This window comes from Schistocerca piceifrons, chromosome 5 (genome assembly GCF_021461385.2).
Source record: "Schistocerca piceifrons isolate TAMUIC-IGC-003096 chromosome 5, iqSchPice1.1, whole genome shotgun sequence".
Taxonomy (NCBI): domain Eukaryota; kingdom Metazoa; phylum Arthropoda; class Insecta; order Orthoptera; family Acrididae; genus Schistocerca; species Schistocerca piceifrons.
The window spans coordinates 370,869,732-371,013,910 of NC_060142.1; the positions used below are offsets into that span (position 1 = coordinate 370,869,732).

Genomic DNA, 144,179 nt, shown 5'->3' on the forward strand with positions numbered 1-144,179 from the left:
TAAATACGAACTATGTCACGCATCAAGAAAATCAATAAAAGGAAATTCCGTCATAACCAGTTCTCAAAAAAAGCAAGCCACACTTTTGAAAGTAACCTACATATCAGTTCTTTAGGGAATAAACTCCCACATGGCACGCCTCCCAGTGATTCGAATTTTTGTATTAACAATGACGCTGTTTGTAGTGGATTTGTTATTGTTGATGTGGGCGTCTTATCTTCTTTGATAAAGAAAGTAGTGAAATGTAAACAATGTGATATTGTAGATTGTCATGAAATAACTGAAAAACAAAGTAGCGAGAATGGTTTAGCGTCAAAATTAGTTGTTCTGAGTAGATCCTGCAATAAATCCACCTCGAAAATGACTTCGAACATTGCAGTTAGTGTATGCAATGAGTGCGGTAGGAAAAGGAAAAAAGGCTGCTCAAGCGTTTTGTGGTTTGATGGACTTTCCTCCTCCTCCCAGTAGGTTCAGAAAGTACATAAAAATTCTTTCAGGTGCCTCGACGGTTGTGTCTAAAGCATCTATGAAACGTGCAGTAGAAGAAACTGTAAATCCTAGTTGAATCAGGGACATAGCTGTTGCACTTGATGGGACATGGCAACGTCAAGGACATCGTTTCTCGAATAGTGTTGTAAATGCTACTTATCTGTAGACTGGAAAAGTTGTTGATGTTGAGGGCTTATCTAAGTACTGCCACACCAGCCATGGTAACACTGAAGGACAAACTGAACATCAGTGTTCTAAGAATTATGATGGTTACAGTGGAGGTATGGAGTGTGATGGACCTCTAAGAATATTTCAGGTCCGTGCCCGTTTATAAAGTTAGATATACGAAGTACCTAGGCGATGGGGACTCTAAAGCTTTAAATAAAACTAATAAGTTCAGTGTTTATGGTGATACCTTGGTAACAAAACTGGAGTATTGTTGACATGTGCAAAAGAAGGCTGCTAGAATGAGGAAGATACGAAGAGAAATGAAAGTGAAGTTGCTATCTGATGGAAAATCTCTGTCTAGCGGAGGAAGATTGACTGAAAGTGAAACAGACCTTCTGCAGAGATATTATGGACTGTCCATTAGAGGAACTGCACCTCTGAAAGATGTTACATCAATGAGAAAAGCTTTATGGGCCACCTACTTTCGTTAAGTTATCCACAAATGACCACCCTGTTCCCAGACTTTGCCCTAAAGTAGCAGATTCTTGGTGTGGTTACCAAAATGCAAAAGAGAGTGGTCAAACATACCATCATAAGCATTGTTTTCCTGAGCCTGTTACGTATGAAATAAAAACAATTTTTAAAGACCAGAGTGACCCTGTTTTGCTTAGTAAATGTTTTCATGGGGGCACTCGGAATACATATGAATGTTTCACCAATTGCATAAGGGAAAGATGTGATACTTTTTACCCTAGTACCTTAGAAATCATGTCATGCGTATCTGGTAAAAATTTTGTCTCCTTCAAATGTATAACATTGGATTAAATGGTACCTCAATTTGAGAAAGCATTTTGGAAAAATATTGCATCAGTTTCTTTGTAATTTCTTAATACACCTAAGCGGGTTCAAAAATATCCAAAATAGTTCTAATTTGTTTAGAACGTGTGCTGCATTACCTAATATCAACAAAAAATCTATAAAACATATAAATTATAGGCAGTGCCTGAAAGAATAGGTGTTGATTTTTACATAATACTGAGCCACAGAAGTACCCTGTATCCTTAAGAGAAAGGTATAAACAAGGTGCCTTAATAAATTTAAATTTATGGAATATGTTATTAGAATATTTAAATATTTAATTTGTCAGTTATACAATAATGCAACCATTGAAGTCCCTCTGGCCATATATTTTCAGAACGTAGTGATGATTAAATATTCCTGGCCTTTCTAGAGCAAAACTATATGTCTATATTGGTGTTGTAGCTAAAAGATTCCTGTGGTTTTCTCAGAACCATCTCTTGCAAAGTTATATTCACTTCTGAAATTATGTTCGGGAATACCAGGGAAGCGGACCAAATTTAACTCTTTTTCTTTTCTGAAACTTAACCATACCTTTGCATAGATAGTTTGGCGACCGTAAATCCATTAGACAAACCACTTCTTGAACTTGGTACAGAAAGGTCCTAGATTAAGTATTATTCCATTTTTGCTGTTTTTCTTTCGAATAACAACATGAAAATTCTAAGGAAAAGGTACGAATAGTCTGATTTCCATATCCTTTAGCAATATATCACAGTCAAATACTGTAAAGGGGGCAACATTAAACGACAGTTGGGGAAAGTAGACTCGTTTGTGACGTGTATATTCACAGTTCCCCGTATAATAGTGTTATACATGGCTTTCCCCATGACAGGACTATTTGTTCTGTTGGGTATAGTGCTATATGTGGCGCCTGGTGGCAGGATCTTTTACAGCACTAAAGAGTCCAGAAGTAGCTTAGAACTGTTGCACATATCACAGACAGGTACGATTCTTTGAAAGACGTACATAGATTTCACTGTCACGAATTTATTATAGACATGTAGTACTGAACTGATGTTTACTACTCTGTGTTGCTACCTTGAGCGACTTCATAGGTACCGAGTCATGTGGCTGCTTTAAGAGAGTTCGAATGTGGGGAGGCCTCCTGTGACAGAGGTAGAGCACTCTCTTCGCAAGTTTGCTCACAGGGAAAGGCACTTAACATGATTTTATTCCAGTGGAAGAGGATATTACGGATAGAAACCAATGTCCGTCTCGCGCCTCTTACACCGTCACTTCCTGTACATTTGCTGCGGAAGCGCACCACAAAGCTCAACAGTACTCGCTCATTTGCCCTACAAATTAATGCATTGCTTTGAAAATCACGAACTCTAGTTAGCCAGTTCAGTCTCAGTTTCGACATGTTCTAAGACGGAAGTGCCGCTACTCGTTCTCGTGACCAACACGAGTAAAGCACACCTTCGATTAACATGACATAAATACACTGAAGCGCCAAAGAAACTGGTATAGGCATTTGTATTAAACAGGCAGAACACAGAAATGCTGTCGGCAACGCCTATATAAGACAACAAGTGTCTTGTGCAGTTGTTAGATGGGCTACTGCTGCTACAATGCCACTTTATCAAGATTTAAGTGAGTTTGAACGTGGTGTTACAGTCAGCGCGAGAGCGATGGGACACAGCATCACCGAGGTAGCGATGAATCGGGGATTTTCCCGTTCAACCATATCACGAGTCCACCGTGAATATCAGGAATCCGGTAAAACATAAAACCTCCAACATCACCGCGCAGGAAAAATATCCTGCAAGAATGGGACCCATGACGACTGAAGAGGATCTTTCAAAGTGACAGAAGTGCAATCTTTCCGCAAATTCCTGCCGATTTAAATACCGTGCCATCAACAAGAGTCAGCGTGGGAATCATTCAACGAAACATCATCGATATGGGCTCACTCGTGTACCCTCGATGACTGCAGGAGACAAAGCCTGCAGTATTCATGGTGTGCCAGTTCCATCCATCACTACTTCAGACATTAGTCGAGTCTATGCCGTTCCGTGTTTCGGCGCTTCTGCATTTTCAAAGGGGCCCTAGACGATATTAGGCAGTTGTACCAGTTTCTTTGACTTTTCAGTGTAGGATGATTATTTTTCGCTTGGTATTCAAAATATCAGAACTACGAGACATGTAAATGAAGTACCACTCAGTGACGTTTCCGTCAGGTAAGAAGCTGAAGTCCTCAGTATAGAAGTATCTTGCACTTGCAAATCGATTTCATGTCGTGCGAAAATGTTTCAGCGACATCGTCTAAAGAAAGTATCACAAGGACCTTCTCAATATGTACGCCAGTGATACACCATTTTCCTCTTTCCTTACTGCACTGTTGAGGCTGACCCCAATTTATCTATAACTAATTCATAATAATTCCCTTCTTTCTTTTAAGGCATAATTTGACATTCGGAAGAAAATTTGAAATATTTTTCTGAATGTCAGCATTTCAATACATGCAGTGACGCCCATTTAAACGGCACTGAATGACGAACAAGCTAAGAAACCTAATCCGTACCAACAAGAGGCAAGTTTCCTTATATGGTATCGCGGAAATTTTTGGAAGGCTAAGTGATTCACACACGCTATGTGTACAGACCTTCGAAACTGGTTGAAATGGCTCTGAGCACTATGGGACACAACTGCTGTGGTCATAGGTCCCCTAGAACTTAGAACTACGTAAACCTAACTAACCTAAGGACATCACACACATATATGCCCGAGGCAGGATTCGAACCTGCGACCGTAGCGGTCGTGCGGTTCCAGACTGTAGCGCCTTTAACCGCTCGGCCACTCCGGCCGGCGTACAGACCTTCGTCCACATGTGTTTGAAGAGAGAGTCCGCACAGAGAATGGTTAATCCTGACAAGTACTTACTTTCCAGGGTTTCAGGGATTGGCTATTATATGAATACATAGTTTTAGGATTAGTCCGAACAATAAGGATCATCACGAGACCCTCCATATGTTTTCGCAAACGCAGCTCGTACAAAAGGAATAGTAATCACCTACAAGGTTGATATTATGAAGAAAAATTGTATTTTGTCAAAAGACATACGGGATAAACATCGTGGCAGATTAAAACAGTGTGTCCAACCGAGACTCGAACGTGGGACCTTTGCCTTTCGCGGGCAAGTGCTCTACCATCTGAGTTACCGAAGCACGACTTACGCCCGGTCCTCACAGCTTTACTTCTGACAGTATCTCGTCTCCTATCTTCCAAACTTTACAGAAGCTGTCCTACGACCCTTGCAGAACTAGCACTCCTGAAAGAAAGGATACTGCAGAGACATGGCTTAGCCACAGCCTGAGGAATGTTTCCAGAATGAGCCTTTCACTCTGCAGCGGAGTGTGCGCTGATATGAAACTTCCTGGCAGATTAAAACTGTGTGCCCGACCAAGACTCGAACGTGGGACCTTTACCTTTCGCGGGCATATGCCCTACCATCAGAGCTACCGAAGCACGACTCACGCTAGGTTCTCACAGCTTTACTCCTGACAGTATCTCGTCTCCTACCGGGCGTGAGTCGTGCTTCGGTAGCTCAGATGGTAGATCACTTGCCCGCGAAAGGCAAAGGTCCCAAGTTCGAGTCTCGGTCGGGCACACAGTTTAAATCTTCCAGGAAGTTTCATATCAGCGCAAACTCCGCTGCAGAGTGAAAATCTCATTCTGAGAACATCCCCCAGGCTGTGGCTAAGCCATGTCTCCGCAGTATCCTTTATTTCAGGAGTGCTAGTTCTGCAAGCTTCGCAGGAGAGCTTCTGTAAAGTTTGGAAGGTAGGAGACGAGATACTGTCAGAAGTAAAGCTGTGAGGACCGGGCGTGAGTCGTGCTTCGGTGGCTCAGATGGTAGAGCACTTGCCCGCGAAAGGCAAAGGTCCCAAGTTCGAGTCTCGGTCGGGCACACAGTTTTAATCTGCCAGGAAGTTTCATATCAGCGCACACTCCGCTGCAGAGTGAAAATCTCGTTCTGGAAACATAGGGTAGAGGCACCCGGACATAGCTATATAGGGTCTACATACCAAAAATTCATAATACAATTTCGTAATTTGCTCCACCTCACACTACAATTAACCAGCAGTATCAAGAATACTGCATCGTGGTACGTAAGCTGACAGGCCCAATTTTTTATCACCTCTCTGTCCTGCTAATGGTGTGAGAGGGGTTGGCACTGTAGGGCTGGTGAAGACGTGACGCAGTTATAGATGTGTGCTACTCATGACGGAGGTACAGAAAAATCATTTGGGCGGCACTGAGAAAGGGTCACAGATAATTTTATCGTGAAATGGAGTGCCAGAAATTTTAACCTGCTATTTTCTGTTTTTGTGGTAAGATCTTATGGAACCATGCTGCTTATGTCATCGGCCCCTAAGCTTAAACACTATTTAATCTAACTTAAACTAACTTACGTAATGGACAACACACATACCCATACTCGAGGGAGGACACGAACTACCGACGGGGGGAGGCAAGCGGACCGTGCAGGACGCCTTATACCATGCGGCTACCCTCCCGCGGATAACCTGCTATAATACTAATTCTGGTTATACAGGGGAAGGTGACGTGAAGTTCTGAGAGATCTGTCGGGGCAATCCTTAGAAGTATTCCTGCACTACAGGGCAAGATAATCGATCAAAGTAAAGTTTTGCTTAGTAGAAAAATGTTCTGAGCTAACGGTCTTTCTTAGGTTTATGGTTGTGCTTCCACGGGTGCCAACTGGTGTATATGCACATGCTGGTCGACTGGCGCTTTATGGTAGTTATTTACAAGTTCTGTAGATCATTTAAACAATTCTTTTATCGGAATAAACGAATCAGTTTACAGGATACATATACAAGATTAACGTTCTTACTTTTAGTCCTACTCACGCATCTCCATTTGTTTACCAGCTACCAGTTGTTAAGTAGAATTTCATCTATGCAACAAAAGGAACTTTTCAGGAAAGCTGATTTTAAATTAGATTTAAAACTTGCTTCGTTACTTGTCAGATATCTTATGCTATTTGTCAAAGTTAACATTTTTTGTTGTTCTATGTTGAACTCCATTCTGCGATACTGATAACTTTAACCATAGTTAATAAAATAATTTTCCCTCTAGTGTTGTGGATATGTACACCGCTGTTCTTCTCAAATTGTTATGGGTTGTTAATGACGACTTTCATTAGTGAATATATGTGCAATGACGGCGCAGTTAAGATTCTTAGCTCCCTGAGGAGGTATCTATACGATGTCCATAGGTGAACGCCGCCTATTTTTCTTACTTCTCGCTTTTGTGCAATCAATACTTTCTTTCTAAGTGATGAGTTACCCCAGAAAACTACTCTGTAAGATATTGAGTGGAAATATGCAAAATAGATTAGGAGGTTGATACATTTCTTTCCGTTATGAGCATTTTCGTGAAGAGCAGAAGTAGCTGAACTTCTACCAACTCAAGTTTTCATCAATATGTACATCCAAAAATCTGTAGCATTCTACCCTGTTTACTTAGTCCTGCTCATGTGCTACATCAATTGTCAATATGATTCAGTGTGTTTTCTTAAAAATTTGGGAAGAGTTTGTTTTCAGAGAACTACTTAATATTTGTTTCAAAAATATCATTTACCAACTTTTCTGTTGCTTACTGCATAACGGGATTTTTTACAACACTAGCATCAGGTGCAAATAATGCAAATTTTGGTTATTGGATGGTAAGTAGAAGATCATTCACCTATATGAGGAATACGAGTGGATCCAAAATTAAAGCTTTTGGGACTTCCTTTTTCGTTTTTCCATGGTATTTAAAATTTTCTGCCTTCCTGACATCGTTTTAGTTATTCAGCACAACTTTTGCATTCTGTTTACTTGTATGATTCATACTAGATGTGTATAAAGCCACGAATCTCATAAAATTTGAGTTTTCTCTAAGACATTAACATGGTCTCAAAATCAAACGCCTCGAGAAGATCACAATCAATACCACCTGACGATATATTACTATATAAGACTACTATTCGATGAGTGAAAGCGTGAATAGTATTCTCTGTCGTGCAAACGTTAAGGAGTTCAGACTGTGACATGCTAATCGAATTGTTTCCACTTGAGTACGTTACTTTTCGAATATTTTGGAAACAATATGTCAGTAACGAAATTGGACGGTAGTTGGTTAAGCCTTTCTTGCCATATTTCTTACGAGGTTGTTTAACGACTGTACATTCTAACCTGTGAGGAAAAAATCCCTGTGCCAGTGATGCATTGCACATATTACTAAGGGTATTACTTATTAAGATGAAACAACTTTTCAGAATTATGTTCGAAATTCCATAAAGCCTATATGAGCTATTTTTTTTAGAATTTTTATGGTTGTCTTAATTTCAGTGATGGATTTTTGTGCTATTTCTAATTGCTTAAAGTTTTGTGGAATGACTTTTTTCATATATTCTCTTGCTTTTTCAGTCGAGGCATTTATTCCTATATTTGTTGCCACACTTAGGAAATGATTATCCAAAGTACTTGCATCTTGTGAATTACGAAACACGACATTGCCATATAGTTCAATTGTGGAATTTAGAACACTGACTGAGTGTCCTGTCTCCCAGTCACAAATGTCGCATGTAGTTTTACTACTGTTTTATCCTTATAATACTATTATATTATTTGTAGTAGGAAAGTAACGTCAGATCTTGACTTCCTCTGGGCTTTACAAAAATTTCCCTCTTCCTTTCATATGCGATTTTAATTCCTTTGGTTACTTGTGGCCTACTTTTATAATGCATTTCTGTACAATTTTTAGGAAAGCAGCTCCCAAAAATTGACACAAATATCCTATAGATTACTGTGAATCAGACATTAGCATATCTCTCTGCATACACCTCATCAAATACCACCCCTTTTATCTTCTCTTAAAATAAGGTATCTCATTAGTAAGGCTCTCTGCTCTATATGAATCTGGCTCATGGTTGAAAGGTGCCAAAGTGTTTTTTTCCATTAATTAAGCGTCTGATCAGATAATCCATTAGCATTTGGGAGTACATTAATTGTTTCAACCTGGCTAATGGCTCTGAGCACTATGGGACTTAACAGCTTAGGTCATCAGTCCCCTAGAACTTAGAACTACTTAAACCTAACTAACCTAAGGTCATCACACGACACCCAGCCATCACGAGGCAGAGAAAATCCCTGACCTCGCCGGGAATCGAACCCGGGAACCCGGGCGTGGGAAGCGAGAACGCTACCGCACGACCACGAGATGCGGGCGGTTTCAACCTGACCACTGACTATAAAGATGTTGTCCTACTACTTTACTGCACAGGATTTGGAAAAATGACTACTGAAATTAGACTGAAACGACCAAATAGTGATACTAAATCATTTTTCCTGTGCTTATCTGTCAAGATATCTTCATCGATAGCTCTGCAGACTGGTAACTGTTCCTTATTATATGAAAGCAGCTCAATAATGCATTTAGATTTTCCACAAATCGCTGAAGGTTTCCTAGAGGAGATCTATAGACTGTTAGAATTATCAGAGAAGTATGCTGCAGTAACAATTCACAAGCAAATCTTCTAGGTACTGATCATTACAAAAACTATTTGTTTCAGTATTTCTGCTTTGTATGCAACTTTTGCGTATGATTCAACTCCTTCTTCCATGTTAACTCTACACGAAAATGATGCAAGTTTATAATCCATGTTATTTAACTTCTCCGTCCCTGGGCTTACATGTTTTTCAGAGTCACAGAAAATCTATTCTCCACATCCTCTCGGCATACAGTAACGTCCTCTATCTTGGTTTTCAATTCTTTAAAGTTGTGTCGGCACGAGAATATCGAAATTGACCATAGAATGACGTAAACTGGTCGCCTCCCGAGTTCAGTCACGTTTGTCAGCAAGCTTCATCGATGAACATGTCACCGTGAACAGCGCTTCAGAAGTGCTCCTACTCGTCGTCTGGGCCGCAGGACATATACATAACACATTTCGTGTACTGAGTAGGTTCTTAAACGATAATATTACCGCCATTTGACTGTATATCCGGTTCTCCGGTAGGAGACTGCGAAGTGGGAGATGACCACGAGGAAAGGATATGATAACCAACTAAGGATTACATCATACGAGTGGGAGCATAGAATTTCAGATGTTTCAAAGTAGCAGGAGAGCTAAAAATTCTGAAAAGTGAAAATTAAAGACTCAGAGCAGATTTAGTGGCGGTTAGCGAGGTGAAACTGAATGATGAATGTCTAGCCACATAATGTAGGGTAATATCAAGAGCAGCAGAAAATGGTATAAAGGAAATAGGGTTCTTTATGAATATGAAAGTAGGGCAGAGAGTATGATACTGTGGACAGTTTAGTGATAGGTCTGTTCTCATCAGATTCGACAGCAAACAAACGCCGATATGGTAGTCCGGATATACATGACAAATCGGAAGTAAAATGTGATACGGAGAAAGTACATGAGGATATAGAACGGGTGTGAAGTGGGTGGAAAACCTCATAAGCATAGGGGTTCGAAAGTGGTTGTACGACAAGGAACAGAAGAAAGGTTGGCGAGAATGAAAGCTTTTGAGTAAGAAGAAAGTCTAATAGTTCTGCAATAAACTGAAGATGGCAATTGCGAAAACTCTGTTCAGGAATGACATTAGGAGACGGTACGCTTTGAAAAGACTTGGGACACGGGTAGACGGCAGATGGATTACATCACGGTTACACAGAGATTCCGAAATCAGATACCGGAATGTAAATTGTATCCAGGAGCAGTTATACAGTTAGATGAAGAATAGGATTGTGTTAAGATCATCTTTCGAAAGAATCAGTGAGGATGAGGTGGGATAGTGGAGTAAAGCGGAATGATGGGACGCCTCTTAAATCCGCTAAGGATGTTGATACTACGATAAGGAATACCAGTGTAGGCACTTCAGCTGAAGATGAGTGGACATCGCTAAAGAGGGCAAGCACAGCTGTTGGACAGACAAATACAGTTACAAGGATTCTAACTGCGGATAAACCTTGGATAACAAGGGAAATACTGTAACTGGTCGACGAAAGAAGGAAATATAAAGATGTTCAGGGAGAGACAAGACGAGCCCAACAGTAGAAACACAGCAATATAAAGCATTTAAGAATCAAATGAATAAGAAGTGCAAGCAACCAAGCGGAAAGAGCTTGAGGAAAGATATCAAGAAGTAGTAAAAGAAATGGCCGTCGGTAGGACTGACTCAGAAGAAAATAAAGTCAAAACAAGCTTCGATGATATTAAAGGAAGGGCGATAGTAAAATTGACATAGCAGTGGACAGTTCACTGTTAAACTGGGAGGAGAGTGAGGGTGGATGGATATAATATATTCAAGGTCTCTGTGAGTGGGAGGAACTGTGTGATGGCGTGGCAGAAGAAACATGCAACAGTAAGTGTAGTGTTCCGATTACACATCAAGACATGTGCAGGAGAGTGTGTTACTGGTAAGCTCTGATTCTCGGTAAACATGAGGTTCGTATGGAATCTGTAACTTTATTTCTGAATACACATGAACGGCTTATTCCGAGATAATGATTTCCCTTGATGCCTCTTTCCACTACAGTGCGAGACACAGAGTTCGTTGATGTGTCGATACCAACCATCTCGCAAGATTTTTAGAAGTCACCGGGTTCCATAATAGGCAACAACAAAATTTTTGTCTGTTCTGCATTTTAGAATTAGCAGTCCTATTCTCTGGAATAAATTCATTTTAGCATTTCCACGTAGTAATAAGATTGCTTAACATAAAATGAGTCGCTACACAGTAAAAGTTCGTTCCTCAAGTTAAACTTAGGACCTAAGGAACAAGCAAGTGCCCATATTTCTAGAAACGAAAGATTATGCACCAGTGAATCTCATTTAAAAGTTCCAACCAGTGAACGGTGTTGTGTTATACCAGGACTAAGTAGCAAATTCGTGAATGTTCACATAAACCAGTGTTTAGTAGTTGGCAAGCATGACAACTTACATATCATAAAAATATAAACTACTCTGAGTATTTTTTGCCTCAAAATTACGCTGCAATCTCGTACTCAAGAATTTCTGCGAAAAGTGTTAGTGTGAATATAAAGTGCCTGAACTTACAGGGTTCGCGTGAGACCAATGACTTAGAAGTGGCGACACCTAACCCATAAATAAGTATAGGTGACAAATAACAGAAATAGATAAATGCAGAATAAATCTTTCACTGTACTCGTATTATCTACAATGAACTGAAAGTTATAAAGGTTTTCGAACATCTCCCCAGAAAACACAAAAAAGGGAATACTTTTTAAATTGGAACATAATTATAGAGGACAGCAATTAATATCTAGCGTACTTGATATAAATGTCAGGACAACAGTATGCACACAGTTGCTAATGTAGCTAATATGTGTGGCGAAGTCAAATTTTTAAAGTTACTCTTTTTTACATTGCTGTTCCTGTTCCAATGTTGTGAACGTTCCCAACATTTTACAGTTAAATTTACGCAGCAGTTTCTTCGTAAGTATCGAAAATTAAACACGTATTTTATATACATCCCTTCATAGGAAATTTTCATAATTGCGTCGCTATAAATACCATCCGCACTGAAATAATCGTCATGTAGGATTCTGAACGCATAAACAAATCACAAAAATGACACGGTAATTTTCTACAGACATATGAAACTAGTGGTAAATACGCAAATCATGCCGTGTTGATAACACTAGTCAACAGCCATTTTGTATATTTGATGTGATACATGAAATAGGATATATTTTCATGTGTAGAATGCAAATATACCTTTCACAATGTTCTAGCAAGTACCATTTTTGAGTTTTCAAAGGTATTTTTATTTCACGTTTTCAGTATTTCGATTTTTGCTGTTCTTCTGTTTGAATGTTTATTTGTTAGTTTTTGATTTGCAGAGGAGAACTAGAAGATCTACAAATCGTCAGTAAATGGTTGGTGTGGTAATCCAGTGGTGTGAAAGAGATCCTCAGTGAGTGTTTCCCGTGAAAGATAGTGCTAATTTTTTGAGTTTAAAAACTTACACGAAGAAAAATGGCAACTAGTAAATCTCGTTGCTGTCTATACCGCCCCGACAACTTATGTTAAGTGTGTGGGAAATTCACTCCAAAAGCCCAATGGAAACCAATGACTGATTTTGATAAGAATGCATACAAATTGTATTTTGATTGTCCTGTTGGTGATCACCTCATATTGCCCGCATAACTTGCACTACAATATAAACCGAGTGGTTGAAAGAAAAACGCCGAGCCATGCCATTCGCTGTTCCGATTGGTGTGGTGTGAGCTGAATGATCATTATTTAGACTGTTAGTTCTGCCTTACAAGTATTTTGGTACATTGAAGCAAAACTAGACATAAAGTATCCTAACGTATCTTCAGTGCATTTAACCTATGCCCCATGATGAGGGATGACCTGTTCCTGTCTGTAACTTGAAATCCATGGAACCAGACACCATGTGAAGTGAATCAGAAAGTATTGCACAGATAGAAGAGTACTGCCCTCAATATCATGACACTTCGTATCAGTTCTTTAACCGAAAGGAATTCAGCGATTTGGTTCGCGATCTAAACCTTTGGAAAAAATAAGCTGAACTCTTGGGGTCGAGACTGCTACAAAGGAACCTTCTAGCTCCAGAGACAAGAATTTCACGTTTCAGATCAATAGACGCTTCCTTTGCTCAATATTTCGATATACAGAATTCAATGTGTGTATGTAGAGATGTCAATGGTCTGATGATGCAGCTAGGTGTACAACATAATCCTCAGGAGTGGCGACAATTTATTGACTCCAGTAAAATCAGCTTGAAAGTAGTATTATTGCATAATGGCAATGCATTTCCATTGGTACCTTTGGCTTAAGCAGAAGACATTAAAGAAACTTATGAATCCATCGCATTGCTGCTAGAGGCAATCTAATATAAGGATCATGAATGACAGTTTTACTGCGATTTAAATGTTGGTGCACTCCTTACAGGTTTACAGGCTGGATTCACGAAATACTGCTGCTTTTTGTGCCTTTGGGACAGCCGTGACACCAAGAAATAATATACAGTCAAGGAATGGCATACGAGGAAGTATAAGGAAGTGATATATTCATGTAAACGTAAATGTGAACAATACTTTGTAAAAGCTGTTGATAAAGAAGGTGAGGCCTTCAATCACTTCAAAGAAAAGTTTCCCAAATTAAGGAGGCAAAGCTGAAAGAGGGTATATGTGTTGACCACAAATAATAAACTTGCTGAAAGATCCAACTTTTGATACCAAACCCACAGATATCCAGTTAGCTGCTTGGTCTACTTTTAAAGCAGTTGTGAAGGGCTTTTTGGATAATAGAAAAGACAAAAACTTTGTTACCATTGTGAATGATCTGTTGGACAACTATAAGAAAATGGGGTGTAGAATGTCGCTTAAAATTCACTTTTTGCTTTCTCACCTTGATTTCTTCAGGGAAAATTAGGGAGCCGTAATCGATGAGCATGGTGAACGCTTTCACCAATATATTCATACCATGGAACACCGTTACCAAGGCCATTGTAACCCTTCGATGATGGGTGACTATTGCTGGGGTCTTGGTAGGGACAGTGATGAAACGGCAAACAGAAGAGCTCCGTCGTCGCATTTTTCAAAATCAAAAGACGATTAAAGGTGAAAGTATCTTCTGAACTTATTTGGACCTTTTGTTGGAATCATGCCCATATATACATACAAAATAGTATTGATTTCAAACGTTCTGAATGTGTATTGTTGTTTGACTAAATTGTGTCAATTTTCTCAATTACCACTTCCTATTTTGCTGTGTATCTAGGAAATGTGACGTCATGGAGATAAATTGATTTCACCAGTGTATTCAGCACCCTAAAATTAGGTAAATCCATCCATTTGCAAACAAGATGTAGAAAAAAGTTTGAATTTGTTCACTAGTGTAATTTTTATGTAGCTGTACTATTGATTGGAATATAAAAGTGAAATTTGTCGTTTCAGGTGATGGTGTGCAGTTTCAACTGCAAAATTTCGGTTCTTCAGGTGCCAGTTTCTGTGGTATAACTTTTCCATAAATGTCGACCAAATTATGGACTGAAAATTTATTTCATACGAGGATTTTAGTCTTGTTGTATTAGCAGGTTAAATGATACATCACTGGGTTGAGTAAATATAGGGCAGTCAGTGTCTGATCGTGGTTTTAATGTGAACAGCACTGTGTATAGCTTAGCTCAATCTTAGTATACAACGCAGCAAAATCTAAAGTGACAGGGGCAGTAAAATAAGTACATTCCTTATTAGAGTAACAGATGGTACCGTAACTATTCTAAAAGGCAATGGACATTCTAGGGGTCTCAGTGTTGCTGCTATCTACTTGGAACTTTCGTTCTATACTACAGCATATTGTAGAAACATGGATAAAATTACGCCAAAAATAAAGACCACTAAAGACTGTACATTAAGTGCTTAAACGCATACTCGTAAAAGTAAATGAATTGTATCTTGCACAAGGTGGAAATTATCTCGAGTGTTTCTTAACAAGCACAGTAATAAATAATATGTAAGAAGAGGTACATCATCCAATACACGTTTCGAAAAATGATACATGAAGGATAAACCCAATACTGTACCTTGAATGTCTGCTATTATTACAATGTATTTAACGCTCAGCTCTTTGTAGTTAGGAGTATGTGTTCAGGAGAACATAGTTAGCATAACAGCTCACTAATATTTGTACCTTCATAAAAATAGCACCGTTTTGACACGAAAACGAAATTACAGAACAAGTCTCAGGAAGGAACTTTTAAAATAATCAGCGGTGTTGAATTATGATGAATGGTATGTAAGTCCTCAAATAGCTACTATATGATCAAAAGCCATATAATCTCTCCGTTATAGCATGTATGATTCTAATGTATTTTAACATCTTGTTCTCCATCCCAGTCATAAATACGAGCTATATGTGGTGCTAAAACTAAGTCTTACACTTAAAGACTAATTTTATATAGTCTGACTAGAAATAGAAACTTTTGCCTATTTCTGTTACATTAAGATGACAACATTTTGCGTTTGCAGTGTATGCATAGAAAACCTCATAACACTGTCTACTGCTACTCTAACGACGATGAGCCAGCACTAAATCAGTCGGAAGCGTGGCAGTATCCAATAGAGAGAGAATGAGTGATGCCACAAATTCCTTATCCACATTATGTGAAGATATCAGCGACTTGAATCTGAAGTATTCGTCCGTGAAAGTTTAATTTACTGCAGCAATTAAATCGTCGGTTATCGAGGAAAGCACTTCTTTTGAGTCCATGACGCTCAAAGCTGTGTCTTTGGGTACCCCGTATCAGTCCAGCGGTTCAAAGTGCAACTTGAAACCCTTCCGTGGGCTGATTACCATTCCCATTTGGAAGTCCTCGAGCTCCTCGCGCGTGGCCGTCGTGGTCACGCGGAACGCCGGCAGCAGCCTGGAGAGGGCGGCGCGCATCTGCAGCTGCGCGTACTTGCTGCCCAGGCAGGAGCGCGGCCCGCCGCCGAACGGCAGGAAGGCGAACGGGTGCCGCTCCTTGCTCTCCTCAGGCAGGAACCTGCGGCGAAGCGTCGACACTCAGAACCGCACTTAAAGTGTTAGCGATGTATAGTGTAAATATAATAGCGACAGGTAAGGCGCACATAATAATATCTGCTCATCTCCTTTATGCAAACACCGCCAAAAATCTTCACGAACGCTGTCATCTGGAAGCCTTACTTTCTCATGCTGGTTGTAAGTTAACTATGTGGGAAACTGATGCTAAATTTTTCAGCTTAGATGGTTTTGTTAAGCTTTTATGAGCAATACATAAATTCCCCTAGCTTGATTACGGAACCTGGTGAATAATAAGGAATGTAACAAAAACCATCCGCACAAAAGTGAGTTAATGAAACAGCTACGGGAGGAATATGCTTCGCACAATACGACATTTCCTGACATTATACACTGCCCCAAAGAAAAAAAAATCGCAACATGATAGAGGTGTTGTGCAACGTAAACGAAAATTGGTAGGTGTGTTTCTACATCTGAAAGACGATGTCTGTTGAGATTTCCTGCCAGTCGTATAAGAATGGCGCAAGTGGCATTACCATGAGGATTCAAATCAGGTCTTTAACAGTCGCGAGCGTAGTTACTTGTGAAATTAGACGCGGTGAGTTGATGTTAGTCGACAATGCCATTCAGGTGACAAAGACACCATTATCAGCAACTCACTGAGCTCCAACGAGGTCGTGTAATAGGTCTATGAGTAGATAGATCTTCTATCTGCGATACTACATCAATACTTGGCAGGAATAGTTGCTGGCGGCGGTGGCCGTGAAAATGTCCGGCTGCAGGTAGACCGGGCTCTGGACGGCCATTTTCCCCCACCGAGAGCAAAGACCATCGTGTTTGGCGTATGGCTCTGGCGATTCGTACTCAATCTGCGCCAACAATATGGGCACCACAGTGACAAAATGAACTGTTATAAATGTATTATTTCAAGGATAGTTCCTAGCCAGCCGCCCTGTAGCGTGCATACCAATGACTGTGTGCCACCGTCGTTTGTGACTTCAGTGGTGTCAAGTGAGAGCTCAATGCAGGGCAGGATAGAGGCCTGTTATGTCTTCTGATGAAAGCTGGTTCTGCCTCGGTGCCTGTGATGGCCGCGTGTTGGTTAGGAGGAGGCCAGATGAGGGCCTGCAACCCAGCTGTCTGCGTGCCAACACGAGGGACCTATACCTGGAGTTGTGGTCTGGGACACGATTTCGTACGACAGTAGGAGCCCTCTTGTGGGTGTCCTACGCAACCTAACTGCCAAATTGTACGTCAGTTTGGTGATTATACTGTTGTGCTGCCATTCTTGAACAGCCCTGCAGAGCTATTTTCCAACAGGTTAACTGTCGTCAACACACCGTTGCTGTAACCCTACATACTCTACACGGCATCGACGTGTTGCTTTGGCCTGTTCGATTACTAGATCTGTTGAGCTCATATGGGACATGTGCGTACGTCACTCTACCACATTAGTAAAAACCATTAACAGTCTCTTTATTGGCAGGCAAACTGCAACAGACACAGAACTCCATCCGACAAACTGACACGCCTTACCTGAAAAAAAAAAAAAACAACGGATTGAAGTTTGCATGCCTGTGCTCAACATTCTTTCGCTACACCGTATGTTAATGTACGAGCATCTCACATTTGGAATGGCTTATCTCGCACATCCTTGAACCTGTGATCTTGCAAAGGTACTCAGTTAAATATGTTACGTAGACAGATGTATTCTCGACATTTCATTATTCTACATTCACTATTTTTTGTTGTTGCAATTTGTTTCGTCAGTGTACCTTTCGCCTGTGAAAGTGAAGTCTACGTGAAGTGAAATTGCGAAGCAGTTTGTATCAAGTGGTACCTAGGTAAAAGTACTCATACATGCAATGATAAATGAAAACAGTACTAAGAAACATGTGATATTAACATTCAATCTATTGTAACCGGTGCAATAGGAAATTTGAAACTCTCCGATTTTTAAATGATAATTTTGGTAAAGAGACAGTGTAAAGTGTACTTTTTTAGCCCATTCAGTGGCATTTTTTAAATTCCATCTGATATCTGGTTCGAGGAAGGACTAAGATGTACAGTTATAAATAAGAAAGCAGAAAAAGGTGTAAGCGCTTGTATTTTAAGAGGAAGGTGGAGAGTTTCAAAACTCTGATGTCGTGAGGACTGATAGAAACAAGTATTAGTGAATGCAGTTGTTTTCAATCCGTGTCAGGTGAAACAGACTCCAAGAATCTAAATAAATATTTCGATGGAAGGAGTGACTTACGTACAGAAGTGACGGATAGAGTCATTTTAAATTAAAATCGTGTGAACTGCTGAATAATAAGTGATTAACACCGAGAAATACTTTTAGACGTTAATGAATATAGTTAAGGTAAAGAAAAGATGTAATTTATATTATTTGTTGAGAGTAAAACAACGCATGAACCAAATTCGATAAGTTATTGTCTTATGTTATCCACCATCTTAGTTAAATACTAATACTGCAGCGGCTGTTTCAAATCAAACTACTAAGGACACGTGACTCTTGATGGTCAGTTTTCGCGATGATATTTGTGTATTCGTGGCCCAGAACCCTCACAGAAATCATAAATTGGACTTAGATTATGAATAATCTTTAAATATGGTCCGAGCAGAATCTTACATGATGTAATTGTTCTTTGCTAATACACTCCTGGAAATGGAAAAAAGAACACATTGACACCGGTGTGTCAGACCCACCATACTTGCTCCGGACACTGCGAGAGGGCTGTACTAGCAATGATCACACGCACGGCACAGCGGACACACCAGGAACCGCGGTGTTGGCCGTCGAATGGCGCTAGCTGAGCAGCATTTGTGCACCGCCGCCGTCAGTGTCAGCCAGTTTGCCGTGGCATCCGGAGCTCCATCGCAGTCTTTAACACTGGTAGCATGCCGCGACAGCGTGAACGTGAACCGTATGTGCAGTTGACGGACTTTGAGCGAGGGCGTATAGTGGGCATGCGGGAGGCCGGGTGGACGTACCGCCGAATTGCTCAACACGTGGGGGTCAGGTTTCCACAGTACATCGATGTTGTCGCCAGTGGTCGGCGAAAGGTGCACGTGCCCGTCGACCTGGGACCGGACCGCAGCGACGCACGGATGCACGCCAAGACCGTAGGATCCTACGCAGTGCCGTAGGGGACCGCACCGCCACTTCCCAGCAAATTAGGGACACTGTTGCTCCTGGGGTATCGGCGAGGACCATTCGCAACCGTCTCCATGAAGCTGGGCTACGGTCCCGCACACCGTTAGGCCGTCTTCCGCTCACGCCCCAACATCGTGCAGCCCGCCTCCAGTGGTGTCGCGACAGGCGTGAATGGAGGGACGAATGGAGACGTGTCGTCTTCAGCGATGAGAGTCGCTTCTGCCTTGGTGCCAATGATGGTCGTATGCGTGTTTGGCGCCGTGCAGGTGAGCGCCACATTCAGGACTGCATACGACCGAGGCACACAGGGCCAACACCCGGCATCATGGTGTGGGGAGCGATCTCCTACACTGGCCGTACACCACTGGTGATCGTCGAGGGGACACTGAATAGTGCACGGTACGTCCAAACCGTCATCGAACCCATCGTTCTACCATTCCTAGACCGGCAAGGGAACTTGCTGTTCCAACAGGACAACGCACGTCCGCATGTATCCCGTGCCACCCAACGTGCTCTAGAAGGTGTAAGTCAACTACCCTGGCCAGCAAGATCTCCGGATCTGTCAACCATTGAGCATGTTTGGGACTGGATGAAGCGTCGTCTCACGCGGTCTGCACGTCCAGCACGAACGCTGGTCCAACTGAGGCGCCAGGTGGAAATGGCATGGCAAGCCGTTCCACAGGACTACATCCAGCATCTCTACGATCGTCTCCATGGGAGAATCGCAGCCTGCATTGCTGCGAAAGGTGGATATACACTGTACTAATGCAGACATTGTGCATGCTCTGTTGCCTGTGTCTATGTGCCTGTGGTTCTGTCAGTGTGATCGTGTGATGTATCTGACCCCAGGAATGTGTCAATAAAGTTTCCCCTTCCTGGGACAATGAATTCACGGTGTTCTTATTTCAATTCCCAAGAGTGTAGATGAACGCTGATTATTTCGTAAGAACTCTCAGGATTTTTTTTTTTTTTTTACAGGAAAGAATACATTAGTGTTGCGCGTGTGGTATTGTTTAAGGAAACATGTTGCCACCTTGAGTAATAGCTCGCTGAATTGTGTGAGATGACTTTTGTGAAAAATTTTAGTGCCATTTACAGTGTTTGACAGACAAAATTGGTGCACGTTCCGAGTTGGCGATTTCTTTAATTGGATAACTATCTGTAGTCGGGAGAGACTGCGATTAAATTAAACCTCATGTTACACTAATAATAAGTAATTGGTTTCGTTGTAGTCCTGCCCAAGATTTATAAAATACTGCAATCCTAATCGCACGCCACAGTTTCCTTGTGAGATGCGTATGATTATTATTACGCTATTGTAGCCAAGATCCTTAATACAAAACGTCAGTTTACAACACTTATTAATTATTCGGCAGTCTTAATAAAAAATACATAAACAGAATCTGTTACGGAATACAGTTCCCTGTACAGGTCTCTGCATGATGCTCTTGAGTACATACTTTTAGGCTCTGGAAACTTCAGCTTGGTTTAAATTTATGGTTACAGAAAGAAAACTCCTGTGTGACATTATACAAAGAAACTGCGAAGTACGTTAAATTTTGTCATTCGTGTATAACTTGAAGTACAACGAAAGTGACGCCAGTAAGAGTTTAAAGATAAATTACAGCAGGAGCAGCTGGTACCTGTCCGGACGGAAGGAGAGCGGGTCGTCCCAGACGCGCGGGTCGCGGTGCAGGAAGAAGACGAAGACGACGGCGGTGCAGCCCGCGGGCAGGACGGTGGGCGGCTCCCCGGCCAGCGCCACGTCGGCGGCCAGCTCGCGCGACAGCAGCGGGCCCGGCGGGAAGAGGCGCAGCGCCTCCTTGATGACGCGCTCCTGCAGCGCCTCGTCGTGCCTCGCCGCCTCCTGCACCTGCAGCAGGTGACCCAGGGGATCGACAGCTGCCCCGGCGCCACGCCATTGCGTCACTCTCGCTGGGCCCCCTCAGGTGGCGCCATTCATTGCGACAGGATAATGGTCTAACTCAAGTTGTTCAACAGGTGTACAAAGCTTCTCCTCCGCATACTTTCTTATGGACGTCAGTTAAGTGGCACGATTGTTTTTCAGAAACCAGTAATCGCAGTAAATGGTAAACATCAAGAGTATAATAAAGCTGTTAGAAACAGAAAATTACGTTTTGCAGCACAACATTCGTAAGGAGCATGAATTGAGAGGCTATGTACTGAGTGCACAGATTTAATTAAAACACAAGGTGGTAAACACTGCTAACAACTTAATTAGTAATTCCCTTGCCGCATGTCTTTCAACGTTAGAGCGTGTGAACAACTTTCAATCGGTATCAACAAACAAGAGGCTGGTTAGTTAATAGAAACTGAAAGCTGTTCATGTTTTATAACCTTGCGAGACATTCAGCCAGTGAATTATTAACTAAGCTGGTAGCAGCTCTTACCACCGTGCGTTTAAGTTGAATCCGTGCACTTAATACACAATCTGTTGTTTATAGTTGTCATGTATGATGTGCCGCAACTCAGTGCAGGTTGTTCAATCAGGAATCATCTACACAAAAGAAGTAACCCCTTCAAATGTACTGTTCGATGACTGAAGTTTAATCCAACACTTTTGTGACGTGAAGGGTATTATGCCAGAGAACTTCGGTTTAGAATGTATCTGGACTTATGATTCACTAATGGCAGTCAACGTACCACGTATGAAGATACTAACGTAATAATCTGTAAGCCAGTTCAGACAAAAGTAAGCGTAGGGTGGTTCACACTGTGAAACCTCTCTGTAAATAAAAATTAAAATGAAATGATCTTATGGCAAACTCTGATGGATAAACAGAATAGGGACTGATGACACAGATGTTAAGTCCCATAGTGATCAGAGCCATTTGAACCATTTTTTTTTTATAAACAGAATACTTAAAAGAAATGTAAATCCCTATCTGTTTGATGTGTCACATTACACATTCTCCCTCTGCAAATGATGAGCTGCATCCACAACGCCTGATTCCTGAATAGATTATAATAGTCTTTAGAGCAATGGAATAACTTAACTAGGTGAACTGTAGTCAACCAAAACCATTTCTCATTTCCTTTTACATTCTTTACAAGAGTGTAACAAAGTTACACTGATGAAATAAACTCAACGCTCACTTCTGTTTATTATTTTATTCCATTCTTGGGATCAGATGTTGCAGAGTTTACAGTAAACCGCCATCTTATGTTCAGGAAGGAATGGATACATCGTGAACAGATCTTTCTGTTTTGCACCTGATAAATATGGCTAATCATTTAGATGAAGTGTAACACGCCCTACATTCGCCATTGTCTTTCTTCTTTTAAGTACTCTGATATTTTTCCATTCTCATGCAGTAGTGCAACAATTTTTTACAGCTATTTGAGATGGATGGGATGAGACACTTTCATTACGCATTTGGACATCTTCCTCGCCTGCATTAACAATCTCCCAGCATAGTTTTTAAAATTTTAACTTCATCTAATGTTACACATATTTCACACTAGGTCGGGTGAATGACGACCCATGAATGTTTGTTATGTTGTGAAACATATAGGAAATTCGTTACTAAAGTCTTAACTTCTGTAATGCTGTACATAATTTCACTTGATCGGATGAGCAGCGTCCCAAGAACTTTTACTTTGTAATAAAATTTAATTTTTTTGCGCGAAGTTACATATTTGGACTCTAACAGATTGCAGTCGATCGTATCTTGTCAATTTTACATTATGTATACAAACAAAAAGCCTTGTAAAGATTACTATACGCTGTTTATAAGTAACACGTTATTACAAACCGTTGAAAAGCCAAGATTGCACAATACCATTTTTATTCAAGACATCCAGTTTCAATAGTCTTAGCTGTCATCGTCAGGTCTAACACTTTCTTGTAGTAAGTCATGATCATTTTAACCTGGACATCATGCACAAGAAAAATATTTGGAAATTTGTGGTAAGATTTTATGGCACCAAACAGCTGAGGTATCGGTCCCTAAGCTTACACGTTACTTAATCTGACTTAAACTAACTTAGGCTAAGGACAAGACATACTCATGCCCGAGGGAGGACTTGAACCTCCGATGGGGTGTGCCACACGAACCGTGGCAGGACGCCCTTGACCGGGTGGCTACCCCAAGCGGCTCGTGCACAAGATGTCAGGTGGGTAAAACTCAACGAATTATAAACGTCTGTCATCGCTAAGATATTTAAAATATTTTACATATTGTAGTTTTGGCATACGTTTATAATGCGAAGAGTTTTATCCATTTGACATCTTATGCACGAGGTTTATTAATCTGACAACCACTCACATGTTTAATGTACCGGGGGGTTATAGTTAAACTATTCCTATTTAACACATTACAATACGGCAACTAGTTACCGTACGAGTATCTTGAGTGTGGGGTGCATGTTTTCCATGTGTCGCAGCGTCAACGTCCTGTTCTGGCCTTGACCACCAGGTGCAGTGATCAGTCATCGTGATTCATAGTCTCATACACCTAACCAGTGTCAGTGCTCTTTCTGATGTGTCAACATGAGCTTTGACAAAATGAGTAGAGCATTATTGGTGAAGCTCTATTATCAACACAGCAGTAATGGAGCACCTGCACTTCGGGAATATCAGAGGCTGAAACGATTAAGGAAGGGTCACGACAGAGGAACATCCCGTGGTCCATGACCGAAAGGTGCTTCGAACAATTTTCAAATGGTATCCGTACAAGATCCATATCGTACAGCAGTTTGTTCCACAGGATGCACAACGACTTGCTGACTTCCCTCTCCACTTTACTGTAAGGATTGCATTAGATGAGGGCTGGCCCTGGACCATCCTACGAACAGGTGAAGCTCATTTTTCTCTATCGGGTGAGGTGAACACACAGAATAGCCAAGTGTGGGGATCTTCGTCTCCACTCACTGAGCATGAAGTTCCTCTGTGTGGTGAACGTTTTATCGTATGATGTGGCTTCACGGATACGTTCATTTTTTGAACAGGTTGGCGCTCAAGCACCAAAGACGTGCAGCGTTACTACGATATGCTTCGCCCGCATGTCATACCCGCTCTGCCGGAGACAGACGCACTGGACTCCACAATTTTCATGCAAGATCGGGCCCCACCACACATCGCTCGTGAGGTTCACCTGATTCTCCGAAACGCATCTGTAAACGGTTGAATTATCAGATGATCGTTTCCAAATGCTCTGCGGGCACGATCACCTCATCTCACTCCCTGTGATTTCTGGTTGTGTGGCTACCTGAGCCGGCCGGTGTGACCGAGCGGTTCTAGGCGCTTCAGTCTGGATCCGTGCGACCGCTACGGTCACAGGCTCGAATCCTGCCTCGGACATGGATGTGTGTGTACCGTTAGGTTAGTTAGGTTTAAGTAGTTCTAAGTTCTAGGGGACTGATGACCTCATATGTTAAGTCCCATAGTGTTCAGAGTCATTTGAGCCATTTTAAGGCTACCTGTCCTAGGACAGTGTTTATCAGGGGAACATTCGTATAAATGCTGATCTGAAGCACAAAATATCAAGAGAGGTAGACAGTATACCTAGGGACGAGCTTCGTTCAGCTGCTTAGAATGCAATCCTGGGTTTACAGACGCTTCTGGACACTGATGGGCGCCATGTTGAGCCACATTTGTAGCAGGTATGGGACCGGTATGTAATTGTATGATGTACCGTACCAGCACATTAAAAGTTTTTCAATTGAACTGATTCTGCCTTACCTCTTCCCCATGTCCTTGACATCGGTACTCGCTCGGTAGTCAGTTCCCGTGTTATAATGTGTTAAAAAGAGATAGTTTGATTACAATGACCGGGTGTAAGGTGATGACAGCTTTCATCATTTGATAGCTCGTTAGCTCCGAGTACGATACATTGCAAAGTATTTCATGAAAAATAACATATGTAAACACGAATGTGACCATTCTTTTTAAAACGAGATAATAACTGCTCTAATTTTTAATATCATACTTGAATTTCGTTAACAGCCAACTAACACTCGCACGTATGTTTCTCAGACTTAATTCTTCGTGCAAAATATGGCGCAGTTGCACTTTCACTTTTTCCTACAGTTGCACTCTCTGCATGAGAAGCCCTGACGAATTTCATTATATCTTCTCAACTTGTACAAGAATTACAAAATGGCGATACAATGTAAAAAGAAAAAAAATTCGTAAAGTACGACTTGGATCAGTGCGCTTTTTTGATATGCAATCGAAAGCGTGATATATCCAGTTTGGCCGTACCTAGGCAACCGCCTCTTTTGCCTTCACACTCGTGGCAGGCTTTCACAGTCGCGCTGACTTCACAGTGCACCGGATAAAGCTGGGACTCCGTGGTTGACCACCGATATCTGGACGACGGCTATTCAAAGACAAGTGCCCGCAATGATGTAGGACATGGACGTTACAAGCAACTGCCAGGACTGAACAATACTGTGATCGAGAATGTGCTGCTGATCTGTCAGTTTACGTTCCTGAGAAACGCGTCGCTCGGATTTGGTAAAGGACAGCCCTTGTATTGCATTTGTTGTTTGTTATCTGTAGAAATCACGGGCAAAGTAGAATGGCTGAGCCGTATGGACTAGTATGCTGAGCACCTTAGGTATAGAATGTACAAGCTCATATTCGGAGCTGCCCGTTGTGCTATAGGGTTCTTCATTCTGTGTATTACAGGCTACCATTGCTAAATTTTTTTATATCATTGTTACTTTTGTCTATGGGCTTCGAGCCGTGTTTTTAATTTCTGAATTATGAGTTGCTTCAGTAATCTATTTTTTACTAGGCATAAATGCAAGTTCAATATTCCTGCCTTAGTTGAAGCTATGTGGGCGTTCTCGTCCACATTTATTTATACGCTCGTTTATGGCATTAACCTCAAAAATTTCAATTTAAAATCATGCAATGCACATTTCTAAGGGTTTCTGACTGTTTATTATTCATATACCTGTGTCTATCGGGTAAGTACCTCAATAATCTCAATTTAAAATCAAGTTATGTACATTGCTAAAGATTTCTGTCTGTCAATGATGCAGATTCTCCTGTCCATCGGGTTCGAGCCCTATTCGCAATTTATCAGTACTACTTGTGCTGGCTTTAGTATTCAAAATTAACTTTACTACTTGTTGGTGAAGCCAGTTGAGCGTTGTTGTTCAGATTTTGTTTATACATTTTCCATCGTTGGCCGCATGTTTCAAAGTATTGCCTGTTCTGATGCGGTAACTAAATGTCTATTTACGTTGCATTTATTATTATGAAACATTTGGCAATTGATATGTTTCCTCTATCTTTTAGCTCATTATTTGCCTCATTTAATCTATGTCTAAACAGAACCCCATGAGGGGATGACATCTGAAGCTGACTCTCTGATTATAAAATTGTATTGTACATTTATTTGCATTCATTGACGATCGGCAACCTTTACGTAGGAAACTATTAGGAGTAACATTTTCAAAAATGAAATGGTCTTTCTGGTTCAGTGTTAAGTTTCTGTGACCAGGCATCGTACTGCTACCATCTCCTTGCTTAGTACTGAGGATGTTCCAACGCCATCGTTCGGAAGAAAGACACATCAGACGGATACTTTAAATAGTTGAATATTTGGATGAAAAAATCGAATGGGAATGCAAAAGGGCGGATGTACGAAGGAAATAATGACTTCGAGCCGTACAGCGTAATGTGGCAATGCAACGGGTGGAGTTAGAAATTGATGCAGGACAAGGACTCGAACCTGGATGCTCTGCTTCTCTATATGGGTTGCCTTAATTGCCACGGCCGTCCAAACAGGTTGCCCGTTAGACCCAGATTCCCAACTTCCTGCTCTAAACAGCGCGACAACGCCAGTCCATTAACCCTCTACCGTGCACATTTCTCTTTCACGTATAAGTTGGACCGTTGTTTGTGCATCGGCACTGAAACTTTTCCATCAGACAGCAGTTGCATCCATAGAATTATAGATAAGGGTGGGGTCTGTTGTACTGTCGCAATCTATTTCACATCCTATTTCTTTTCCATTCCTTTCACCTCAGCTATTCATATACACTGAAGCGCCAAAGAAACTGGAATAGGCATGCGTATTCAAATGCAGAGGTATGGAAACCGGCAGAATACGGCGCTGCGATAGGCAACCCCTACATAAGACAACAAGTGTCTGCCGCTTCTACAGTGGCAGGTTATCAAGATTTAAGTGAGTTTGAACGTGGTGTTATAGTCGGCGTACGAGCGATGGTACATAGCATCTCCGAGGTAGCGATGAAGTGGGGATTTCCCCGTCCGATCATTTCACGAGTGTACCAGGAATGTCAGGAATCCGGTAAAACATCAAATCTCCGATTTCGCTGCAGTCAGAAAAATATCCTGCAAGATCGGGACCAACGATGACTGAAGAGAATCGTTGAACGTTCAAATGGCTCTGAGCACTATGGGACTTAACATCAATGGTCGTCAGTCCCCTAGAACTTAGAACTACTTAAACCTAACTAACCTAAGGACATCACACAACACCCAGCCATCACGAGGCAGAGAAAATCCCTGACCCCGCCGGGAATCGAACCCGGGAACCCGGGCGTGGGAAGCGAGAACGCTACCGCACGACCACGAGCTGCGGGCTCGTTCAACGTGACAGAAGTGCAACCATTCTGTAAATTGCTGCACATTTCAGTACTGGAACATCAACAAGTGTCAGCGTGCGAAACAATCAACGAAACGTCATCGATATGGGCTTTCGGAGCCGAAGGCCCACTCGTGTACCCTTGATGACTGCACGACACAATGCTTTACGCCTCGCCTGGGCTCGGCTACACCGACATTGAACTGTTGGTGAGTGTAAACATGCTGCCTTGTTGGACTAGTCTCGTTTCATATTGTATCGAGCGGATGGACGAGTACAGGTGTGGAGACATCCGCATGAACCCATGGACCCTGCATGTCTACGGGGACTGTTAAGGTCAGGCTGGTAGAGGCTCTGAAATGGAGTAAAGCGCGTGCAGTTGGAATTACATGAGGCCCCTGATACGTCTAGATACGACTCTGACAGGTGACACATACGTAACCATCCTGTCTGATCACCTGCATCCAATCATGTCTATTGTGCATTCCGACGGACTTGGGCAATTCTAGTAGAATAATGCGGCAGACCACACGTTCAGAATTGCTACAGAGTGGCTCCAGGAAAACTTTCCTCAGTTTAGACACTTCCACTGGCCACCAGACTCCCCAGAAATTAACATCATAGAGCAAATCTTGGTTGCTTTACAACGTGCTGTTTAGAAGAGATCTCCAACCCCTCGGACTCTTACGGATGTATGGACAGCCCTGCAGGATTCATGGTGTCAGTTCCCTGCAGCACTACTTCAGACGTTAGTGGAGTCCACGCCACGTCGTGCTGCGGCACTTCTGCATGTTCGCGGGGGTCCTACACGATATTGGGCAGGTGTAGCAATTTCATTGACTCTTCAGTGTATATGTCCCAGATGCTTTATCGCGAATGGTGTAAGTTCTGTTGCACATGTCCGACAGAGTAGAGACCAGTCATTTCTTTAACTTTAAGAAGTCACATACAAAAAACTGTTTTGTATATTAAGTTTGCACTTATCATAATTGTCCCACACGTACCGACTAAACAACCAGTTACGTTTGAGAGTTCGTGGTACTGTAGATTTCGTTAAGCTGCCGGTTTTCCAGTAACGGCGTGACGCTGCTGCAGAAGGCGCAGTACTGGAGGCTCACCTGAGGATGCAGTGCGAGCAACTGGAGGGCGAAGCAGAGCGCCGTGGCGGTCGTGTCCTGGCCGGCCAGCAGCAGTGTGGCCAGTTCCTCGCGCAGCAACCGCCGGTCCCCCGTAAGCCCCACGAGCGTCTCCAGCACCGACTGCGTTCGCCTGTGGCAGCGTGGCCCTAGTCACGTCTACAGCTTGTGGCGAGTCAAGTACATATACTCTCCAGGAAATGATAACAGACACACCCCCACCCATCCACACACACACACACACACACACACACACACACACACACACACACACACCAAACACACACATATACTAGAAGGACAAAACGTTAAGCTATACCTAACAATAACTTACTCATCGTTTAGGAGGACTGTAGATGGTGTGGAAATGATATCAGAAAAAGGTGTGACAGTCCACAGCCAACATGAATCGCAACAATGAAGTGTTGTGTATGTGCACCACATGGTTATTCGTAATCAGTGCCCTGACACAGATTGGCAGGGAAATTTTACAGAAATCAGCTTTAATCCTACACGTGTCCGCGATCACACCTTCGTGAAAGAAGTTGCCCATTTGTTTCTGCATCAAGACGAACTGTCAAAAGTATCTAGAGAAGGGGTATGCAAGTTTTCGGCTGGCTGGCCGTGCCCAGTCCCCTGTGCCAAAACGCTCAGCCTCACTTCACTTTTCCCCCAGCTCCACGCCACGCTGTCTGAGCGCGAGAAGGGAAAAGGGGGAGGCAGAGCACGTGCCGCATTTAAATGGCGATACAGTCGTACTGAATACGATTTAGTTCTATATTTCACATATCTCAACAACATAGATAAGAAAATAAGTTTCCAGTGTCAATTATTTTGGTGCGCTGACGACGTTACTTTTATATGCTGCAGACAGACGCAGACAATTCCACAGAGTTTCGCAATCACGTTGCCACGTAATCGTGATTTATTCAGTTTTGTAATCGTAGGTCTTTCACATAATGGTTTCAATCAAAATATTGCAGCATTTTTGCAGTCTCATTATGGACACTTGGGAAATCTACGTGAGAAAAGCAATGTCGACATCCTGTACGGTGTTAACGTAAAAAGATTTTTAATGAAAAGTTCAATTACACTGCAAATTAGTCATTTAAATCCGCAAATGAGCAGGGGAGATTTCAACTGAAACTACAGACGGTCAGGAAAACAGCTGAAACACAGATGTAAGATTGAAAGTGTCCTCAGAACATCTGTAAAAGTATCATTGTAAATATCGCAACGCCATAATGAATTCTTCAAAGCTCGCCCTTTCTTTAACACGCATGAGCTTACGGAACTGCATTGTATTTGTGAGAATGTGTGCCTTCGGCAGTGCAGTTTTCTTTTTAAGTGCATCCTTATCAAATCAGGAAGAAGTTACCTTGCAGTGTGTTACTGTGGGCAGTGCGCAGTCAAGTCCACTTAAAATGCGAAGTCTGCAATTCTTCTCACATTCTAAAATTTGTCATTCCCGCACTCCTTTTACTTTCCTAAATTCAACAATAGCGAGATTTAAATGGAATATTGTCCCAGACATGCCCCTTGACTTAACCAATGTACTTTTCAGTAATATGTGAAGTCGGCATACCCTCCGTTCATTTCCACTGAAAACTGTTGCAACTGAAAATGGAATAATGAGTATGACTTCAGAAATTTTAGTGTTCGTACCACGAATTTCTTATAGTGCTCCATTCTTGCAAATTTAGATTCTTGACACACAGAATAATGATTTAAGTCTGTCGATCATTTTTGTTTTTTGCTATTTCATTTTCATCTTAAACAGCCTGTCGATCATTCTAATTGTGAGTTCTTTCATTTTCATCTTAAAGTTTAAATTCCCTCTGCTTGGAACTGTAATTATCATTTCGTAGCAAATAAGCAGTACGCATCGCTTAGGCGAACTGAGAATTCTCATCCCTCTCTTCTGTCAGTGTCATTCATTTTAAGGGATTGTGACGACAGATTGCTAGACTGCCTCTTTTTGTCCAAACAGCCACTGGACCCAAGAAAGTCCTTCATATCGAGAACAAATAGCGAAGTGTAAACAGCGCTGACATCACAATTATGCCGAACTCAAAAATTGTTGCCTACCACAAAATGCTGCACGTCAATGCTAACTGTAAAGTTGCTCTGTTCCGGGTAGTTCAGAGAAGGACCGAGCAAAGCCGAATAACAGGCCGGGCCTTGGACCGCATACGCTGCTCGCGTGAAGTTTGGCGCGGTGACTGGCGCATAACCAGAGGCAATGAAGTAGGCCTGCCACTCGCATCCATATAATATGGTACTCGAACTAACGTCGTAAGTGTATCCTAATGGACAGGGACACGAGGCACTTTTCACGCCTTGTCGGTGACAATAGTTTTCAAACCCGATAGGACCCATTGCCGTCACTGAAGGCTGATTCATCTCTAGCAGTTTCCGAGAAAACATTGCAAAAGAAAATGCATGCAACGGAGATTTGGCGCCGACTCGCAAAAGGCCATTGCTCACGGTGGAATAAGGAGCCGCACGTCTCCGAGGGGCGAACCACAAAGAAACTGGGTTCTGGGTTTTAGCTGACGGTAGGTTCGTCATCTGGTCCTAAGACTCGCGACTTTTGCTTCATTTTTAACTGATGCAAGACGTCGGGTCTACCATAAGTCAAATTCGGCATTTAATCGGTAGTGCGGTAGTGTATGTTTCTGTGTGTGTGTGTGTGAGAGAGAGAGAGAGAGAGAGAGAGAGAGAGAGAGAGAGAGAGAGAGCGAGGGCAAGATGAGGGGAATGGGGAGCGAGAGATGCTTCTGTGATGTTTTGCAGGTACCGTACGTACGAGGAATTGTCCCCACCCATTTAGATTACCGTGAATAGAAAGTAAGTGTTCGTTTCGACGTTTTTGGTGACTAACGAAAAGGACTTCACATGTGTCATAACCTGATTTCCCAGAAAATTCGCTCAATGGAAGGAGAGCGAAAATAAGCGAACACGCATCGTGGCTGATTTGTAGATGCTCGACGGTGTCTGAGGATACGACAGTTAAGTTTTCCGTCACAACTTAGAGGTCACTTTGCTCGCGATAAGCTCAGTTAAACTGCTGGCCTATTTGTTAGCATCGTGGCCTTTCACTTTTGTGTCTCGTGTTCGAAATCCGATTATTGATTTTGTTTACATTACTATCCACATCCGCTGAAGTTTACTGCACGAATGCTGCTTGTCACGTTCGGGGATTCAAGGGCATTATATTCGTAAGTCAAATTCCGACTAGGTGCGACAATAAATGTCTTACATTTATTGCGATATATATGAGTGTATGGTGTGTTCAATGGTTACAATGTTTTTCAATTCTTATTTTCTTATATTTGATTCCTGCGTCACTTCTTAATTCTTATATTTATGTTATGTTTATCCTTGAGGAACGTTTGGTGCGTTCACTTTGATGATACCGATTATAGAAACATTAGAAACACAAATTCAGAACGGTACGAGCATGACGTGAAAGCGTGTGTCACACTTCTTTGTGTGAATCTCACTCGGCAAAGAAACGTCTTTAACATTGCTGAATATTTCATGTAATGGCAGTTAATTGTCAGCAAAACACTCATAACAGATCACTATCCCAAAAACAGGCACTTGCTGTAGATTATGAATCGTGATACACTACGGGAATTTCACCGCAAATATTTCAAGTAATTTTTTTATATCATTCACCAGACGTATAGTTAGTAGAAGAATATTTTCCACAATATTTCAGTATACAACGGAAACATTCGTTTAGCTATCTCCTACGGACATGACAAGAAACATCCGTGTAATAACCTTTTAGGGACATGGGTAGATAAATAAATATTGTAATAAAAAATACAGTAAATAAATGCAATATTCGCTTTTCTAACACCACAGAGGAGAAAGTGGAAGGCCACGATGCTAACAACTGCAGGGCGGGGAAAATGAAAGTGGCCCGGACGACTGCATACGGTTTGGACGTAATTTTACGCATAGAATCCCCCCCCCCCCCCCTGCGCACACCACGTGTACGATAGCCACGTCATTCACACCGTTTAGAGCGTAGTGCGGGCTCTATCACTGTGAGTGGAGCAGTGCAAAGGGGACGATGGTACTCACAGTGGAACCGCGGGTATTCTTCGTGGAAAGTTATGTGAGAGCAAATTCGTGAAAACCTGCCAGCAATAAGTCGAAAAACATTCCCAAACATACCCGCATACCAGAAAATGTGGCTATACTTCACCAAAATTCCTTCACAGGCCCACCAGATCAAGCCGACGCCTGTCGCAAGAGACCGGCGCACCACACAGATTATACCCGCACATCCATCCCTACCGAACGTCTGTTGTTCATGCATTAAAACCACAGATGCTCCTCAGCACCTATAGTTTTGTAAGTGGCTCTTCACTGAGATGAAAGTGAATGACTTTGATATGGATCTCTTCTTTATGCCTGATGAAGCCTGGTTTCATCTGAGTGGTTACATCAACTAACAGATTCACAGATTCTTGGTAGCGAAGAATCCGCATAACTTCCACGAAACACCAGTGCATGATCAAAAGTTGTGCAGCGGCCGTACGCCGTGTTATTGGTCCCATCTTCCTTGACGTTAGATTGCAAATATTTTGAAGCATTTGTGCATTTTTGGCAGCAGTAACAGAGGAAGAAGAGACCTACGGTTACTTACAACAGGCGGGAGCAACTATCCATACAGCCGGCCAAATCATGAAGCACATTTACAGGATCTTCACGCCTAACAGAGTTGTTAGCAGAGGTCAGTCTGGTCGTGGCCCTAGCTGGCCACCCAGGTCACCTGATCTGTCAGTGTGCGACTATTTGTATGGGAACCGTCAAGTCTAAGGTGTATTGCATAACCCCCATAGTCTCCAAGAATTACAACAGAATATTTCGGATTACACTACACTAATTCCAGCAGTCCAGCTTCGACTCGCCTTCAGCAACTTGCTGACCAGGACCCAAACGTGCCAACAGATGAATGAGGGTCGGTTTCAACATGTGCTGTACCCGGGTTAGTACTGTACTTACTTTCCTCTGCTATGTTTCTTTGCACCCTGGAACTCTGTTCTCAAGACCACTTTTATTTTCCCCACCCTGTAATACAAAAATTTGAAGCTGCTACGTCACGCACTGTGCCACTACTGAACTTCAATTACTTCCTCGCTAAAAGGTGCATAAAGTACCTCGAAAATTTGTAACGTCTTTTCCTCAGAAACAGTCGGCTATCTACGGGTAAGCTGAGTCACACGTTCGCTCATCTTGAACCCTCTTCCATTGAGTAAAGTTTCTGGGAACTCTGGTTATATTTGCCGTTTTCTCCTGGTAACTGTTATTCTACATATTCGTCATGAGTATGCTGCGGACACTCCCATCGTCCAACATCAGAACAGCCGTGTTTAGAAAGCTGCACTCATACACTCTTCGTTGACAAACAATAAGGCACTCTTTCGCACCTCGACTGCCCCGCCAGAAGCGTGCGCCTTACAATATTTGGAAAATCGTGTGAAGAATAACGTTCAGCGTACAGACAATATCACTTCGTATTTTAATCCTCCACGGGTGCATTCGAATGCTCTTGAGTAGCAGATAGGAAGAAATGTGCAAGTCTTCTCTTAGATAAATTGAAGTCATTAGCCGGACTAGAACCCGTGTTATACAATATTAGCGTCATGTCTCTCTAAGGGTGTCTAATGTTTTGCCAGTGTGCTTACTTTCCAACGAAACGCTAAACTACAGAGACATTTTACGAATATTTGACGCTCACTTACGCTAGGCAAGGCTCGTCAGCCATAAGCATGTCAGAGAACTAAATATGGAACAGACTAATCAGTATGTTCTACCACATAATCAGCCTTAAGCGGTTCATACTAGCCTACCAGACCACTTTTTCTTAAGTTAGACATCAGGATATAGCATAATGCCACTTCTCTGAGTAACTGGCACATCAACGCGATGGTATTTAGCAGCCGTAGAATATAGGAACTATGGCTATCAGTTGAGATACCATGTCAAGTTACAGAAACAATGATTTTGTCAAAATGTCCTGTAATCAGACTGTTAAAAAAATTTTGAAATATTGATTAGTTTTCACACAAGAATGTCATCTCATTAGATTTTTTTGCCTCAAGAGATGAAGATGAAACTTATGTTAATAGAATTGTTCTTTAATTTTATAGAATGGTATTACGTGTAGGTATCTCACAATAAGAGATGAACCAACATCAAATAACAACATATCGTCTCTTTTTAGCCAGTTTTGGTGCTGTGTAGCAGGTACGTCTCTTGTCACCACCCAGAAGTAGCAAGTTAACCTGACAGTGTTTCAATTCCCCCTTCTTCGTCCGCCCATCAGTGAATTATGTCAACTGCTCATGTAGCAACAATTTAATGGAAAGGGATCCAAATAATTTAGCTTCGTAGAAGGAGTCTCTGTACTTACTAAGTAACACTGATATTTGCATATTGGTCAGTAGCAAAGGATGTGTGTGGGAGTGTTACGTTATGGAAGTTCGTGCTTAGGCTCTAAGCTACGATGTCTATTCATGTGAGGCACGTAGCTACATATTTTTCTACAATCGGTACTATAAAGGAATGCTGCAGAACATTTTGAATTTTAATAACCTTTACGTCGGAAATGAAAAGAAACAAAATCAAGATGTTCAGTTGAACTGATATTTCAGATAGAGGGACGAATAATTTTTGAAACTGTTAATAGCTTTAACGAGAACCTCATGAAATATCTTAAAGAATACATTTCGATTGCAATCATTTTAGTCCTGTATAGTTCATATATTATTATCAATAGTGCAGCTACATTTGACGTGTAGCTTCAAACACTTAACGTCCATAAACACAAGACCTTGTTTCCTCCTTCACTTTTACTCCCTGATGAAGCAACAAGTACTTATCTTTATGAAAACTTCAAACGCTTATCAAACTGACTTTCTCAATGGTAACTTAATTTCTTATTAATCTTTTTCTGAGTCGAATGATGTTATTAAAACTGAAGACAACATTTCTCGCTCTCCGAGATGCTGTTGATATGTTTGGAAGAACTTCGTACTGAAATTCCAAATTAGAGATATTTGCCATTGAACAAAGGGCTAATTTTCGGAGTGGTCTATTTTGGGCAGCCTCAAGGCGTGCCTGCAAATCACGAAGTATTGCTACCATTGAGATTAGTGGATTATTTTCAACATCAGTCACTATCGAACGTTTAGTTAACCGCACTTCAATTCAGTGTACTACGTGCTCTCATAAACATCAGCTTTCCTTTTGTGGAGTTCAGTACCTCTGGAATCAAGTAATTGTATGAGTACTAGGTTGCACCGAAGCATGTGGGATGTTATGGTATGGGTGATATATTTTTGTAAACATAAATACAAACACCAATCACTGGTTATGGCTTAGCCCTCTTCGGACTTGTCGACTGCTGCCTACGAGTCCCTCCAGCACTTATTGCCGTTAGGTGAATCTTCATTATACTGCTGTTTCTTTATTCAGGCAGCTGCTTAAGTAGCGTTGCGAGGCTGAGTAGACATCCATAAATCAGAAGAGATCGGAGGACGTATCGGGAATCAAACCACGTCCCTCCGCACTCGAGGCAGCGGCATTTACCCTTGGGTAATTTATGAACACTACCTGTAAGTTTAAGATCCGTCTATTCCATACGTAATTTTTGTAGAAAGAGTCTTTAGTTTTCCAGTCTATATCTAGTAACTTAAATAACTTTCCTTTGCCCGGGAGGCAGAAAATTACTGCGCCGCCATTTTTATCGCTTAACTCCTGCATGTGAGATTAGAAAGGGGAACAATATTCAGTAATTAAAATTTTGCGCCAGTGTGGTATAACATATATTTTGATAAAACCATATAGGTGAAATCTTGGGCCTGATTAATCAGTCCTGAAGAAACATGTTGGCACTAACAATAATAATGCATATATTTTGATAAAACCACATGGGTGAAATCTTGGGCCTGATTAATCAGTCCTGAAGAAACATGTTAGCACTAATAATAACAATAATAATAATAAGTAACATCAAGTGATATTACTGTTAATGGAATGCTACGTAGCGAGTCCTAATGTTACTCCAGTAAAAATGTTTCTCGAAGCATTGTAACTGCATTGAATGTGCAGCAATAAAGTCATTTTCTCGGTTGTACTTACATAAAGGTAATCTTGGAACAGTTAATATCCGTAAGCTCCCTACAGTATGTTATGTAAACCTCTGTTAGCTGTTTTATCTGTGAAAATAAGCGTCACTACATTGTTTTAGTCTTCTTGTTCTGGCAGCGGCTAGATACGGATGTAAGAGTATTCACTGAATCTTTTTGCCAATAAAAAATGGCGCCAATATATTTCAGACTTTTTAAAGTCAGTTTTCCTGTTTTCATTATATAATATTTTTGGCCGCTTAAATTGAGAGCGAATCACTTGGGTTCGCAACGATCGAACGCCATAGGTGCTTTATCGTTAGTTGTTTTATTATTAAATAGTAGAACTGCATTTTAATTCATACTCATATTAACATTTTATAAAATAATTTCCTCTGTTAACATTAACCACGTACACGATCATTTCATTCCAAGCGTGCCGCAAACCAATTTCATTTGAAGTGAAATTAATCAGCATTTACTATAGCTCTAATTGCAAATGAAAATAACTGTACTTCCCCTTTTAATAACGCCTCTGAAGTGGTACCATTTGTTTGAGACTTTATTATAATTGTATCTTGAAAACTTCATCAATGTGTATGTGAGGAATATTTTTATTGAATATCTCGACAATGTAAGGTATTGGCGTGCTGGTTTCGAATAACACAGGAAATAAAAGATTTTAACGGAATATGATTGTGCAAGATAGCTATATCCGTAAAATTCATTACCGACATACAATCTTATATCCAATAGCATTGCTGCTATCGCTATTGCGATGGTGCTGTTGATGTCACATTGGTTTCTCCCATTTTGTTTATGATTGTCTCCACATGGTCAGTGGTGTGTCTGTGGCTATCTAACGTGAAGGAACCAATGAAATCTTGGGTCGCAAAAACGTTGTAAAACTGTAACAAAAATATATTCATCAATGTGCCATCGTCCGTGCATATCAGGCGAAGGCAGCAACCCTTCGCGAAGTTAGTGAATTGAGTCAAAACGAGAGAAATACTATTTGATGTTCCTTCGCATCTCCCGTGCCACGCCACGTCGTAATCGTGTTAACTACATTGCCATGAACGTCACCTTGTGGGATTGCAGTGAATGGATTTGAATGTGACCTTAAGAATAACATATCTAGAGTGTGAGCATTGGCATTGAGCCCAGTGAAGTGCACAAATGTTAATAATAATCAAAGTTCTACTAGACTAGAGTGACATCACTTTTTAGAGAAGCACACACTCTCCCCCCCCCCCCCCCATTTCCATCCGTACTTATTTGAACATTACATAAACGTTTCAGCATCTTTGCGGTGCAGTACTACGAGGGAAGAAGCAACGTGGTCCGAGCAGGGCGAGGTGAGTGCGGATTAAATAATTAAACAGGCATACATTGGTTAAACATCTCTCTCTCTCTCTCTCTCTCTCTCTCTCTCTCTCTCTCTCACACACACACACACACACACACACACACAAACCGCACAATGTCACACAAACAGCAGATATGTTCACTTACATGGCGACTTTGACAGGACTTAAAATTATTGGTACCGATTGCAGCGACTGACATATAGCTCGAAGAGTCCAGTAATTCCAGTTGAAACAATAGCAAGTTGAGCGTATGCAAGGAACTAGTAGTCAAGGAAGTGGCAATAGGACTGTAACAGTCTCCCATCATATCAGACGAACAAGTGACGATCGGAGCCGTTGACAACGATTGATACTCTGAGGCCACAGAAGATCTCACATCAAGTCGAAAGAGCATCACCTCCCCACTACTGACGGAAGATGGAGCATGACATCTGAAGATCGTAGCAATTCACCTTCAGCATTTGTGTGTTTTGTTGCCTCTTTACAGCTTCGGCCGTATTTTGGCCGTTGCTGCTTAATAAGTAACTCAACCCCTTACATCTACTTTTTGTAACCCTCTTCCAGCTTCCGGATCTCTTTCTTCAGTTCCTCTGCCACTTCATCCAGACTCTGATCCTGTTTTTGAAGTCTATCATCAAACTGTTTCATAAGAGCACCCTCTAGCGAAAACGTGTCGCAGTACAAAATTAAACTATATTAAATTTCCTACAAAATACGTCCTACTCATTTTTTTCTCTACAACTAATGGTTTGTGCGAAGAGAGCGCGAGAATGTTGAAAACCACGCTCGACGCGCATGCGCTGTAATTTACGTAGTTTTGTAGGCCAATTTGGGGTAGCACATTGACATAGTAAGCTGAGAAGAACCGTTTGATACCGGTCACTTGTGGTCTATCATGTCGGGATATTACCTCAAATTGACCTACTAAAACTATCTAACGTGCGTCGAGCGAGTTTTTCAACATTCTCGCGCTCTCTTCGCAAAAACCATTAGTTCTAGAGAAATAAATGAATGGGACCTTTTTTGTAGGAAATTTAATATATTTTAATTATGTGCTGCGACATGTTTTCACTGGAGGGTGCGGTTTTCGAGTTATTCAAGAAAATCGTACAAAAGTGATATTAAATGTGTTCTATCCCGGAAATCATTCAGAATAGGGCATACGTCCATATGAGGATTTTTGTTCACAATCATTAATACTATCACCCCTCAAAGCATGTACCCTTACTCCTGACTCACCCTGTATATTGAAACTGCCTCAACACCAAGTACCTGCCCTTTTTGCCACTGTTTATTTCACTATACTCCCTCAATGGTATTTTTATTAGTAGCATATACGCTGTTGTTTCTGTCGAATTATTTGCTTTCAATACGATACAGAATTTGGTAAATAGTATCCTAATCCACGAATGACTATGCAATTATATTTAAGATTGATGTGAAGCCTAACAATGTGTTTTGGTACTTTACATATACCACAATCAAGGTGACACGATAATTGTTTATGTGGAGTACAAACCTATCCTTATCCTTGATGCCAGACATATTGTCAGCTTCCTTTTGGCATATTCGCCGTTGCAGCATTTTTTCAGCAGCGGATTTAATAGCGTCGTCTATGAAGAGATGCACAGTCTTGAGCACCTTGGCCTGCTCTCTGCCCAGTTTGGACAGCTTGAATAGTGGGTTGAACAGCAGCGCCGGCTGCAACACCTGCAAAATTAAACGCACAATCTAGTCCAAAGACGAAACTTTAAAGTGTTTCTAAATACGGTAATTTGTTCCTCCATGTTTCAATTATTTCATAAGAGATTAGTTGAACAAACTCATTTCATCGAGGAAAATGTTCTTACTCATACTGTCCAAACGTGTAAATGCTTATGAACTTTACACTTCGTTATAAGATAAATAAGAGCACTGATTATTAAACAGAGGATGTGTAAATTCCTAAGGGACCAAACTGCTGAGGTCATCGGTCCCTGGACTTACACACTACTTAAACTAACTTATCCTAAGAACAGCACACACACTCATGTCCGAGGGAGGACTCGAATCTCCGGTGGGAGGGGTCGTGCAATCCATGACACGGCGCCCTAAACCACGCGGCCACTCCACGCGGTAAATTAGACAGATGAAGGATCTTTATAATCTGTTGTAACAGCGTAATGAAATAAAAAGAGTTTACAAAAATATAAAGAAGCTAGGCATGTGGATCTAAGTGTGATAACCAGGTAAACGACTTACGGACATTCATGAACTTCATTTGAGTTATCTTCAGTGGTTTCCGAGAGTAAATCACCTCACATTCTCCCAGATTTGTAACTCCGAATAAAGCGGTGTGCGTCTGAAATTGATCTATAGTTTTTGACAACAGGTTGTCTCTATGTGAAAAAGAAGAAAATCATTTATAAATATATGTCTTGGAACGAATGGTTTGTGATATGTTTGTAAGCTACATGTACTCAAGATCTTACGTTGTATGTGCAAAACGGTGACGATTCGGTAGTAAAATTTTTAATATCTCGTCGTGACTCACAATAATTGTTCACAGTGTCTTAACCCTATTTCAACGCATCCTTGGCAATATTGGACAGTCTATTATCATAACACTGCACAAATTGCTAGATTGTTGATAATGATTTCATAAGGAAGAAAGAAGAAATATTAGGACGCGGAACCCGTCGGCCATCAAGTCATTCGGGACGAAGTGGAATTTCAAAACGGACAAAAATAGCAAAAGAAGACGACCTCGTTGTTCCCAATGCAGCCGTAACATCATTCAAATTTGTCGATCCATGAGACTGAGGAAAACCCTTACGTGTGGCTGGACGATGACATGTGCTTAGCTCCTTGCGAAAGTGAATCAGGTGCCTTTTTTTTCCAGACGTCCATGATGGGTTGCTGAAGAATCGTCTCATTGGCATTTCCTCTTGGACAAAGTAAGAACTTGTGACAGAAATCATTTAGGTATACTTCTGGTCACAATAGAGAGTATGATTCTGTTCTCCCATTACTACAATTTCTATAGCCCAAATGATTCTGGTTTACCATTGCAACATTTCCTAGAGTGCACTTAGAGATGGAGAACGCTTGTTATGTGTCATTACGAAAACAGCTCTCCCTTACTGCTACCAACCCCACTGCTGCTGTCTTTTCTCACTGTCAATATTTCTGTCTACCTCGCTGTCTCTCTCTTATTATCTTTGAATCTCACTCAATACCACTTTCTTCCACTCTTTATTCCTGTCTCACTGACATTGTCTCTTATTTCCTAGAACTCTTCAGTCACTATCAACTATGTCCAACTGCCACTGTGTGCCTCTCCTTCTCTCACACTGCATTGTCTACTTCGCTCTTTCAACACCACAGCCACTGTCTACTACCTTAAAGTGATAAATACCTTTCTGTCTCTCATTCATTGCCACTGTCTCCTTCTCTCTAAGCATCAGAGAGTGCCAAAATAATTGAGAAAATTTTTAAAGGTTGTGAGGAAGGTAGAATGAGCCATCTGGTACCACATTCTTAAGTCAGTCTTTTAATAAACAAGTGCATATTCCCCTTTTTGTGCTCCAACCCACTCGTTCCTTTCTTCAGCCTCCTGTGCAGACATGTCACTCATATGAAAATAAGTTAATGGGTCACTAAACTTTTGATAGTTTACTAATCTGAAACTAAAATAACGCATAACAACCGAATTTTAAATTTCACTAGCATAAAAATTTTGCTTCAATGCTATAACAAAATGAGTTCCCAAAAACACTTCAGACGATAATGGAGGCACTTTAGAGCATATTTCAGTATGATACGTCACTTTATAAACTGTGTTTCACCTCACATCGGCTGTGAAATGCGTATTTTACGTGTAGAAGCACGATAACTTTGAAAATCTATACCTCTGAACGGATAAAGATATCAAGAAAATTATCAGCGTTATTTGATATCGGTATCTTAGGAATATATCTTAGAAACTTCAGCACCGTAGACCCCATGTAATGGTAAATGAACCAACCGACTTGCTCCATTAACGTAAGCTGAAGGAGGTATGGAAGTATGTAATATTCAAACTTCGACCTTATACTGTAGGGTAGTTAGCAAGACACCTACCCTTCTGTTGGGTATAGATGTGCACGCTAGCCCAAGGGCTACCCCTCGTGGAACGTGCCCAGGAACCCCTCCCCCACCCCACTCCCGCCTCCTTTTTTTTTTCCATGCGGCGTTGTGGAATATATTAGGTCGCATGCATATCGATCTTAATAAATGGTCGGTGTTCGACATATGTAATTTAATATAGGTAGCAGTGTTGGCATGGTATGTTTACACGTCTTTACACATGCAACTGCTAAACAAACCGCCTTCGAAAATGTGCTACTATCGCATTACCTAATTATTTTTAAATGGACGGTCTGTTTTCAGAGCGTTTACTTTTATTTGATATTGTCCTCTTGTGGTAAGAGTAATAGCAGGAAACAAAGATATGTCACTGGTTTTCGGTGTCAGATCGTTGACACCGTGTTTGCACTCACTCTGGAGTGCAGCGAGTGGATGACCTTCGTGTAGTCCCCGAAAAACCTGTCACCCTCCTCCGTGCCGGCGATTTGGAGGCCGAAGACGGAGCCGGCGGTCATGTCCAGCGTACAGACGGCCAGCCGGCGCATGCTCTCCTTGTGGCTAGCCACCCCTTCCGCCCACAGTTGGCGTAGCCCACCCACCAGCTTGTCCGCGGCGCGCTGCATTGAAGCGTACTGCTGCTGCAACCACGGCGCGTTGTACACGCGGCTCATCAACCTGCACAGACAAGACAGGGACCATAGATCAAGGCACACCGTTGCAGGCTGCGTTACACCACTCAGCGTCCACAAATATCAACAGCAACTGAGGAATACGAGAGACCTCCCATGGCAACATAACACTTCCTTGTTGTTGCTGTAACTAACCTCAATCTGAAGACCTCTTAGTTGCAGCTCCACTCGTTAGACTAACCCGGAAAAGTCTGTTCATCTGTTTCAGCGTGAATGTACATAAACTTTTTCAATATGATCAGTTTTTTTCTTTCATTTCCATGAAATACCTTTTCATTAGTTAGGTGACTTACCCATTTACCCTTCACCAGGTTTCTGAAACATCACATTTCAAAAACTTCCACCTCCATCTTGTTCGAAATGCTTATTGTACACGTTACAGATCATATGTAAGTATACATCCTAGACATACAGGGTGATTCAGCTGCCCCCACCACTGTCGTTTAATGCAGCACACAAAGTTATATCTCGGCTTCATGAACCGTGCGCGAGATTTCTAAATTCAGTCACTCGCTAGGCTTAAGCTATGAAACCTAGAGAATAAATTAACAAGAACTTATTCTAGGATATTTAATGTAGTAAAAATTTTTAAATGGGAAACGTTTCCACTCTAGACCGTAGTTTACGAGTTTTTCAAATTGAACGTAGAATAGTGACCTTGAAAAGTGCTCCACGTACACACTCAGACCACACCGGTTAGAATTTCTAGCATGTTGTTCATGGTACGGACTCCTTTTTTTCTCTTTCTCTTTTTTTTTTTTTTTTGAGTCATCAGTCTTCTGACTGGTTTGATGCGGCCCGCTACGAATTCCTCTCCTGTGTCAACCTCTTCATGTCAGAGTATCACTTGCAAACTACGTCCTCAGTCATTTGCTGGACTTATCCCAATCTCTGCCTCTACAGTTCCGCCCTCTACAGCTCCCTCTAGTACCATGGAAGTCATTCCCTGATGTCTTAACAGATGTCCTGTCGTCCTGTTCCTTCTCCTTGTCAGTGTTTTCCACATACTCCTTTGCTCTTCGATTTAGCACAGAACCTCCTTATTCCTTACTGTATCAGTCCACCTAATTTTGAACATTCGTCTGTAGCACCACATCTCAAATGGTTCGATTCTCTTCTGTTCCGATTGTCCCACAATCGGTGTTTCAATGCGATACTATGATATGCTCCAAACGAACTATCACGGAAATCTCTTCTTCAAATTAAGGCCCATGTTTGATGCCAGGAGACTCCTCTTCGGCAGGAATGCCAGTTTTGCCAGTGCTCGTGTGGTTTTGATGTCCTCCATGCTTCGTCCGTCACTGGTTATTTTGCTGCCTACCTGACTGAATGCCTTAACTTCATCTACTTCGTGATCGTGAGTCCAGATGTTAAGTTTCTCGCTGTTTCATTTCTGCTGTTTCTCAATTCTTTCGTCTTTCTTCGATTTACTCTCAGTCTATATCCTGTACTCAGTAGAATGTTCTTTCCACCCAGCAGATCATATAATTGCTCTTCAATTTCAGTCAGGATAGCAATATCATTAGCGAATCGTATCATTGATATTCTTTCACCTTGAACTTTAATTCCACTCCTGGACATTTTTTTTTATTTCCATCATAGCTTCTCCGATGTACAGATTGAACGGAAGGGGTGCAAGACACACCAATCTTACACCCCTTTTAATCCGAGAACTTCGTTCTTGGTCGGTCTTTCTTATTATTCTCTGTTGGCTCTTGTACATATTGTATATTACCCCTGTCTCCCTAAGACTTAACGCTATTTCTCTCAGAATTTCGATTAATTTTATTTTCTATTTTTCTGTATATTATTCCTGTCAGCAATTTGGATGCATGAGCTGTTAAACTGACTGTGTGGTAATTCTCACATTTGACAGCTCTTCCAGTCTTCAGAATTAGGTGGATGATATTATCCCGAAAATCATGTAGTAAGTCGCCAGACTCATACATTCTACACTCCAACGTCAAAAGTCGTTTTGTTGCCACTTCCCTCCATGATTTTACGAATTCTGGTGGAATGTTGTCTATCCCTTCTGCCTTATTTGACCTTAACTCCTCCAGAGCTCGCTTAAAATATGATTCTAATATCGGATCCCCTATCTCTTCTAGATCGACTCCAATTTCATTTTCTATCACATCCAACAAATCTTCCCCTCATACGGCCCTTCAATGTGCCCTTTCCACCTATCCGCTCTCTACTGTGCAATTAACAGTGGAATTCCCGTTGCACTTTTAATTTCAGCGAAGATTGTTTTAACTTTCCTATATGCTGAGTTAGTCTTTCCGATAGTCATTTCGATTTCTTTGCATTTTTCATCACGCCATTTCGTCTTAGGATCCCTGTACTTCCTATCTGTTTCATTCCTCAGCGACTTGTATTTCTGTGTTCCTGAATTTCCCTAAACCTTTTTATACTTCCTTGTTGCATCGACCGACTGAAGTATTTCTTCTGTTAACCATGGTTTCTTCGCAGTTACCATCTTTGTACCTGTATTTCTCATTCCAACATATGTGATGGCCCTTTTTAGCGATCTCTATTCCTCTTCAATTGTATCGCCTAATGAGATATTCCTTTGTGCTGTAACTGTAGCCTCAGAGAACTTCAAGCGTATCCCGTCATTTCTTAGCACTTCCGTATCACATTTTTTTTGCGTATTGATTCTTCCTGACTAATCTCTTAAACTTCTGCCTACTCTTAGTCACTGTAACATTGTGGTCTCGGTCTATATATGCTACTGGCTACGCCTTACGATCCAGTATCTGATTTCATTATCTCTGTCTGACCATGACGTTATCTAACTGAAATCTTCCCGTATCACCCGCCCTTAACCAAGAAACCTCCTCCTCTTGTGATTCTTTCTCTTCTCTCTTTCCTTGTCTCAAGCCCACATTCTCCTGTAACCTTTTCTTCCTCTCTTTCTCCTACAACTGCATTCTTATCCCTCATGATTATGAGAGTTTCATCTCCCTTTACGTATTGTATTCCCCTTTCAATATCCTCATCTAACTTCTCTATCTCTTCAACTTCACCTTGCGATGTCAGTATGTATACCTGAACTATCGGCGTCGGTGTGGATTTGCTGCCGATTCTGATACGAACAACCCTGTCACTGAACTGCTTACAGTAATTCACTCTCTACCCTCCCTTCCTCTCCATAAGGAAACTTACTACCGTTGTATCATATTCTGTTGCTGTTAATTTTATCCTATACTCATCTAATAAGTAAACCTTGTTTTCTTCCCATTTCACTTCACTGTCCGCTACTATATCTATGCTGGCTCTTTGAATTTTCCTTTTCAGATTTTCTAGGTTGCCTATCACGTTCAGACTCTTGACATTCCATGCGGCGATTCGTAGAACGTGGTCCTTTCGTTGGTTATTCACGCTTTTTCTCGTGGTCACCTCCCCCTTGCCAGTCCCCTCCCGGAGGTCCGACTGGGAGAGTGTTCTGGAATCTTTTACCAATAGAGAGATCATCATGACACTTTTTCACTCCAAATGACCAGTAGATACACATTATGTGTCTTTAATGCTGTGGTGTACATGGCCTTCTGCATCCTAATGCCGCTGATCATTGCTGTTTCTTCCGCCCTCAGGGGCAGTCTCCCAGTCAAGAACAAGAGAGTGCCCTGAACACATGCGCGCTCTTCCGTCCTCTTTGACAACGCCGTTTGCAGAGTGAGGTTGTCTTCTTATTCCGGAAATATTCGGCCCCCGATGCTGATTATAAATCAGAATGTAAGATGCGACAGGTTTCGAACTGGGGGACCGAGGACGTTTCGATTACTAGTCAAAGACGCTACCCTTAACGACGGGTGTGCTCTTGCTGCTACGGCGCCGCAAACGCTTGCGATTAAAAGAATTATTTCCCATATTCGACTATTTTTGTCTTCATTGACTGGTTTTGTTACACCACCGGCTTAATAGAGGACTTGAAATTGTAAAATTGACAGTTGTGAATATTTTACCTAACAATTTTGTGAATGTTATCAACTTATAATAAACAATTATACAGTTGTATTTGTCAGGCATTCTGACTACAGAAATATTGCACTTTTAAGGGTTAATCTTTGGTCGAATTTGTTTTAGCGTAACGTTCACAGAAGTCGTTTTGATTTCATTACTCTCAAAGACACGTTTGGAAACCGTGGCCTGCAGCGAAAACGTATCTCGCTAGAAAATTTAACTGTATTCATTTATTTAGATACAGTTCCCATTCATTTCTCCTGTAGGCCTAATTGTTTGCGTGAAGCAATTGATACAATGTGAAAATCTCACCCGTGGTTTATAAACTCAGAGATAGCTTCGCGTGCTGCGTAAAATGACATCAGTATGGACGGCTGAAGCACAATGTATGACGTAAAAAATACATCTTAACATTTCAACTTAAATTCAAGGTTTCTGCACAGCTTTAAAAAATTAAATGCAGTATAGCATTGTTGGATAGAAAATCCCACGGGGTAGATTCTGCCACTTAGTCTGAAAGGGTGATCATCGGCACACATTGGATCCTTTACTTCAGATATGTAGATGTGTTGTATATGTAGTTTTGGAGGTTAGTAATGGAATCTTGTATCGTGTTTGCATTGTATGATGATAAGCGCGGCGAGGGGGTGAATCCGCTGACGGAACACAGCTGTCTCCTCTCGAATAGCACCAAGACTCTGTGGTATTTGGAGGTTGGAACGGTGGTGGAAAAGTGCATAGAAAGAGAAATGGTTAAGGAAACCGTTTGTGATAGATGGGAAACTGAGGCCTGGCACATGTTCCCATTTGTGACCCATAGATATAATTTCCATGCTTCATTCAGTTAATGTCAAAAATATTTGCAATTGCGATAGAACTCCCGTTTCAAGTGGGCCGCCAAGCTTAACGTCCCCATCCCATGGATGGATCAAAAATTATCACTTGACCTCATTTCATGAGACGCTGAAGAGTGGTTTAGAACCAGAACATTGGTGTAAAGTTTGGTGATAATGAACTATGCCCCACCTCCTCATCTCCAATCGCTATTCAAATATTGACAGTGAAAATTTCCGTAATTAACGGGATTCGAACCGGTGAGCTGAGACCCACCGTGCAGGCATGCTTTAGCGACCTCGGTTACGGAGGCCGGTTCTGCGTCTGTTTCATGCCCTTCGACTCTTATATCTAGTTCCGGTTTCTATGCTAATTGTAGACAATGTTTTGCTCCCTGTATTTCATCCATGTCACCTTCAATACCTCGGAGTGTATCCAGATCGAGATTGTGAAACGCTTTCCGTAAATCAGTAACTATAGGTTCCCTTTTTTCAGTGTACCATGTAAGATAAGTCGTTCGGTAAGTACTGCCTTTTCATTTCTTCTGGAAACAATACTGATCTTCCCCGATTTCAGCTAATAAGAGTCTTCCCACTCTTATGTAAATAATATATGTTAGTATGTTGGAGCCATGATTTATTAAACAAATAGTTCCACAATATTCACACCTGTCAGAGTACACCATGTTTAGTATTTGTATTGTTACATTCTCCTTGATGTCTAAGTGTATTTCGCCTGTCTCATACATCTGCTTGGTGCTTATAACTACAAAACACACTCATATCACTTGACAGCCTACCGCGATCCGGTAATATTGGTGAATAAGCGACTGGAGTGCATGCTCTGTGTCATATATGTCCTGTAGTTGCTAACGTCACGATGTACCACTCAGCTTGGTCTACTTCTCCCTGTATTCTAAGCTAAGTTTATAACTGTGTTCACAAGCAATTATAAGTCAACGGAGTCGTAAAGAAATCGCTGTGACGCAAACTGTATACGAAATGAATGACGGTGCTTACGATCACCTCAAGTCATTAAGTTAGAAGTTTCTTCTAGATATTTACCTGGGCAGACTCCCAACTCATGATGATTTGTGGAAAGTCACATTGCTTCACAACTACTAAGGAGTAATAAAACATGGCACTGATATTTTGTTAACACACACGCAGTACATCAATAGGCCATACGAATGCTTATAGAAAGTGCTGATTTTATTCATGCTAGATGGAAGTAGTTCGACGTGGTGGTTGGGCACGTGGCATTAACGAACTGATAGCATATATCTGCGCCTCACTCGATGACAAGTGTAGTGAAGCTCTGCTGCCTCTACGATGTTTATCCGATGGGTGCGAGACGATGTAACCCTTTCGAGAAACTCCTCTTTGTGCGTCATCCACGACTGTTCATAAAATTGTTCATGATTAACAGATCGCACCAGTCGTAATTCACCGATTCTTTACTTCGATCAAGTCATATACTTGACCCATCAGAAGGCGTTACAAAAACAAGTAAAATTAAGAGGGATACTATAGAAAATAAATTAAAATTGAAAAGTCCAACACAAAATTGAACATCAGGTCCCGACTTGACTGCCTACAGAGAAAATCGTACCAGTCATGTAAAAGATCCCGCAAATTTCAAATGGTTCAAATGGCTCTGAGCACTATGGGACTCAACATCTTAGGTCATAAGTCCCCTAGAACTTACAACTACTTAAACCTAACTAACCTAACGACATCACACACACCCATGCCCGAGGCCGGATTCGAACCTGCGACCGTAGCAGTCCCGCGGTTCCGGACTTCAGCCCCAGAACCGCACGGCCACCGCGGCCAGCCCCCGCAAATTTACCAACTAACATGCAAGATCCCTCACTGGTAAGCCATGGAAAGATTCTTAGATCAACCAGTATCACAATTGGTAAACAGTGCCTAACCGAAGAAAGCATGAATTGATCACCAAATACTCCCTCATTGTATGACAAACGTACCTAGGAAAAAACTTCGAACGGCCGGACATGTAGCATAGGGTTAAGAAAGTAAAACGAAGACGTAAGCGCCATAGATATCCAATTTGTGAATTTCAAATGTAGCTTATCATGTAAGAGCCCAGATTGCTCATGTCGTGGACGAATAGCGAGACTGGTTAACAGACTGCCGACGAACTGCCATGAGGAACCTCAGTAAAGATACACGTCGGAGAGTGGCCGCCGCCAGAAGTAATGCCGTAAGCGGGAGCTGCAACCAAGAAACTCTCGCGAACAACGGGGTAAAACCACCAAGTTTTCTCCCAAACGCCAACGGCTGCTGATAGCAGTAATACCATATTTCTGTATGAATCCTATAAACAAAGACAGGCCTGGTACAGAGCAAACAATAAAAACAGAACACGTTATGTACAACGCATATGTCAACAAATAAAAGTAATGAAACCTCAGTTGTCGTTGTTGTGTGGTCTTCAGTCCTGAAACTGGTTTGATGCAGCTCTCCATGCTACTCAATCCTGTGCAAGATTCTTCATCTCCAAGTACCTAATGCAACCTAAATGCTTCTGAATCTGCCTAGTGTATTCATCTCTTGGTTTCCCTCTGCGATTTTTAGCCTCCACGCTGCCCTCCACTACTAAATTGGTGATCCCTTGATGCCTCAGAACATGTCCTACCAACCGATGCCTTCTTCTAGTCAAGTAGTGCCACGAACTCCTCTTCTCCCCAATTCAATTCAATACCTCCTCATTACTTATGTGATCTACCCATCTAATCTTCTGCATTCTTGTGTAGCACCACATTTCGAAAGCTTGTATCTTCCTCCTGTGTAAACTATTTATCGTTCACGTTTCACTTTCATACATGGCTACACTCCATACAAATACTTTCAGAAACGACTTCCTGACACTTAAATCTATACTCGATGTTAACAAATTTCTCTTCTGCAGAAACGCTTTCCTTGCCATTGCCAGTCTACATTTTATACACCCTGTACTTCGACCATCATCAGTTATTTTGCTCCCCAAATAGCGAAACTCCTTTACTACTTTAAGTGTCTCATTTTCTAATCTAATTCCCTCAGCATCACCCGACTTAATTTGACCACATTCCGTTATCCTAGTTTTGCTTTTGTTGATGTTCATCTTACATCCATTCCGTTCAACAGCTCTTCCAAGTCCGTTGCTGTCTCTGACAGAATTACAATATCATCGGCGAAACTCAAAGTTTTTATTTCTTTCCTATGGATTTTAACACCTACTCCGAATTTTTCTATTGTTTCCTTCACTGCTTGCTCAATATACAGATTGAATAACATCGGAGAGAGGCTACAACCCTGCCTCACTCCTTTCCTAACCACTTCTTCCTTTTCATGTCCCTCGACTCTTACAACTGCCATCTGGTTTCTGTACAAATTGTAAATAGCCTTTCGAACCTTGTAATTTACCCTTGCCACCTTCAGAATTTGAAAGAGAGTATTCCAGTCAACATTGTCAAAAGCTTTCTCTAAGTCTACAAACGTTAGAAACGTAGGTTTGCCTTTCGTTAATCTATTTTCTAAGATACTTCAGTATAAAATACAAAAGAGATCAGTTCGACTTAACACAAATTGAACATCATACTGCAGATATGTCAATTACATAGAGTATGACACAATAAGAATACAAGGTCATGGATGCATAAAATGTGACTCTTCGTATAAGGTAACCTACATAATCATGGTACGTAAAGTCTCCAGTATCGGGGAAGTCAGCGTGGCTGCTAAACACCAAAATACGAATTGGTTGGTTGCTTCATTAAAAGGGATGGGAACAAACAGCGAGGTCATCGGTCCCATAAGATTAGTGAAGGATGTGGAAGGAAGTCGGCCGTGCCCATTCGAAGGAACCATCCCAGCATTTGCCTGAAGCGATCACGGAAAACCTTAATCAGGATGGCTGGATGCGGGTTTGAACCGTCGTCCTCTCGAATGCGAGTTCAGTGTGCTAACAACTGCACCACCTCGCTCACCAAAAAAAAAAAAAAAAATTAATATATACATAGTTGCAGAGATATACACAGTCGCAGAGGTGCACATAAGTGACCAACAGTACATTTCGTGCGAATCTATTGAAAGAAAAATAGAATCTGTCTCTGAAAACATCATGAAAGACCTCGCGGATGATACGACAATGGATTAATAAATGAGTAAAATAGAGGACACGTCTCTCACTTCAGAAAGCGCTACGTCAGCAGCAGTCCCTTTCGTTTATAAAGATATGTTATCAGCTATCCTCAGAGGATCACAACTGATGAGGAACGATTAATTAACGAGAGAATTTAAGATAACCCAAGGGTTGACCGACAAAGATTGGAAGAATCTCGCTCACTTGAGAAAGTTTCACAACATCCGCCAGCCCAATGGGGCCTTAGGTCAGCTTAAGACTGATAAGTAGTGTTCATGCAGACACTATGGGGAAGTTCGTTATACAGTTTATAAGAACTCTGTCGTGAAAGAGACGATGTTGTAGGAACGGTGCTACCTCGTTCGGCGGTTATGAGGTAGATCACTAGTGAAGTGCAGCTGGTCTTACAACTTGCATGCGAGAACGGGGACTATGGTGACGGCTGTTGTTTTTGGAATTACCTCTGTTGCTGGTGACTGAGTTAAATGCTTTAAAATGTCTGTTCTTTCTAAATAAATTCCTTGTATAAAAACTGAAAATTTACTGACCTAAAATCACGTCTTAGATAGTTTCTTTCCCTCTGTAACACTTCATGTACAATACGACTGTCATACACTTGTGACATGGTTACGCTTGACAGAACATGACACGAACTTAAGTACATGACATTCCTTACTGTATCGAAGCCGTAACAGGTTTCGGGTAGCTGTCTCCTGCCTGAGGAGACTACATTCACTTGTTGTGCAGCACACGGCACAGCAGGTGACGTTGGAGACGCTTCGGCGCACATCCGGTTTCGACTCCACAAGTGTCTTTCTTCGCATGACGTTTCACAAAGCTTCTCCTTAATCTCAGTTGTACCACGCAGCTGTAGCTGCCACAGAGGATAGTAATGTGCCTCTCAAGGAAAGATTTCATGCTTAATCACTCGTTTCCATGGCCAGTCGTGACTGGTGTAGCACAAAAGGCCATTATGTACAACGGCAGTTGTGTACAGTCCGTTCCTTTTCAACCACTACATCAGCAGCCTTAATGCAACAGGTATAATTCATAACCTGACACTAATAAAAGAATTAAAGGTGGACAAAGCTGTCAATACATGCTAATACTGGTAAAATAAGATTCGTGAAAAAGAACCCTATCTTCACATTGCATCGGAATCGACAAACGAAAGATCATCGTTATTTCGTATTCGCATTTACAGATTCAGAGGTGGGGAATGATTTGAGTACTCTGTATCATACCCGTTGCCCTAGCTGTTGCTCGACTACGGCGAATAAGGGCGGTGCGTCGGCCTTCAGAAGGAAGGCCAGCCGCTTTCCAAATGGTCAGTCTCAAGGATGACTTGGCCATACGCTTTCGACTACCGGCACTTGTTATGTGCCTACAAATTTTTAGCACTGATCTACTTTCTGAACTAACCGTGATGAGAAAACATGTGCAATTTTCCTTAGAGTGTCCCATCAAATTCTGAGAGCAGTTGGTATGGAATGGATTTCAAATTCACGACTTGCTTTGACCACACTCATAAGTCTGCGAGATGGTTCTAACTTCGTTGTCATAATTTATTGCGGAATCGTTAATTTTGTTTTCCGTTTTCTACGCATTTGAAATGTCGCCAATATAACGACAAGTAACGCACTTCATAAATAGTTCATAGTTCATAGTCATTGACGGCTCCCATGTAGTGTTCATTGTAGCAACTTCCTTGACATCTTCATGGTTGTTCTAATGTTACGAGCATCTTTGACTAATGCTGGAAAAATATATTAGCTATGAGAACTTGGTTTGGGATGGCTGAAAGGGAGATTACTGTTTTAATTATATTAACTCCACTGTATGCAGATCTCAATACAGCATTGTCTTCTTCGGCCTGTCACTGATACCTCTTGCAGCCACTAAACACCTAAATACGAATTGGTTGGTTGCTCCATTAAAAGGGATGGGAGCAAACAACGAGGTCATCGGTCCCATAAAATTAGGGAAGGATGTGGAAGGAAGTCGGCCGTGCCCATTCGAAGAAACCATCCCAGCATTTGCCTGAACCTGTCTGCTTGCATCTCATCCTCAGTTACTTCGGGATTCTAAACATACTACTGCGGGCAAAAAATGATTTTTATGTTGTCATATTTCTTATAATTTCTTTCACTTAGCAATTGTTGTGCCAGAATTAATTCTCCGGTATCTTTATTTAACTTTAAGCGAATAGGTGAAATGGAGTGCCAATCTTTAAAATAAAGGCGTTTTTCGTTGCGATAGGATCTTCTCATCAAATGTCAATCACCAGTTTTCTCCTCCGACTGCGAAAATATTCTGTTGCCACCCACCTACATAGGGAGAAATGATCATCACAATAAAATAAGAGAAATCTGGGCTCGCACAGAAAATTTTAAGCGCGCCTTTAGGGAGTGGAACGGTAGAGAGACAGCTTGAAGGTTGTTCATTGAACCCTCGGCCAGGCACTTAATTGTGAATAGCAGAATAATCACGTAGTTATAGATGTTAAGTCAGATTGACTATTATCTAAAATATGTACTGATTTTTTTTTTTTTTTTTTTTTTTGTTTCTGTTCAGATATATTGCAATCGAGTCATAAATTTCAAGTACAAAACATTATACATACCTTTGTTCTCGTTCATATATATATACATGATGTTTCAAAAACACTTTTACAAACTTTGAGTAGGGGTCCATACACCAAAACAAGAAAGACGTTGTGCTATTTGAGACTTTTAAAAAAAATGGCCCTGAGCTGTATGGGACTTCACTTCTGAGGTCATCAGTCCCCTAGAACTTAGAACTACTTAAACCTAACTAACCTTAGGACATCACATACATCCATGCCCGAGGCAGGATTCGAACCGGCGACCGTAGCGGTCGCGCGGCTCCAGACTGTAGAGCCTAGAACCGCTCGGCCACATCCGCCGGCTTCAGACTTTCCCGACGTAATAACTGCTTCAATGGTTTCCTGGTGTCACGCGTGATAATGTTGTGAAAGCTGCACAGTATTTCAATACGACAGCTGTTCGTTATCTTCAGGTGCTTACTAACGCGTTACTGTAGTGGCTCGCCAGTATATGTGCTCGCTCGCTACATAGGGGCAGATGCCAAGGAGTGGGGCCATGACGTCATCGTAACAGATCATAGAGTACGATGACATCCACTGTCCCCTGCCGGAGACATTGGAGAGTGCTATGGTCGTTATCGGAGTGTCATGTGCTTACGCAGCAGGCCGTGGCAGGCCAAACTTCCAAGCTCGATCGCTACACGTCACTCATTGCAAGGACATAAACTATACAGACGCACTCTGTTTATCTTCACAGATAAATAGCTGAGTGACGTTGCAATATCGGTGTTGGAAAAAAAGGACTAAATTTAGCGTCTGCTCCAAAGAACTTGTCCACTATGAATTATATCAATGCCGTTGAGAAAGCTGCCTGGGAACTTCCCAGTGAGACTGCTAAATAAATAATGTGAGAGACTTGCAGGGCCATAAGTAGGATCACGCACACAACAGAACATCAACAATGAAGAAAGAAAATCGCTCCATTCCTTACGAGAAGACAGAGATGTAGTAATTTTACCTGCTGGCAAGGGAACCGCTACAGTTCTTCTGACTGCATTATCTTACTTTGGTAAGATGGCGGATTTACTGCAGGACTCAGCGTATCATCGTCTCCAGGAGGGTCAAACGGATTCAATACAACGGAAGACATCTGCCCTCCTCAAATCAAGTCAGTTTCCCGAAAATCTTAAAGAGAGCTTAAGATTACAAGTGACAGTTCCACAACGGCTCTGTGGGCTGCCTAAGACACAGAAGGAAGGGTTTCCGCTTTGCACCATTGTCAGCAAATACGGGACTCCCAACATAATACCTACCGAAACATCTGGCTTGTCTTCGGAGCCGTGTGACAGGAAAATGTGAGCAACACATTCGAAACTGAGAAATTTAGTTCAGAGACTGATGTATTGGCGTCTCGAATCAGCTGATGTATTAGTGATTTTCGACATGGTCTCTTTGTTCGCCGGACTATCTCTGGAGGAATCACGACAACTTATAGGAGCTAAGCTAGAAGAAGATATCTTACATCTATTCAGTCATGTGCTTACATCTAATTAATTTTCATTTAATCAACAATATTTTGAACAAACTGATTGTGTTTGTCTCTCATAGTAGCTAATCTTTTTACGGAAGATTTCAGGGAAAAAGCAGTTCAATCCAGTCGACAGGTTCGAAACCTAAATGTTTTTGGAGATATGTGAACGACATGTTCAGTATTGTCACACGAGGCAGAAACGCTTTCTGCGTTTATGGAACATCTTAATTCCTTCCATCCGAGCATTATCCTCACCATGGAAGTGGAGAAAAATTACACATGAAAATTTGTGACAGACCGAGACGCGAACCAAGATTTCCCGCTTGTTGCGGGAAACAACTTCGGCCAACGGGCATGCTTCCGGGACCTATCCAAGCTTCTGTATCTCATAATATCTACAATTCCATCACTCGTGTCGTCACTTGGATTCCCACCACAGGGTTTTAAGGAGACAACTGTACTCAATTTTAGTATTAATATCGTCGTTTGCCCGTCGAGACTTGTAAGAATGTCTGTATGAGCACAAATGGGTTACGACCTTGCATCAGTACTAAGTAATGTACTCAATTCACTTTGACAGACTGGCACCTTGGTTTGTCAAGAATATCTACTTGATTTGAAAATATCTATCTCTTTTAGGCATAAACTTATTCTAGAGGCGAAAGACTGCTGGCTTGTGCACAAAGGAGTTAGGAAAGCTAGAGTCTACCTACGCCAGTGGTTTCAACTTTTTTTTTTTCTTGTGACCACTTTAGCAACAGTGGAAACCGGCGAGAGATGGAGTCATTTCAATCAGTCAGATCTCATTCAGTAGGTGACTTGATCATATAAGTTTGCAGAACATGTACACAAGAATCTTTTAAAGATGTTTTGGGTAAAGTATCTCTCATAAACAACCATCAGAATGACGTAATTTCAGTTTTTAGCTTCAGATTCGAATTAAATATTAGTAAGAGGTACTCCAGTTTGGTTAAGTAGTACTTTTATCTGTCATATTTAGACAATACTTGATTTTCCTGTATCCTCTTAAATACATTTATCTTTCTTCAGGTATGAAGTACCATTTCATCGAGAGTATGATTACGTTTTTTCGTGTCAGTTACCTGCTTAGAAGCAGCTTTTGCACCCTTAACAGCCTTAACAAGCCCAACAAAACCTCCGGCTGATCCTTCAAGTGCCAATAAAGCAGCAAATACTTGAATAAAACTAAGATTCCAAATGTTTTGGGATAGGTAGTATATGAACTCTGTCAAAGAATTTGTTTTCGGAGCAACTTGTGAAGCTATTTTACTAGCAGCTTATACAGGTGCGATGGCACTCTTTAGCTCTCATTGCACCAATCACTGCTAAAGCAGTTCGTTTTCCACTGACTTCAACGTCTCTTCCTTTCATTATTCACATCGATTTTCCAGCTGGAATCCAGTCTGCTCGATGCCGGTCCGACAGATTGCATACGTGTATTTTAGAAAATATATTACATTCGTTGTATGCTTCATCTAATGGAGTGATTCCAATCTCAGGATTCATTTATTACTCCATCAACTTTATTTCTGGCAGACATTATGAACAGCCTGGTATATGAAGTTTTGTGAGTAACTTGTCAATAACCTGACGAAAACTAGATCCAACTAGCTTCTCCCCCTTGTCAATCGCTAAAGGTGTACACCATAAGTGAAGTATTGGAATATACAATATACATTAGTTGCTACCACGCAGAACACTTCTATAATTGTTATTGTATTTAATATATGACTCATAAAGTATCACTTCGACTTCCCATTACTCCTATTAGTGAAGAAATTGGATTACAGCCACTAAATTGCAAAAATAGCCATCTGCTTCCAGAGGCAATTATTTTCATTATTTATTTCATATTAATATGATTAATAATCTTATTCTTCTTGAAAATGGTCATATATATATATATATATATATATATATATATATATATATATACATATACATATATATATATATAAAATCTGCATCAGACATGTAGCAAAACTCCTAAATCTTTCGCCGGGACAATCTGTGACGTCGATCACTGCATGAGGTCTTATTCAAAAGTTGGTGCCTTACAATGGCACCTCACGTAAAGACAGCCACTGCCAGATGCACCAACGATTCAGAGACGGTGACATAGATCAATCCTCATGAGATTCCGTCGAACCATTTCTCGAAAGTTACTTATGTCCTAGTGCAGTCTTACTCAGTCCAGCCCCTAATTAATCATTGCCCACTAGTAATAAACGCTAACGACAACAGCATTGTTTTAGCACAGATCCGGTTGTATTGTAATACAACAGATATTCAGAAGTATGTATCAAGCTACACACAATAGTACTCTGATGTGAAACTACCATTCTCCAGTACAAGAAGTGAAAAACCTTATAATTATCAGCGACAGTATCAAATAAATGTTAAATGTGAGAACAAAAATTTCATTCCAAGTTACATTCCATGCTCAAGTCTTAATAAATTACTAATAATTTGTGTTTTTGTAGCAGCACCTACTCGACCTGCAGATGAAGTAATCTACACTTGCTACAATACACTATATACTGATCAGTTATGTTGACCATGATATGACTATAATGCATTCCATGAAATATGTAAATGAGAGTAGAATGTGACTGCATGAGAGCTGAGAGCTAAGCAGACACAATGTATAGAGTGTTAAATAACGGGAACCGGCTGATTGTGAACCAGCTTTTCTCCGAAAACACACAGGGCTCCAACCTGCCCTACGATGAGCTCTCGCTTAACACCAGTGTACTCTCAAACGGCGGTGGTTTGTGGTCAGCAGAATGCACACTACACAGCATCTGGCTCGGAGCTGTCCTTGAAGAAATCGGTTTGTGACTTCTGGTTATGTGAATGCGGCACCGGCTGCTACTCCAATTGGTGCTGCAGACGCAGTACAATACCCCAGAGCCTTATGCTGAACACGACGGGCCTCCTGTACAGTAGTGCCACATGGGCTTTCAGAGCCAGGTAATCAAGCGATCATACACTCTCGTCACCACTGCTGCCAGCACTTATCTGCATGGGCTGCATTCCTGTGAAGTCCTTTTTCAATATCTCTGAAGGAAAATGCAGGTCATCATTACCCTTTTACAAGACATCTTTCAAACTCATTGAGTTGTTGATAATGGCGTCTTTGTCTCCTTAAAGACATTCTTGAATAGCGTCAACACACCACGTTCCATCTCAATTGTAGGTAATGCTCACGACCATTAAAGCGTGAGTTTACAGCAAACCAGGGGTGCATCTTGGTAGTGGCACTACTAGAGCCACTCTAATACCACACGCGAAAATTCTGAATTGACATCAACCTTGAGATGGAATAACACGCTGATAAAGTTTCGTATTTGTTCATTAAAAACTTCGTGGAGTTGTGATTTTATTTTCCGTCAGTGAATATTACGGTGTTGAATGTAATGAAGGAGTGAAGCATAAATGATGACAAAACAATGAATTTTACGGAATACAGCAGGGTATTTAACATAACAGTTTTTAGTGATATAGATCAGAGAGGAATGAAAATTACTGATGAGGCGCTACAGTGCTTGACATTAACACTTCTAGTGTTCTGTAAAAATGATTGATGCATAAAACAGAGAGAGAGAGAGATGAAATTTATTGATCAGGCTCTCGAGTATTTGGAATAAATATTTGTAGTGAAGTGAAAAAAAAATAATTTGTGTTAGTGTTTGTGTGTGTGTCTGCGTCTGTGTCTGTGTGTGTGTGTGTGTGTGTGTGTGTGTGTGTGTGTGTGTGTGTGAGAGAGAGAGAGAGAGAGAGAGAGAGAGAGAGAGAGAGAGAGAGGGAGAGAGAGATTAATTTATTGATAACGTACAAAGTTTTCTATCAAAAGTGGTTATCAACACACTGGTGGAAAAGCACCTCGCCACTTCCATAAAGGGAACCTGTACTTGTGATGCCATGCTTACTGCACTGAGTCATGCATGGGCTGAAGACCCCTCTGTTCAAGGTCGGCCAAAGTGCTCCAGATATAGACTGGGACACTCAGATGTTTAGGACGGGTGGTATGGACAGAGCATCGAGTGACATTATACTGAGTGCACTATCCGAAAATTACCTCGAGCAATTAAACAGAGAACCGACTCGTGGAGATAACATCTTGGACCTACTGATAACAAACACACCCGAACTTTTCGAATCTGTATGTACAGAACAGGGAATCAGTGATCATAAGGCCGTTGCAGCATCCCTGAATATGGAAGTTAATAGGAATATAAAAAAAGGGAGGAAGGTTTATCTGTTTAGCAAGAGTAATAGAAGGCAGATTTCAGACTACCTAACAGATCAAAACGAAAATTTCTGTTCCGACACTGACAATGTTGAGTGTTTATGGAAAAAGTTCAAGGCAATCGTAAAATGCGTTTTAGACAGGTACGTGCTGAGTAAAACTGTGAGGGACGGGAAAAACCCACCGTGGTACAACAACAAAGTTAGGAAACTACTGCGAAAGCAAAGAGAGCTCCACTCCAAGTTTAAACGCAGCCAAAACCTCTCAGACAAACTGAAGCTAAACGATGTCAAAGTTAGCGTAAGGAGGGCTATGCGTGAAGCGTTCATTGAATTCGAAAGTAAAATTCTATGTACCGACTTGACGGAAAATCCTAGGAAGTTCTGGTCTTACGTTAAATCAGTAAGTGGCTCGAAACAGCATATCCAGACACTACGGGATGATGATGGCATTGAAACAGAGGATGACGCGCGTAAAGCTGAAATACTAAACACCTTTTTCCAAAGCTGTTTCACAGAGGAAGACCGCACTGCAGTTCCTTCTCTAAATCCTCGCACAAACGAAAAAATGGGTGACATCGAAATAAGTGTCCAAGGAATAGAAAAGCAATTGGAATCACTCAATAGAGGAAAGTCCACTGGACCTGACGGGATACCAATTCGATTCTACACAGAGTACGCGAAAGAACTTGCCCCCCTTCTAACAGCCGTGTACCGCAAGTCTCTAGAGGAACGGAGGGTTCCAAATTATTGGAAAAGAGCACAGATAGTCCCAGTCTTCAAGAAGGGTCGTCGAGCAGATGCGCAAAACTATAGACCTATATCTCTTACGTCGATCTCTTGTAGAATTTTAGAACATGTTTTTTGCTCGCGTATCATGTCATTTCTGGAAACCCAGAATCTACTATGTAGGAATCAACATGGATTCCGGAAACAGCGATCGTGTGAGACCCAACTCGCCTTATTTGTTCATGAGACCCAGAAAATATTAGATACAGGCTCCCAGGTAGATGCTATTTTTCTTGACTTCCGGAAGGCGTTCGATACAGTTCCGCACTGTCGCCTGATAATCAAAGTAAGAGCCTACGGAATATCAGACCAGCTGTGTGGCTGGATTGAAGAGTTTTTAGCAAACAGAACACAGCATGTTGTTATCAATGGAGAGACGTCTACAGACGTTAAAGTAACCTCTGGCGTGCCACAGGGGAGTGTTGTGGGACCATTGCTTTTCGCAATATATATAAATGACTTAGTAGATAGTGTCGGAAGTTCCATGCGGCTTTTCGCGGATGATGCTGTAGTATACAGAGAAGTTGCTGCATTAGAAAATTGTAGCGAAATACAGGAAGATCTGCAGCGGATAGGCACTTGGTGCAGGGAGTGGCAACTGACCCTTAACATAGACAAATGTAATGTATTGCGAATACATAGAAAGAAGGATCCTTTATTGTGTGATTATATGATAGCGGAACAAACACTGGTAGCAGTTACTTCTGTAAAATATCTGGGAGTATGCGTACGGAACGATTTGAAGTGGAATGATCATATAAAACTAATTGTTGGTAAGGCGGGTACCAGGTTGAGATTCATTGGGAGAGTCCTTAGAAAATGTAGTCCATCAACAAAGGAGGTGGCTTACAAAATACTCGTTCGACCTATACTTGAGTATTGCTCATCAGTGTGGGATCCGTACCAGGTCGGGTTGACGGAGGAGATAGAGAAGATCCAAAGAAGAGCGGCGCGTTTCGTCACTGGGTTATTTGGTAACCGTGATAGCGTTACGGAGATGTTTAATAAACTCAAGTGGCAGACTCTGCAAGAGAGGCGCTCTGCATCGCGGTGTAGCTTGCTCGCTAGGTTTCGAGAGGGTGCGTTTCTGGATGAGGTATCGAATATATTGCTTCCCCCTACTTATACTTCCCGAGGAGATCACGAATGTAAAATTAGAGAGATTAGAGCGCGCACGGAGGCTTTCAGACAGTCGTTCTTCCTGCGAACCATACGCGACTGGAACAGGAAAGGGAGGTAATGACAGTGGCACGCAAAGTGCCCTCCGCCACACACCGTTGGGTGGCTTGCGGAGTATCAATGTAGATGTAGTAGATGTAGAATGTTGATTACCATGCCACTTATTACATAAATAATATAAAAAGTTTCTCAGAATAGATTATTAGAGAATCAAAAATAAAACATATGGAGAAACGGTAGCGTAACTGTGGCTCCGGCTGCTGTGTCAGTACCGAAAAAATTTGGGCTACCGCTCCAGTAAGGCATTCCCACATGGTAGTTCAAACAAGATGGTTGGAGACCAGTAGCAATGCAGGAGCTCTTAATCTACCCAATACAAAGAAACTATATTAATCAGCGGCGAGCGTTATAACTAGATGATAGTGGACCTAGGAACACACGATGTGTTTTGATTGGCACCATAGTCTAGTGACTGAAACTCATGAAGGATTGCTCACTGGAGACCACCATGAACTTGGTATGAAACTGGAGATGGTTTTTTGCTCTGAATTTGTTATTGTTCTGCGTTCTACACATTTAAATACTGTATTATATATTAACTCAAAATATAATGAATTATTATTTATTTGGGTATACAATTATGTATGAGTGAAACGTTGTGTATCTTTCAAACTATACGTGAACAGTTCAGATACATTTCGTCGGTCGGCGCCATCTTGTACCTTAAAACAGAACTATGACTTTTATCATGCAACATGCGATACCTACAATGAACTTAGTTTCTTTAATTGATTAACAATTTTTCACCTCATGAAAATGGAAATTTGTGCTACCTTCCCATACCTAATATTTCAGAGTGTATTAACTTGTAATTGGCCTATGATAATGCTTCTGCTAAATTTGATTGTTCTTACTGACTATTCTGTCTAGTAGTGCGGTAATGTAACATATGCCATTAAATACGATCGCGTTTAAATTGCTATGGATATTTGTTCTTAGGTAAATGACCATGCTGTAACTTGGAACATGTCTTTTCATTTGGAAAAAGAAACATCTTACGTTAATATAATAGTCGCTATTCTCTTTTCTCACATTTTGTCGTTAGGTGACAGTGCAGAACTAGTCGAAGTTTATCCTAATGTCAAGGAAACCTGCACACGTCACCAGCCACTTTCCCGGTATGCCTTCCGAATATCGTGGAGGACTAGGGTGTTATGATACACTGATCATTGTTTGCACAACCGATTTTCATTCCTAGAGAAAAGTTTCGACCTCACAAAAGTCATAATAGCGGAGCATAAATAGCGTGGCCTACTACATGCCAATGATGTCAGAGATACCCATCTCTCCTTATGGCTTAACCCTATTTTTCTCAACGTTTTGAGCATCTTGCAACATTTGACATTGTCGAACGTTTTTCCCTGAACTGTAAAAGAGGTAAAATGTTGAAAGCAAACGAAAAGTAAAAAGGCACTTGATAACCAGAAGCAGCAAAGTTAGCTGCACCTTAGAATCAGTTCTTGGAAGGCCACAGGGGGAGGACTGAGGTTTAGTGGGCCAGTTGCCAATGGCTAAGCCTTGGAACAAAGCTGCAGGACGTGAGGCTTTGTATAGAATCACCGATAGTATCTACCATGGAACGAAATTTTGGCCAAAAGTTTTACGACTTGGAAATGGAGTGAGGAGGATCGCCATTTTTTTAGCACAAGGTGCCATTGTATTTCAAATGTACTAAGCTGGGCGCATCCCCAGAAAACATTGAAAGCTGGAGACCAATCTGTTCACTAACCTGGAGTCTCAAACCACGGTTTATACAGTTCAATAAAAATGACCCCCTGCAGTATCACTAGCTATGTTTAAATTTGGTTTTGGAGCAGCTTTCGGATATGGCTGCAGAGACTCATTCCCATCCCTAACAAATTTGATATGCACAAATTTGCTTAAGCTTATTGTACCATATTCTCGATCCTCGTCCATTTCCAACAAATAATTTCAATCCCAGAGATGAGTGTTTGGCGTTGATTGTTTAAGCAATCAGAAACTTTTTCTTGTCATGCTTGCATCACGGATGTGTCGTTCTGTCTTCCTTTAGGTTTCTGTTGACCCTCGTAGTCAGTGATGCTGTAAAGATGTTAATATAACTGATTCCTTGCTCAGCATTAACTGAGTGAATAAGGCGTCCTTTTCTGATTAAATACACGGAGCAGTTGTTGGATGAAATATTGGCAAAAATTCCACAATTTTTATATTCCTACAATGGACGCTACTCTAATGACTCTACCAACAAGTACTTAGTAGGTTGAAAGTCCTCCGCATTTCTGTAATTTAACCAGTAGCTTAACAGAGAACGTTCATCAAGTTAGTCCACCATTATTGCTCCTGAGACAAATGGTCTATAACAGTGCACTCATTTTCATCCCATTTTTCGAGTTTGGGATATGTATTAACCACACTAGATATTATCGTATTATTTCGGATATAAACACACCACAGCGTCTAGTCTGTTTTCGTGATAAACATTCCAATTCGATTAAATAACATTTGGTTTCACTCGTCTTCCTCTCCTTAGCATTACATGGGCATTATGACTTATTATATGCGAGACAGGTTCTGGAGTCTTTCAATTAACGTTCCTGCAGTTAAGTAATACTACAGTTTTTATTTATTTAATTATTTATTTATTCGAATATAAGTTTTTAAGGGTACTATAAATCATCTATAGTTTTGTCTCTTTAAGTTTAATTTCCGTTGCTCCAGGAAGTCCTTTCCCTTTGAGAAATTCGCTCCTTTCTTTCCTTATGCAGACCTCCTTCTTTCCTGAAATCCAGCCGTTTATGTTCCTTTTCTGAAATGTCTTCCGTCATCTAGTATGCCCAGCAAAGTTCCAATGATTTTCATATCTTTATCAATTTCAGTAAATTACGTGGGTTTGAATTAGTAGTTGTTTAATAAGTTGAAGATCGGTTAAGTTAGTTTGTTACGATACATTTGGTACACGTGTCGATAAATCTGTAGTCTTCATTTATCATTATATCTGTTAGCTTTCAAATTTCCAAATGAGCTCTCCATCTTATTTAACTTGTATTCAACAATACTATTAATTATAGGTCCCAATATTTTCATTACAACTCCTCTTTCAACTGTTTCGAATTTCAAGTGCTACTGGTGTGTAGTACTGTGTTAAAATATTTTCCATCTCCTACCTGACATGACGAATGCTACTCGCTGTAGTTAACAGAGCTTAAATTCTCCTCTTTCTCAGACCAGAATATAACTTACCGGGATGGTGAAAGGAATTTCCTATCTTAAACACATACGCACGTACTCTGATGACCCATTAGCCGCTTTATACGTGTAATGCACTAGCCTTCCTTCCCGACCTTGCTATTTCCCTGAGGGACTCCACACCCGACTAACACTGGAAGTCCTACAATAATTTGATGAAAGTTATTTGCTAAGAAGTTCTTTCTACTGCAAGGGAACTATTGGGGCGCAAAATATTTGTAAACTGCAACAATTACATTCCCCGTATATACCTACCTATCTACCTATCTATCAACCAAATAAGTATCGAGTTTTAGCATATTCACATCTTCTAACAACAAAAGAACTAGCAAGTTTACACAGATATCAGGTCGTCTGATATACTTTTGAGAATACTTTTGAATTATCATGCGTTTATCAAAGAACATGTTGTTCTTTATTGCAACTTAAATTTGGAACCAATTGAAACTATATTTTGATACACTGTATAAGTTTAGTGAAACTCGAATGCGTTTCATGTCATCGTTAACTGACCCATTCTTTGTCCGAAACGAAGCTAGAGTTGTCAGTTTCTTCTGTCTGTACAGTATAGGCTATAGCTAAAAAACTTGTATAACTCCGGCAGACATCCATCAAAGCTGATTCAAATAGGAAATCCGAAGCAGATTAGTAAATTGAGCTATTACACTGCTGACATTATGACTCAGACGGTACACAGAAGTTACAGAGAAATAACGCCGAACTTTACGTGGATTACCACTGAAATGAAGACGTTGACCATGTAGCTAACGATTAATCAATTTTACGAATTTGGCAACGTATAACCGTTGAAAATCTAATCACTGAACTGTAGTTGAAAATGAGTGCACTAGGCCATTAGAAGGAAAACTGGAAGTAATCTAGAGCCACCCATGACAAGTAGTACTCTCATATCCACTCGGGGATCTCTCTCAACCTGATCTTTATTGAATACAAGATTAGCAGGCGTCTTGTCGGAAATGTAAAATGGGTTGGTTATAGTCACAGCAGCTACCAAAGGACGTGGAAAGGAACTAATTCGCTATATTGAGGAATCAGGAGACCAGTCAATTTCTTACATGCATAAAGTATTATTCGGAAAGTGAGAACACATATTCAGGTCATCATAGAAATCCATTATTCATGGATTTTATAATCACTAAATTTGCGTAATATTATGCAAACGTGGTTAGGAACTACGGATATACGTAGTTCGTCGTCATTATATTAGTGTATAGGATGGTATATCACAATGTAAGTGTAATTAAGCACAGTTCTGAGTTTTGAGGGGACTCAACGCTTTCAACAATCCGTTATACACTATTGGCCATTAAAATTGCTACACCAAGAAGAAATGCAGATGATAAACGGGTATTCATTGGACAAATATATTATACTAGAACTGACATGTGATTACATTTTCATGCAATTTGGGTGCATAGATCCTGAGAAATGACTACCCAGAAAAACCACCTATGTCCGTAATAACGGCCTATATATGCCAGGGCATTGATTCAAACACGGCTTGGATGGCGTGTACAGGTACAGCTGCCTATGCAGCTTCAACAAATACCACGGTTCATCAAGAGTAGTGACTGGCGTATTGTCACGAGCCAGTTGCTCGACCACCACTGACCAGACGTTTTCAATCGGTGAGAGATCTGGAGAATGTGCTGGCTAGGGCAGCAGTCAAACATTTCCTGTATCCAGAAAGGCCCGTACAGGACCTACAACACGCGTTCATGCATTATCCAGCTGAAATGTAGAGTTTCGTAGGAATCGAATGAAGGGTAGAGCCACGGGTCGTAACACATCTGAAATGTAACGTCCGCTATTCAAAGTGCCGTAAATGCGAACAAGAGGTGACTGAGACGTATAACCAAAGGCACCCCATACCATCACGCCGAGTGATACGCCAGTATGCCGATGACAAATACACGCTTCCAATGTGCGTTCACCGCGATGTCGCCAAACACGGATGCGACCATCACGATGCTGTAAACGGAACCCGGATTCATCCGAAAAAATGACGTTTTGCCATTCGTGCACCCAGGTTCGTCGTTGAGTACACCATCGCAGGCGCTCCTGTCAAGGGTAACCGCAGCCATGGTCTCCGAGCAGATAGTCCATGCTGCTGCAAAAGTCATCGAACTGTTCGTGCAGGTGGTTGTTGTCTTGAAAATGTCCCCATCTGTTGACTGAGTGATCGAGACGTGGCTACACCATCCGTTACAGCCATGCGGAGAAGATGCCTGTCATCTCGACTGCTAGTGATACGAGGCCGTTGGGATCCAGCACGGCGCTGCGTATTACCCTCCTGAACCCACCGACTCCATAATCTGCTAACAGTCATTGGATCTCGACCAACGCGAGCAGCAATGTCGCGATAAGATAAATCACAATCGCGATAGGCTACAATCAGACCTTTATTAAAGTCTGAAACGTGATGGTACGCATTTCTCATCCTTACACGAGGCATCACAACAACGTTTCCCCAGGCAACGCCGGTCAACTGCTTTTGTGAATGAGAAATCGGTTGGAAACTTAAGTCATGTCAGCACGTTGTAGGTGTCGCCATCGGCCCCAACCTTGTGTGAATTCTCTGAAAGCTAATCATTTGCATATCACAGCATCTTCTTTCCGTGTGAATTGTCTGAAAAGCTAATCATTTGCATATCACAGCATCTTCTTCCCGTCGGTTAAATTTCGCGTCTGGAGCACGTCATCGTCGTGTTGTAGCACTTTTAATGGCCATTAGTGTATATTCGGCAGAGGAGAGCTTCACAGCGAACGAATCAACCAGTAGCGGCGCCCAAGCGAAGCCAGAAGCTTAAACCCTGGTTACAGTGTCCTCTCACGAGAAATAAATTGCCCTTCGGCAGTGACAAAAGGCTGTGGTGACATAAAAATTTAGCATTCATGGATTTTGTAATCACTAAATTCGCGTAATACTGTGCAAACGTGGTCAGGGACTACAAATATGTGTAATTCGTCGTCATAATGCAATAATGCAACGACTCAAGACGCGTGTTCAGTTCACTGGGGAAAACAGATTTCACACAGTTCAACGATACACAGCTGGAGGGTAGGGGAGTGATACAGTTTAGTAACACAAAAGAGACTTTCTCTGGACCAGCACAATCAATTTACAATACCTTCATTCGTTTAGACTGAGGCAATTCAGTCTGTCATATGTGCTGTATATTTAACTGCGGTTAACCAGTTAAAGGGTTCCGCTATAAGACAGGAGACATACACGGTGTATAAAAAAAGGGTGGCGCGCACTTACACGGCTGGAAGTACAAGATAGTAGAAGCACAAATGTGCCAGTAAACACGGGTCCGCAAACAAGCCACTTGCGAGACAATTACGGATGTATGGTTCCACGCCGCCACTGACGGTATTGTTTGTAACATTGTCTCGTTTCCCCCTGTTCACTTGAGGCCGTCCTATGTTCACTGTTTACACAACAGAACGTTTCCGAGAGGTGGAGTCGGAATCACACCATACACGCAGAACGTGCAGGACGGATGCAGTACACAGTGTCAAATTGTATCAATCGCGTCTGAGGAGTGCCACGTGTGCTGTGTTGCAGTTACAATGGAACCGTACAGTAACGAAGAGTATGCGGATACGCATTTCATGTGCGGTAGGGCTAATGGCAATGCACGGGAGGCTGCGTGCTTGTACCTAGAAACATATCTAGATCGAAGATATCCCGAAAGTCGTACATTTACAAGGGTCCATCAGCACCTGAGAGAACACGGGGGTATTACACATGGCAGACCAGGAGGTAGGCCTGCTCGCATTGCACCTGAGGTTGAGGATATGGTGTTGGAAGCAGTACAGCGCTCTCCACAGAAGTGTCCGTACTAAGCCACAGTAGTATATGCAGAATTTTACAACGCATTTCACTGCACTCTTACCACCTCTAACGCGTTCAGTGTCTAAATGATGCGGACTTTGTTCCTAGAGTGATGTTTTGTCATTGCCTGCAACAGCAGGCTGTAGTCAACCCTTCTTTCGCATGTAACATTTTATTTACAGGAAAAGCAGGATTCACGAGTGATGGTGTGTTTAACTATCATAATACACATTTGTGGTGTGGAATAAACCCACATGCTGTTCATGAGTCATCACATCAGTAACGTTTCTTACTGAATGTGTGGTGAGAGGTACTAGGCGATCAACTCATTGGGCCACACATTCTTCCACTAGAACTTAATGGACGGAGGTACCATAGCTTTCTGCGGCGTCATCTTCCAGGATTGCTAGATGATTTTCCCCTTCAGCAACGTCATAGTATGTGTTACATCCATACATCCATGATGCAGCTCCGGCACATTCTGTTGCTGGTGTGAGACGGCATCTAACGCGAAGATCGGTCAAAGATGGATAGATATAGATGGAACTGTACCTGGGCCACCAAGATCGCCAGACCTAAATCCTTTCGGTTTTTGTGTCAGGGATCACCTCAGAAGCAAAGTGTATAGTACACCGTTAACACAGTTGAAGATCTGGAGCAGAGAGTTGTACATGCTTGTCAAGAATTCCGGAATGATCCAGGGGCTTTCGAAAGGATTCGAAATTCAATGCATACAGATGCAAGTAACACACTTCGAACACCTCTTTTAACAGGTACGCCATACGCGAAATGTGAACTAGTTGCGATGTACAACTCACTAGTAAAGTCTAAGCATCAAATAAATGTGTACTAACTAGAACGATGTTTACAATGACGTAATTGGCGGCTTGGAACCATACAGTCGTGTTTATCTCGCAAGCGGCTCGTTTGCGGACCCGTGTTTACTGGGACGTTTGTGCTTCTATTATCGTGTACTTTCAAAAAAATTGTTCTGAGCACTAAGGGACTTAAATTCTGAGGTCATCAGTCCCCTAGAACTTAGATCTACTTAAACCTAACTAACCTAAGGACATCACACACATCCATGCCCGAGGCAGGATTCAAACCTGCGACCGTAGCGGTCGCGAGGTTCCAGACTGTAGCGCTTTGAACCGCTCGGCCACCCGGGCCGGCGTGTACTTTCAGCCGTGTAAGTTTGCGCCTACCTTTTTGATACACCCTGTATTCACAAACGGAATCTCTTATTCCCAGTGTCCCATATCAGTAACTATACACAGACAACTGAAAGGTCATACACACTGTTCGATTTATTTATACATTTGCTCCTAATTCGATCTCTTTCAGATAAGACCTAGTTGGCAGCAGACCGAACAACAACCTCAATCTGCACATAATTTCGCAGTTGCTCTCAGCGCTACAGCTCTCATCCGAGTGATCATATTAAAAACAACAGAAACAACGCACAGTCACGCTGTACATATCACAATGAAATATGTTCACTACGTTTCCCTTTCTCAGCTTGAGTTACTAATATCAGAGTGAGACTTTTGTACGTTTTGCTGTGCTTTTTAATAGTCTTTTGACGTTAAGATTAAAACAATAACATAACATTTTAGAATTTTCTTTATATTTTCAGTATCAGATAGCATAAATTTTACAACAGGCTTCGCCGTCTTAACTAGTCTTCATAAACTGATTTGTCTAAAAATTAACTGAAATGGAGGCTGGGCTAATTAATTACTAACTTCTACACACATTACGTTGTAACACGTCAAACAGAACAGGCGTTCAGTGTTCCACACTATGCGAACATATCTTCAATATGACTGTTGGAACTAAAGGGTACCCTGTTGCTAGCTAACAGTGACAAGTTTCTAACTTTTAAATCGCATATACATGTTCAGTTTCACGAGTTGATATCTCACATACTCACGTGTTTATAAATATAGACAGAACATAGTCTGACATTGTATTTCACTTAAACAGTAAACCTAGTCTGCATGAAATTTATCTATGTATTTGTTTACTTATTTTGAGCCATCCGTCTTCTGACTGATTTGATGCGAGCCGCCACGAATTCCTGTTCTGAGAGAACTTCTTCATATCAGACTAACACTTGCAACCTATGCTCTCAATATTTCCTGAATATATTTCAATTTCAGTCTTCCTTTACAGTTTATAGCCTCTACAGCTCCCTGCAGTACAAAGGAAGTTATACTCTAATGTGTTAACAGATGTCCTACCATCCCATCCCTTCTTCCTCTCAGTGGTTTCCGTATATTCCTTTCCTCACCGATTTTGTGGAGACCGTCTTCATTCCTAGCATTACAAATCCACCTAAGTTTCAACATGCTTCTGTAGCACCACTTCTTAAATGCTTCGATTAACTTCTGTTCCGGTTTTCCCATGATCTGTTTTCACTATCATGGAATGCTGTGCTCCAAACGAACAGTCTCAAGTTTCTTCCTCATATTAAGGCCTATGTCCAATCCTAATAGACTTCTCTTGGCCAAGAATGCCCATCTTGCCAGTGCTAGTCTGTTTTTTTATGTACTCCTTGCTCCTTTCGTCCAGGGTTATTTTTCTGCCTCCGCAGAAAAATTTCTTAATTTCATACTTCGTGACCACCAACCTTGATGTTAGGTTTCTCGCCGCTCTCATTTCTTCCCCCTCTCATTATTTTCGCTACTTTTCTATTTATTCTCAGTCCATATTCTGTATTTATTAGACTGTTCATTCCATTAATGAGATCGTGTATTTGACACACACACACACACACACACACACACACACACACACACACACACACACACATCCACACATAAAATGATTTGTGGCAAACACAAGAATCATAATTAGAATCAATAGTAACAAGACGATAAGCTGTAAGTCATTTCGAAAGCAGGTGAATCGGTAACACTACATATCCTTAAATGAACTTGTCTTGTGGTACGCACTGAAACGAGCTTAAAGGTTGTCTGAATGCCGCTGCGGCACACCACAGCACGCAGCGAAAGCAAGCCACTCCTGCAGAGAGAATGGGGCTGCTGACCTCCGCTCGAGTAGGAGTGCTGTTCGGCCTTCTCAATGTAGGTGTTCGCCCACGGGCCACAAACTTCGAACACCTGACTTGTTGCCTTGAGTCAAACGAGCGTTCTCTCTCCAGTCACCTCACTCTGTTCGACTGTAACAGGAGCTACACAAGACGTTTTTACTCCACAAGTTCGTTCCCAGCCTCTGTCGTCACTGCCAAGAAGAATTAGAAATGTTCAAATTATATCTCACAAACGTTTCTTGGTCTCTCTGTAGGCATAATCTTTCAACGAGATTTGCGACATTTTTTTTTCGTTATGCATTTATTAGAAAATCCTGAGACATACTGTATATTCTGCTGCAACTTTTATTTTACTTAGAATTTTTATTTTTAGCCACGCGGGATTAGCCGAGCGGTCTCAGGCGCTGCAGTCATGGACAGTGCGGCTGGTCCCGGCGGAGGTTCGAGTCCTCCCTCGGGCATGGGTGTGAGTGTTAGTCCTTAGCATAGTTACGGTTAAGTAGTGTGTAAGCGTAGGGACTGATGACCATAGCCGTTAAGTCCCATAAGATTTCACACACATTTGAACATTTTTTTTAATTTTATTTGAGCACTGGCATTACCTGTATTACATTTTACAACGTGTAACTTACAGGAATTAAGGAAATATAATGCAAATCATAGTAAAATTTATTAATTTAATCTCTAGATACATCTCTTTATAACAAATCTACTTGAGATAAACTGTTAACCTATTTTCGCGACTGTGCATCACACTGTATACATTTCGTATTAGTTCCTTCTCAACATAAGGTGGAGCATGTGTTTTTTCGCCTGTCGTAGGTTTGATGAACGTTGGGTTCATATCACGGTTTCAATGTGTTCGAACGAGTCACTTCGTCAAAGCGCCTGATGAAAATCTATCTTTCTACGACGTTTACGTATTCCACAAAAATGTGACAATTCGTTCTAAATAACCTAGTCAAGGGAAGCGTACTCTTAAGTGTCACTCCCGGTTACACAAACAGAGAAAGCTGATAACCACCTGTAGATTTTCTTCTAGCATATCGTAGTTTTCCTAACATGTGGAACTGAGACAGACACGGAGGAAAATGCTTTGACCATAATGTCATTTCCGCATGTGTTATTTTACATTTCCTGACATGGTCCATCTTCCGAAAACATTTCTTAACGTAATAATCACATCACGGTCTGTCCTAAGTCCTATTAGTGACAGGGTTCAAGGTAGTTTAATAATCAGCCAACATACAGTTTATATGCTCATTGTGATGTGAGGGGAAGTCGCTACAGCCAGGAAACTTCGTAATTGAGTTGGTCCTCCTCTACACATTGACCCTTCAGTTTTCCCAACAATGGATGACTTGGCAAGGAGGTTGGTTGTAGAAGCCTACATTTTGGATTTGCAGGTAACGATATACCTCGGAAATCTCTTTCCTCGAAACGCTTAATACGAAATGGTATCCTCATACGAGAATACAGGTAAGGGTCACTAGGTACTGTGTTAGAATAAAACGGTGGTGGAGCAAAATTTGATAGCCCAAAAATGCAGACTGTGTTACTGGGTCCTACTCGGAACGAGCTGGGCGTTGCCAAATAGTAAAAACATTCACTCGGCAGCTTCGTCTTTACGGCATCCCTTGAGACCATTGGGTTTCGGCCCTTATGTGCATAGCCTGTAAGCATCGCCACATGGAAGACCTAAGGGCAGTGCATCACATTGCCTGATAATGGCTGGGTCTTCACCTTTTACGGCAGTGCACCATCGTCCTTTGTGACAAATTTGTAGCCATACACTCAACACTCATCTACAGTGATTAGGAGGCAGAAGAAGTTCTGTGGGTTGGCCGCCATTTGGAAGGTTAATGTCATTGTCTTGAGCAGCTGAGAAATCCAGCGGGGACATCCAAACCGTCTTGCAAGATGCTGAGTCCCGTTCCCCGTGGGATTTTCAGGTATTCCACTGTCGCCTCGATTGCGGTACACCGGTCGTAGAACACTACGAATATAGATTCTGTTGTGATTCCCGATTCTTCACAGACAGACGGTCTGGAGCTTCTTTCTTCGTCATTAAGAAATGTCTGATCGTTCTAGAATGGTCTACGCAACCTCACCACTGTCAAATGATGGTGCATTCTCACCGTAGACTTCTTCCAACTAAGCGTGGATGCAAGCAGCTTCGTGCACCTCGAAATGCAGGAAAAGAAGCACCACCTGATTCTCCATTTTATCAATGGTCTGCGCCATTTTGATACGATTCCTCTGGCTACACGCTGCGAAACTGTGATATGTGGATCTCAGTGTGTAACAGGACTGCTGCTAAATATGAGTGAAAAATTAAAAATTAATTCCTCAACTTTATTTTCTCGAGCGTATAATTAAATCATTTTGAATATCTGTCGTATGAGCTGTAGCTCCTCCATAAAAACTGACGGAGAACAATTATAAATGAATGAAATGAACTTCGACAGTATTTGCAAAAGTCACTCGAAATATAATGACTGTAATTTACCTTAATCACTTTACACTAGTATCAGTGATTAGTCTCTCACTCCTGGTTACTACATTACACAAGATCCATGACTACGTCTCATTCAGACTCAGACATACAGTTCTTTGTTGTCAGTGGAGACATTTGTAGCAAGCACGACCTTCTATCGGGTGAGCGTGTATATATGAAAAACCACGACTTGCTTACATGAGAGTTACTTACATGAGCTGTGCATGAATAAAATGTACGCTCATGAAAATTTAAATCAGAAACATTCAGCTAGTAGGAAATTAGATCGATTAACTCCTCGACAGCGATGCGTTGTGTGGTTGTGTGGTCATGGAAACTGTTTTAGGGCCATCCTCACCCATGGCGGCTCAAACGTCCTCCTCGAACCTCTGATATTGGGTGGTGATCGGAGAATGGCCCCATATTTCACTTGATGGATATATACTCATAGAGTGTCGCAAAGCAGATGTTAGAAAGTATTTTCCTATTTTGGATTAATCGTATGCAATAATTGAGTCTCCTTAGGATATTATTGTATTCTAGCTCTGAATATCCTTTAGCTAACTCATAAATGTCTCAGTTCACTTTGCAGAATGGAATCACGTCTTATTTGGTTTATCATGAGGACATTGTACACAAATTCTTGACATAGTGTATTGTAGTGAGACGTACATTCAACAGTACACTTGATCTAAGAGCAGCACCACCTTGGTATCACTCCGTGACATGGCGGTATTGAAAGGAAGTACAGTTATGAAGGCAAATTTCATCTGAATATATATATATATATATATATATATATATATATATATATATATATATACACTCCTGGAAATTGAAATAAGAACACCGTGAATTCATTGTCCCAGGAAGGGGAAACTTTATTGACACATTCCTGGGGTCAGATACATCACATGATCACACTGACAGAACCACAGGCACATAGACACAGGCAACAGAGCATGCACAATGTCGGCACTAGTACAGTGTATATCCACCTTTTGCAGCAATGCAGGCTGCTATTCTCCCATGGAGACGACCGTAGAGATGCTGGATGTAGTCCTGTGGAACGGCTTGCCATGCCATTTCCACCTGGCGCCTCAGTTGGACCAGCGTTCGTGCTGGACGTGCAGACCACGTGAGACGACGCTTCATCCAGTCCCAAACATGCTCAATGGGGGACAGATCCGGAGATCTTGCTGGCCAGGGTAGTTGACTTACACCTTCTAGAGCACGTTGGGTGGCACGGGATACATGCGGACGTGCATTGTCCTGTTGGAACAGCAAGTTCCCTTGCCGGTCTAGGAATGGTAGAACGATGGGTTCGATGACGGTTTGGATGTACCGTGCACTATTCAGTGTCCCCTCGACGATCACCAGTGGTGTACGGCCAGTGTAGGAGATCGCTCCCCACACCATGATGCCGGGTGTTGGCCCTGTGTGCCTCGGTCGTATGCAGTCCTGATTGTGGCGCTCACCTGCACGGCGCCAAACACGCATACGACCATCATTGGCACCAAGGCAGAAGCGACTCTCATCGCTGAAGACGACACGTCTCCATTCGTCCCTCCATTCACGCCTGTCGCGACACCACTGGAGGCGGGCTGCACGATGTTGGGGCGTGAGCGGAAGACGGCCTAACAGTGTGTGGGACCGTAGCCCAGCTTCATGGAGACGGTTGCGAATGGTCCTCGCCGATACCCCAGGAGCAACAGTGTCCCTAATTTGCTGGGAAGTAGCGGTGCGGTCCCCTACGGCACTGCGTAGGATCCTACGGTCTTGGCGTGCATCCGTGCGTCGCTGCGGTCCGGTCCCAGGTCGACGGGCACGTGCACCTTCCGCCGACCACTGGCGACAACATCGATGTACTGTGGAGACCTCACGCCCCACGTGTTGAGCAATTCGGCGGTACGTCCACCCGGCCTCCCGCATGCCCACTATACGCCCTCGCTCAAAGTCCGTCAACTGCACATACGGTTCACGTCCACGCTGTCGCGGCATGCTACCAGTGTTAAAGACTGCGATGGAGCTCCGTATGCCACGGCAAACTGGCTGACACTGACGGCGGCGGTGCACAAATGCTGCGCAGCTAGCGCCATTCGACGGCCAACACCGCGGTTCCTGGTGTGTCCGCTGTGCCGTGCGTGTGATCATTCCTTGTACAGCCCTCTCGCAGTGTCCGGAGCAAGTATGGTGGGTCTGACACACCGGTGTCAATGTGTTCTTTTTTCCATTTCCAGGAGTGTATATATATATATATGTGTGTGTGTGTGTGTGTGTGTGTGTGTGTGACTGTTCTGAAAAGACCGAGTCCTAATATGACTCGAGGAAGGGCCAGGTGGGACGACCAGCCTCAGCTGAAAACCTGCTCAATGTGGAACAAGTGCGAACTCTCTTCATTGAGGAGCCCAGTATATCAAACAGTCATGCAACACAGTAACTCAGGATACCACGACTGTCACTCCCGAGGATAATGAAACAGAAACAAAAATTTTCTCTAACAGAGAATCTTTGAAGGACACCACTAACGAAATTCACAAACGTTGGCAAACGGGCTAATAGGAGTAACAAAAATTCTTCATGAAGGATACAATGTATACAAATTAGTAGTTGACTGACAAATTATAAAGCAATAATGTAAATTATATTATAGGCTTTTTCTCATTTGTGCGTTCGTCGGAAAAAGTTAATTATTTAGCTTCTGTATAATTCCCGAGCTTTTCGTTGACGAAATTAAAAGCTTCAAAGTACCTAATCTCTCTGCCATTAGTGTAAGAAATATTCCATTCTGTGCTAATAGTTGTCGGTGTCCAATATGTTATAATACAGTCGTCTTTAAGTACACAACAAATATGCGAAACAGTAAATGATGTTATTGTTTTTATTTGCTGGTATGTGGATCAGAAGCTGGAATGTATTATTCACTCTGCACGTTAGTAACAGATTATTTCAGTTATTACTTGTGATGTGGAGCAAAAAAAAAATATGTTGGGTCGTAATCCATTGTGATCCCGGCATAACTTCGCCATCTGTCTTCAATGGATACAAAACAATAAAAACATCAAAAGGGTAGCGTATGTGAGCACATACAATAGTGTTCTGTTACTGAGTGTGGCAGCTGCGCAAGTGCGTCGTCGTAAATAACGTTATTACACGTCACCATGAACCATGGACCTTGCCGTTGGTGGGGAGGCTTGCGTGCCTCAGCGATACAGATAGCCGTACCGTAGGTGCAACCACAACGGAGGGGTATCTGTTGAGAGGCCAGACAAACGTGTGGTTCCTGAAAAGGGGCAGCAGCCTTTTCAGTAGTTGCAAGGTCAACAGTCTGGATGATTGACTGATCTGGCCTTGTAACAATAACCAAAACGGCCTTGCTGTGCTGGTACTGCGAACGGCTGAAAGCAAGGGGAAACTACAGCCGTAATTTTTCCCGAGGGCATGCAGCTTTACTGTATGATTACATGATGATGGCGTCCTCTTGGGTAAAATATTCCGGAGGTAAAATAGTCCCTCATTCGGATCTCCGGGCGGGGACTACTCAAGAGGATGTCGTTATCAGGAGAAAGAAAACTGGCGTTCTACGGATCGGAGCGTGGAATGTCAGATCCCTTAATCGGGCAGGTAGGTTAGAAAATTTAAAAAGGGAAATGGATAGGTTGAAGTTAGATATAGTGGGAATAAGTGAAGTTCGGTGGCAGGAGGAACAAGACTTCTGGTCAGGTGACTACAGGGTTATAAACACAAAATCAAATAGGGGTAATGCAGGAGTAGGTTTAATAATGAATAGGAAAATAGGAATGCGGGTAAGCTACTACAAATAGCATAGTGAACGCATTATTGTGGCCAAGATAGATACGAAGCCCACGCCTACTACAGTAGTACAAGTTTATATGCCAACTAGCTCTGCAGATGACGAAGAAATTGAAGACATGTATGATGAAATAAAAGAAATTATTCAGATTGTGAAGGGAGACGAAAATTTAATAGTCATGGGTGACTGGAATTCGAGTGTAGGAAAAGGGAGAGAAGGAAACATAGTAGGTGAATATGGATTGGGGGACAGAAATGAAAGAGGAAGCCGCCTGGTCGAATTTTGCACAGAGCACAACATAATCATAACTAACACTTGGTTTAAGAATCATGAAAGAAGGTTGTATACATGGAAGAACCCTGGAGATTCTAAAAGGTTTCAGATAGATTATATAATGGTAAGACAGAGATTTAGGAACCAGGTTTTAAACTGTAAGACATTTCCAGGGGCAGATGTGGACTCTGACCACAATCTATTGGTTATGACCTGTAGATTAAAACTGAAGAAACTGCAAAAAGGTGGGAATTTAAGGAGATGGGACCTGGATAAACTAAAAGAACCAGAGGTTGTACAGAGATTCAGGGAGAGCATAAGGGAGCAATTGACAGGAATGGGGGAAATAAATACAGTAGAAGAAGAATGGGTAGCTTTGAGGAATGAAGTAGTGAAGGCAGCAGAGGATCAAGTAGGTAAAAAGACGAGGGCTAGTAGAAATCCTTGGGTAACAGAAGAAATATTGAATTTAATTGATGAAAGGAGAAAATATAAAAATGCAGTAAGTGAAACAGGCAAAAAGGAATACAAACGTCTCAAAAATGAGATCGACAGGAAATGCAAAATGGCTAAGCAGGGATGGCTAGAGGACAAATGTAAGGATGTAGAGGCCTATCTCACTACGGGTAAGATAGATACCGCCTACAGGAAAATTAAAGAGACCTTTGGAGATAAGAGAACGACTTGTATGAATATCAAGGGCTCAGATGGAAACCCAGTTCTAAGCAAAGAAGGGAAAGCAGAAAGGTGGAAGGAGTATATAGAGGGTCTATACAAGGGCGATGTACTTGAGGACAATATTATGGAAATGGAAGAGGATGTAGATGAAGATGAAATGGGAGATATGATACTGCGTGAAGAGTTTGACAGAGCACTGAAAGACCTGAGTCGAAACAAGGCCCCCGGAGTAGACAATATTCCATTGGAACTACTGACGGCCGTGGGAGAGCCAGTCCTGACAAAACTCTAGCATCTGGTGAGCAAGATGTATGAAACAGGCGAAATACCCTCAGACTTCAAGAAGAATATAATAATTCCAATCCCAAAGAAAGCAAGTGTTGACAGATGTGAAAATTACCGAACTATCAGCTTAATAAGTCACAGCTGCAAAATACTAACACGAATTCTTTACAGACGAATGGAAAAACTAGTAGAAGCCAACCTCGGGGAAGATCAGTTTGGATTCCGTAGAAACACTGGAACACGTGAGGCAATACTGACCTTACGACTTATCTTGAAAGAAAGATTAAGGAAAGGCAAACCTACGTTTCTAGCATTTGTAGACTTAGAGAAAGCTTTTGACAATGTTAACTGGAATACTCTCTTTCAAATTCTAAAGGTGGCAGGGTTAAAATACAGGGAGCGAAAGGCTATTTACAATTTGTACAGAAACCAGATGGCAGTTATAAGAGTCGAGGGACATGAAAGGGAAGCAGTGGTTGGGAAGGGAGTAAGACAGGGTTGTAGCCTCTCCCCGATGTTGTTCAATCTGTATATTGAGCAAGCAGTAAAGGAAACAAAAGAAAAATTCGGAGTAGGTATTAAAATTCATGGAGAAGAAATAAAAACTTTGAGGTTCGCTGATGACATTGTAATTCTGTCAGAGACAGCAAAGGACTTGCAAGAGCAGTTGAATGGAATGGACAGTGTCTTGAAAGGAGGATATAAGATGAACATCAACAAAAGCAAAACAACGATAATGGAATGTAGTCTAATTAAGTTGGGTGATGCTGAGGGAATTAGATTAGGAAATGAGGCACTTAAAGTAGTAAAGGAGTTTTGCTATTTGGGGAGCAAAATAACTGATGGTGGTCGAAGTAGAGAGGATATAAAATGTAGGCTGGCAATGGCAAGGAAAGCGTTTCTGAAGAAGAGAAATTTGTTAACATCCAGTATTGATTTAAGTGTCAGGAAGTCATTTCTGGAAGTATTCGTATGGAGTGTAGCCATGTATGGAAGTGAAACATGGACGATAAATAGTTTGGACAAGAAGAGAATAGAAGCTTTCGAAATGTGGTGCTACAGAAGAATGCTGAAGATTAGATGGGTAGATCACATAACTAATGAGGAATTATTGAATAGGATTGGGGAGAAGAGAAGTTTGTGGCACAACTTGACCAGAAGAAGGGATCGGTTGGTAGGACATGTTCTGAGGCATCAAGGGATCACCAATTTAGTATTGGAGGGCAGCGTGGAGGGTAAAAATCGTAGAGGGAGACCAAGAGATGAATACACTAAGCAGATTCAGAAGGATGTAGGTTGCAGTAGGTACTGGGAGATGAAAAAGCTTGCACAGGATAGAGTAGCATGGAGAGCTGCATCAAACCAGTCTCAGGACTGAAGACCACAACAACAACACACGTCACTGAGGCAAAAGACTGCGTTGTTTATAGATTTAATAAGATTATAAGGGATCTTTCCCCATGAACCATGAAACGTCTGTTGTTGATCGCTGTGCTGATCATTACCATCACTTGAAGTGATTTCTGAAAAATCTGTCGCGGCTGAGAACAGCCTGTTAAATAAACACAATATTATGTCTGAACATAGGAGAAAACTTAAGTGGCGACACGGGTCAGGCGTTTAGGAATGCTATGAAGCACGCACTTGATAAAGAATGAGCACATGCGAAGACTTCTCGTAGCTCGCAGCACGATGAGGTTGATGGTGCTGCTAGTGACGCTGGGCAAAGTGCAGAAACAATGTCTGTGATCTGTAATCCGTGTTTAATTTGGTTTATGATAAGCGACTGGTTTCGGACAAAGCCTATTTCGCACTACCTGTTGTCAAATGTCATAGATAGGAGAAAATTTCAGGTAGCTAGAATATTTCAAAACTGTAGAAAATGTACTAGCATTACTTACAGTTAAAAAGCAAGAATTACACACACACACACACACACACACACACACACACACACACACATATATATATATATATATATATATATAGAGAGAGAGAGAGAGAGAGAGAGAGAGAGAATACATTCGCTGAAATACACGATGGGGCAAAGAAAAGTGACCCGGACGAGTAAATACGACTTGACGTGAGTTTATGGCAGCATTAACGGAGAAAGGAAAGACCTACAGTGAATTCAAACAGCATAGGCAACTACCCATACAGCCGACCAAACCATGGAGCATATTAGCACAATCTTGAACCCTAGCAGAGTTGTTAGCAGAGGTCAGTCTGGTCGTAGCCATAGCTGGCCAACCAGGTCACCTGATCTGTCAGTGTGCGATTACATTCTGAGGGGACCCCTCAAGTCTAAGGTACATCGCAACAACCCTCCTAGTCTTCAAGAACTGCAGCAGAACATTTCGTATGAGACTGCAGCAGTTCCAGCAGTCCAGCTTCCATTCGCTTTCAGCAAGTTGCTGGCCGGGGCCCAAGTATGCCAAGAGATCAATGGTGATCACTTTCAACGTCTGCTGTAGTCAGAATTTCCTTTTCTCTGCTGTGTCTCTTTGTACCCTATTATTGTGTTCTCCGGGTCACTTTTATTTGCCCCACCGTGTATAATACTCACTAATGTTGAATAATCATGACGAATTAGATGTAAGAGTGCCAGTCATAGATAAACCTCCAAGGGCATGTAAAATTAAACGGTAAATAATCATGAGCAACCGTCAGAGTAAACCGTCGCTAACCTGCAATTGCCATAGCCACAGTCCCAATCAGTTGGCCCTTGTAACAACATATGTCGAACAATTTCAATAAATACTTTTTGTTTCTCAGATCTATTTGTTCCTTTTAGATGAAATTTCGTTATTTGTCATAATCTGGAAACTTTTCCAACTCTTCCATGAGTTCCGCATTTCTACCTTTCTGTGCCTTATGCGAAATTGTAATATAATTTGATCCACTACACGCTTTTCATTCTTTAAATGCGTATTATATATGGGTTAGTGACGCTTTAAGCTAATGGTTGTTCATTTTAAACTCTGGATATCTGTTTGTAGAAGTGAATTTAGACCACCGATAGAGCATCACTTTTCATAGGACCGGGTCCTGTCGGCGTCTCAATTATTCGAACTGCTTTTAAGTGAAATCTTTCCTAGGTCTGCGGCTTTCTGGGTGTTTGTGGAAACATAAGGTATTCTGCTGGGGAAACACCTAGCTCCGGCCCTGCATTGGCACCTTGCCGTGTTAGGTTGTATTTAGTCGTATAATTTTATGATCTTAGTAACTTTGGAGGTGTTTTGCCGTCCGCTTCTTGTAGACGGGAGGGCGGCCCAGTAGCACTACCAGCGACTTGTAGTTTGTGATGAAAGTGAACTTCCTCTTGAATAGCTACGCATGGAAATTTATGATTCCGAATATAATTGCTAATTCGTTTCTTCTTGACTGAGGTAAGACGTCAACGTTTTTGATGAAAAGGTGAAAGTGTTGATCACTAAATCATTTCTTTGCGTCAATACCACATCGACGCTCCAAGGCGAGACATTTATGTTCAGAGACAGCTGACGTGACACTGAGAGGCACGATGCTGAGCGAAGTATAGTCTTTAACTGCCTGAATGCGAGCTCACATTATGGTTCTGGAAATCTTTCATTTGCAGGTGACTGAGTGACTGTACTCTATGGAACATTTGTGACAGAAACTTTGAATAATAATTCACTTTCCCAAAAAAGATAGCAGGTGTGGTGATTCCAGGGCCGATGTAGGGAGTCGCTTGTTTTTACACATAGATTCCTAGGATAGATCCATTCTTTTTGTTGCAAGTGCGTCAGGGACTCGACTTCCTCTTGGAAAAACTGGTGCTTGTCTAAGAGACACGTTAGCCTTGCATCATATAATGTAGTAAAATGCGTGCCAAAGATTCACAGCTGTACTGGCACGTAGCTCCCGTGACAATTACGTCGTCTAAAGTGATTGTGCAACGAGAGGTACATCTAGAAAATCGTATAGTCGGAAGATATCTCAGATGGTTACTAAGATCAAGCATGTTACAGAGGTGCGAATCTTTACAGCCAAACATTCCAGCAGGCTGGGAATGGGGCAGAGTGACCACAAATTTGCGAGGGAACCTTTGCAGGAATACTTGCCAACAATTTTGAACGGAGTAGGAGGTCTGGGTCTACTGTAATTTATTTCTGCCACAATGTCAGAAATTGTCATAGAGAAAAATTAAAATTAATTATATGTAGTTGGTGTGTGTGTATGTGTGTGTGTGTGTGTGTGTGTGTGTGTGCATCCCAGGTCTATTTTAGAAACACATTCTCCACCGTGCAGTTTTATAAGGATTTCTCCTGGGTGTGGTATAATGTAGGTTTTCCTAATTGTGCCTGTGCACTTACTGTTGATTTAGATTTTCAATGCAGTCGGAGGGATCCGTATGGGTTTTTGGTGGTGTGACCCAATTACATATTCTAAACGGTTCGGTTACATGAGCCTTTTGGAATCGGTAGAACTGTTGTGTTACGGTTCCCCGTTAGGAGACCGGAATGTGTCGTGCTCGGCAGAAACGAGGGACAGTGACCGGTCGCAAGGAGATAGCTTGAAGAATGTGGCACGCCCCAGACCTGGCTCGAATGTAGTTGTGACTGTTGCAAGTAGGTCGTCGATTTCCTGGAATAAGAAAGGGGGCTGGCACTCCGTCGCTGATGGAGAATCGAAAGAACGAGAAGGGGCTTAGGTTGAAACTTTTTCCTGCTGGGACACAAACGTTATCCAGCAGCTTTATCAGTTGTGTGACCTTCTCGTATGCCGCAGTGAATATGAATTGACCCCGGAGGAGTATATGATACTCTACAAAATCATAGGAGACTGACATAGGGGTGAATAAGTTTGGAGGTGCCGTGTCCACTTGGACGCGAACTTGTTCCTACTTGTGAGAATTATCGCTAGCTTGTTAGCTAAAGCATGGCCTGGGTGGAACTATTGCCTGAAATTTGTGAATGGACGTGGGTGGATTCCTTCGTAGGAACGGTTTGTGGCCTACTAATCAGAGATGATCGTGTTTCCCTCAATGAGTTTAGTGTGCGAGGCGATGCAGGAACTGCACGTGAGTGTGCAGTGGAAGCAGACTGGCCGATACGGAAGTTCCTGTAGAGTACGAGCATAAAATCGCCTTGTTGGATAACTTTACAGTGGATATCTTTTCAGGGACACATCAGTCAATCGTCGGGACTGTTACCACTGCAGGTACTGAAAAGGCTGCTGCCCGCGTTCAGGACCAGTGTTACCCTCAGCACACCAAAGATACCCTTGTGATATTGTTGCACGATTCATGCACCATCCCATCACATATTTGTGGCGAAATGACCACGACAGGATAATCAGAGAAATTACTGCTCGTACGGAGCCCTACCGATAGCAGACCTTTTCATGCACCTCTACATCTACATCTACATCTACATCTGCAAGATTACTCTGCAGATCACATTTAAGTGTCTGGCAGAGGGTTTATCGAATCACCTTCACAGTTCTCTATCATTCCAGTCTCGTGTAGCGCGCAGAAAGAATGAACAACTGTATCTTTCCTTACGATTTCTGATTTCCCTTATTTTATCGTGGTGATCCTTCCTCCCTATGTAAGTTGGTGTCAACAAAATATTTTCGCTTTCGGAGTAGAAAGTCGGTGAGTGGAAATTCGTGAGAAGTTCCGTCGCAACGAAAAACGCCTTTCTTTTAATGGTGTCTAGCCCAAATCCTGTACCATTTCTGTAACATTTTCTCCCATATTTCGCGATAGTACAAAACGTGCTGACTTTCTTTGAACTTTTGCGATGTACTCCGTCACTCCTATCTGGTAAGGATCCCACACTGCACAGCAGTATTGTAAAAGAGGACGGATAAATATAGTTTAGACTGTCTCCTTAGTTGATCTGTAACACTTTCTAAGTGTCCTGCCAATAAAAGGCAGTCTTTGGTTAGCCTTCCACACAACATTTTCTATGTTTTCTTTCCAATTTCAGTTATTCGTAATTGGAATACATAGGTATTTAGTTGATGTTACGGCTTTTATATTTGACTGATTTTTCGTGTAACAGAAGTTTAACGAGTTACTTTTAGCACTCATGTGGATGACTTCACACATTTCGTTATTTGGGGTCAACTGCCACTTTTCGTAACATTCAGATATCTTTTCTAAATCGTTTTGCAGTAGGTTTTGATCTTCTGATGACCTTATTAGTCGATAAACGACACCGTCATCTGCATACACCCGAAGACGGCTGCTCAGATTGTCTCCCAAATCGTTTATATAGATAAGGAACAGCTAAGGGCCTATAACACTACCTTGCGGAACGCCTGAAATTACTTCTGCTTTACGCGATGATTTTCCGTCAATAACTACGAAATCTGACCTCTCTGACAGGAAATCACAAATCCAGTCACATAACTCAGACGATATTCCATAAGCACGCAATTTCACTACGATCCGCTTGTGTGGTATAGTGTCAAAAGCCTTCCGGAAATCCGGAAATATGGAATCGATTTGAAATCCCTTGTCAATAGCACTTAACACTTCATGTGAGTAAAGAGTTGGTTATGTTTCACAGGAACAATGTTTTCTAAACCCATGTTGACTGTGTGTCAATAGACCATTTCCTTCGAGGTAATTCATACTGATCGAACACCATATATGTTCCTAAATCCTGCTTCATATCAACGTTAACGATATGGGCCTGTAATTTAGTGGATTACTCACACTATCTTTCTTGTATATTGGTGTGATCTGTGCAACCCTTCGGTCTTTTGGTACGGATCTTTCATCGAGTGAACGGTTGTATATGATTGTTTAGCATGGAGCTAATGCATCAGCATACTGCGAAAGGAACCTAACTGGTATATAGTCTAGACTAGAAGACTTGCTTTCATTAAGTGATTTAAGTTGCTTCACTACTCCGAGGGTATTTACTTCAACGTTACTCATGTTGGCTGCTGTTCTCGATTGGAATTCTGGAATATTTACTTTGTCTTCTTTTGTGAAGGTATTTCGGAAGGCTGTATTTAGTAACTCTGCTCTGACAGCACTGTCTTCGATATTATCTCCATTGCTATCGCGCAGAGAAGGCATTGATTGTTTCTTGCCGCTAACATACTTCACATACGACCAGAATCTCTTTGGATCTTCTACCAGGTTTTGAGACAATGTTTCGTTGTCGAAACTATTATAAGCATCTCGCATTGAAGTCCGCGCTAAATTTCGAGCTTCTGTAAAAGATCGCCAATCTTGGGGATTCTGCGTCTGTTTGAATTTGGCATGTTTGTTTCGTTGTTTCCGCAACAGTGTTTTAACCCGTTTTGTGTACCAACGAGGATCAGCTCCGTCGTTTGTTAGTTTCTTTGGTATAAACCTCTCAATTTCTGCCGATACTATTTCTTTGAATTGAAGCCACATCTGGTCTACACTTACATTATTAATTTGGAATCAGTGGAAATTGCCCCTCAGGAAGGCGTTAGGTGAATTTTTATCTGCTTTTATGAATAGGTATATATATCACTCATTTTTCGAGGATTTGGGGATTACAGTATTCAATCTCGATACGACAATCCTGTGTTCACTAATCCCCGAATCAGTTTTGATGCTCGTTATTAACTGAGGATTATTTTCACCAACCGTTTACTATTCGCGTGGGCTCATGAACTAACTGCTCGAAACAAGTTTCAGAGAATGCGTTTAGCACAATTTCGGATGATATTTTATGCGTACCTCCGGAATTAAACATGTATTTTCACCAACATATCGAGAGTAAATTAAAGTGACCACAAACTATTATCGTATAAGTCGGGTACGTGTTTGAAATCAAATTCTAGTTTTCTTTGAAACTTTCATCAACTGTATCATCTGAATTGGGAGCTCGGTAAAAGGATCCATTTATCATTGTATTACGGTTGCCAACAATGACCTCTGCCCATACTAACTCACAGGAACTACCTACTTCAATTTCGCGACAAGTTAAACTACATGTAACAGCAACAAACAGGCCACCGCCAACCGTGTTTAGCCTATCCTTTCGGAACAAAGTTGGGTTCTTCGCAAAAATTTCGGCTGAGCTTATATTCGACTTTTGCCAGCTTTCAGTGCCGTTAACGATTTGAGCATCCGTGCTTTCTGTTAGCGCTTGGAGCTCTGTTACGTTCCCTATTCTTTTAGAACTGTTATACAAATGGTTCCTGTATCTACGTTCTTCCTGTGTTCAGCCTGCACTCCTTGTGACTGAAGCCCTTCTTGTGTTCTCCCGAGACCCTGTAACCTAAAAAACCGCCCAGTCCACGCCACGCAGCCCCTGCTACCCGTGTAGCCGCCTCCTGCGTATAGTGGACAACTGACCTATTCAGTGGAACCCGAAACCCAACCACCCTTTGGCGCAACTCGAGGAATCTGCTGCCTACATGGCTACAGAACTGTCTGAACCTCTTATTTAGACCCTCCACTCGGCTCTGTACCAGAGGTCTGCAATCGGTCCTGTCGACTATGCTGCAAATGGTCAACTCTGCTTTCATCTTGCAAGCAAGACTGGCAGTTTTTACCACTTCTGTTAGCCGCTCGAAACCAGAGAAAATCTCTTCTGATCCAAAGTGACAAACATCATTGGTACCGACGCGACCAACCACCTGCTGTTGGCTGCAACCTGCGCTCTTCGTGGCATCCGGGACAACCCTTTCCACATCTGCAATGATTCCACCCGGTATGCACACCGAGTGCACATTGGTTTTCTTAACCTTCTTGTCAGCCAAGTACCCAAGGGGTCCCATAACGCGCTTAGCGTTGGAGCTCCAAACTACCAATAATCCCACCCTCTGTGATTGCCAGGATCTTGCAGGCTGAGTGGTTTACTCTGAAACAGGACAGGCGACAGCATCTGGCTCAACGACAGTGTCAGCCACAGACAGCACCTGGAACCTGTTTGACAGACAAACCGGGGAGGTCTTACGTGCGGCCGCCTGGGAAGTCTTTCGCCACCTGGTTCGCCCCGGGACGACCTCCCACTCGAGCACAGGTGAGGGGGTCAGCCTCAGTGCGAGTAGTAACTGGGTTGGCCACCGCTGAGGACCGATCGGAGGACTCGGACGTGGTGGACGTCCGTTTGATCTCCAAGGCCGGCCAAGAACAGGGGTGCCCTTCCACTGCAGCCTCAAGCTGTGTAACGAAGCAATCACAACGTGAACCTGAGAGCGAAGTGTCACCAACACGAATCGCACCCGCACACAACAATCGCAGTCCCTGTCCATACTAAAGACCTTGGAAAACTAAACAATGCAGATAAATGGACTATCGGCACGTGCTGTAGATCCTGACGAAAACGCAGGAACTATGTCTAATAATACGCAGATATTCAAAAACCTAACTACCGAAGCACTCAGGCGAAATTAAATAATTCACCCCTGATTTGGAACTTGTAATATGTCACAAAATCTGTTTACTTTCCGAAGCAAACGAAAACGCGAGAACAGTGGCTATTAGATATTAAATTTACACTCAGAAACTGTAGAAACTACATTATTAAAGCACAGCCGGCCCCTAGTGGCCGAGCGGTTCTAGGCGCTACAGTCTGGAACCGCGCGACCGCTACAGTCGCAAGTTCGAATCCTGTCTCGGGCATGGATGTGTGTGGTGTCCTTAGGTTAGTTAGGTTTAAGTAGTTCTAAGTTCTAGGGAACTGATGACCTCAGTAGTTAAGTCCCATAGTGCTCAGAGCCATTCGAACCATCAAAGCACACACAAGGTATAATAAAATTCGCTCCTGGTTAGGACTCGTAAATGTTACAAAAGTGGTTACTTCCCTGGTGCTGCGTCTGTCTCGGTCGGCTACTCCTGCCTGACCTCTTTCAAATGGAACAGTAAAGAGCGGAAATGATAGTCCTACAGGAAGTAACAGTGTGGATGTGGGTGTGGAAGTAGATAGAGAAATATGAAGGTAGTTCCAAGCAGAGGATTTTAGCATATTAGCTGAACTTTTTCCCCAACATCCTTATCTTAACTCGCTCTCCGTTCACTTGCTACCTGGTAAATTGGAAATTGGTGATAAGTTCCTGTGGGACAAAACTGCTGAGGTCATCGGTCCCTAGGCTTACCCACTACTTGATCTAACTTAAACTAACTTACGCTGAGGACAACACACACACCCATGATCGAGGGGGGACGCAAACGTCCGACAGGGGGAATCCGCATGAACCGTGACAAGGCGCCTCAGACCGCGTGGCTACTCCGAGCGGCAACGCTATCTGGTGATACAACGGTGGAAAGAATTTCATGAGGACAAAGACTATGGATAAATATATAGATTACTGGACACCAGTGCTAGGCTTGTTGCTACGTCACTGGCCAATATTAGCCACTTGTAGAGCGGTACCGGTGCTGACCTGCGGCGCTGCCTCCAGAGGTCTCCACGCGAGACGAGCAGTCCCTCGCCGGTGAAGGGCCGCAGCACGTCCATCATGTAGTCGTCGCGGTTGACGTGCGGCCCGCCGCTCAGCACGGCGCGCGCGTGCTCCGGGTCGGCCAGCAGTACGCAGAGGCGCGGGCCCACCCACAGCCTGCAACAGGAGGGCCGGCAGCCGTCCCCAGGCAACACCTCGTCAACGGTACAGAGCTCTGGGTTTAACGAGAATTGAGCAGCGATGTCATCATAGGCGACACTATGGCTCAGCTTGATTGACGACATCGGAAACAGTAGCATATGACAACTTTCTGCGTTCAGGAAATAAAAGTTGTATAAAAATTTACGGAAGCCATGTAGAGCCCTGAGCCACCATCTCACTGGTACTTGTACAGTAATAACGTTTACTTTATAGGTCCCCACACCTCGCTTAAAGAGCGTGTCTCTTGCTGTTCCTCAAATATTTGTTTTCTAGCTCATTAAGTTAGGGCAACTTGGAAACCTTCTCCACGAACTGGCAAGTACGACATAGCCAACATGAAGTAAATAATCTGTTTGGTATTTTCAGGTTACGACAGTAGTGTTAAACTCTTTGCTCAATTTGCCTTTCTCATTTCTGTCGATATGTAAGTTCTGACTACAGGTGACTAATCATTTCATCTGCTCATTATACGTATCGTGATATATAACCCAAGTAATCGCGGAAATCGTATCTACTGTTTGCTGAACTATAATACATTTTTCTTCTTGAGTTTACTCAGTGAGTGCCAGCGATATTTATATCCATTAGGTGCCTCTGTTTCAATAGTTTACTACTTAAATTCAGTGTAAATAGTTTCAAATTTTGTTGTCTTCGCCTTGCCTTTACAAAACATTTTTGGGGTATCTCTTATATAAATAAACGTTTCAGTGACGATCGATGTATTGGAATGCAATCCTGGACTCTGTCATGTGGCGGGACAGGCAAGGCAAGCACTGGGCTGATGCTCTTGCAGGAGTAACTGAGTACAGCATCGCTGACTCACTTAGTCGTAGTACTGACGGAGAGTGAATTTAAGTAAACATCATTCAACCACGTAATCTGGTAACATGTCACAGGGGTTAATGAACGCCTCCGTAAAGAATAAGTGATATGACAAATACATAAAGTATTTTCAGAGACAACTGCGCTCATAGGTTACGAAGAGATTGAACACACTTTGACAAATATTGTGTGACGATTATTTTCAAAACCAAACAAAATCATATCTGAGGAATCACGAAATCGAGAAAGATCAAAGAAACACTGAGAACTCATGTAGATTAATGCACTATGAATGTATGAAATGATGGGCTAGATGTGGCTCGGGGAAAAGGAGAAATAGAGATTCATGTATAACAGGTCCCCGCTGCATACGCACAAACCACAAATACTCTCCATTGCTGTCAGTGTTTATTTTGTGTCTGTATTAGTTTCGCAATACTAACACTAATAAAATAGGAAACAAATTGCTTTCGGCCATAGATAGTGGTTATTACTCCAATACACGAAGCATTGTTTCTATGCGTGCCGTCTCTGTCAGGATACATGAAAGGACTCAATCGTGATTAAAATGTTCAGTCATAAGTGCTAGGAAAAGATATATTAGAATACCCAAGAAATGAATGTTACTCACACAACAAAATTTGAAAGTGTTCACACTGATTTAAAGTAGCAAAATTTTCATATGGATGATCAAACAGCTGACTTGTTCACCAGAGGCAGTGTTATTTCTCAAACTAACTGAGTTTCGATGTCTTCACGACAAACATGATAAAAGATCTCCAAACTGGTTTTATTTCTAGGTATTGGAGAAGAGACATAGGCTTTTTGCTGCACGGACTAAGAAACAGCAAATGAAACCTGTAAACATCTCACGAAGAAAGCTTGTCCTGAGAGAAATCAGACTAGACTGACTAGACTGACATGTTGAATAGTGTAACAGCAACAAATTGGTCTGCTAGGAGTTTCTGGGCCCATAAGGGCATCGAAACCGTTGATGTTCGTGTGGAACCATCGAGAAGACGAAGTACTGAACCTCAGGATGTGGTTACAGCTTCATAATGACCGCCATCTCCACACCATGACTGCAATGTAATAGAACGAAACAGGTCCTATATCGTATATTAGAATACTGTTTTTTGAACTCATATGTCAGCAAATGAAAACTTTAGGGTCAGAAATACACAGTAAATTACTATCTTCGACATTTCTGATCATTAATTACATCATGTTCTCCAGAATCGCTAGAAAAAAAAAGGTTTATGGAACATAGATTTTACAACCATGCTTGCTACTAACTACACACCTAAAGAAATTATTTTCAGATTTAATTTACTTCTGACTAATACTTGATTTTCTTGGGGAATGATCACTTAGTGTATAAAAAGGCACCCATTTTAATTAGTCAGTTGAACTGACACGTAATCTGATATATGATTAGATTTAAAGTGAATGTACTTACGAAACGTTATTACCATTCGATAATTCATATGTCAGTGAACATCGTAAAGCACCGAGTAAACAAAATGCCATTCAGATAATGTGAAAACTTTTGATCTGTAATAAAGCTCAAGTATTAATTGGGTAAACTGTGTCCCAGATCCGACTTAGAAACACATTTAATTCACATAAATCTAATACTAACATTGCGATTGGATTTCTAAAACACTAAAATAATATTAAAAAATTGAAAAATCATGTTCAGAAAAAATGCAATACTGCATTGTAATGTTGTTTGAGTATCAACAAAATCTACCATGATTAAACTATTTTGGCTGTTGGAAAAGTATCTAGATCATACACAAAAGTAGTGATATTAGCTTAAAGCTACCAACATCTTTTTTTTTTTATTTACTGTACACTTAAACGATTATCAGTGACTCTCATAAAACAGTTCATGTGTTAAAACTGTACTGACTTTGTAATGCTGTGACATGTTTGGCAACGAAAAACTGAGCTGCACTTGCATATCAAATCTTCTACGGAAAATTGACATTTGGTAAATTCAACGTTTGCCGAAGTATTGCTCAATGTCAGCACCTACATTTATGTTTTAATGTGTGTAATAAGTAAGTGGGCTCAGAAGCAACAATAAACCATGAAGATTACTTAAACTAACGGCCTTTCCTTATTTTTCCTTGATTTGTTTAGAAAAATCCATTATCTAAAATATCAGCCGAGTTGGTACTACGAATCTGGAGATGCTGTCTACTCGTTTTCCACCTCTAAGGGATCATCAAGGACAAAGCTAAGGATATTGTGCTTCTAGTTTCCATATGTATAAATGAATCTGTAAAGCTGAACTCAGGCACATGCAAATTCCAGTGAAATTAAGAGGGCAGGTAACAATAGGGAATGTGTTGGATGGAGTGAATGAGAGTGGACTTCGATGAGCCGACAATTCCTCAGTCTACCGTGTACTATCCAGGAGACAAGTATGCCTCTGACCAGACATCCGTTGTGGAAACACCACATACACCCATGACTGAAATGGGCAAGTAGACAGAATTGTTTACGTGCTGAATGGCAAAATGTTTTTATTTGGCTGAATATTCTCGAGTGCATCCTACAGTTATAAGAAAACACGGATTATGTGCTACCGTGGCGGCAGCAATCTGGTATCGTGCACTTGTGAGTAGCATATGGCAAATTGCCACGTGTAACGGCTTATTAGATGTAGAATTTAACTTATGTCCAGGAAGTCAGTCAGCTACTCCGCACCGCCAAGTGCTGCTGCAGATATATAGCTATACAAGACGACGTGCTGACTTGCCAACAGCAGGACTTTAGAAAGTCTTACATCTGTCTTCTGAAACCGTATTTATACAATTCTCAACCAGATGTCCTAAGATATATTCACAGCCTAACTATATTAAACAACTCTAGCAGGGCAATTTATAGCCCTATGTGGCGGAGAATGTGTATCTTTCCTTTGACACATGATCGGCACCACTACTTCATTTTCTAACACTTTTGCTCAAAATGTAGACCACTGATATAGTCGGTCGACAAGTTATTCACCAGGCACTAACGATGTTTCTTGTACTACAGGTTTTTGATCGCTAGGAACTACGGCCTCCGTAAATTTAAAGAAGGACATAATTACCACAAGCCTGTCTGACTAGAATAGCTACTTTATTTAGTTCCACTGAATGAGCTTACCTGAAAACATGTCCAGACTGCGTTTGATCCTGTGTCACAACTGGCGCATGTGATGTTTTCACCCCTTAACGAAATTTCAAACAAATTATCAACTGTCCTTTATTGATAATAATGTATATGTTATCGACGGCTATTACCTTATTACAGCACGAGCGGTCGCAGAATGGAAACCACAATGAAAATCAGATGAAGTTTTCCACAGGTGAATTGTACAGTGTCTCTTGTAGGCCTATACCCGTAGATCGCATCATATCTTTGTTTTCAGTTCTCAGCGCAAAGTGAGCACATGAGGGCACCTGGAAGAAGTGTCTCCCGTCAAGTATGAGTGCTTGCTGAGAGATTTCGCTTGATTCCATGCTACCCCACATAACGTAACTGTCATAATTTCCTTCTTCATGACAATTCTCGGGCGCACACTGCAGTGTCAGTGAAGATGCTCCTGCAGCGGTTTGGATGTCACGTTTCTGATCACCATCGAACCTGAGCCTGGTTCTGTCACTGTTACGTTTCTGCTCACATGTATCGTTGTCTATAATGACAACATTTTGGCACAGACAAAAGCCTGCAGACCAATGTAAGGATTTGGTGGAACTTACAGGTGGCTGCCTTCTATGACGAGGGTATCGGAAAGTTGGCACAATGCTACGTCAAATCACATTGAAGTGGAGTCGGAGCGGATTCTATGTGGAATAGAAACGAATAATAGAAACTAACATGCAGCTAACTCTTTTAAATAAAACCCTTTTCATTTTCACTGTGGTTTACATTTTGTGACCTATCAGACCATAACAAGCGAATAGCCCTCGTATTTAATCTCATACTGTATGGATATCTCAGTCCCATGTATATTTCTTCGTCGTTACATTTTAACTCTTGATAAGTGCATGAGATGATAGAAGAAGGTAATGTAATTTCAAACGATATTTTAAAAAAAATGGCTCTGAGCACTATGGGACTTAACATCTTAGGCCATCAGTCCCCTAGAACCTAGAACTACTTAAACCTAATTAACCTAAGGACATCACACACATCCATGCCCGAGGAAGGATTCGAACCTGCGACCGTAGCAGTCCTGCGGTTCCGGACTGCAGCGCCTAGAACCGCACGGCCACCTTGGCCGGCAATGATATGTTTATGAAACAAAGATATAATGAATTATAGTATTAAGAGGCGTGTATAAAAATCCGGAGTCAGACTGGTGAAACGACTCTGTGGGTACAAATGACATATTCAAGCCACTCAGTCGTTCTCATAACTTCTGGGGGCTGACTGACGACGCCAAGATGGAGAAAAAGGGAAAAAAAGGTTATGTGAGACTGACGGGAATCCTAGAGGAGATACGTAATGAAAGAGATGTTTTAAATAATGGGCATGTGAATGCACGCACTGGGTCGAGAACTAATGGCCTCACTGCTGGTCAGTATGGCGACAATGTGCCAATTGGAATATATTGGTATGATCATAATACTTTGAATTAATTAATGGATGCTTCAAACATAATTCTGTACATTAATATACGTGAGGGCCACTAAATAGTCACTTGTTGTCGTGGTCTTCGGTCCGAAGACAGGTTTGATGCAGCTCCCCATGCTACTCATTCATATGCAGGCCTCTTCAGCTCTGAATTACTACTGCAACCTACATTCCTCTGAATCTGCTTACTGTATTACTGTCTTGGTCTCCTTCTACGAAATTTGTCCCACACGCTTCCCTCCAGTACTAAATTGGCGATCCATTGATGTCTCAGAATGTGTCCTACCAACGCATCCCTTCTTTTGGTCAGGATGTACCTGAAATTTCTCTTCTTCCCAATTCTATTCAGTATCTCCTCATTAGTTACGTGATCTACCCATCTGATATTCAGCATTATTCTGTAGCACCACATTTCAAAAGCCTCTATGCTCTTCTAGTCTAAACTATTTATCGCACTTCCAAACATGGCTACACTCCATACAAATACTTCCTGTACTTGATGTTAACAAATTTCTCTACTTCAGAAATGCTTTCCTTGCCAGAGCCAGTCTTCATTTTATATCCTCTCTACTTCGACCATCATCGGTTATTTTGCTCCCCAAATAACAAAACTCATCCTCAACTTTGTCTCATCTGACTCCCTCAGCATCACCTGATTTAATTTGGTTACATTCCATTGTCGTCGTTTTGCTTTTGTTGATGTTCATCTCATATCCTCCTTTGAAGAAACTGTCCCTACCGTTAACTGCTCTTCCAGATCCATTGCTGTCTCTGATAGAATTAAAATATCATCAGCAAACCTCAATGTTTTTATTTCTTCTCCTTGGACTTTAATTGCTGCTTCAAATTTGTCTTTTGTTTCCTTTACTGCTTGCTCAACATACACATCAAATAACATTGGGGATGGGCTAAAGCCCTGTCTCACTCCCTTCTCAATCACTGGTGGCCTTTCGTGCCCCTCGACTCTTATAACTGCCCTCCGGTTCCTGTACAAATTGTAAATAGCCTTTTGATTCCTGTATTAAAGAGAGTATTCCTGTCAACATTGTCAAAAGCTTTCTCTGAGTCTACAAATGCTATAAACGTAGGTTTGACTTTTCTTAACCTATCTTTTAAGATAAGTCGTAGGGTCAGTATTGCCTCACATGCTCCTACATTTCTCCAGAATCCAAACTGATCTTCTCCGTGGTCGGATTCTACGAATTTTTCCATTCTTCTGTAAATGAATTGTGTTAGTATTTTGCTGCCGTGACTTCTTAAATTTTCACACCTGTCATCACCTGCTTTTTTTGAGGTTGGAATTGTTATATTCTTCTTGAATTGTGAGGGTATTTCGTCTGTTTCTTACAACGTGCTCACCAGATGGAAGAGTTTTGTCAACGAAGGCTATCAATAACTCTAATGGAATGTTATCTACTCTCGGGGACTTGTTTCGACATAGGTCAAATTCTTCACCCAGTACTACATCTCCCTTCTCATTTTCCTCTACATTCTCTTCCATTTCCATAATATTGCCCTCTAGTGCGTCTCCCTTATATCATCATCATCATCAGTTACCTTCTGTATTAGCAGGTCCTTTGTCTCTCCATTTTCTGCGATCCATTGCTTCCTTCTTAAGGCTGCTGTATGTTCTACCGCCCATCATGTCAACCGGTATCTGGAATCTCTTTCTTCCTCGCTTCCTTTTCCCTTCTACACAACCTTCTGAAACTGTTTTTTTTTTCTTTCTTAATAAATGCCCAATCCAATTTCTTTTTCTTCTTTTTATTACATCTAGTAACTGTCTTTTCTCTCCCACTCTTCTCAGTAACTCTCCTTTTCTTACTCTGTCCATCCAACTTATTCTTTCCATCTTCCGCCATGTCCAGATCTCACAAGCCTCCAGCCTTTCTCTCTCTTTCTTTCTCATAGTGCATGTTTCAGCGCCATATAGAAGAAAACTCCATACAAGACATTCTATGAGTCTCTTCCTGAGTTCTCTATCCAGACCGCTGCAGAAAATTCTCCTTTTCTTATAAAACGCCTCTTTTCCCATTGCTATCCTTGTTTTAATTTCTGTGGTGCACTTCCAGTCGGTGTCTATCCCGCTTCCAAGATATTTAAAATTTTGCACCTGTTCTAGTATTTCTCCATTCAGCATTATTTTTATTTCCTTATTTCCTCCTAGTGCCAATACTTTTGTTTTATTTGTGTTAACTTTCAGTCTATATATTTTCCGTTATTTTCAATGGTGTTCACCAAATTCGGTAATTCTTTTTCCCCTGTGGCTAGAAGGACCATGTAATCAGCAAACCTCAAACACCCTACTCTTCTTCCTCCAATTTCTACGCGTTTGTCATCTAATGAGCATCGGTCAATCATATTTTCCAAGTAGAGGTTGAAAAGAGTAGGTGATTGACAGTATCCATGTCGTACTCCTGTTTCTAGTCCGATTCAGTTTGTACTTTCTCCTCTCACTTTAACTGAGACTTTTTGATTAAGATATAATGAGTTTACAAGTCTTCTGGTTTTCCAGTCCTCTCTCTTTTCCCTGATTATAGTCACCAGCTTGTCCCAAACCACATTGTCACACTGTCCTCAGGGAGTCACACCTATTGATACGTGGCTGGCGACCATGGGGTCCCGAGCTGGGTCCTGGCATTGGTTCCACTTACTTATGCCAGGCTCCTCACTTTTATCTTTCCTACTTGGCCACCCTCGGCCAACTCTTGTTCTTTTCCGACGCTGAAGCTATTAGGTTTCGAGGGCTGGGGGTCTTTCATTTTCCAAGCTATACTTCTCATGCAGCGTCTGACACGGAGCGTGCGGCTACAAAAGGCGTCAGTACCCTCATGTTAGGGGCGGCCTCCAGAACTGCGGAAGGCAACAGAATGCCACCGCAGGTTATCTTCCCTGCACAATGCACTCTCCTCCATTGTATAGACCCTCTATATACTCCTTGAAACTTTCTGCTCTCCCTTCTTTGCATAGGACTGGTTTTCCACCTCAGCTGTTGATATTCTTACAGGTGGTTCTCTTTTCTCCAAAGATCTCTTTACGTTTGCTGAAGGCAGTTTCTATCTTACCCATAGTGATATAAGCTTCTACATCGTTACATTTGTCCTCTAGGCATTCCTGATTAAGTTAAATATCTTACATTACCCAAGGATTTGTATTAGCCCTCGTCTTTTCATATACTTGATCCTCTGCTCAAAGTAAGCTAAGATTAATAATTGACTACGTGATAATAGGGCAGAAGACAAGTTTGTTGTAAATGATGTGAGAGATTTAATGGGGTCCCGAATGTGTATCAGACTATTAACTACTAATTTCAAGAATTTACTTTTCCTTTGAACGGAAAGAAGTAGTAGATGAAGTCTTCGGAGTTCCAATATAATAAGTTAAGTTTTCACTAAGATTCAATATACTTACCCTATCAGCTTCGACTGGCTGTCATGGCATCATATATCGAGGATGACACTGTAGATAACAGGTATTTAATAGTTAAGCCAATGATACTTGAGATAAAATTTTAATCTCTGGGAGAGATAACAAGTTTGGGATAATATATGAGGAATTGACGGGGGAGTGAGTAAGTAGACAAATCGATGAAGATGATAAAGGAAGCGTATAGCAGATGGCTGAGAACTCGGCCTGAAAAAACAACGTAATACGTACGAAACAAAGGACTAAATCAACAAATGATGCACGTGATAAAGTTAAAGCGGATATAGAAGGAAACTTTACTGACAAAAGAGCAAGCATGACATGGAAGATGCTGAAAACGATGAGAGCTGAAAACAAAGAAAGTGCTGGGATTACTTTAATATGGTGGACGAGTAGGTAAAGTATTGAGGTGCCTTACCTGGTTTGAGGAGAGGTACCAAAATGGCCGATAGCCACGAGGTAAAAAAGTTGCCTTATTCTATATCAAATTGAAACAGTCGAGGAAGATTTTCTTTGACGCAGCTGTCCTGAATCCGCTAAGCTTGCTGCACTGGATCTGGCCGTGACTGGGTGAAGTTACATGAGCCTCAGACACTGTGAAATTCAGATCTCATGTGGCTAAGGGGCAGTTATGAGACTCAGAAATGTAGGACCTGGAGTCCGCCTTGCTCCTCTCTGAAGCCGCATGGTAGGGGAGGAACTCCAGGTCCCAGCTGGTTTTAGCAGTTGTCAATAAAGAATACTTCGGCATCGTCTGAGCGATGTCGCTCTTTGATGACACAGTCACTACAGGACTGTTGTGATAGGTAACGACCCTATTAACTGGAAGGATCCTGATGGCTTCCGATTCTTCTGTAGAAGAACAAATGGAAAGGTTCATCGAGTCCAGGAACGATTGCCTCGACCTTTTCTTCCATTCCTTGATTGCACGTCGAAACTCAGCTCTTACGATTTGAAAGGCTGCTATGTTTTCCAGTTAAGTGCGGCATTTAAACCGTTGCAGAGCCGCACGCTTGAACCATAGTGTTCAACGGCAATCATCAGTCCACCAGTGGATAGGTTGCTTCTGAAGATGATAGGAGACTTCAGTGACATGGTGGGTCACTCATGTTCCATCCACTCCAGGATGCTTTCAGGGTGTTCAAACACACCCAGGTTTCTGAATAACATCCAGTTGGCTTTACTGACCATCCATCGTGGCTGCGCCGTTCCATGGAGGTCTCTGTCAAGGAGGTGAATCCAGAGTGAGATGCGGTTACTGGAATGGTCGTCAGTGACTTCCTGGCTACTGGAATGAAGATCATCGTAATTTCCCAGTGTGCAGAATCCGCGCAGGCTTCAAAGCAGAAAGAGAGTTTGATAGCTGAGGGTAGCCCAGTAGCAATACAGAAATGAGTGAGAGTGTTCACAGTACACAGTCATGAGACGTCATGAGGATCTGTAAAACCCGACAACGAGGGCAAGTAGATGTCGAGTACCACAATACATGACGTGCACTGAAGTTACCCAGTTGGATAAATGGCCTGGGATGTTGTTCTTTAATATCTGAGAGAGCCTCAGAATCTATCACATCAAACAATGAACATCTAATACACGTGAAATTAAACTGCAACTGCTTGCAGCTCTGTAGCCAAGGGGAGAGCAGAAGAGTGGCGCATGTTATTAACAAACAGCACAACCTCCATCAGCGATTCTCCTAATCAGCTTATCCTTGGGATGGAGGGTATAGTTTCATAGTACAGGGGCATAAGACGCTTTAAAATGCAGTCCCTGTCAACACAAGCAGCGAAGGCATTCCTTTGCTAGGAGTTTCAGTTCCTCTACATGTGTCCTGAACCCATTAATTATCCTCTGTAGTATGAAAACTTTATCATGGCGGTCACTATCTCAAATGGTTCAAATGGCTCTGAGCACTATGGGACTTAACTACTGAGGTCATCAGTCACCTAGAACTTAGAACTACTTAAACCTAACTAACCTAAGGACATCAGACATATCCATGCCCAAGGCAGGATTCGAACCTGCGACCGTAGCGGTCACGCGGTTCCAAACTGACGCGCTTAGAGCCGCACGGCCACACCGGCCGGCGGTCACTTTCTCACCCTCTCTTTGCGACAGGAATGAGAGGCCACAATGGGAGGAGACTCATTTTTGAGATGAGTGCCCCCCCACCTCCCCCACCACCAATATTAAGGTCCACCAGTTCAGAATGCGATCTTTGAAAGGCGTCGAGTAAAAGGAGGTAGACATCATAGGACTGATTGCTTCCCGTCTCTGTCAGCGAGTGGAGCATTGCTTTTGAATTTTTGGCCGGCAGAGCAGTGGCAGTGCTAGACAGTGGACCAGGCTGAATCTTGAGAGCAATCACGGCCTTTTATTATCTTCTGTAGAGAGTTACGGTGTTCAAAATAACTGCAGCAGCAGAAGTGCATTCACAAACACACATACTCTGCTGACACTAGCAACATCCGTTTGTGTAGTAGCTTCGATTTCATAAACAGGCATTTTAAGAGATGATACAAATGTAGCAAACATCGGGGCACCATGGTCTTATACATTTTCTTAGCCTTAACATACGAGATGCGCTCCATAGTTTTAAACTCTGGCATCTTCTGCCCTTCAAGATATATGCTGCAGCCTCTACTCCGGAGAGGGTGGTCCCAGTAGCAATGAACGCACTACATGCGAGATGAATAATCGACGCCTTCGTAGGTACCCTAAACATATAATCCACAAGTGGCTCCTCCCTTACCTCCTAAGGTGGTGTTCCCAGCGCTGGCATTTAAAAGAGCATATTGGTTTGGGGACATACTACCGCATACTTTAACGAAGAAAACCTTCCTTACAGAGAGCGGAGGCGCAGTGGTTCGCATACTGGACAACGGTTCAAACGCATGTCGGCCAGACTGATTTAGGTTTTCTGTGATTTCCCTAAATCGATTCAGGCAAATGCCAGAATGTTTTCTTTGAAAGGCTGTTGCCAACTTCCTTCCCCATCCTTCCCCATCCTTCCCCAATCCGATGCGATCGATGACATCGCTGTTTGGTCCCCTCCCTCGAATCAGCCAACAAACCAAACCTGCCTTCGCGTGCTCTGGGAAATTTCAGCTCTTGAAGGTAAGGATAAAGTGGTCGAATTTTAGCAGATCCGCATTCACCCCATTCCTGGTATTTTGCTTGACCCTACTTATCTTTCACCTCGTCTTTGGGAATGTCCACCAGGTCGCTGCAAATCAGAATACATTTGCTGTATTGTGTTGTTCAGTTTCGATGGCTTCAGCTTTTTGCAGGTTTTTCCCTTGTTGGGAGCGAGATGTTTCGACCAACAGCGTCCCATCACACAGCTGCTTGACAGATTTTAACGCATCTGCCAAGCTCACTAAACCCTTCTGAATGTAAATGGCCGAAACTTTCTCAGAGATTCCCTCCATTCTTTCACAAATAACACAGTCTGGCTTTCACATGCGTCCTGTCACTATTTGTTGAACTAACCAGAACAAACCCACAACCGGGAGGACTCGTCAAATGAGTCCTCTTGAGCGTCTGGATGTTAGTACCTACCAGCGGTCCATCCATTTCGCTGGGAGAGGAAATTTCAAGTGGTCCATCTTGGTATTACGAGCAGCTGGCAACATAAGGGGCAATTTAGACAGAGCCACATATGCCTCAACCAGTCCTATACGAATGAGGTGCGGCTTTTTCCCCAGATGTTTCCCGCTAACAGGCTGCATATGGGTATGAAGCACATACTGGGATGAGGGTTTCCTTATAGAGCTATTTACCATTCTCACGATCTGGGCGGTTAAACCGAGATCCCCATTCCCTGGGACCCACATGATGGTTGCTAAAGCACGTCCAGAATTTACGGTAGAAGAGGACTGGCAGCACTTATCTCTCCGCGACTCAGGAACCGGAGGTCACCAAGCCCTTACCCGGCAAATGAATACTGAGCCACGGAGGGTAGGAAGGACGATGCACGCTTCACCCAGTAACCGGCTTCCTACAATTGTTACCGAATCGTGTTAGTCTCATGTCTCTTTCTTGGGCAAACTACTGCACTCCAGACCAGAGGAACACCATTGGCTTTGGGACGATAGTCCTGCACTCGACGTCAGCTGCTTTCAGGAAAGCAGCCACTTCTGTCAATCTCAGAGTAGATGTAACATCCAACGGCCTTTATCACTTGTTCAACATAATCCAGTAACTTTATATCTCTACAAAATTTTGCCTTAAATCTCTGTCTCGTTCCATGGAAGTTACTCCCACATTCATTTAAACAAGCCATATCATTCTTCCTTTCTTTATTTAGTCTTTTCTGTATATTCACCACAGGGCTGATAAATTTGTTAACTTATAAATCTTCTTAATTCTCAGTACTATTCAGTAGCTCCACATGGCCAACGCTTCGTTCTCTTCTTTTATCATTCTCTGCCGTTCAGGATTTGTTTTTATGTAATGCTGCACTCTGGATATAAACTATCTGATCAAAAGCATCCGTACACCCCCATGTAATGCGGTGTTGAGCAGATGTCACGATAGGCAGACGCACCAGTATTTATGGAGGCGTTGTCAGCAGGAAAACAGTAATAGGAGAATGGCTCTACCAGGAGAGCACACTGACTTCAGACCTGGACTAGTCATTTCACCAGCGACATTTCAACTGTTCTAGAGCGGTCCTGTCGACTGTCGGTGGTGTCATTGTGAAGTGGAAATGCAAAGGAACAAACACAACTAAATCAAGACCACGCAGACATCACGTAATAACAGACAGGGAATACTAAGCACTGTGTAGTAGGGCTGTAAAAAAATCTCATGATATCAGCATAACGAAGAACTCGTATGTTCGAAAGTCGTACCTGTAGTCCGGCTATGACACTGACTGCGCGTAGAGAGATAAAATGACGGAGCACAATCGTAAGCGGTTTCACATACCGCACTCATATCTATAGTCAAAGCTAAGTGAGATTTTAAATGATGGAAAGAATAACGGCACTGGGCAGTGGATGACTGGAAACGAGTAATTTGGGATAGTGAATCACCCTTCACCCTGTGTAAATTCTATGGAAGGGCCTGGGTTTGACAAATGAATGCAGAGCAATAACTGCCATCATGGTAGTGCCAACAATGACATACGAAGGACGTGGTGTTACGATAAGGGGTGTTTCCCCAGGTTAGGGTTTGGTCTTCTCATTTTGCTTACGATAACGCTAAATGCATAAGGTTATGAATACGGTTTACAATGTAGTGTACTGCATGCAGTATAGAAACGATGCGAGGGCGTTGCTTGTCTTTATCAGCATGACAATGCAACATTTCATTCAGCATTATCTGTGAGGCAATAGTATTGGGAGATCAACATTTGGTAACTGCCTGGCCTCTCGTGAGGCCTAAAATGAACTCTATAGAGCACGTTTGGGATGAGTTAGGTGTCGACTTCATTCCACAGCTCAACGTCCAACATCACTCTCTTCTCTGGTTTCGGCTCTAAAGGGAAAACGTGCTACCATTCCTCCGCAGACATTCAGACATTACATTGAAAGTGTCCCCAGCAGAATTCAAGTCGCCCTAAAGAGAATGGGTGGTCAAACCACGTATTAAAATCCAACTATTGCTGTCCAGATACTTTTGTTCTGATAGTGTACACAAGTAAGACTTATTTCTCAGATTAAGATCTCTGTTCAGTACAATGAGGTTGTATCTAGAAGGACGCTATTGCCTATGCTAGTCGGTTCCTTTTGTTCTCATTGGTCCGGCCGTCATGTGTTAATGTCCTTACAAGATATAAGAATTCCTCCAGATCGTCAACTTCGTAGTCCCGAAATCTGATGTAAGGTTTTGTCGCTAATCTCATTTCTGCTGCTCCTTAATATCTTCACATTTCTTTGGCTTGTCACAAAACATTTTCTGTGATGACTAGACAGTTATACTGAAAAGTTTCTGAAATTTTTCACCACTTTTACGAAGAACAAAAATGTCTTTGTGCTGTATATTTTAATTCCAGTTATGAATCGTATTTTGTCAGTACTTTTAATATACAGTAGTATAACAGTGCTTGAAATGAAAGTGCCCAGAATACGCAGTCGCATTCAGTGTAACTTCGTTTACATAAACGATTAGAGTTCTGATTCTCTGTGACAGGTACAACGGTCACCAGAATGCATTAGTTTACATACTTCCTCTTTTGTTTCCAGGCCCTCCACGACAAATAAGGGGCACGTACAGCGTCATATTTCGAGTGATAATTGTAAAGGATATGGAAATACCGGGTACACGTGTGAGATAGCCTTATCAGCACCGTAAAGTGGCTCGTCGAATCTGTAGCGTTCGGAAGTGACACTGGCCTGACGTTAGATTGCGTGGCAACGCGAAGGCAGGGACTGTAATGTACGGAATGGAACTGGGGACCTATAAACGACGGAGAGGCTTCGTCCCCGCCGTAGTCCTCAGTGTTTAACAACCCCACAACAGGCTACAGCAGTCCACTCACCCCACTGCAGCCCCACACCGAACCCAGGGTTGTAGCGCGGTTCGGCCCCCAGTGGACCTCCCTGGGAACGTCTCACATCAGACGAGTGTAACCCCAATGTTTGCGTGGTAGAGTCATTATGGTGTAGGCGTAGGTGGATGAAGTTCTCGTGCAGCAATCGCCAACATAATGTATCTGAGGCAGAATAAGGTGACCCAGCCCGCATTCGCTGAGGCAGACGGAAAGCCGCCTTAAAAACCATCCACGGACTGGTCGGCAAACCGGACTTCGACACTAATACGTCGGGCGGGTTCGTGCCGGGGACCGGCATGCCTTCCCGTCCGGAAAGTAGAGCATCAGACCGCACGGCTAACCGGGCGGAGTAAGGCAGGAATACTCGTCATCAAGTCTCTGGTCCACTATCTCTGACCATCGAAGGGTGGATCGCAGCACTGTACTCCAGACAAATTACAACCTCTTCATGTCTGCTCCTGCCATCCAAAAACAAGTAATGGATTTCCCTGCAACATTCTGTGTCATCATCCACTACTGTTGGGATTCCAGTAGTGATTGGGCTATATGAATAGGCTACCATTAACACCACGACATAGACGTCTGCGTCTGGAGTGGTCCAGTGTTTGGGAAGCATGGACTGCTCTTGAATAACATCGCATAGTCTTCAGCAGAGTGTTGCGATGCCTTACTACACCAGATGATTATCGTCGGCGATTAAGGCGGCGACCTGTGGAGAGGTTCCAGGTCACGGATGGTACTGACTGAGGGGACTCTGACGGCCAGCGGTACGTCCTGATGTGTAACTTCTCATGCGGCTGTATCGTGGATGCTATCTCTCAGAAGGCCAATGCTCGTAGACGTATAGCGCATGTCTCTATCAACTGTCTGCATAATGTTAGAGTTCTCCCGTGGCCAGCAAGATCCAAAGACCTGACCCCAATAAAACACTTGTACCAGCTCGGACGTCAACTCTAACACAGTAAGAGTATCTAGGATACCAAAGACCAATTGCAGTATCTTACCTCAGAAGAGGATACAGTGGTTTTATCGGACCAGCGCATGCTTTCGGATCAGAGGATGTGCGATGTCAGATTGATAAGTGGGCACATTTGTAAATTTCACCCGATGTTGTAATCTGGGAAATAACATCACATGTCATCTCAATCCGTGAAGTTCCATTTCATCCCCCTCTCCCCTTCCGGATACTTCATTGTTGTTGTAAATCAGTGTAGTTCGAGTCAGTCACGTCCGAAGAGCATTAAATGTGCCACATGCTGTATACTTTAAATAACTAATTTGTATCAGATTAAAATCACGATTATCTGTTCTACTAGTTTCCCTGCTTCTTACGTGCGTTGCTATCGACATATGAAGTTTGTATCGAAAAGTCTCTAGCTGCCCAATAATCTAGCGAAACTAACTGATTGCGTAATTTCAAGATCGACTGCTGACGGGCGGAGTAGAGGGGAACCGGTTCTCCATTTACAATCTTGTATACGAAATCAAAGCGGCGTTCCGGTGGCACCGGCTTTCTCTTTCTTCGTCACACCGCCAGAACACACTCAAAGGCAGGCACATAACGTTAAGAACAGGTTTTCTCACTCTCCCATACTGGAAGTATCGGACATTTGAGGAGAAGAGTCAGTTTTCGAGTAGTCGAACCAACAGGCGAACTTTCATTCCGTAGCTAATGAAAGGATAGTTCTAACTCGGAGAAAATATTGGCGCTCATAACCTGTGCCAAATTTGAGGTACACAGTAGCTAGCACACTTTCTATTTATTTCGATTAGTTACGTCGAAAAATATGGTTAGTCTACCCTAAAGGTGAAAAAGTTTATAAAGGTAACGTTGTGATGATAATTTATACAAAAGCTCCGAACTAAGTAAATGCAAAGACGTCTGGGTATATAAAACAAATTTTCCCACAATTTATTATAAAGACAATCTAAAATTTTAGTCAATAATTTATCACATAGACTTACACGATTCTATAAACTGAGGCAGTAGAATATAGATTACGGACTGAGAATAAACTGACGAAAGATGAAAGCAATGATAGTCCGTTGAAGTGATAATAGCGAGAAGCTTAACATAAAATTTGGTGATGACGATGTAGACGAAGTTAAGGAATTGTACTACCTTGGAAGCAAAATAATCCAAGACGGTCGAAGCAAGCAGGACATAAAATGCAGACTAGTACAGGCAAAGAAGACGTTCCTGTCCTAAAGAAGTTGGTTAGTACCAAATACAGGTTTTCATTTGAGAAAGAAATTTCTGAAAATATATGTATGGATCTCAGCATCGTATGCTAGTCAATAACGTCGAAATATCTGTAACGCTATTAGCGGACGATCTGTTTTCAGTGGGAAGGGTACAACTCCAGTGCACTAGCGAAAGTAAGTGATGTCTGCAGACGGACGAAGTTGATCAAGTGACTGCAAGGCGAAGTGATCGAGCACTCTTTAGTGACTTTATTTTAAAAGTCACTGAAACAGTAGCTACGTTATTTTACCTAGGAGTATGTAACTCTCCCAAACGACCGAAAATAAAATCACCACATATAAACAGTTGTAGGGTAAGCTGATTCGAGGCTGAGACATTGTAAGATCAACGAAAGTAGTGGCTAACAAAACGATGATAGTCCTGTCCTTCAGCGTTCTTTGTCGGTCTAGAACCCTTTCCACATAGTATTAGTAGGAGAGCGGCGTGGTCAAAGAAGAGAAAATCAGAGAACTTAGAGCTCATACGGAGCTCACTCTCCATTCTTGGATGGAACTAAAATGGGATGAAACGATAGTGATACCGAAAGCACACTCCCCCAAAAACCATGAAGTGGCCTGTTAGGTATAAATGTAAATGTAGATCTAAGAAACCGCAAGAAGGTAATATAAGTTGAATGCCAAGAAATACAAGTTCATCTTAAGAACAATGTAAAGCAGGGTACCAGCTTTTCACAATTTATCTGGATTGTGTAAGTCATAGATGCAATAAAGGATGTGAAAGGAAGTCTTGGAGGAGTAATAATAGTTCCAAGGAAAAAGATACCAGTGGTAAAGTACACAGGTGACATAGCCCTCGTGGCCGGATGAAACGTAGACTTGGAACAATTTGGAAGGAATAGGCAACACAAACTATCTGATCAAACGCATCCGCGCACGTATTACGGAATATTAATATTGGTTGTAAACGTCTTTCGCCTTTCTGACTGCTTGAACTCTGTTGGGGACATTTTCAATGAAGCGTATGAACCCCACTGCATGGTTGGTACACCATTATTCCTCAAGGGCTGTTATCAGAGTAGGTAGCGATGGTGGACTTTCGAGTCTGGTGCGAAGTCGACTTTCTAGTTCACTTCCCAAGGTGTTTCATAGGGTTCTGGCTGGAACCCTGAGCAGGCCAGTATATTTCAAAATGTTACTGCCCAAAAGCGACACCCTGACCTACGCTGCTTTATGACGGGTGCAATGTCATGCTGATACAGCTGTCGACTTCGAACTCTTTCTCAATATGCATATACTGTGATGCAAAATGTGATCTTACACCTTCACATTTAACGTTTTCTTAAGAGCAACTACAAAAACAATCTTAGTGTTGTAACTTCAAGTCAGCCATACTTCACCACTGGAGTTTACATGTGATGGCTGGTAGCGTTCTACTGACATTCGCTAAACTGAAACCCTTTCATCGGGTTGCCACATGGTACAGTGTGAGTCATCACTCCAAATTACTCGTTCACAGCTATCCAGTGTCCAGTGGCCTTGCTCTTTAAACCATCTCAAGCGTAGCTTACCACTGATTAGAGATAGATATGGCATATGAGAACCTGATGCCCAATGCATCCCATTCATTTTAAATCCCTGCACACTGTCAAACGAGAAACTAGTAAGGAAAGTCGAGAGAGCTGCGGCTAATGACGACCATCATCCATTACTGAAATCACACACTGGTCCATCGTTGATGGGTAGTCCAGGAGCCTACCAACACGGCTGTGGATGACGGTAGAAGCTGCTGTAAAACGCCAACGACGCACGAGTCTGACAGCCTGTTGTACTGGGTAGCCAGATACACCATTCAGCATAATACGGCATCCGACGTCGCCGTACTCCTGAGGGTCACTGATCTGGGAGGAACTGAGTACACACCAGTCCGGCCTAAATAAAACACATCTTCGCGGTCACCGCCATCTCCAACCAGTGCTACCGACGCGGTATGCCTACCCCGCGAGTGGGCGGCAAGCTCTCCCACCACCGTCTGCTACACTTACGCTCCGATTTGTTGCACCGCTCTCGCAGTTGCAAGTCCGCTGTCGGATTCAGCAGATTCCTCTCCGGATTACGTAGACACCATCCGTCGCAAAAGAGACTGCAGAGACTTGTAATAAAAGGAATAATCTTGAGTAATGTTTTATTGTATGTAACGATGCCACACAGGTACTCGGTCTGCATCTTGACAAAAGAATACGGGTTTCCAGACTGGCAGTGGCCGAAACTACAGCATAATCATTGCGCTAGATGGATTGCTGATAGGACTTTAGAACTGAAGAGCGACTCCTTCCACTGACTTCAGACGATTTTTTAAAACCGCTCTTTGCAATAGGCGACGGTCTCCTGCCGTCAGTACATGAGGTCTTCCGGGATTTGGTTTAACTTTGGAGGTTTCTCCGGGTTTCTACTCCACAATCATATAACGAGCAGTCGACCTGGGTAACTGCAGGAGGATTGAAGTGTTTCTGGTAACTCAGTTGCTTAGGTGACAGGGACAACTCCACATTCGATGTCATTCAGCTCTGCTGATCAACTGGTTCTACTGTTACTGCTTCTTTACTGACGACAAAGCACTCCCTGCCACCACAAATAAGAGCGTGCCGGTCTTTCGTAGCATCTACTAGTCATTTCCTCTTTACATAGGACTGTTCGCATACTTTTGGTCATATAGTGTACTTAACACGGGATACGGCTTGAGGCTGGACAAACAAAAGACGATGATGACGAAGAGTAAGGGAAAGAAGAACAACGACTAGCTTAATATAAAAATAGTGGACGACACAGAAGTGCAATAAAAGAAGTAATGCATGTATCTAGAAAGCAAGACTACACAGAATGTCTGTATTAGGGAAGATATTAAAAACTGATTGGTCATGATTGAAGTTACCTTTCTTCTACAATGCACGGTTAATGCATATTCACGCATAGCTGAGGAACAAGTTCCCCCAGGTGTTTGTCTGGAATATAACGCGTAACTGAATTGAAACACAGACCATACGCCGTAAATTTGGAGCCGAGGAAACTGGAACACATAAAAGTTAAGTGGGCAGGTAAAGTAAAATGAAAAACTATTAAAAGAAGTACTGAAAATGGGAAACATTAATGAAATAGCTACTACGGGATCCAGAAACAGTTAGTTACCCAAACGCTAGAGGAACAGGAGAAAACCTGACCTCCTACGTAGAAATACAGGAACAAGTCTTTGCTACTTAATGTAATGTTTCCCCATAACCCCGTCTCCCCCATACTCCCCATCACCTAACGTACTCTCTTCAAGTTAGTATTATGTCCATAGGACTGGTGCTTCGCTGTCTCCTTAGAAATTACTCCATGTTATCTGCAGTACACACGCACAATTGTCCTGGATACCATATCGATGTGTATGGTACCGTGCTGAAAGAGAACTGCCCTACGAAAGTTGAGAAAAACAACTTACAGGTAGTAACATTCGTCAAGAGCTCTGAAAAACCAACACAGGGAGTCTGTGGGAAACTGTAGACTTGTCAGCCAAAGATATGACGTAGCAGCCTCCTGCGAGCTGTAACACCGGTGCTAAATTGCATTTCACAGCCAATGTGTTGACATTTATAGGCAGCACTAAGTTATATTTTTCTTCTTCGACCTCAGCGATAATTGCCACCTGGAAAAGCTTCATGTGAGGATTAAAAATTGCTTTTTTTCCACACTGTTAATTTCTGTGTAATCATACATTGTCATTTGGTAGCCTAGGCTCATATCGGTTTGCTGCAGCCTGAGTGGCAGCCTTAGGATTATAGTCGCTAATGAGCTCACATTCCGATGAACATCCACAACATTCCTGTGATCGGATGCTCTGTATCAGGTTCCACTCAGTTTCGTGAGAAAAACTGAGGAGGTGTGAACGGAATAAGTGTACCAAGCAGAGAAGACATTGCAACTATTTCTGTTGTTTAGTACATAATTTCCTGCCGCAACTGTGAGGTGTATCACAATCCCCATATATCCATGTCTTCATTTTTCGTGATGACTGACTACAACATTTCCACTAGGACAGCGGAAATCAGCGTGGCATCGAACATCTTACTGTCTATATCTCTCAAGATTACTCCTTACACCTTGCACACACTCAGCCGAGTTCTGTGACGCAATAATTAAGATACTGGATTTGCACTCGAGAGGATAGCGATTCAAATTTCCGTTCCCCAAGTAGATCTAAGATTTCTGTAGTTTCCCTAAATCTCTTGAGAAAAATGAGATGAAGTTTACTGTGAATGGGACACGGCGGTTTCCTTCTCCATCCCCCATTCCCCTTCCCCTCCCCCCCCCCCATCCCTCAGTAAGAGCTTGGTTTCGTCTCTAATTACCTCGCAGAAGGAGGGCTGTTAAACGCTAATTTTCCTTGTGTGGTGAACTCCGTTTGTCTCAGACAGAAAACCCATTTTCCCCACACCGTACTTAGAAGTCATGTATCCTATTCTTCTGCCCTAGATTTATCAAGTTCAGGGATATCACCACAGCTCCGCTCCTGGTTGCAATATTAGCTAGAATATCTGTGGAGATATGTATCAAAGTTTCAATAGTTTTCTTGTCCACTGGACAATTAGGTAAGCAGGAAGTTAGAACGCGTAAGTTTGTTGAAGAGTTGTGTCCCGATGCGATTATTTAGGTTTTCCCGGCATCCCTATTAAGGTACATTAGCAGGAGGGCAATAATGTTGCAATGTATAAATTTTCTTTTACCACCAGCCACAAGAAAGAGGGTTGCCATGCTCCACCACCCCCGGCAGACATCTATGGTCTGAAGATGATCTTATAATACGATCGAAACCGGTCACCACATTAAAAAATTTATGCCATCAAGACTGCTTTCAGTCTATTTATATTGATTATAGATCTCTGTTTCCTATAATAAGAACTATGTCCTTTAAAATATTTTACAGTGTGCTATTGCTGAACGTTGTAACATGGAGCCCGAACTCCATTCGAAAATTGGCGCAATGTTTCCTCATATGACAGTACAGAAAAAAAACTTTTACGGAAGACCTATGGAGATACAGTTTGCGAAACCGAGTCTTCAAGTATAGCACCAACAATATACTAAAATACAACTGACTTAGAGATCGCTGTGGTGGAGTGAAAGCGCTGCTGTTTTCACAGCGAATGGAACAGTTCGATGCGTCCCATGGATAGGAATTGTTAGACATGCAGTAGTCTATGTGACATTTGAGAACGAATAAGTTCCATGGTTACTGCACGATAGTTGAAAGATCAAGATTCCGGACGAACGGGGCACCGAGTTGGTTACTTACCATTGTGTAAGTGTTGCAGCATGTTTACCTCGCTTCGAGAAAATCGCCACGGGAAATGTGATCATGTGGTAAAGGGTGACCATCGTCAACTATAACACGGATGGATGGGACACAGATCAGCAGTTACAGGCATATTCCATGCAGATAAAAATTAGTTAGGTTTATTACGATCCAGCACTATTTTCTCGTATTGAGGTTCGAAACAATCACCCACATACCTCTGCTCGCCACAAGTCCCAGGCACAGGCGTCACTAGACATGGCGCCCGACCAAGTGAGACGCACTACATGTTGATGCAGAGTACTAGTAATTCCTTGAAACACACGCAGACATTGCATCCCACTTACCTATGGTGCACGTATCAGGCAGCTGGTGGAGGCATTCTCCTGCAGCGGACGTTACATGGGATGAAAGGTGGATCTCTCATCCAGATGTATTCAGACACGTCTGCCACCACATCTCTACAGCAAGTTATACTGGAACCAAGTGCTATCAAACGTTGTCCGTTTTCTTATGCTGAACTACACCATAAGCGATCAGGACCATCGGAAAGAAAATGAATCAGCTCTGGGAAACAGATTTTTGTCAGAAGTTTCAGAGGAATACCCCATAGATATGGTAGAGATTGTGTGAACATAGCGATCATCCACCCCTTGTTCTTACTGATCACGTCTGGGACACCATCGAGGGAGATGTGTGCGTCCTGGACACATCTACGATCAATTCCTGGGAAGAGTGAGCTGCGCTTAAGCGATCATGACTTTGGATGATTCCCCAGAGCTTTCAGTGGGATCTCGAATTCTTGACCCAGGCGCACCTCAGCCTTCATTTTGGAGAGATGTTTTCCTAGCTGTGTTTGATGCAGTAGCTCAGCAGAGCAAGTATTTGATAGCGGGTTTTCTGAACTAAGTTTAGAGTTCCATCTCGTCTATCATCGACGGAGGTTTCTTCAATATAGCTCTCATATACAGTTAAATTATCAATTACTCCCATTTTCATTTTAAATGATTATATTAGTATGTGTATATCTTTATTAAAGGCTGCAGACTTCTGTCACGAATTGTTGGTGGACTCATGTATGGGAGCTCTCCATCAAAATGGAGTCCCATGGAATCCTGATGGTACAAAGAATTATCCCCTGATTGACACATATTCTTATTTGTGATCATCTCCTCGTGTAGATAGTGTCATATATTGCCCAGTGTTGCGGTCAACTTAGAACGAATGAGTCTTTGATATACTATTAGTACACCAGACACCAACAACTAGCTGACAATATGTCAATCAGTATATGACTGCCTAGAAGAGGGGAAGAGGAACGGGGTAGGCGATTGTTTCCTAATAAACTGAATCTGGGACCACCGGAGTTAAAATCTTAAATGCCGCGCAGGATTAGCCCAGTGGTCTAAGGCGCTGCAGTCATGGACTGTGCGGCTGGTCCCGGCGGAGGTACGAATCCTCCCTCGAGCATGGGTGTGTGTGTTTGTCCTTAGGATAATTTAGGTTAAGTAGTGTGTAAGCTTAGGGACTGATGACCTTAGCAGTTAAGTCCCATAAGATTTCACACACATTTCAACATTTCATTTTTTTTTTCAAAATCTTAAATCCATCCTCAGTGGCGCGTTTAATAGCGACTTTCATTATTGGTGGCCCCGCCCACTGTGTGGGGCTGTCACTATGACTCGTTGTGTGAAAGGCGAGAAAAGGAAAGTGCTTTAATGTGTCACGAAATACTTCCAGATGCCGAACACAATACTCTGGTTCGGACAAGAGTCTAGGCGCTAAAGGGGCGATTTCAATAATCTTCTCCTATGAAATAACTTGTAGTCTACTTTAAACTTCTCTTATGCTATGAAGAGTCTCACAAACGAACCTCAAGTAGTTATTAACTGCAGAGCGCTGTGATAACGATACCAACTAAGATATTCAAACGGATGTCAATCTGTAACAGTGGGGTTACTGGCCCGAGTAATTCAAGGGTTCGAGTACATTATGTATGCGTCAAATACATGTTCGTAAGGATTTGCACGATTAAAGATCTTACGATAATTGCAAATGCTGACGTACCCTAAAAATACAGAACGTAGAATTATGTGAGATCATTGGTAAAATTATCGAAGGTCAACAAAATTAAATGACATATATAATGGCTATCAAGTCTTTTTAGAAAGAAATATTTAATCTTACTCACAGTATCAAAATTATCCCCTGATTGGCACTAATTATTGTCTGCCACCATGTCCTCATTTAGATGGTGACATATATTGCCGGGTGATATACTGAGTATACCAGGCACCAGTAACTGGTTGACAATATATTACGACAAGCAGTAGACGCCATGACAGCTACATTCGACAAGCGGAGGAGGCATTTAATGATGACCAGTGAAGATGGGGCTCAGTCGTCACTAAGCAGGATACGTAAAGTCTGGATAAAGAAACAAGCTTTCAAGCAGCCATGTGTAACGAGCTACTTGAAGCACGCAGATTACACTGTAACAAACAACGAGGACCAAACATTTTTAAGGAAATGGTAAGTTTTCATTAGTTGTGTACCTGCACGGTGCTCCATGCTTTAGGTAGATGCGCGTTAGGTCGACCAGTGGCTCGCCGCGGAGGAGGCGGCCGTCGCCCATAAGCGGGTGTGTGTCCCGCGGGCCGGGAATCTGTGCCGCCAAACGGCGCATGCGCAGCCACGCCGACGCCTGGCGGCCCACCGACAGCAGCGCCCGCAGCGCCAACACCAGAGCGACGGCGGCCGCCGCGGCGCCCGCGGCCACCAGGCTCGCCGACGCCGTGGGCCCGCTCCCGCTCACCAGTCGAAACAGCCACGGCTCCATCCCGGCGTAGACTGGCGAGCAATTCAGAACAGCGAGTTGCCGGCCGCCAGGCCCTACTATCCGTGCGCAGTGGGGGCTTGGCAGCGCTGTGTGACACTGGTTACCACACTGTCTCGCATAAAGCACTCCATACAAGCGCACATGTACCGTGTAGCAACGTGCTTCGCTTGTCGATTCACCATCAAGTTTATTAATTGAACTGGTCAGTAGCACAGTTTCTCTAGTAAACGACACGATACCTGCAGTGGATTCACCACCAATCCGGTAACGTTTATCGCACAACATTAATACTCGAGCTTCTGTTTTTTTTTCTTTTTCTTCTTTTTAGGGCTCATCCGTGCCACATTAGCAGCTATACAACTAACAAAGATTATATTCCGTCTTTTGCGATTGTAATAAAAGTCTGTTTTTATGTGTTGTACGAAAGTATAAAGAATCCACTTCAGCCTCACTGACAATTCATCGCATGAGTTTATATGCATTTCGTAAATCTGCTAATCTGATAGCTAAGTACGTCAACGTAACTATCAAGAAAAACTGGCATCCGGCATAAGAAGTTAAGCCACTAGCTCAAAGATGCCATCTCACTAGCGAACGTAAATCATTATACACAAGAACATGCGAAATGAAACGTACACTGTGTGAAACACATATACGCTTAGCTGAAACAATAAAAATGTATAAACAACAAACGTTGCCCTGTTCTCTTATATGCTGGACAAGCACGATGAATACACTTCTAATGCCATTGAACAGTTAAAATAAAGACAAGAAAGGAAATAATGACACAGGTGAACGAACACACTGGAATGCTACAAACAAGCAGAAACACACCGATCCATTCTACCATCATCTCACAAATCTTACAGACATGGAACTTGTGATGAAGAAGCACAACTGTTAACAGATGTTTAAAATATAATATAAACACAAAAGTAAATGAACGTTACGTAGAAAACTTGACGACAGAAGCTGAAAACATACTGTCTCTTAGAGGAAGGACACAGTCACAACTTACATAGATCTAGCAAAGGAATCAGCAGGCAAAGAAATTAAAAAATTCAGAGATACAAGACATGAACACAATATAACAAGAGAGATAACTACACAATGTAACACTCTGGAATCCCTTAGAGGCAAAATGTACAGAGAAAACACAATCAGAACCAAGGCAGACAAAGGGAGTATAGAGTTTTTCAATGACGAACTAGAGTACATCAACAAAACGTAAGAATTAATTACAGAGAATTAAATCACAAAAAGAAACCAGACCCAGTGCACTGTCTGACACAACAATGAAAAATTAACTGAAAGCTAAGGAATACATACTTTTGACACATAAAAAACTTGTATGAAAACTAATGCTCCTGAACTCCAGAGCCAACCAAAAATTCATACAATAAACACACCTGTGAGACCAGTAATAAATTACAGATATGTACAACATGTAAACATACACAACTGCCACAACACAAAGTTACAGAAAGTTGTTAAACACGGGGGAAATAAGAAACCACATAAAAGATGTATACTCTTCAACACTAGTAGTGTAATACATGATAACTGCTTTTAATCTTGACAAACACAGTTGTAAGAAAAACCTAAGACTTTCAATGAACACTGAAGATTCTTTGAAATAAGTATTGATATGGTCTATATAACACTTTTATTACCTTTGCAAAAGAATGAATAGGATATATACTATTTCTGATAATTCCTGATTTTCTGTTACATTCGCACAGGTGTGAAAGTGTTACTTGCATATATAGCAATTTAGAAACATAGATATAAGAGTTATTTGGCATGAAACGCTCTAATATAGAAATGTGAAGCATAATTTTTAGTCTTTAAACTATGAGTAATATTTCATATTATTAATATTTACTATTACTTACAGCACAAATTTCGAAATTAAAAACGAAAATATCAATATACCAAATAGTTAATGAAAAATATATGTGATATAATTTTACTGATCACCAGATAAAACCTTTGTATAGCTATGTTTATCTTTGTTCACTTTTATTTTTGGCAGCAGTAAATAGGAGTGATGTGAATAAATAGTAAGATGTTGTGATTTTGAAGAAGACACGTTTGTAAGAAAGATTTACTTTTATTTCACGTATATTTTACTCAGTTATTCAACAAGTTATTAAAACTGAGAAACTCAGCAGACAATGATTACCATGATTTCATTCAGGTAGTTAAAAATACCAACTAACACCCTCCCCCCTCCCTGGTCTTTTCTTCTTAAAGAATGAAAAGAAAGAAATACATCTCGAGACATGCTGTGCCAAAGAGACACCTCGATTATTGCACAAAGTAGAAAAAAAATAACTGGAGAAAACACCAATAAATGTTTTGGGTTATCATTATCAAGAAATATTCTAATCATTTCTCTTTTACCACCGCTAGATTTTGAGAATTATTTGAGTGACCCAGACAAATTTGTGGCATAGTGGCTCGCTTAGCATCACAAAATTTTATTATTAGGTATATAGTCTAAAAAAATATAGTGCTGCCACTATTCCCAAGGACATTGGAAGATTACAGGGTATTTCCATGTCTTATTCATGATTGATTTCCGACAGTTTGGCAAATCATGTCATTACGAAAAGAGTTAATATTGTATGTCTGTTTCGCCAACAGTATGACAGAAGCAATTGTGCATGAGTTCACTAATAAATAAGATATTTAGTGAGGTAAGAAACTGGTATTTGATTGCAACATGTTTTTCAAGGAAAAAGGCAGAAGATTAAATTCCTGCTTTTAGAAGAGCATTGACTGCTCCCGATGATCGAAATATAATGCATTTCTCGATGCGAAATATGTAAGTGGAAAAAGCCATAGATCTGTAATAGACTCTAAGACACACAAAAACGATACACCACGCAGTATTTACCATAATGTGATGGAAATCAGTAGATGTGATATAAATGTACACACAAACATACGACAGCAATTTCAGAAAAATTGGTTGATTTATTCAACGGAAGGAACTTCACAAACTGAGGAAATCACTAATACACTGATCCACGTCTGGCTCTTATGGAATGAGTTATTTGGCTTAGAATGGATTAATAAGGTCGTTTGATGTCCTCCTCCTGCCTAATTCTGTCCAAATGCTGCGTAATATCGTCAAAATTGTGTTCTGGCTGGAGAGTTTTGTCCCTAACGCTCCAAACGTTCCCTGGAGAGACAGATCTGGAGACGTTTATGGCCAAGGTTGGGTTTGGCAGGCACGAAGACAAGTTATTGAAATTCTCACCGTTTGTGGGCGCGCATCATTTTGCTAACCTGTAAGCTCAGAATGACTTCCCACGAAAGGGCAGCGAAAAGGGCGTAGAATATCGTGACGTACGGCTGAGCTTCAGGGTATGACAACCAAAGGGGTCGCGCTATGGGAATATTCTGGATCGCCAGGCCAGGTTGTCGGGCTGCACGACGGGCGACAGCCGGATTGATATACAACCGCTGTCTACAGACATGTCTTCGGCCTGCAATGTCATTGACTGGAGTAGCATCGTCTTCAGGTATGAGTTCACCCTCGAACTGAGATCCGATAACTAGCAAAAGACGTGTCTCGACACCCTGACAGCGTGGGATACTAACTTCATCTTCGTCTGTTTGCCATATGGCTCGACATGATCTGGCATGCCATTTCATTTCGTAGCAACGCCCCTTTGGTTGTCATCCGCGGCACCCTTACAGCACAGCGGTACGACGATGATATTCAGTGACCCGTTTTGTTGCCCTTCATAGCGAGGTATCCTGGGCTTACAGTTCGTAAAGATAATGCCCACTCGCACACGAATAGAGTTTCTAGAGCTTGTTTTCGTGCTTGCCAAACCCTACTTTGGCCAACAAGGTCACTGGATCTCTCGCCAACTTGTGATGTCCCCACAGAAAATAACCTCTACCACGCACCAATTAATCATTGTCAATCAAACCATCCACATTCATTCACTTTGGAAAAGTATCTGATCTGATTTTCTCGCAACATATGCAGCGACAGCTTGACGACGCCAGAGTATTTTCTAGTGCGTTTATTCTTTGAAATAACAGAGATGCGTATATGCATTCTCCATGGTTGTAAGAATGGTAACTAGGACAGCTTAAGGAGTATCTGTTGAGGGATTGACGTGATTCTGAGAGATACATATTTTGCTTTCCTTCTCGCTAAAGCGAGCCAATTAACATTTGTGCCGCTAGCGGTTTGTTTGAAGAGAAAGAGATTGTAAACGGAAAATGATTAAGACGTGCAATCACCGGAGATCTGGACATGTAATGGAGATCGATTGAATACACAATTTCCTTCATAAAAAAGGTTTGTGACTTTTTGTTCTGGAGTGAATGAACGAATGAGTTTTTTCTGAATCATTTGATGATCACGTTGGCCCTGTAATTAGTGGGGAAGTTTCAGCTGTGTCGAAGAGAGCCTGCAATCACTGAGTCTGTGTTAAATCGTCCAAAAAGGCTTCGTACACATCTGGAATTCGCAATCTTTCGTAAAAGGAACAAATTGTCCACACGATTGATTCTCCCGACTGAATGCAGGGTTTAACAGTAATAATAAATGTAAAGATCTCTTACAGCAAGCCAGCCGCTGATTACCAAGACGAAGGACTCCATCAAAAATTCTATTTGGCTGATTTCACGTAATGAAATATTATATTAAAAATTGTACATAGATAAAGGGGAGAAGGAGAGAGGGCGAATGAAAATAGAGATAATACTAATAATCCTCCATTAGTCTAACTTTTCGCCTGTCTTATCACGGATCAGCCAAGAAATGGGAGGCCCTTACTTTACTGTATAGATTTATGTGTGAAGGTGAAGGGATCTTAAAGGCAACAGATACACGTCTATAGAGACAAGACATTACACAAAGTGAGCGGCTAGCTGCATTCATCACCTATTCTTAGATGAAGAGACGGCAACCGAGGTATCCTGGGCTTACAGTTCATAAAGATAATGCCCACTCGCACACGAATAGTGTTTCTAAAGCTTGTTTTCGTGCTTGCCAAACCCTACTTTGGCCAACAAGGTCACTGGATCTCTCGCCAACTGACAACGTATGAAGCGTTATGGGTAGAATCCTCCAACCAGCTCACAAGTTTGATTATCTAACGCGGAAATTTAACAGAATTTGATACGATATTCCCCAGGAGGACATCGAATAATTTTATCAATCAAACACAAGCAGAATAGTTGCTCGCGTAAGAGCCAGAGGTGGACAAACACGTCATTGACTAGTCCAATTTGTGAAGCTCTTTCTCTTGAATAAATCATCCAATTTTTATGAAACTGTGGTCATTTTCTTGTCTGCACTTGTGCATCACGTGTAGCAATTTCCACCCCATTTGGATAATTGCTTCATAGTAAGTCGGTTTTTTTTCTGTCTTGGAATGTGTGTAAGGGGATATACATATACCACATGTGATAAGGAATAGCTAGGAACTTGGCTGCTCCTAGAAAATTGTTATTTGTGACCATTAATGAAATAATGAGTTAAATGACAGATATCAGGTAGAGAGAAAGCTGACGGAAATTCCCTTGTAAATGTGAAAACAACCAAAGTAAGAGACACAAGATAGTAGTTTTTATGTTCTCATCATTTTTTACACCAAATTATAAATTATAGTATACTAGCCTAGCGGCCGCTGCTTGAATCACGTAGACTTTATAACCTGCAGAGATTTTTTTTTTCGTTTTTAATTAATCAAATTTTTATGTTGTTTACACATTGCAACACTTTCAATGGTTTCCGCTAATTATGGCCGTATAAGCATGGTGTTTTCCGGATTTACTTCTCACAAAATAACGATTCTGGTAGCTGGAGTCAAAAGTTTTAGTGAAGGATACCTGTTGCGTTATTGTGGAGATATTTCCACAGCAAGTTTTATCCCCTAACAGATATTTCTTTACATCTAACCCAGAAGAGGAACACAAATTTTCATAAATTTAGCTTTAAAATTTTTCAATATGAGGACTTATTTTCATAAAAATTTTCTGTCCCTATAACGCTCCATTAGGGGTGGAATTTCCAGACAGACTGAAACACTGGTTTTCTTTAATTTCTAACCGAGAAGTCGAATACGTAGAGGTAGCCTAAAAAATCCTACAGTAGTTCTTTAGTAATTTTTTACATTCAAAAAAGCTTTCAACTACTATTTTACCCTGTTAACGGTTGAATTTTCAAAAAAGGTGAAACACGTATTTTTTATTATCTTACTGAGGAACCAAATGTCAGTTTTCGTAGTTCTAGCTTCAGAATTCCCTTAACAGTGATATACTTTCAAAAATTCCTTTTTGCTCTATTTGGCCCCGTAGTAGAGGAATTTCGGACAGTCCCTTCTTAAACGATCCCTCTAATATAAGATCCACACCCTTCAAAAAATTCAAGAATCTGTTCTCAGTGGTTTGAGCTGGGCGATGATGAGTCAGTGTATCATTCTGACCTTGTTTCACCCCCTTAACGGTTGAATTTCCAAAAACAGTGAAATAGGTAGGTTTTATTCGTAACAGACGAACCAAATACATATTTTTACAAAAATAGCCACAATAGCGAAATTAAAAAAAAAAGAAAACCTTTATCCTCTATTTCACGCAGTATAAGATCCACACCTTCCCCAAATTTCATGTCTCTGCCGTTAGCGGTTGGGCTGGACAATGACGAGTCAGTCATCAGCCAGTTAGTCTGTCAGGACATTGCCTTTTGTATACACAGAACTTATATGTAGAGGAGGACAAGAAGATAATATTTATGTAAGGTTATTGCCTTTATCTGATATAGTTGTTGTGAGAGTAATGTACGTGTAAACAACAGAAACTGCTCAAATTTGTAAAAGTGGACATTCAGTACAGGAATTATTTAGGTCTCAGAAATCTTTGAATTTTCTAATAAATATGATTTTCACTGGTTTTCTCGAACAGTATTCAAATAGTATAAAACACTGTCTCTTCTGATTTATGTAAATAACATGTTACTTAAAATCGCCAGGCAGGCGAAAACAGTTGCTTGTTTAATCTGTCGTCATCTGAGAGCGATTTACACATTTCCACTCACATTTCAACCCCACCTTTAACATAAAATTTGAGAGCCACACAAGCATTGTTATGAAAATTTGGATATGGCTTTCTTATAAACGCGAAACGCATGTGGGACATTAAACAGCACATTTAGGCGTTCGCGATAGTTTCTTTTATAAATTAATGAACGTTACATTCAATACAGAGCGACTGAATGTCAACTGTCTCAATACATTACTAAAAATTACAAAAAATAATTGAAGTCTGCAAACAAATAACACAGTTCCTCAATTAGCTGCGACCCACTATATTTGCAGCATACTTTGACGAAGCATGTTTTAAACAGGTTCACTCGAAGAGGTTTTGATAATGTCACCGGAAGAAGCAATTATACTCACCATCACTGAAGCAGACGGCAAAAAGTCACCTCCTACGTCTCAACACTCTCAATTACTGGCCCAGCAGTACTGGTGTGTCAGTTACAAGCTGGCATTGCGACACAGTTTGTAGTATTTTTAGCTTCGTTTTGTTCCGTCAACCCGTTTGCTTTAAGCTTTGTTTTGGGTGTTACTGCGTAGCTACAGTAGAAAATTGGCTATGAGGGATGTAATAGTACATTTTTCTTGTAAATGTACTTTTAAGTCTACAGAATGGAACGAAGGAATATTGCCACCTCGTGAACTACATTTTTGCGGAGTACAATTGTAATGTATACGGAGGGGGAGGTTACCATGAGAAATAGATTGAATAATCAACGAAAGGATAACGTTCTACGAGTCGGGGCTTGGAATGTCAGAAGCTTGAACGTGGTAGGGAAACTAGAAAATCTGAAAAGGGAAATGCAAAGGCTCAATCTAGATATAGTAGGGGTCAGTGAAGTGAAGAGGAAGGAAGACAAGGATTTCTGGTCAGATGAGTATCAGGTAATATCAGCAGCAGCAGAAAAAGGTATAACAGGTGTATGATTCGTTATGAATAAGAAGGTAGGGCAGAGGGTGTGTTACTGTGAACAGTTCAGTGACCGGGTTGTTCTAATCACAATCGACAGCAGACCAACACAGACAACGATTGTTCAGGTATACTTGCCGACGTCGCAAGCTGAAGATGAACAGATAGAGAGAGTGTATGAGGATATTGAAATGGTAATGCAGTATGTAAAGGGGGACAAAAATCTAATAGTCATGGGCTACGTGAATGCAGTTGTAGCGGAAGGAGTAGAAGAAAAGGTTACAGGAGAATATGGGCTTGGGACAAGGAATGAAAGAGGAGAAAGACTAATTGGATTCTGAAACAAGTTTCAGCTAGTAATAGCGAATACCCTGTTCAAGAATCACAAGAGGAGGAGGTATACTTGGAAACGGCCGGAAGATACGGGAAGATTTCAATTAGATTACATCGTGGTCAGGCAGAGATTCCGAAATCAGATACTGGATTGTAAGGCGTACCCAGGAACAGATATAGACTCAGATCACAATATAGTAGTGTTGAAGAGAAGGCTGAAGTTCAAGACATTAGTCAGGAAGAATCAATACGCAAAGAAGTGGGATACGGAAGTACTAAGGAATGACGAGATAAGTTTGAAGTTCTCTAACGCTATAGATGCAGCAATAAGGAATAGCGCAGTACGTAGTACAGTTGAAGAGGAATGGACATCTCTAAAAAGGGCCATCACAGAAGTTGGGAAGGAAAGCATAGGTACAAAGAAGGTAGCTGCGAAGAAACCATGGGTAACAGAAGAAATACTTCAGTTGATTGATGAAAGGAGGAAGTACAAACATGTTCCGGGAAAATCAGGAATACGGAAATACAAGTCGTTGAGGAATGAAATAAATAGGAAGTGCAGGGAAGCTAAGACGAAATGGCTGCAGGAAAAATGTGAAGACATCGAAAAAGATATGATTGTCGGAAGGACAGACTCAGCATACAGGAGAGTCAGAACAAACTTTGGTGGCATTAAAAGCAACGGTGGTAACATTAAGAGTGCAACGGAAATTCCACTGTTAAATGCAGAGGAGAGAGCAGATAGGTGGAAAGAATACATTGAAAGCCTCTATGAGGGAGAAGATTTGTCTGATGTGATAGAAGAAGAAACACGAGTCGATTTAGAAGAGATAGGGGATCCAGTATTAGAATCGGAATTTAAAAGAGCTTTGGAGGACTTACGGTCAAATAAGGCAGAAGGGATAGATAACATTCCATCAGAATTTCTAAAACCATTGGGGGAAGTGGCAACAAAACGACTATTCCCGTTGGTGTGTAAAATATATGAGTCTGGCGACATACCATCTGACTTTCGGAAAAGCATCATCCACACAATTCCGATGACGGCAAGAGCTGACAAGTGCGAGAATTATCGCACAATCAGCTTAACAGCTCATGCATCGAAGCTGCTTACAAGAATAATATACAGAAGAATGGAAAAGAAAATTGAGAATGCGCTAGGTGACGATCAGTTTGGCTTCAGGAAAAGTAAAGGGACGAGAGAGGCAACTCTGACGTTACGGCTAGTAATGGAAGCAAGGATAAAGAAAAATCAAGACACTTTCATAGGATTTGTCGACCTGGAAAAAGCGTTCGACAATATAAAAAGGTGCAAGCTGTTCGAGATTCTGAAAAAAGTTGGGGTAAGCTATAGGGAGAGACGGGTCATATACAAAATGTACAACAACCAAGAGGGAATAATAAGAGTGGACGATCAAGAACGAAGTGCTCGTATTAAGAAGGCCGTAGCCTTTCGCCCCTACTCTTCCATCTGTACATCGAGGAAGCAATGATGGAAATAAAATAAATGTTCAGGACTGGAATTAAAATACAAGGTGAAAGGATATCGATGATACGATTCGCTGATGACATTGCTATCCTGAGTGAAAGTGAAGAAGAATTAAATGGTCTGCTGAACGGAATGAACAGTCTAATGAGTACACAGTATGGTTTGAGAGTAAATCGGAGAAAGACGAAGGTAATGAGAAGTAGTAGAAATGGGAACAGCGAAAAACTTAACATCAGGACTGATGGTCACGAAGTCAATGAAGTTAAGGAATTCGGCTACCCAGGCAGTAAAATAACCAATGACTTCAAAAGCAGACTCGCTATGGCTAAAAAGGCATTTCTGGCCAAGAGGAGTCTACCAATATCAAATTCCGGCCTTAATTTGATTAATAAATTTCTGAGGATGTACGTCTGGAGTAGAGCATTGTATGGTAGTGAGACATGGCCTGTGGGAAAACCGGAACAGAAGAGAATCGAAGCATTTGAGATGTGGTGCTGTAGACGAATGCTGAAAATTAGGTGGACTGGTAAGATAAGGAATGAGGTTCTACACAGAATCGGAGAGGAAAGGAATATGTGGAATACACTGATATGGAGTAGGGACAGGATTATAGGACATCTGCTAAGACATGAGGGAATGACTTCCATGGTACTAGAGGGAAGTGTAGAGGGCAAAAACTGCAGAGGAAGACAGAGATTGGAATACGTCAAGCAAATAATTGAGGACGTAGGTTGCAAGTGTTAGTGTGAGATAAGAAATGCATTTGGCAAGATTTCTACGGAAAAGTTGTCCCTAAAAATCTGCTTGGACTTCACTATTCCAGATTTCGTTGTTTGGGGTTATGGGAGCTCTAGTTAAGTATTACGGCGAGCCGTTGGCACAAGAATCTTTTCTGTGCGAAGAAACCATTCGTACACTGATGCATACGAAATATCTCGCAGTAATCTGGCTCGTAGGTGAGAGGGTAGAGAAATGATGTCTCAGATAGTTCCAAAATTAATTTTATTGTTTTCTTAACAACTATATTGCTCTAAGTCTCTAAGATGTATCAAGAGAACCCAAATTTATCAGTGGAGGCATTTCATTGTACACGTAAAGCAAATACACGCCTCTAACGGTGCTTACTTTTAATCACGGAATTCCCCTGCGTTCTCACGATAAAATATATATATCGCATTATATCGTATGCATCTACCAACTTTTAGAACGTTCATATATTTCTTTCAGTTCAAATGTCGTAGAGTTTATGGGCCTTTTCATAGATGAAGTAAATAACTTTTTGTCGTAGAGTTTATGGGCCTTTTCATAGATGAAGTAAATAACTTTTTGCAGTATTAGATTTCATTTTTTTCGTAACGACTGGGAATAATTTCCTTTGGGAATACATTTCATCATATTGTAGACTAACGATAGAAATGTATGACATTTCTCTGAACCCTCGAGAGCACCACTAACTGGTAATGCGGTAAGACGTTGACACGATCTTAATCTGAGACGCTGGGCAGCCGCCAGATCACTGTGTGCTTACTACTTTCAGGACCTGCAAGAAGGTCAACCACGTGACCTGCGACACACTGGGGACACGGAAGCAACTCAGAATGATCGAGCAAGAGCAAATGCTTTTTACAAATGGGGCCTAATCTCTTACTTGCTAATCGCATATTTGTAAAGTATAACGCTACTTTATTCAGGAGTTCTCACGGGAAAATCTGTGTGTAATTTATTTCACTCCGAGGGCAAGCAACTCTAAGGTGCTGAAGAACATTCATATCTTCCCTTGCTTTATGAAAAATGGATAAATCACGTGTACGGCTAACGAAAAATACGGATGTAGACATGTGGGTAATTATTGTGCACAACTGCGAAAACGCTTTACTGTAGCCAAGGTAGATACAATGCCAACATCTACAACAGTAGTGCTAGTTTATATGGTTGCTGGCTACTCAGAAGATGAAGGACTGATGCGACAAAATAAACTATTGGTATAGTTAATGAAGATAAATATTTAACTTTGAATTGTGCCTGGAATTAGGCAGTAGGAAAAAGAAGAGAGAAAGATCTAAACTGGGGGGGGGGGGGGGGGGGAGGGGAATGGGAATGAAAAAAGAAGCCGCCTGGTACATGCTCGGATACAGAAAAATTTAACGTTTCCTAACACTTGGTTTAAGAAACATGGAAGAAAGCTCTTGTCGAGACCTGGAGCCGTCGGAAGTTTTCATATACACGACCTGGTAAAGAAAGTGAAGTATCCAGAAGACCTGGTCGGCTGTCAGTGGAACTTCATATACGTAAACACCATCGGTAGATGCCTTAATGTTTACAGTTGCAGATATCTTGAACAGTTAGAACGGCCACCAGAGTGCGTTAAAGTTACCAAACCCGGTAATGCATATAAGAAGCGCGAACAGTGTCAGATGCTCAGTGTTCACTGTGAAGGGCTTGGAGGCGCCACGTACGTATATGAGACAGCGCCATCGTTGTGGGTCTCCACGTGGTCGGCTGGTGGATTCGTATAATATCCAGATTTTTACGACATTCTAATATCACTATGGGCAGGTGTCGGTGTGCAAAGAAATGTGGGAACAAGCATAATCGTCGTCAATGTTCCAGTCGACCATGTGTGACCAGAACAAATGATGACCGCAGTATTGTGCACCAAACACAGCGTAACTCCTTCATGTCTGCGTCTGCAATCCGAGATCAAGTAACGGGCTCCTTGTAGGACTGGATGGAGACTAGCTGCAGCCAGACTAGTGAATTGCAGTCCCATGGGTAGGATAGTTTTAACACCACCACACAAATGTTTGCGTTTGGGAAGTGCTATAACCGAGAGGCAATGGACGCTGATGCATGGTGCCGCATTCTTTGCAGTGATAGGCCTAAGTCACGGTTCTGCTGTACACCAGATGACTATGTTCGGTGAATATATCGGCGGCGTAGGAAGGGCTGCCATTCTTCCGGTGTTTTGGTGAAGTACGCTGATGTTACTTCTGGCGTCATGGCGTCAGAAGCCAACGGGTATGACTTCAGGACTTATCTGCTAGTTCCTGAGTGTTCAACGGTGTTTTGCAGACATCCTACGTCCTCACGCGTAACCTCTCATAAGACAGCATCATGGTGCCATTTTTTCAACAGGTCTGTTGTGTCGGCTATCGTGGGAGTCAGCTCCGACAGAAACAACGAAGGCGTGAAGTTGCGATGGCCGGTGGCAGGAATCCTAAAGATATGTACATAAAGCTCAAATTAGTAGAGCAATTTATTTCTAGTCAGGAAAGAAACATAGCTTAGCTTCTCATTATGAGGTGGTTTGATGTACTTCCTATGCCTCCTACGTCCATTTACGCTTATGCTGAACGCACGCTTAGTATCGTCTTTCTATTACTCGGTACTGATGCTCTCGAAGACTGTGATCGCACTGGGGCCGACCACATATCTGCGGCTGGTTAAGTCAACGTTTACAGGGGGCACTGAACTCTGTCTTCCTGGAGGTGTATTGCTGCCCAATGTTCCCATTGGGGCACGGGTCAGCGCCTATTGGATGCCGTTACACGGTGCTGGGCTGGTCGACGTACGTTCGATGCTTTAGGACTGCACAAGGACAATTCTGGCTGATACATGGCGCCTGTCTCTATGGAGTGTGTGTCTTGGCCAGCTAGATGTCCAGATAGTCGCCAATAGAAAATTTTTGGAATCAGCTCGGTCAGGAACTGCACCGCTGTGCCAGTACTGGAGATATCAAGGACCTGTACAAGAGGTGTGGGCCACATTACCATAGGAGAGGACAACAGCTTTGTGGCACTTTCGTAACTCAATCAGTGCATGCATCCAGACCATATTAGTGTAAAGTCATAAATTGGTCCATACTGTAAAGTCCTTTGTAAATTGGAGTCGATTTTGTAATGATGGAAATAATAAACGTCAAACACCCTCCCATCCCATCAAGTTCCATTTCTTTTCCTCCTCCTCTTATGGATGCTTCACGTTTCGCTCAGGCACTGCAGGTTACATAATGGTAAGGCAGAACTTTGCATACTAGATTTTAAACTGGAGATTTTGATAGTTATCAGCTGAAGAGTAAAACTGAAGAAACGTCAGAAAGTATTGTAATTAAGTGCCTGAGACTTCAATAAAATAAAAGTGCGACAGTTTGTTTAGCGTTCCAAAGGAAACATTAAGCGACAATTTACTCAGACAGGCACAGGTAGCTTTGACAGCGAAAATAATAAAAGCATCAGAGGATGAAATAGGGAAAAAGAGAAGGCCAAGTGGAAATCTTTGGATACCACAACAAATATTTTATTTAATCTAAGAGTGAAAAAAACACAAAAATGGTGAAGGAAAAGAGAATACAGGCGTCATAGACATAACATTGTTAGGAAGCGCAAAATGCCAAAGGAAAAATGGCTAGGGGAGAAATGGAAAGATGTAGAAGCATGCCTGACCACTGGAAAGGTAGACGATGCTAAATGAAATTTACAGAGACCCTTAGAGATATGCCAAGCTGGTAATAAGAAGAAAAAAGGCAGTGGAACGATTATGTCGAGGGCTATACAGGAGAAATGGAAACAGGCTTAAAGAATGGAAATACGAAGTCGATTAAACAAGACCTGAAGTTGACTCCAACAGAATTATTGAGATCCTCGTGTGAATATAGAAACAGCCAGATAAAATACTCTCGTGCTTTTGGAACGATGTGAGGATCTCACTTCCAAGTAAGGCAGGTACTGGCAGATGAGAATATTCTTAAAACATCAGTTTAATAAGGCACGCTTGGAAAATACTGACATGAATCAATTACAGAAGAACGGAGGAACAGTTACAGGCTGTGATGTTACAAAATAAAAGTGATGTTGCTATTCAATGGAAAGTTGGAAATTGAGATTTAACTAACTGTTTTATCAATCACAATTGGCGTAAGAATCATGGATTGACCATTGTCATAAAATATTGCATTATGAGATGTGAATAGTTTTTACTTGCAGTTTCGCGTGGCTTGAGGCAGTCACAACTAGCGTGCTGTTGAATAAGAAATTGCGTTATCGTCTTTCTAATTACTTCATGATCGTAGATACGATCATATCCGGTTGTGAAGTTATTGTTATGACAAAACAATTTCCTAAGGGACCAGAAAGTTCTTAAGGGCACAAAAACAACTGTAACATCACACAAAAGAGAAATTCAATATTAAAGCTGATGCAAGAAGACGATAAAACAGTTTTCTTTTTATCAATGTAACACGCACATTGGACTGCTGATCTTGGAGTCTGTAATATTAGCAAAATGCATAATTAAAATGAAAATAATACTGAGGAGATAATCGAAATGAGCACTGCTAAATGATTCAGTATTCCCAGAACAAATATTTATTATAACTAAAACATATATCGTACCTTAAGCTTAATACTACAATGACGGTAGATTTTTTATGTCCGTATCATGTCCATTGAGCGCTCTTTTATATAGCCATTGTCCTCTTGAGTCGCTCGTGCTTCGTCACGGTAAGTTACAACAGTTCTTCTTCCTACACTTCACTCAAAACTTAGACGGAACACGTTTTTATTTATTTAGTAAAAAATTAGATCAGACTGCCACAGATCTGCGTCCGTCTTACTCGAGAAAAACAGTAAAAGTCTTTTTAGCGCTCAATGCTTCATTTGTTCTCCAGCGAACAAAATAGTGAAGGATCGCAAATCTATCCGTATTTTTCTGTTTATATTGCCGCCCAAAGACGACGAATTACATTATTTAGAAAATTCCACCGTCGCCATGCGACGCCTCATTATACACTAATCATTATTTACAAACAAGTATTTGCCTTCTGGCTGAAAGTTTTAACTACTCGTATTTGCTGTTTTAATGAAGTCAAAAAATAGCGAATATCACATTGCCTCCCATGAGGAGAGAGGGAATGCCGAAGGATTACCTCGATCCTCATGTCCTCATGAGATATTCGTGATTTTTTTTGTGTGACATTTACATAATGTTACTGGCGTACTATGTACTTCAATTGAAATTACATTTATAAACATATATCAGATATTTATCATTTTTCAAAATAAAGTTTTTCATTCTTTGTTCATCAGTCACTTCATTCCATAATACCAAGACTAACATTTATGTGCATATTTAAGTTTGGTCCATATTTGCTTATAACAATAAGTGAACGTTCATTTCGCACTTCAGGGGATAGAATTCAGGAATTACTTTCTCTTGAGCTTAACAACTAATACATGAGTACAGTGAGTGCTTATTTCCTCTAAACTAGAGTGGACAATGTTCGAGCATCTGTTGACTCATTGTGGTTCAATTACAGTTTAATAACGTAGCACTACACTTCGTGATGCTTTCACTTTCTGTGTTAGCTGTCTACGGCGTTCATCATGCAGTACATCTGTCCTTTCCACTGTGGTGCCGGGAATTCAAGTGGCTTCCCGGGTTTTTATTTACAATATGAAACAGAAGAAGTGGAAAATTATTAGTATGACTTACAAGCTACTGGATACATATGTTAAGGATCGGGACTGGTCTGGAGTTTAGGGTCTTCCTATAGTGCACATTAATTTTCTTTGTCCATCAAGAGACAGGATTATAATTCATTTTAGCAGTGTTCAGGAGCGCCAGTATTAATGGCTTTAAGGCCTGAGTAATCTAACAATCTACTTCTCACTCATCTTAACTTCAACTCAAGAAAATTGCTTAATTTACATATGAAAATGTAGTCACACAAGTGTACAAATGTCTTTCCTCCAGTATGTACGATTGAAGTCATGGCGGTTAGCAGTTTAAAGTTTGGATTGTTTCGTCACCCACACGTCAGCCACTTACAGCGGCTGCACAGTGTTGCGTGAGCTCCAATACTTAGTATCCGTTCGCGCTCAGGCTGTAACAGAGCTGCTGGTCGTCGATTGCTCCCCTTTTTTTTTTTTGTGAACTTCGTATCACACGAGTTCATCGATACAAACACCTCGCGCGCGTTTTCCATCGGAGGAGCCAGACACTGAAGCTGCCTCCATACTTCTCTGTCAACTGCCTCCCATGAGGCTCACAGGTAAGTGACGACGAATGTTTTAGCTGTCGCTGCACTTAGAACAACACTGAACTTTGCGTTGCACCTGTTGTCGTAGCCTTGACTTCTTTTTACACTTGCAGTACAACACTACCACTAGTATACAGTGAACAGTTATTTTTATTATGCACGTCGCACTTTAGTGTGCATCTTCACACAGCATTCGTGCTTAGTTCCTTCGCCGATGGAGTTCATTTACAAAACAATCAATTTTGCACGTTTCCTCCACTGGTATAGAAAGACTTATATTCTACTATTTACAAAATATCACTTACGAGCTAATATTTACAATTAATGGTCACTCCTTTTGTTAAGTCCAGTGAACAACTGCTTTATGAATGGACTCTTTATATCTCAAGATTTGCTTTCACTAGTGAACCTAAAAATATTCTTTCAAACTTTCTTTTAAGTGCTCATCTCCTCATTATGAAAACTACAGGTTTCGCAACACTCGTTGCATTTATTCTTTAGTGCACCCAAGATCATTTTCTACTGCCACGCAGCATATCTACTACTTAACGAGTATGCATTTAACGCTGAATTTTTTTTTTTTTTTTGCTTGCCAAATTTGTTTTTATATTTGAGGGCAGACTGGATAACAATAGGTCTCCCTCTTCGCTTCATGTACTCAGCAATCGTTCTCTGTTAAAAAAAAAATAGGGTAACGCGTGTCTACTATTTTTTTTTTTTTGCATGAATGGAATTACCGACAGTTCACTGGGTTTACGCAACCGGTCCATAACAAACATTACCAAAGGTAGCGAAGTTCATCACGCTACGTGTCTCATTTCTCATAAGCACTGCTTTGCCCCGAAGCACACGTGCCTTTTACAAGTCGACCCTTGGTCTGGGTTAATGAACCAGGATCAAAAGGAACGGGCACAAGGAAAATGGATTTCGTAAGAGGAGTGTCTTAGGAGACATTTTTGCAATAAAATCTGCACGTAAATAAAATTATCGTAATAAACATAGGCACATATATAAATTTCAACCTCTTTCATTACAGCATGCTTTGCTACTTCTACGTCTTACTCTGGTTATAGTCAGTATTAAGTTTAAATATCACTGCATTGCTTGTTCTTTAGATTAGCCTTCAATTAGGGTATTGAATGGTCGCTAGATTACACTACAGATCTTCTGAAGATCCTTACTTGGACTTATTTATGATACAGGGGGCTTGCTGTGTGGTTATTTAGTACCTCGATTCTACTGAAATCAATTCGTCAGCTAACATTCCTCATATACTCTTTACATTGGGCTCAGATCACAGGGAAATAGTTTACTTTCATAGCAATTAATGGCCTCGTGGAGTACTTACGCTACATTATTGATGCTTCATGGTTTGCCTCCATTTGTACTGTATTTCACCTTACTTAGTTTATTACAGCTTTTTGTCTCCTTGCGTGAACACATGCGGGTTACCACTTGTTTTTTTCCATTTAACAGCGCGCTTTAACTGAACTTTAAGCTATTTCTTCTACTCCTGTCCACTGTCTGGACTGTTTGACCATGTACCCTTTTTTTTTTTAAGCAGGTAATTTGGGCTTTTACTACAGAACTTCAAGTACTTACATTACTAAAAATAAATCTATAAATATTCTTGTACCTTGAGAGAAGTGCTTATTTACGCATCCTCCTCCATTTCTCACCTTTACATATTTTATTTAGCTCCGGGCAATCACCTCGCAAGCACTTTTTTTTCTTAATACTAACTTAAAATTAAATTGAAATTCTTGGTGCAACCCCTATTTCCTGCTTCAGCTTGTTGAAGAAATATCAGTTCAATGTCCATCACTATAAACAATTTTTCCATACTTAACATTTAATACTTAAAGTTTACATGTAATAGCCGTTACCATGTAGTCAGTGCGCTGTTCAACACAATACTTATCATTAACAGTTCTCACAAGGAAATTTCCAGTAAGCAAGAGGCAGGAAACCGAAATAGATTCTATCTGCAGTTGAGGCTGTGTCTGTAAACTAACTCTTTGTTTCAATGGACCAGTCGCTCCCGATATGGAGCAACCCTGAATCGGCAATGATAAAACTTTTGAAACAGAAGACACCTGTCTGAAGAGACATGGTGACATGACATTGATGTTTGCTCCTGTATCAACAACGGCTGTGAAAGGAATGTTGGCAATAGAAATCTTAATCGCAGCCTGGACCTGTTCATCATAAATGTTGTTAGTGTTTTGAGCTTCTTTGTCACGTGCAAGGTCATCTCGTAAGTCGGTCTCATGGTTGTACCGTATCGCATTAACATACTCAGAATCAGAGTATTCGTTAGTACCCCCACTGGAACCGGCAGCGACCTCTAGGAGGCTGAAAGGCGCTGCCTCTAATTTTCCGCAGGATGTTTAACCTGTTTGTCATTCATGGCCTTAAGTGTTTGTTCCGTTTCATATTGGCGCTGGTTATGTGGTACAAATGCCGGTGTAAAGGGGTCAAATCCACTGGGTGCATTCACTTGTGAATAGAATACTTGAGAAGGCTGATGTCGCCCGATCTTTTGGTTGCCGGCAAAACCATTTCCTTGTGAAGGAAAGTTCGCATTTGGTGCCATTTGAAAATTGTTCCGCGGTCCTCTATTCTGTGAAAAGTTGTTCTGATGTGCTGGGTGGCCTCCGCCTTGCCATGCCACTTGCTATATTTCGACCTATAACTTTGATTGTACACTGGCCCATTTGAAAAATTACCACTAGTTTGTGGAGAATTTCCATACTGCTCAGGTGCAGAATTAAAGGGTGGGTTTCCGTACTGATGTTGTACCTGGTGGTTGTAAATTGGGTGGTATCTCTGCTGATTACTGTAATTGGTTTTCTGCTTCCGTTTAAAGTTATTGCCGTTTGCGTTTTGATAACCGCTGGCAGGTTGGTAACAGCGGTCGCAGTAGCTCGCTCTCTCCTTGGGCGCATTGTTGTCCGCGTGCGATGCATTCTGCTGGCTGCCAGGGAAGAATTTGCCGCTGCCAACCTTGGAGCGCACATCCTCGCTAATTAAATCTAAGGAATCCAGCACAGAAAGGAATGCATCCGTGTCTTCTTCGGACACATTTACTAATTTCTCTCTAATAGACACAGGGAGTTTGCTTTTGAGAATCATAATTACGTCCTTGGAAGAAATCGGAGAATCCCAGAATTTAATTTTTGCTAGATACTTCTCAAAGTATCGCCGGAGACTTCCATGCTTCTCATTGAAAATTTCCGCACCATACACCTCCTTCCTTAATCTTTGCTGTACCCCATTACTCCAAAATTTTGCCAAGAACATTTTCTCAAACTCTTCATAATTCCTACACGTGTCTACCATTTCCGTTCCCCATAATGCTGCATCACCAGAAATAAAGCCAGTGACGAACTGAATACGCTGTCTGTCTGTCCAGCTCCTGGGAAATATGCCGGAAAAATTCTTTAGGAACACGATGGGGTGTATTTCTCGCTTCTGCGGATGAAAAACAGGAAAAGTGCGATGCTTAATCACACTTTCCTCTTGCATTAAACTCACAATTGTGGGCAGATCATTTAGTTTCCCTACTCGGGACTCAACAGGACTGTTGTTTTGCATGTAATCAGGCGGTGAACAATAAGGAGTTGACTGACATTCGTCACCGTCTAAATAGTTGTTCCCTATAGTTTGCGTATGCGTGTGCGGATTTTCTACCCAGTTTCTCAGCATTCTGACTTCGTCCACTACTTGCTGCTTCCACTCGGGAAGATCCCGTGTGAGTGTCCTCCGAATCTGTCCCAATTCAGAAACTACTGTGTCTCCCGACTTACCAGGAGCAGCTAAGATTTCATAAGTTACATCCTTGACAGTCTCCCTAAGCTCCTCCCTGACCTTCTTTTCGATAAAAATATCTTTACCCTTTATCCATTCACTGTAGTGTTCCGACAATGCCTCCGCGTGTGCTTTCACGGTGCTCTTAACCTGTTCTTCAATATTGATTGAGTCTATCTGCCTCGACAGATCCTCCACTACACCTTCAATGTCAGATACTGCATTTCTAACTGAGTTTATTTCTTTGGTAGCTGCCTGAATTTTTGTGTTTAATGTTCCAGATACTTCAGCTATTTCACTTTTCACCTGTTTCTGCATTTTCTGAATTTGATCACTGATCTTAGTTTGCACCTCACCCAAATGGGTATTTAATTCAGCCGTAATTTCTTTATGCAGATCTGTTTTGATTGTGCCTAGCTGTGTTTTTAATGATTCGCTTACAGCATCTAATCGGGCGTTAACAGTCTCATTTTGTGTTTTTATAGTCTCATTTTGTGTTTTTACTGATTCGCTTACAGCATCTAATCGGGCGTTAACAGTCTCATTTTGTGTTTTTACTGATTCGCTTACAGCATCTAATCGGGCGTTAACAGTCTCATTTTGTGTTTTTATAGTCTCATTTACTGCGTCAAACTGTTGTTTCAGCATTTCCATTAACGCACCGAGGTCATTTGTAGCTGCAGCGGGAAGAATTTGGACTTTAGGGTCACTTTCCCCTGTTACAGACATGGTTAGTTCAGTTTCCACACGGGAACCTACCGTTCGCGATCGTAAAGGGTATGGAATACTATTAACGTCTTCACTCCCGTCTCCTGTTGTCACCTGTCTCTGTTTACTATCTGCCATTTTCGTTAGTAAATCACGTGCTACGCAAGGCTTTCGTCGTTTGTCAGTGACGTGGTGAGTCCGCTAAGAGCACCGCTCTCGCGTGAGCAACAAATGAAATTCTATCTGGCAAGAAGACAAGATGGAACCTAACCGTTTCAGACAAATGAATGAAGATGCTCTTCACTGCAAATTGCGCACAGTATCCACCATGTTGAAAATGTAATACAGCTATACTAACAATGGGGAGAAATAATTTCTATTATCAGACTACGAATAATTTTACTTTGAAAGATAAAATAAAGCAGATTTTCTATAGCGGGAAGGAGATAGAAAGGATGTGGATCGACTTGGAAAAGCAACGTTGCTACTGAAGCACTACACTGCGTATGCAAAATTCTGACTTACTTTTTGATGGCTTGGTTACCGCTATGTTGTCTCAGCAAATTCACGTCTCTTTTCTTTTCTTTTCTCTCGGTAATTAAACTGCATTATTGACCGTTATTCTCACAGAGATACGATGTGTACATGAAACGACAGAACATTTATTAACACAAGCACATAGAAAATTTTCCAAGAATTTGAACTAATTTTTGGTCAAGTCCCTGTTCGGGCGCCAAGTGTGATGTTACAAAATAAAAGTGATGTTGCTATTCAATGGAAAGTTGGAAATTGAGATTTAACTAACTGTTTTATCAATCACAATTGGCGTAAGAATCATGGATTGACCATTGTCATAAAATATTGCATTATGAGATGTGAATAGTTTTTACTTGCAGTTTCGCGTGGCTTGAGGCAGTCACAACTAGCGTGCTGTTGAATAAGAAATTGCGTTATCGTCTTTCTAATTACTTCATGATCGTAGATACGATCATATCCGGTTGTGAAGTTATTGTTATGACAAAACAATTTCCTAAGGGACCAGAAAGTTCTTAAGGGCACAAAAACAACTGTAACATCACACAAAAGAGAAATTCAATATTAAAGCTGATGCAAGAAGACGATAAAACAGTTTTCTTTTTATCAATGTAACACGCACATTGGACTGCTGATCTTGGAGTCTGTAATATTAGCAAAATGCATAATTAAAATGAAAATAATACTGAGGAGATAATCGAAATGAGCACTGCTAAATGATTCAGTATTCCCAGAACAAATATTTATTATAACTAAAACATATATCGTACCTTAAGCTTAATACTACAATGACGGTAGATTTTTTATGTCCGTATCATGTCCATTGAGCGCTCTTTTATATAGCCATTGTCCTCTTGAGTCGCTCGTGCTTCGTCACGGTAAGTTACAACAGTTCTTCTTCCTACACTTCACTCAAAACTTAGACGGAACACGTTTTTTATTATTTAGTAAAAAATTAGATCAGACTGCCACAGATCTGCGTCCGTCTTACTCGAGAAAAACAGTAAAAGTCTTTTTAGCGCTCAATGCTTCATTTGTTCTCCAGCGAACAAAATAGTGAAGGATCGCAAATCTATCCGTATTTTTCTGTTTATATTGCCGCCCAAAGACGACGAATTACATTATTTAGAAAATTCCACCGTCGCCATGCGACGCCTCATTATACACTAATCATTATTTACAAACAAGTATTTGCCTTCTGGCTGAAAGTTTTAACTACTCGTATTTGCTGTTTTATTGAAGTCAAAAAATAGCGAATATCACAAGGCCGAGATCGGTGAACTCTTGTGTTGCGGGGAATTGTAGGAACGCGGCAGGCAATACTGACCCCACGACTAACTTAAGAAAGTAAAGTGATGAAAGGCAAACCTAAGTATGTTTATTACACTTGAAAATTTTGAGAAAGCTTTCCTGAAATTTCGCGGTTTTGATTTCAGAGGAGCAATAGCGCACACCGTCACTCCCTACATTTTTTACCCTCTACTACTTCCTCTGGAACCTTGCGTATTATCACCTGATGTCCTAAAGCATGTACTATTACCCTGCCCTTCTTCTAGTCAGCGTTGTCCGTACACTCCCTTCTTCGCCGATTCTGTGGAGTATCTCTTCATTCCTTGTCTTATTAGTTCACCTGAATTTCAACATTCTTCTGCAGCACCATACCTCAAATTCTTCAGTTCCCTTTTGTTCAGATATTCCCTCCGTCGATCATTCGCTACCGGTGCTGTGCTCCAAACGTACATTCTCAGAAATTTCTTGCTCAAATTAAGGACTATGTTTGATACCAGTGGACTTCTTTTGGCCAGGAATTCTCTCTTTGCCTATGCTAGTCTGCTTTTTATGTCCTCCTTGCTTCATCAATAAAGAGTTATTTTACTTCCAAAGTAGCAGGATTCTTAACATTTCCTACTTCGTGAACACCAGTTGGTGATTCTTCTTTACTTTCGCTGAGGATGAGATTAGGCGACCGTTTTCGTCAAAACTGACGTGTACCATAATTCGCTTCCAGTAAATTAATAACTCGAGACGATCTAAATTAATCTTAACCTCCAGTTAGAAATGAGACTAACAGTAAGATAAGAGTTTATCCCAATGATTGCCACGTCAAGATTCCTCTATTTAAACGTTAGATTCTTCCGGATGTCTCTAACTGTAGTTGGGAGCCCTATTCAGTACATGTTGAGCAGGGGCCGCCCTCACAGAGGAGAAAGCTTGCGTCCGGTCATTAATAGTGACTGTACGTCTTTCCAAAGCAGATATGCAATGAGGGGAAGGATGAGCATAAAACAGTACAAGGCACTTTCATTTTAAAGAATACTGGACCCACAAATGTCAGGCTATCACCAAGTACATTGTATTTGACTCAATTAAGAAACAGTGAGAACATCTCCTACTGGATACTAACATTAATGTCTAGACTGGGACCAGATACATCGATTTATGTACTTGGGGAAGGCATGATTCGCTGACATGAGAGAGAATAGACTTGAGACAGTCGGTAGCTGCGTGTTTCTGAACTGCAGCAATAAAAACTTACATTAGGGTTAATAAATTTAAAATGGGTATGGGAGACAGAGTGTTGCATTATTGGAAGTGGCCTGATTAAAAGAATCATTGTCACTGGTGCAAAACCATTTGCACATAAAAATGCTGCTACCTGCTGTTAGTGATGTGTGGAACTTCTTCCACCAGTGGGTCCAAAAGACCCTTCAGACGAGAGAGGGTCTTAGATTCTAGGAGTGTAGCCTTTTGGTGCAGGTCAGATGACTTAGAAAATTTAGCAACCACAGCCACCACTCGTAAACACCAGTAACGCTAAGGTCAGTGAGCCAGTGCAGCATCCGAAAAACCAAATGATAGAATGGACGCAGAGTATTACGGTTGAACCGAGCGACCACTACGGTCGCAGGTTCGAATCCTTCCTCGGGCATGGATGTGTGTGATGTCCTTAGGTTAAATAGGTTTAATTAGTTCTAAGTACTAGGCGACTGATGACCTCAGAAGTTAAGTCGCATAGTGCTCAGAGCCATTTGAACCATTTATTACGGTTGACGCTAGAGGTGTTATGTTTCTAATTGAAACACAATAGTAGTCTCTGACCCAACATGTGCTAACTCAAGATACTGGGTTCATGCATGATTCTTTCGGCAGCTCTTTCTTTCCGATTCGTCAGTCGCCTTACGATTTCTGCAAACTTAATCGATCCCCCAGATGTTGCATCAACCTCATTAACCGATCTTTGCCAAGGTTCTAATACATCAAATACTTCGTAACATTTACTGATATTTTGAATGTAACGATTTCATATCCTTGTGCACTCGTACTTAATCTGAGGAAATTGTAATGGTTCAAATGGCTCTGAGCACTATGGGACTTATCATCTGTGGTCATCAGTCCCGTAGAACTTAGAACTGCTTAAACCTAACTAACCTAAGGACATCACACACATCCATGCCCGAGGCAGGATTCGAACCTGCCACCGTAGCAGTTCTGCGGTTCCGGACGGAGCGCCTAGAACCGCGAGACCACCGCGGCCGGCAAATTGTAATAAATAGGGTTTTATAGTGAGTGATGCTGATATTATCGTACAGATATGTATTGGCTAAGCTGGCGGCGGTGCTTTAATATGAAAGTCTTTGGCAAGAGGGCGCTGCTACTGCTCGTCACTGAGGAGACGCTGCGCAAGTAGAAAAAGGAGAGAGAGGCCTGGGTGTACAGAGGGACGAATCTGCTAACAGACAGCAACAGTGCAGGTGGCATAGGGCGGCGGAGAGTTTGCTTTTGGAAGACGGCATGGTTTCATGTCGAAGGTGAGCATCCAAGTATAAGGTCGTCGCTTGATTCGGCGTTGTCCTCTGCTTTTGAGGAACGTTCTATTTGATGGAACCAGCTTTTAATTCTGCCACGAATATACTTCGTCTAAGTTTACCTACCGGAAGGTTGTGTGGCAGTTAACACCTTCATATAATGGAAGTTAATGGAGTGCGCCTGATTGTTGTACTGCATAACAAGTGAGTTGTAGAAATTTGCTTGACTTATTGACTTCCACTTGAATTTGCGTGCTCAAAATATATATATGAATGTGCCCTTATTCTATTGCATCACCTAGATGGTACCTAACACTTGCATAAATGTGCCCTGTTCGGGCACAGTACTAATTATTCATCTCTGAGTTTATCTGGAGACTTCAGCATTAAAAAAACCATGTGACTGTATTTGATGTGCCACTGTATGAGTAGTAACACTGTTTTTTTCTGTTTCAGAGCACTAAAACTGAGTATACATGTGTAAAACTAAAGGGACGATCGGCTGCGGCGGGTGTGGAATATAACTGCCAGAAGGGCAAAATTTCTGAGTGAGGTTTTTACCTTATTCTTCGATATGAAACCCCGGTTGTAATGTAATCTGCGTCGTTGGAAGTCTGTTTGTTAGAAGTTTAAATCCATGGACCGATACAGAGCTTCTTCTAATTGTTCATACCTGTAAAAGTATTTTGGTAGTACATTGATCAAATTGGCCTTTGAGAGTCTCTGAAGTTAAACTCTCTTATAAGTGACACCTTTCAAAACAACATTTTGACGTTACTTTGTCTAATTTTGTCTTTCTTGTTTTTTTTTATAGGTTTTTGAGTCGAAGCTATCCTTTCATAGGAATCAATAAAGTACTTTGTTAATAGCGACTCCTGATCCTATTATTTGTGCCCATTTAATAACGTTGGTGTTAAAATGTACGCTTAAGTACATGGTATTTCAAATAAATTTTCATGTTATATTATGTTTTACCCAGAGTCCCCTTAAATATTGGTTTATGTGTCATCTTCTTTTGGCGCTTCTGAAATATCTTGCATTACTTCTGATTCAGAAATAGTTTTTGATAACTAGTCTAATCTGTTTCATCACATTGATCCATATCAGCGCATCTGTAATATTTTGATACTCGGGGCGTTTGTTGTTGTTGCTGTTGTGGTCTTCAGTCCTGAGACTGGTTTGACGCTGCTCTCCATGCTACTCTATCCTGTGCAAGCTTCTTCAACTCCCAGTACCTACTACAGCCTACATCTTTCTGAATCTGCTTGGTGTATTCATCTCTTGGTCTCCCTCTACGATTTTTACCCTCCACGCTGCCCTCCAATACTAAATTGGTGATCCCTTGATGCCTCAGAACATGTCCTACCAACCGATCCCTTCTTCTGGTCAAGTTGTGCCACAAACTTCTCTTCTCCCCAATCCTATTCCATACTTCCTCATTAGTTATGTGATCTACCCATCTAATCTTCAGCATTCTTCTGTAGCACCACATTTGGAAAGCTTCTATTCTCTTCTTGTCCAAACTATTTATCGTCCATGTTTCACTTCCATACAAGGCTACACTCTATACAAATACTTTCAGAAACGACTTACTGACACTTAGGTCTGTACTTGATGATCACAAATTTCCCTTCTACAGAACCGCTCTCCTTGCCATTGCCAGTCTACATTTTATATCCTCTCTACTTCGACCATCATCAGTTATTTTGCTTCCCAAATAGCAAAACTCCGTTACTACTTCAAGTGTCTCATTTCCTAATCTAATTCCCTCAGCATCACCCGACTTAATTCGACTACATTCCATTATCCTCGTTTTGCTTTTGTTGACGTTCATCCTATACCTTCCTTTCAA

The 144,179-nt window shown here is 41.7% G+C and overlaps 1 protein-coding gene across 1 annotated transcript; it reads right to left on the reverse strand.

Annotated features, from left to right (window-relative positions):
• Positions 1-14,704: 14,704 nt before the first annotated feature.
• On the reverse strand, positions 14,705-116,631 carry LOC124798998 (cytochrome P450 4V2-like). Its single transcript, XM_047262534.1, has 7 exons — positions 116,348-116,631; positions 90,661-90,834; positions 43,000-43,261; positions 39,999-40,189; positions 28,939-29,089; positions 20,876-21,105; positions 14,705-16,076 (listed from the first exon to the last, which is right to left on the reverse strand). The coding sequence occupies exons 1-7, from the start codon at positions 116,629-116,631 to the stop codon at positions 15,836-15,838; spliced, it is 1,533 nt and encodes a 510-aa protein (XP_047118490.1). The 3' UTR covers positions 14,705-15,835.
• Positions 116,632-144,179: the final 27,548 nt, after the last annotated feature.

Coding starts and splice junctions, on each gene's coding strand:
- LOC124798998 (XM_047262534.1), bottom strand. CDS start 116,631: ATGGAGCCGTGGCTGTTTCGACTGGTGAGCGGGAGCGGGCCCACGGCG. Junction 40,190..42,999: donor TCCACTCGCTGCACTCCAGA/GTGAGTGCAAAC, acceptor TTAATTTTGCAG/GTGTTGCAGCCGGCGCTGCT. Junction 21,106..28,938: donor TGCTCGCACTGCATCCTCAG/GTGAGCCTCCAG, acceptor CACCTGCTGCAG/GTGCAGGAGGCGGCGAGGCA.